The sequence below is a fragment of the Apium graveolens genome, chromosome 3, assembly GCF_009905375.1.
Source record: "Apium graveolens cultivar Ventura chromosome 3, ASM990537v1, whole genome shotgun sequence".
NCBI lineage: Eukaryota > Viridiplantae > Streptophyta > Magnoliopsida > Apiales > Apiaceae > Apium > Apium graveolens.
This window is the reverse complement of record NC_133649.1, coordinates 22,300,726-22,444,904: the sequence shown is the minus strand read 5'-3', so window position 1 is coordinate 22,444,904 and position 144,179 is coordinate 22,300,726. Positions and strand designations below refer to the sequence as shown.

At 34.6% G+C, this 144,179-nt stretch overlaps 8 protein-coding genes and 1 long non-coding RNA gene across 10 annotated transcripts; 4 read left to right on the top strand and 5 right to left on the bottom strand.

The window, feature by feature from the left end:
• The first annotated feature begins 2,284 nt into the window (after positions 1-2,284).
• LOC141711979 (transcription factor BIM1) lies at positions 2,285-9,194 on the top strand. Of its 2 annotated transcripts, none has more exons than XM_074514721.1 (12): positions 2,285-2,577; positions 2,777-2,995; positions 3,096-3,164; positions 5,362-5,769; positions 6,533-6,647; positions 6,748-6,872; positions 6,947-7,055; positions 7,208-7,277; positions 7,385-7,480; positions 7,676-8,136; positions 8,459-8,588; positions 8,698-9,194. In XM_074514721.1, exons 2-12 carry the CDS (start codon positions 2,959-2,961, stop codon positions 8,803-8,805), a joined length of 1,728 nt encoding a protein of 575 aa, XP_074370822.1. In that variant the 5' UTR covers positions 2,285-2,577; positions 2,777-2,958; the 3' UTR covers positions 8,806-9,194. The 2 variants fall into 2 exon arrangements, with proteins under 2 accessions (XP_074370822.1, XP_074370823.1); XM_074514722.1 differs by having other exon boundaries at positions 2,314-2,577; positions 6,536-6,647.
• A 1,592-nt stretch (positions 9,195-10,786) lies between these two features.
• LOC141711978 (rhamnogalacturonan I rhamnosyltransferase 1-like) lies at positions 10,787-14,515 on the bottom strand. Its single transcript, XM_074514720.1, has 8 exons — positions 13,770-14,515; positions 13,078-13,145; positions 12,904-12,992; positions 12,618-12,783; positions 12,243-12,532; positions 11,953-12,157; positions 11,714-11,871; positions 10,787-11,435 (listed from the first exon to the last, which is right to left on the bottom strand). Exons 1-8 carry the CDS (start codon positions 14,068-14,070, stop codon positions 11,180-11,182), a joined length of 1,533 nt encoding a protein of 510 aa, XP_074370821.1. The 5' UTR covers positions 14,071-14,515; the 3' UTR covers positions 10,787-11,179.
• Positions 14,516-30,752: 16,237 nt separating this feature from the next.
• On the bottom strand, positions 30,753-39,691 carry LOC141711977 (uncharacterized). Its single transcript, XM_074514719.1, has 6 exons — positions 39,165-39,691; positions 34,930-35,030; positions 33,796-33,893; positions 33,047-33,252; positions 32,375-32,425; positions 30,753-31,035 (listed from the first exon to the last, which is right to left on the bottom strand). The coding sequence occupies exons 1-5, from the start codon at positions 39,580-39,582 to the stop codon at positions 32,379-32,381; spliced, it is 870 nt and encodes a 289-aa protein (XP_074370820.1). The 5' UTR covers positions 39,583-39,691; the 3' UTR covers positions 30,753-31,035; positions 32,375-32,378.
• A 4,253-nt stretch (positions 39,692-43,944) lies between these two features.
• Positions 43,945-52,877, bottom strand: LOC141711976 (agamous-like MADS-box protein AGL8 homolog). The gene is made up of 8 exons (XM_074514718.1): positions 52,637-52,877; positions 50,454-50,532; positions 50,115-50,179; positions 49,895-49,994; positions 49,748-49,789; positions 49,444-49,485; positions 44,474-44,586; positions 43,945-44,253 (listed from the first exon to the last, which is right to left on the bottom strand). Exons 1-8 carry the CDS (start codon positions 52,819-52,821, stop codon positions 44,145-44,147), a joined length of 735 nt encoding a protein of 244 aa, XP_074370819.1. The 5' UTR covers positions 52,822-52,877; the 3' UTR covers positions 43,945-44,144.
• A 7,208-nt stretch (positions 52,878-60,085) lies between these two features.
• Positions 60,086-60,784, top strand: LOC141711233 (uncharacterized). The gene is made up of 4 exons (XR_012571272.1): positions 60,086-60,153; positions 60,248-60,316; positions 60,410-60,478; positions 60,734-60,784. It is a non-coding gene; the product is annotated as an uncharacterized LOC141711233 (long non-coding RNA).
• Positions 60,785-63,149: 2,365 nt separating this feature from the next.
• On the bottom strand, positions 63,150-67,834 carry LOC141713994 (protein FAR1-RELATED SEQUENCE 5-like). Its single transcript, XM_074517544.1, has 4 exons — positions 67,717-67,834; positions 65,979-66,082; positions 63,769-65,809; positions 63,150-63,259 (listed from the first exon to the last, which is right to left on the bottom strand). The coding sequence occupies exons 1-4, from the start codon at positions 67,832-67,834 to the stop codon at positions 63,150-63,152; spliced, it is 2,373 nt and encodes a 790-aa protein (XP_074373645.1).
• Positions 67,835-68,600: 766 nt separating this feature from the next.
• LOC141711975 (uncharacterized) lies at positions 68,601-74,059 on the bottom strand. The gene is made up of 4 exons (XM_074514717.1): positions 73,960-74,059; positions 72,933-73,109; positions 69,204-69,268; positions 68,601-68,954 (listed from the first exon to the last, which is right to left on the bottom strand). The coding sequence occupies exons 2-4, from the start codon at positions 73,075-73,077 to the stop codon at positions 68,886-68,888; spliced, it is 279 nt and encodes a 92-aa protein (XP_074370818.1). The 5' UTR covers positions 73,078-73,109; positions 73,960-74,059; the 3' UTR covers positions 68,601-68,885.
• Positions 74,060-75,314: 1,255 nt separating this feature from the next.
• On the top strand, positions 75,315-77,271 carry LOC141713993 (uncharacterized). The gene is made up of 8 exons (XM_074517543.1): positions 75,315-75,464; positions 75,564-75,837; positions 75,943-76,012; positions 76,091-76,161; positions 76,313-76,515; positions 76,619-76,752; positions 76,837-76,957; positions 77,038-77,271. Exons 1-8 carry the CDS (start codon positions 75,315-75,317, stop codon positions 77,269-77,271), a joined length of 1,257 nt encoding a protein of 418 aa, XP_074373644.1.
• Positions 77,272-80,148: 2,877 nt separating this feature from the next.
• Positions 80,149-89,619, top strand: LOC141713992 (uncharacterized). Its single transcript, XM_074517542.1, has 17 exons — positions 80,149-80,206; positions 80,273-80,335; positions 80,453-80,581; positions 80,658-80,720; positions 81,292-81,348; positions 81,467-81,523; positions 81,612-81,650; positions 81,735-81,833; positions 82,117-82,245; positions 82,419-82,499; positions 82,608-83,531; positions 83,692-84,150; positions 84,372-84,630; positions 84,715-85,621; positions 85,699-85,702; positions 87,977-88,225; positions 88,328-89,619. The coding sequence occupies exons 1-17, from the start codon at positions 80,149-80,151 to the stop codon at positions 89,617-89,619; spliced, it is 4,869 nt and encodes a 1,622-aa protein (XP_074373643.1).
• The last annotated feature ends 54,560 nt before the right edge of the window (positions 89,620-144,179 follow it).

The following is a 144,179-nucleotide window of genomic DNA, read 5'->3' as shown; positions in this document are numbered from 1 at the left end:
CGTACCAGGTTAACCCGATTCCTGATTAAAAACTCATATCAATTTCTAAACCAAACGATCCCTTAATATATTATATTTTAACAAGTATAGTTTACTTTTAAAATTTGAATATTTATTGAAAATCAAATTAAATTAAATAATTAAAAATCAGGTCATTAAAATTTAAATATTACTTGAATAAAAATGAGCTCGATTTCAAAATGATTACTAAGTAAAAATTTTAGTTTAGTGGGACTCGAACTTAATTACTAAAAACGTGTAATCAAAAGCGTGATCCACCCAAAATCGGAATTCCAGCAAAACACTGAAAAGTGAAATCGCAGTCGAAAGTATAGAGTGAGAGAAGCGAATCTGGGGGTCACATGGGATGACTAAACCTAGAAAGGGCCCACGTAGCCCAAAGTTACTGCTGTTGGACAATAAATATAATAAAAAAATACGGATTGAAGAGGTATGGTGAAAGTCACGCGACTTTACTTTCCTTACCACCACCAACATCCTCCTCTTCACATGCGTACACTGTAGTCTGTACCACATACACACTGTATCACATGTCTCCATATACTTATTTAATACGCTAATCGGGATCTGTACCCTAATCATCACCTTTCTTACAATTATCGCTACATGTACTACTATCGGATTAGCCTCCTTATCCATGGGTTTAATTTGGTTCAGGTCAACTAGTAATTGTCCTTTAATCCACTTTTTGTTTTACCATTGTCACGTGATGTTAATTTTTCCTCACTTGATTTTCACTTGTAAAACATGTACTTGCAATTCAAATTTCACTTATTACCCTCCCAGCTCGGGCTGTACGCAGTTCAGATCGGGTCGGTTTTGGGTAAAAGTCGAACCAAATCGTGAAAAATGATTTTAAAAAATTGTCATCCGCAACTGCAAATGTGGTTGCGGTTAACCGCGTCAATTGCGGTTGCCAATTTGCGATTATTGCGGATCGGTTTGCGGTTCAACCACTTATTTTAAAATAATTAATAACTTGCAAAAAGCTAAATTCGGAATATTAATAAATTCAAGTTTAAGTTACGTGATAAATTTACATTCAAAATAAAATACAAATTAATGCTCCGTGTGGAAAAAAGATATTAAAAACATACAAAAATATGGAGGTGAGAGAAAAGAAAAAAGAAAAAATAAAAGAATAAAAATAAAATTGCATGTTAATTATATTTTCTATTTATTTTGGTTATATATCTTATCATGATTGTGAATTTTATGAACGAAATCTTAACATTAACCTAAAATTAGTTAATAAATGTGTATATTTATTAATTTATATGATATCAACTATATTTTTGGAAATATATTTTATTATAAATACATGTTGCGAGTTGCGGTTGTGATTTTGCGATTTTCAAAAATTTAAAACCGCATCCAAACCGCGAATGAGCGATTTTTAAAATTTAAATCCACAACCAACCCGCATTTCGCGATTATCCGTAAAATACGGTTCGGTTGCGAGCGATTTAGCGGTTGGATGCGGTTGAGCGGTTCGTCTTTACACCCCTACCTCCAACTTTTAACTCCTATTTTTTTCTTTTAGATTAGTCCCTTTTTTTCTAATCAGCATTTTAAATTTTGTTAAAATCGATTATGTATTTGTAAGTAGTGCTGTATAGCCCAAACTCTGACTCAATAATTTTACAAATAACATGATACGGTACATTAATTTGATTTGATGACAGTGTTTTAAAAATTGATTAACTATGACGTGTATTTATATGAGTATTCGAAAATTAGAGGTGGACAATTTAAATAAGTACTCAGATGTTAAAAATGAGTATTCGAAAAATTAATTAATTATTCAAAATTTAAAAAAGTAACTAAATAAGTTCGATTAACCTTGATATAAATGTATTCGAGAAAGTATTTTCAATTTTACAAATGACATATTAGCATTCGGGGATTATTGAGAAACAATTTTCAGGTGCAAATAATATATAGTAAATATTTCGGAAGAAACTTCCCAGATGGTGGAGCTCTGTAATTAGTAATGTAGATTAGAAAAAACAAGAGTGGTGTTAAACTAAACAAAAGAATAAAAAAGACAGCTTCGAAGTAATAAATTGTGTAGATTAAAGAAAGCACCACCACTAAAATAAGTAGTAATCGGGATCACCAAAGACAATAAACAAAACAACTAAAACCAACACATACACTACATATTTTAAATCCAACTAAACGTTTCCCCCGTTACCCAAACCCAAACGTCGTTCACTCCGCCGCAACGTCGTTAGCTAAACTCCGTTATTTCCCGTACCAAAACTCCCGAAAGTTATAAACACCGTTATAAAAAAAACCTACACACATAACACCCCGCCTATATATACACACAAACATAGTATTTAGAAAGAGAAAGTTTAAGACCACAATTCTCTCCGGCCTTGTGTGTTCATCTCCACTTTCCAAACACAAACACATATGTTTATGTTCACATAGTTGTCGTTAACTTGAACGCAACAACTTGAATTCTGGTTCTTTGATCACTTGAGCGCCACGTTTCACTGATTGAATTTTTGCCTCTACAGCTGCTGAATTTCGCAAAATTTATCTCAGGTATTATTAACTTGTTTCATACTATATCATTGCTGTGAGTAATTCTATTATCTCTTCATAGTAAATTTGTCGAAAGTTTTCCGTCGTAAATGACTTACTTTTATCTGTTAAATCTATGTTTTTGAAATTTTTTTATCGTAAATTTGTAGTATGATTCACCGCTAGGAAGGTATACAATTATTTCTAATTTTGTTGACAGAGTAATTATCTCGGAGCTGCAAATTCATGGAAAAAATCAGGAGTGAAATGCGTATATGATGTTTTAAGTAGAGAGGGCGCTAAAACTGATACTAGAGCCGCAGATCTGATAATTTGATCTGTATAACATTGCGAAACTCCAAAAGTGAATTTCGGCCGGAGAATTGTAATATTGAGTTATTGATGGAATTGCCTCAGCCTCGTCCATGTGGGAATCAAGGTAATGAAATTGTCATGTACATAAATATCAAATATATATGTGAAATTATGAAATTGTGATTGCTAATTAATAGTATGTGGTTTTATTGAAACAAGCCCAGGTAGGAAACCTACACACGATTTTCTTTCACTTTATTCACCAGTGCAGCAAGATCCAATAACATCTCAAGGTAATTTCTTGTAATTTTATGGTAAACGTGATTAGTCTTTTTTCGTGTGAAATAATTACTGTTTTGCGTTGGAGAATGTACCTGTATAGCTAGCTAAATACTCCATCTTTTCGAGCAATTGGTATCTTAGGATTATATAAACTTAGGAGGAAATCAAATTCGAAATTTTCGCAACCAAATTATATTTAAGAGATCCAGCACACATAAAAACTCAGACCTTGTATGCTGGTCTGCGTGTCAGCGTCGTCCGAGTATGAAGAAAGGGAGAGATTATAATCTGTACTGTAACACGCACACGCACTAGTGGTGTTGTTAATGTACCCGTGACCCCATTTATTTCGTAATTTATGAATTTGGATCTGGGGCCATGGGTTTGTTTGATTTACAAAATATTATTAAGATATTATTTTTTTTCAAATTTTCTAGTGTGTGTCTCTATGAGCATATATTAAGCACTAAACTTTAGCTAATTTTGACCGGCTTCTGTTTTTTGGTAGCTCTGAACCTACTTGCGTACACAAAAACTAAATCCATCAAAATAAATCAAAATTATATGATTTAGTGTTTAGTATGTGATCATAAAAATATCCTAGAAAAACCTTTGTTTTTCATAGTATTACTTAGCTATTTTACCACTCAAATTGCTTCAGCAACAAGTTGTGTGTTTCAGTGAGGTAATTTCACTCACAAGTTAATATTATCAAATACTGTAAGAGATAAAATTTGCGTCTATTTTTTGTATAGATTATTTTTTTCACTTTTGAATACATTCATTCAACAGATCATACCTAATTTAAAATTTGTACTCATGAATGTGACTAATTGAATCTTTTAATCTCTTATCTATGGTCCAGATCTTAAGTATTTCGATAGATAATTAATTACAACTCTGGCGCTGTTATTATCTACCTTTCCTGTACATGAAAGCTAAGTACTCTCATATCATGATTATGTTATAATCTTCTATTAATCACGTTTTAAAAATGAGATAATGACCTTGTTATCTTCTTCTTTGAAAGCTGACAGATTGACTTTATACAAGATTTTAGTTGAACTATGACTTGTGAAGAGATTGGTTTCATCTTTACTTAAATTGGAAATTTCTTCCAAGTTATTATTGTTACTTCACTACTGTATAAAATTTGAAGAATTTATTTACTTTAATACTGTGCATATTTGGGAGTAATATATTATTTTAATATTTGGTGGTGGCTGTTGGGCTAGTGGGACATAAAGGTAGGAAAAGATAGAAGTGATTGACATAGACTATATAATGAAGGGGATGAACATGCAATTGCTGAAATGCATGGAAATCACATATCCAAAGCCATGCAAATGCAATTCCTTTTAAGATTGACACCAAGTAATATAACAGTTTAAATATTTTAGTGTTTTCATGCAAAAGAGTAGAAAAATTATTTCCCTAAAAATGTTATATATCAAGCTAAAATCGAACTCACAATATACGATTTAACGGTATCATAATTATAGTAAATAATAAGTATAGGTATATTGTCAGTGTAATTACAGGAAACTGTACACACAGGATGACAGAGAATTGGGACTTGAATTCACATTTTCACACAGTGAGTCTGTGTACTAACGTTAATGCTTGGTGCTGTACTGTGATAAAGTTAGGAGTCACGTGGGCAGCCTTCCCTTCTACTGTTACTGCCCCCGAATACAAATAAAAATTCCTATTTCCCAGATCTACCCAAAAGTACCAGCATCAAGCTCACTTTGTCTTGTATCAAAAACATTTCTTAGCAGCTATTAAATCTTTATTCAATTTTATTATTAAAGATAGCTTCGCGCCATAGGCGAACAGCAGATAAAATCGAGATGGCACAACAAAAATGTGATATACACGTATGACGTACCTAAATATTCTTGGTATAGCAATATTTTTCTCGCTCTCCCTGATCATGCATGCCACATGGATTGTTTACACCGTCGAAGAAGTTGCATAACACATATAGAAAAAATGTGCAGAAATATAGTTGTCTGTTTTTTACCTTGGTCCAAGCATATGTTTGTGTAGTCTGTATGAAGCCTGAAATTCAGCTGATAAGGTCCTGAAATTTGCATTTGTAGTGTGGCACTGAGTTGCTGACAATACTATCTATTGGTAGATATAATAAGTAAATCTATTTTGTGATTAGTTATAAATTAATCAGGTGCCTTAATTACTAATCAGGGGGAATCCTGAAAACGCATGACTTCTTGCAACAAGGTGAACGAGCAGAGACTGAGGACATATCCAAAGATGTAAATAGCGTAAAACAGCCTACAGAAAAGTCTAGGCCACTGATTCCTCCACCAATCACAACTTCAATGGAGCACATTCTTCCGGGAGGAATAGGAACTTACAGTATAAGTCACATTTCATATCTCAATCAAAGAGTACCAAAGCCAGAAGGTGTCTTGCTTAATGCAGCTGCTCCACAAGCACAAGCAAGTAGTAGTGATAGAAATGATGGCAATTCGAACTGCAGTTCGTATACAGGGAGTGGATTTACCTTGTGGGATGAATCTGCTACAATGAATAAGGGACAGACAGGGAAGGAGAATAATTTTGCAGTTAAAGAAAGACATGCTGTAAGAGGTATTATAATAGTATTATCTTTTTTTTTCATTGTCAAGCTTCCATATGTTCTTTTAAAGTACTAATAATAAATTTAACAATCATATTGGAGTATAAGTCCATGCACATGCACTTGAAAAATAGAGTCTTCTTCCTCTTTATTTTGTTTGGATACAATTGGATATTCTATTGGAGTTTCTCATAGCCGGTTTCAGATGCATGTGCATGTAATAATCTTCCAGCTGGAGTCTATGGAGTTAGGCAGCATATGCATGTTTCTATTACACCTGCATATGTCCACATACTCCGGCTTTCTGTCCAGAATGAGAGTCCTCTTTGACGTTTTTGTAATTGCCTTTTACAGAATTATCAATATTTGTGACTGATCTTTGCATCTTTAATGATTTATTGGATGATGTTTGCATCTTGCCTTATTTATTGGAAAATGATTAATATTCGTTACTTGTATACAACAAAAGTTGATGAACCGAACTGAAGTCCTATGCAGCAAGAGAATCTCATTAAAAGAGCTACAGTATGTTGAAAATTATGAAACAGAATATAGCCTCCAAATTTTGGAATCAAAATTTACCCGCTTCATCTCATGAATTCCCAGACCTTTTAAAAGATTTATTAGAAAAAGTGCAAGTACTAGTTTACGATATCTAGTCATTGCCAGTGGCTACTGCAGTAAATAGTACACATAAAATGCAGTCTTATTATAGGTTTAAGTAGGGTAGAACTAAAGTTTGCGGCTACTGATTGAAGCTGTATTTGTAATTAGCAGATGCGGGGGTAAATGTAGGCGGACAATGGGAAACTTCGAGGGAACGACCATCACAGTCATCGTCCAGCCATAGCTTTCTCAATAAAGCATTCAGCTCGCTATCATCTTCACAGTCAGTATTGAGTCCTCTCCATCCACATTCTTATTTAGACTTTAGTACTCATTCGTGGTATTTTCTCGGTTATTGATTTTAAATATGGCAACGCAAACAGGCAATCATTTTCGAAGAAGCAAAGCTTCATGGACATGATAAAATCAGCTAAGAGTAGCCATGAAGATGAGGATGAAGATGATGATGTCTTTGTTATAAAGAAGGAGCCATCTCCCCACCATAGAGGTCTTTTACTCGCACAGAGGATGCATATACCCTTGTCTCAAAAATAAATAGTCCTGAAACCTTTGTTTTCATAGGTAATATGTCAATTCAAGTCGATGGAAAGGACACTGACCAGAAGCCTAACACCGCGAGATCAAAACATTCTGCAACAGAGCAGCGCAGAAGGAGCAAGATCAATGATAGGCATGTTTAGCAATCCTGCATGGTCTATACATTATGCCTGCAAACAGAATTTAAAGTTTAAGTAACATTTTTTTGCTGATGTCCTGGACTCTTGGCTTGTTTCCTTTGAGTATTACTTCGCTAATTTTCTGATGTTAAAGTACTTTATGCAGATTTCAGATGTTGAGAGGGCTTATTCCTCATGGCGACCAGAAGAGAGACAAGGCATCATTCTTATTAGAAGTATGGGATAAATTTAAATTTTCATATTATCTTGTTGAACTTTATCTACTTTTTTTCCCTTCTCCTATCTTAATATAACAGTCACTAAACCTTGATTCTTTTTACAGGTTATCGAGTACATTCAGTTTCTACAGGAGAAAGTGCACAAGTATGAGGACCCATACCAGGGATGGTCGCATGAACCCCCAAAGATTATGCCATGGGTAAAATAATTGTTGATTTTGTACTTAATTTTCTTTTGGTCTGTTAGAATTGTAAATCATATTTCATGAGCTAGACCCCCCATGATAGTGTAAACACCACTAATACCCTCCTACATTCTACAGAACTAATGAGAGTATGAGTTGATAATTTGCTTCTAAATACTTATAGTAATTCTTCCATCCCTTTTCAAGCAGAAAAAGGGCCATAGAACAGTTGAAGATTTTGATGATCAATCTGGTGGTATAAAATGTGTATCTGGTCCTGCATCAGTGTTTGCTGCAAAGTTTGATGGAGCCAACACAAATGTATCCTCAACAATGCCACTGGGTGCGCAGGGCCTAATAGACAATGACCTATGCACCGCCGATACTTCAAGGAATATGGATCATCGTCGTAGACCAGCAGAAAATGGGCTGCCTCTCTCCTTGCCACTGCCGCAAACCATGTACTCACATGAAGGTAGTAGCAGTGCAGCAGTCCTGCTACCACCTCGAGTAACATCTAATACAGATATTGGGACATCCCAGTCTCATCCACAATTGTGGCAGAGAAAACCTTGTACAATAGACTCCAATACTGTAAGCGAGAAGCTAAAAAACCAGGAAGTAACAATTGAAAGTGGAACAATTAGCATCTCAAGTGTCTACTCCCAAGGGTAAGATTTACGCCACTTATTAAATTTGATAGTATTAGGTTATAAGCTAGTACTATCTTGACATTCAAAGTGGTCATTGCCTAAGGCCACAAATATATGCATGTATCTAGAGTCTAGACCTTGTTGCCGTTTATCCAGCTTTCTGCATTCCTTTGAATACTTTCAACTAGCTAAAGCCAAGGCTTATAAAATTTGTTTAGGCAATCAAAATATAAAAAATCCCCTGACTAGTAATCTCGTCACCATGTAATAATTTTATTCTCATTGTATTCTTGACAGTTTGCCTTGGCTCCATCACTAACATGTATTACCTCTTAAGCAGGTTGTTGAATACTCTTACACAATCTTTGCAAAGTTCTGGAGTGGATTTGTCACAGGCCAGCATCTCGGTGCAGATCGATATTGGTAACCGAGCAAATAGTGCCTTGAATCCTTTAACACCAATTGTTCAGGTACTTGGCTTCTCCCCTTCTATTCATTTTCCTACTGAATATTGTTAATGTTTGGTTAATGTAAGTACTTCATGCCTGGAGAAAATAACTCACAAAATCAATTTAACAGACCGATAATCTTCATTCTAACAATCAAACAATGCTGCAACCAAGACTTGCCAGTGGTGGAGGTGAACCTGAACAAGCCTTTAAGAGACTTAAAACAGGCAGAAGCTAGCACGCTTGTCAAGTTTTATTCATTCGATTAATTCATTTTTGGGATTCTTCTTTCCGGTGCTGGCGCGTTACATTCATATCTCTTGATCAAAGAAAATCAACCCAGCAGATCTTGTGTACATCCAGTGTTACTTATCTTTCTCTTAATATTTATAATGTCACAAAATTGCTGGGATAATGCTCAGTTTTTCTCTAACAAACAATTGTTTACCAATGTAGATGCTTCCATGTTAATGTTGCGAAGCTGCTTTTTATAATTTATTTTAAGGATTCCTTCCGGGGAGGTTTCATGAACCCTTGCCTGAGTTTGTTTCTGTACTTTCCAATCACATGTAGATGACAATTGATTAAAAACATACGTTATACTAGTTGTTAAGAATTTCAACTTCAGCTAGTTGTTAATAATACAAAAGTTTGTGAACTGCTACACTTTATGCACCAAAGCCCAACGTAAGCCCAACGCTCACTTGGCGTTTGGGTTGTGCTATTAAGTTCGAATATTTATAATAATATTCTGGCCTTCGAAACACTAAGCAATTATCACGGGATCAGGTGATCTATTCCATTTTTATAAAATGTTACCCAAGTTCATGTACTAAAGTCAGACACAAACAAGGGGGGTGGTACTTAGAATGGGAAACGGAGCGTTTAGACCGGTGGTACTTAGAATGGGAAACGGAAATGATACGGGGATGATATGATATCCTAAATGTTAAACATGAATGATTTAGGTAAATCATTCCCAATACTAAGTCGCTATTGAAACACTAACACATGCTATTGAGGTTCCGATTCTCGTTAAACGGACTCATTAACCATAAACCAAACGTAATTCTGTGCTTCCTTGAAAAAAAAGTTTTGGTTGAGTCGCTGAACGCACGTTGGTAAACGGCCTGTGTTGCAGTGTGACTTGTTTACCACCCACTGGAGTAAGACTAAAGCTTAAGAACATAAAATTACCAGTAGCTGTCTAGTGCTTAGGGATCTGTATAACTAGGGGTATTTCCTCTAGGCTTCTTGGATCACTTGAGACTAATTTAAACAATAATACATGTGGATTATCAAAAGTTTTGATTATTAGATCTTCAACCCATATAATGAGGGATTATGTCCATTTTATTCTGGCTACAACCCTTTCCTTGGTATCACCACATAATAAGGCACTATGTATTTTTGTATGTGTTGTGATAGTAGTTGGGATTATGAGTGGCCACAGAATTATTGGGTGATAATTAGAAAAAGTTTAAGGGTGGCATTTCTACATCATTATGGGACTCCACTCAGACAATATGCTGTGCTATCAAAGTTTGCTTTCTATGAACATTTCAAACACCACCCACGCCTATCAATTTCCACATACAATTCCCTTGTCACCTACTTCTACATTCCTACCCCCCATTTCCATCTACAGCAAAGTGATGGTAGATGATGTCGAGAAGTGATATACAAAGAAAAGCATCGAAAGAGCGCTTGCTCAGCTTATTTGCACTTCGCGTATTGCTGACATCAAAATTAATGACTGTGCGCTATTCCATGTAGCATTTTGTGCGAATTGGAAATTGACAATAGCATGCCTCAAGGGCAAAAACTAGCTGAGTATATGCAGGATGACATAATTTCCCTTAATAATCAAGTAATAGCTAGCCAAAACATAACCCTAATCACCCATGCCTCACTTTTTTCCCCTCAAGACAGAATGCTAATCACGTCTATCTCCCTTTTAATACACTTTTCGACAATGACTTGGGGAAAACAAATGATGAAAATGCACTTCAGATGAGCTGTTAATTCTTTTATAATTATTCTTTCAAATTTCCTTACTAGAGTAGAAATTGCCTTGGACAGGGAAATTTAGGTGTAGAAATGGGGCCTGGGGTTCATTTTCTTGGCTTATAAACCCAAGAAAAAAGGAACCATTTCTCCAACTCCACGATACTACCAATACCAGCATGCATGATAACCAAACAAAAGAGAAACCCATGTAAGAAGATAAATAATTTTCATGATATGTATATATTCAATAGCGTGTCTTCAAAAACCGCATGTCAAAATGAATAAGGACTAATCATGTATCCATTTGTGCACACTGACGGCGGTCAAGTTTAATATAACCCTGCAATGGCAGGGTATCTTCTATACAGGAATCAAATTATTAGATATTTAACATAACTAAGGTTGTGTACATGAAACTACACCTGGTCCCGTTGATCCTCTTCAATGGCAAAACCACATATTCCTTGCCATCTTTTAAATTGCCTCCTCAAAACAAGATTCTCCTTCTGTGATGATTTAGTGATAACAGAACTTTTATCCCCAATAGTGGTAGATTCTCATTGCAGTCCACTAGTCAAACTAACAAAGCGTTCCCCTGGCATTTATAAGATATCTAATCTTTCTACTGACGGTTCTGATGATTGCAAGCATTCATCAGGGTTGGCATAAAAGTAATCTTCCTCTTTAGGTCTGTCTGCAATCACCAATCTTTTAGTGGGGTTCCCCATGCGATCTGAATGTACTTCCTTAACAGCACTAGAGAATTCATCCCAATTTAAGGATCCGTGATTGTATTGATCTATTAAATCAACTAATAGCTTTCTATCCAATAATATCGTCTTTCTAAAACCAAGGAATCTGGGAAAAAACAAAAACAAATGGAAATTAGCATTTTTTTCTCTCAAGTGATTAACATGACCAAACAAATTACTAAAGCTCGTAACCTGTAATAGAACTAAAAGCACTCTGTAACCACATAAATACACTTGTTATTTGGTTCATAGTGCCAATTTTTACTCATCAAGAGAGGTATTATTTTTTAAGTTTTTGCTTACAAGTTTCAGCTGAAAATATAATTTTTCACAAAGCAAAAAACAAGCAGATATTTTGTATAAAACCAAACAATAAACAAGTACCTCCGGTGGCCTTCAACTACTTTGGCCATGTTTCCATCATATGTAGGAATAAAAATATCACTCTCCAGTGAAACAAGATAATCCAGTGCTGCCATCTGAGAAGAGTGATTCTGGAAATATCCAAGGTCTGATGATCCCAAAAGAGTTTCCTTCCTGACCTGTTATAGGAAATGCATCAGTGAACTATATATCTAACGAGTACACGACTCGAATTTTTTTTTTTTGCAGTCACTACTGACCACTTTTGGATAAGCAGCAGTAAGACTAGCCATTCGTTTTTCTCCGCCATATATCTCTCCAGCTGCAATATAAATTTGGATGTCCCGATCAATGTCCAGTGCCCGTAGTGTAAGAGCAGTTTCCTCGGGGGTTAATGGGCATAGACCATCCTTTCTTTTCAAGTCAGAATTTATGATTTTTTCTTTCCACCATGGGTAGGCATATCTGTTGAGGCATTGTACTAAACATGTGAAAAAGGAGTCAAAATAACAATTATGATGCATTGTGGATGATAAGTATTTAAGGGCACCTCATTCGTGTTAACTCGTCTACTTCTTCGTTGCTGCATCCTTGGTTGCAACCCGAAAATGCTAACATGTCCATTTCATATCTGAGATGAAGTACTAGGAAAGGACCATTCTGCCTTAAAAGCTTGATTACCTTCCTTCCTAACTCCTCTATCTGAGTAGTAAATCTCAGAGCACTGAAGTTTACTCGGCATCGAAGCTTTTGCATCTCTAGTGGCTGACCATTGTTGGCAAGCCGGGCATCAGTCCTATTCAAATGCACAATTTTGTATTTCTGGATCAAAGGAAGAATCTGCATGGACCATAAACAAATACTATTAACATCAACAGAAGAAGTTTTAACATAAAAGGAAGTAAAAAAACGTCAAATGGCATACTTGATTATGATAGTAGGAGATGTCAGACCAACTGACAGGAGGCATTGTGTAAAACAATCCTAGTTCCACTCTCCTCTTAATTCTGGGAGGCAGCTGCTTCAATATTCGAACCTCGTTCCTCAAGGATGAAATGAAATGGTCGACATCAAAAATGTCATGAAACTCACTGCCATGTGAAATAAAAAAACAAATAAATAAGACCAATCATACAGAAATATAGATAGAAACTGTAATTACACTTCTGGAAGGAAGAGTTGGTTATGAAGGGAAACATAAACTTGCAAACCTTGGATCAGCCCAGAAAGAAGTTTTATCCAACTCAGGAACAATTAGTGTAACATTTAGATATCTTGCTATAGCAACCATGTCGCATATCTGCATTATAAACATGTACTTGTTTAAGAAATTCAGATACAAATGAAAAATTAAATTATAACAGAGCTTAGCTTGGTCCACTCACCGCTGCACGCATTTGGTTAAGACCTCCATTGCATGAAACCATCAAATAGCCATTGTTCTTATACACCCCTGTATTAGTGGCATCACATAGAATCAGAATGAAATCATCCAAATCGAACTACAAGGTATATTTTATCTAAGTTGAAATTATAAAAAAAAACAATTAAACCAAAGCATATAAAATAGTGGCAAAAGTTCAAGGTAGGACAAGAAAATCTTAGAGACATTCAAATTAGGTAGCAACAAATGATATTAAGAAATATTCTATATATCACAAGCAACTAAAAACCTATACTATATATCTAAATTTCCAAGAAAAATCTAAAATTCTAAAATGAAGCATGAACCAGATAAAGAATCAGTATATTTCTACCGAATGATCAAGCCATCTGCCTTATCCTCTTCAAATATCAACTAACTCATATTACCATTTACCTGCATTCTAGCCCAAATAAACAATCGTTTTCAAAGCATAACATGAAGCATAAACATACAGATGCAAATTAGAAACAAATAAATGAACAACGTTCCAAGGATAAAGCAAAACTTTCCATACATTCTGATTAAACTTTCTTTCATCTATTGTTTCCCCCAATTAAACTCAACCAAAATTAATACAATTCCAAAAAACACGAAATCACAACTGCAACAACCTAAAATAAATGCACATATGTGACAAGTACCAAAACTCACTCTTGGGAGGAAGAACTCTATCCGGAAGAGTCGACGCAATCTTAACATCCATAGCAGCAGATTCATGAGAAAAGCAAGAAGGCCAACCCTTCAAAACCCTAGGTCCCCACATCTCACCCAAAGTTGTCAACTGAACTAAACAAGTCCACAACAAAATTGAAGTAGTTGCTCTAATCAACCAAAGCTTCATTTTAGACCTTGACATCATTGAACTCTTGAACTTCTCAATCCCTTTTTTACCCTCACCGCCAAATGTTTTCATCCCCATTGCTATATATCCCCTCTTCTCTATCTTACACATACTCAAAAATACTAAAAATCAAAACTTTCCCAAATCAACTTATCAAAAGTATCATACCATCATCAACATTGATTCCAAAAAGTGTCAAGATTTGATCTTTTTTTAATTCTTCAAGATCCAATACTTCTAAAACTGAAAATTCTTGAAACCCAACTGATTTATTACCCAAAAGATGAAAAAGATGCAATCTTTTTCACACATTGATGAAAAGATTCCAGCCCAGATGAAACAAATCTACTGCCAGTATATATACACACAAAAAAGTAAAAAAATATATATGTAAGTATATGCAAATGCTAGAGGGTAGTGGGATAATTGAGAGAAATTCTGATCACCGGTGCTGACAACTCCGGTCACCGGAAAATAATGTAGGATAGAGAGAGAAGTGTGTATGTATGTTGTAATGTGTTAATATAAACAGGTGTTTATAAAAGGGGCTTGTTTTTTACTACTAATTTTTATACTGTGTCTGCAATAGCCTACGCTGAGCCTCAAGCCCAAAGTAGCTACCAAACAATTTTTCTCTTTAAATATATAATCTTATGATTGTGGTTTATTATTTAATGTTAGGAAGGAAAGGAGTACTTGGTTTAATTATTTTGAAAGATGAGTTAGATATTAAATTACAGGGACTGTTCAAATAGAAACTGTCTTAAAATACAAACTAAAAACTAAGAGCAAGTCCAATAGCTCCGTTAAAAAGACTCTTAACTCCAAATATAAGAAATATGATAAAAAAATTACAGTCCAACAGTGTCTTGGTAGTTCCTTATATCACTAAGATACCTCACTCATGCCTTATTTTTAAGGTACCACAAGTCATCCCTTATTTCATTTTTATCAATAAAAAATTATTTTCTCTCTTCTTTTTAGTTCTTTTCTCTCTTTTTTTTCCATACCTCATTCATATTTATTATTATTTTAATTATAAGGAATGAAGATAAGGATTGTTGTAGTTCAAATTCAAAATCATGTGTTAAATCACTAAGAGTTAATATTTTATAATATTTATAAGGAACTTGTTAAGAGACTATTGGACTTGCTCTAATATTCAGCCCACCTCACTTTAGGATTATCCATCCAGCTCATTCTCAATTCACTGTAACCAGCCCGACTCTTCCCCTAAAACTCTACAATTCGGCTTACCTCATTACCCCACCTTATCACAGTCATCACCTCTACCACCATCACCATCATCGGCCCCCGTTACCACCGTCATCCATTTTCGTTTCTATCCATTTACCCCATATATTCATTCATTCATATTTTCTAAACTTTTTTTGTTATGAGTGTTTTCTTTTTATCACATCTCTGAATATGATAATCACTGTATTAATAATTAAAAATAGTAATTTCTGTTTGATATTATGGATGTTATATTCACGGTGATGATGGTGAGATAAGTGGTTTACCCTATATATTCCTCCATTCATATTTTCCAAACTTTTCTTCTACTTTTTTATGAGTTTTTTTCTTTTTATCACCTCTCTGCACATGATAATCACTGTATTAATAGTTAAAGTTAGTGATTCCTATTTGATATTATGGTTGTTACAGTCATGGTGATGAAGGTGAGATAGATGATGGTGTTATAATGATTGTGTTTAATGATCAGTATAAATATCATATGTGCTATATTCCGACGACAAATCACTAATTATACTTACTAAAATCACTAAAATTTAGTTAATTTAACTATTAATATAAAAGGAACAAAGAGATATATTGAATTTTGTTGGGTCTGGTTAGGGCTGAGCAAAACCGAACCGAAACCGAAAAACCGAACCGAACCGTGCTAATTCGGTCCGGTTCGATCCTGATTTTTCAGAAAATTCGGTCTATTCGGTCCGGACCGAAAAGACCGAAATAAAATTCGGTTCGGTCCGGTTCTTGTAAAAAATATTTCGGTCCAGACCGAATAGACCGAATAGTCCAAATCATAAATATCATAATTTTATATTATATATTTTACATATATCTTAAAAATTTTAATCATAAATTTTAATTTATAATTGTATTTATACACTCTTAGAACTCTACATATTACCTTACTTTAATTATATTTTAGATTTTATAATTTTTTATTTAAAATTTTAATATAGTTTTATTTTTTTCAAAAAAATCGGTCAATTCGGTCCAAAACCGGACCATAATAAAATTTTGGTCCGGTTCGGTCCAAGAAAATATGATAATTCGGTTTTTCGGTCTATTCGGTTCGGTCCGGTTTTGGACCGAACCGACCGAATGCTCAGCCCTAGGTCTGGTCCACTTATGTGGGTTATGGTTTTATCAAGCCCGGATAAATAAATGAAATAAACACAGGAGAAGGTCCGATAGCAGAAAAAGAAATTAAAAAGGGGAGACAAAGCGTTGCTCTGAGTATGATATTCATACTGATATACTCTTCAATCACTGAATCGTATGACGACAATCACTAAACTGCACATAATAATCACCAAATTACACATACTAATCAATATATTGTATATAGAAATCACTATTTACATGGTCTGGTATCTAGGGTTTAGGCTCTAGGGTTTATGGCCTAAATGCCCTAAACCCTACACCCTAAATACTAAATAAATGGAATGTTTATCAACTAATTTCTTATTATTAGAAAGGGTTAAAGATTTTTAAAACCCATTCAAGGAATTGGTGAACCCTAGAAATTTAACAACCACTAAATTAAGTTCCAATATAAATTTTAGATAATAATTTATAGATCTTGAATCACTAATTATGCTAACGATAATCACCGAAATTAAGAAAGTTCTGAAATTATAGTAATTTCGATTTAATGATTCTGTTAAGTATAAATATTGATTATCGTCGGAATATAGCAAATACGGTATGCAAATTGATCGTTGGGAGATAGAGAAAAATATAGTGAAGTTAGATTTTAAAAAAAGGTTTGTCGATTTACTAAAAAAATTAAATTAAAAATAGGAATAAAATTATTCACGCAAGGGTACAGGGTACACATATGAGTCACGTAAAATTGGAGGGAGGAGAGAGAATGAATGGATAAAATTTGTGTGGTATAGATTCAATTTAAGTTATAAAATTAGTGGTTGTCATTAGTTTGTAGTTTTTAAAATAAGGTTGGATCTATTTGACCATCTCCCTTAAATTATACTCCCTCCGTCCCTCCCAAATGTTTACATTTGGGTGGGGCGCGGAGTTTAAGAAAAATGATAAAGTAGTGGAGAAAAGTTGAAAAAATGAGTAAAGTAGTGGGACCGATTAATATTATATGTATAAAGTGGTTATAGTGGAGGAAAATAGTGGATGTAGTTAATTTAAAAATTATAAAAACTTTACTATTTTTGGAAAGTTTTGAAATGTAAACAATTGGATGGGACATCCCAAAAAGGTAAGTGTAAAGAAATGGGAGGGACAGAGGGAGTATATGATATTTGTTATGGATAAAAAGCTAAGGTTATTATTTGCTGTATTTATTACTAAGATTCGGGAGCTCAAGGCCTTTAATGGCTGCTCTCGTGTATCGTAGCTTAATTCTGCCTTTACGAGATGCCTACGTATCTCTGTGAATTAGAGAATCAAGCCAAAAAACGTAGTTCTGATTTGTGGGGTGAGGCCCCTTATATAGATGTGGGGGTCCTTGAATTGGACTTGGTATAGGAGACTTGGTGGGCAAGCCTCTGAATTAGGATAAACTTAGGAGTCCTAGGAAGTAGGAAGCTGATTCCTTATCATTTTAGGTCCCCTTGAGGCTAACCTATAAGGATTTATATCCTTATCGGGACTCTTCTCAATAGCTGATTTTTCCCTTATTAATTAATTACGAAATTAATTAATAATTAGGGCTTTTGGGCCTTTTTTATTCCATCAGGCCTGATCTGGTCCATCAGGCTTAACCTTTCTGGTCTGAGTATCATATATCTTTTTATTGGGCCTAGCAGCCCACAGATTGTACAATTAATGCAGTATTTAATTATACAATCATAATTTATTTATCCCTATCATTTGCCCCCCAACTTTTGGGAAACATTGATTAGGTTTCGCAGAAGTTAAGTCTATTTGTTCCCTTACAGGGTTTCGTTTTTCCGTAAAGTGTGGAGCGACCTACACATTTACAATGAATTTTTCCTTTTATTCAGGAATTATCTTAATTTCCAGGAATTTTTCCCTTATTTCCGGGATTTTTCCCTAATTTTCTGGGATTTTTCCCTAATTTTCTGGGATTTTCCCTAATTTTCTAGGATTTTCCCCTAATTTTCTGGGATTTTCCCTAATTTTCTGGGATTTTCCCTAATTTTCTGGATTTTTCCCTAATTTCCTGGGATTTATCCTTAATTTTCTGGATTTTTCCCTTAATTTACTGGGATTTATCCTTAATTTTCTGGATTTTTCCCTTAATTTACTGGGATTTATCCTTAATTTCTGGATTTTTCCCTAATTTCTGGGATTTATCCTTTAATTTTCTGGATTTATTCCTTATTTCTGAAAATATTAACATTTTTCAGAAAATATTTAAGGAATTTCCTAATTTCTAATTAAATGATCAGAAAAATAGAACTTTTGCGGCTCAATACATCCTAGGCGTTGTTGATCCACGCCTAGGAGACAGTTTCCTAACAACGTCTAGGAAACTTGCGTCATGGGCGTTGTTGGAGGCTGATGCTTCCTGGGCGTTGTTGGAGGCGGATGCTTCCTGGGCGTTGTTGCTTCCTGGGCGTTGTTGATCCACGCCTAGGAGCCACACTCCTCACAACGGCTAGGGACAATGCATCCTGGGCGTTGTTGAGGACATATGCTTCCTGGGCGTTGTTGTACCACGCCTAGGAGCCACACTTCTAACAACGGCTAGGGACGATGCATCCTGGGCGTTGTTGAGGACAGATGCTTCCTGGGCGTTGTTGTACCACGCCTAGGAGCCACACTTCTAACAACGGCTAGGGACGATGCATCCTGGGCGTTGTTGAGGACATATGCTTCCTGGGCGTTGATGTACCATGCCTAGGAGCCACACTTCTAACAACGGCTTGGGATAATGTACCCTGGGCGTTGTTGAGGCTGTTCGAGCCTTGATTCATTCAATGAACTTTGATTTTAAATCTTTTCAAAATTCAAATCTTATGGGCTTCCCGCCTTTTTCTTAGGCCCAGGCCCGTTTGTGCATCTTTGAGCTCCTCTATATAAGAGGTGGAGTGTGAGTTCATTTCTCACACTTCACTTTCACAAAAATTTCTAAACTTCAACTCTGCAATTAGTCTCTCAAGAATCGCCACCTCCAAGCGATTTCCGGCTTTCTACTCCGCCGCTTTCTGGGCTTATTTTGAAGATTCCGTTTGAATCTTCATCTTCTTTACTTACTTTCAAGAGCTTCCTGGGTTTTTGTCTTCATCCATGGCGGATTCTGATTCATCTCACTCCCATGTCCCCCAAGCTGTTGCCCGTCCCTCTAGGGCCAGCCGAGGTAAAAAATCTCTTGTACATTCCTCAGTTATTTCTCTTAGGGATCTTTTAACCGAATTTGGGCAAGCCTTTCCTAACATGTTACACTTAGATGCATATAATTATCCTTCTAGATTTGGTCCAGATCAAGTAGGTACCATAGCCCGCCTTTTTGGCATTTCTCACCCTTATAGGGCCGAGGCTCCAGGCCCAAATGATAGGGCCTGCTACCCAAAACCTGGGGCCATTCGGGTCTATAAGGAAACCTTCTATGCTGGTTTTTGCCTACCTCCTCATCCTTTTGTCTTTCGCCTTTTGGCTGAGGCCCGAGTCTGTCCGACCCAACTCACACCCAACTCTTGGCGTTTTATTCACTGTTATATGGCCCAATCTCGTAAACACGGTTTTGAGCCAAATGTTTGTGTCTTTCGTTATTTATTTAAATTTGTAAATGCTTCTGAGGACCAATGATGGGTCAAAATAGTTCATAGATCCTTGGCTCGTTCCTGCTTTATTTCTGGCACCAATCCCGACTCGTATCCAACATGGAAGAGTGAGTGGTTTTATGTATTTCTGGATTCCGAGGAGGGTTGGGACCATTTTTTCAGGCCCAACTTCTCAAAAAGTATAGACGGGTCTTTAAGAGACCTAAAATTGGGGATAGATGAGGATGCGGCCATCAAGGCCATTACTGCTGATAACTTGCACCATTGCGCTCTCATCCTTTCAGAGGGTAATTTGCAAGGTTTAGGTCTAAGTGACCTTGGTCCCGAGGGTATTTCTTTCCCCTTTTTGTTCCATTTTCTCCATTCTCTATTTGTCCTTTTTCTTACGTGCTCGTATTTGCCTGCAGCTAGGGCCGCTTTGGACAGGATCTTCAAGAAGCGGGAGGCCCGTTCCGCCAAGGGCTCTGCTGTTGAGACCCACCGCGACAAGCGGGTTAGGATTGGTGACGGCCCTTCAGTCACAGTTCAGGAGGCCGTTCCTACCTTTTTATCCCAGAGGCCTCCTAGCCTTGATGAAGATACCTCTCCCTTCACCGTCACTTGGGGCCTTCAGAGGAGGGACACGGTGGTAGGGAGTTCCGAGGCTGCCGCCGTTTGGTCTCAGAGTGTGATCACGCCTCGTGACAGGGCTGAGATCGTAGAGTCTTCTGACGACCTACATATTGAGCGTCTGGGTGCTCAGGCCGTGGCTTCTGTAAGCCTCTTCCTTTTTTAACTGTTTTTTTTAATTACTTACTGTACTTTGATATGTTCGTGCAGATGAATACCTATCTCCAGGCTGCCCTTCACAATTTGAAGGATGTGAGGACCAGCCTAACTATTGCTGAGAGGGACAGGGATAGGTACCTCAAGGCTTCCGAGGCCAACTTCACTCGTTTCCGTGAGGTAGAGAAGGAGCTGGCGGATGAGAAGGAGAAAGTTCGTAAGCTGGAGCTGGATGCTCAAAGGGCCCGAGCTGAGGTGATAGCTGAGTATAAGGCATCTCAGGACTTTCAGGATGTCCTAAATGCTGAGTACGATGCTAACTTCCCGGAGACCTTTTCTAGCTGTTGGGAGCAGATAGTAGAGGAGATTGGGAAGAAGATTCCGGAGGTGACTCTTACTGCCTATCCAGTCCCTGATATTCCTGGGAAAGAGCCTCTTCTTGATGATATCCCTCTTTCTCCTATTCTTGCTTCTTCTCCTGAGGCCGCAACTGTTTCTCCTCGAGGTGCTGACCCTGTTCCAGTTCCTTCTTCTGCTGCCGATGAAGGAAACATCGATGATGACTTCTTCAAGGATCTTTGAGTATTTTGTTTTTCTTGTTTGGCCCATTGTGGCTTTCTATGTATTGACTTAATCGTATTCAGAACTTATTATCCTTCGGAGCTTATATTTTATATGTTGCTTTTCTTGCCTCTTTCTGTTTTGACTTTACAATCTTAATATGCATTTGAATCTTAAACATCCTTGGATTTCAAACTCTTTAATATGAAGTCTGGTTTTTCAAAATCTTACATAGCATAGGTTCGACCCTAATCAATAATAACTAGACAATGTAAATTCTACTGGAATATAAAATCCTACGCAAGCAAAGCTTCCAGGTGCTTTTAAACCTACTTGTCACAATGACAAGTGAGAATCGTACTTCGCCTATCTTACACGTAGTAAACCTTCAGGTTTTGTGCGTGCCAGGTCCTCGGGACTTCAAAACCATCCATAGTTTCCAGCTTGTAGGTTCCTCTACCCTGAACGCTCTTGACTCTGTACGGCCCTTCCCAATTTGGGGCTAGCTTTCCTTTCTGTCCGACACCAGAAACCTCTATTTTTCTCAAGACTAGATCACCTTGTTTGAAAAACCTCTCTTTAACCCTTAGGTTGTAGTAGAACGAAGCCTTTTTCTGATACTCTACTATCTTTGCATGTGCCTTATCTCGCACTTCATCAATTAAGTCCAGCGCCAACCTTTGCCCTTCCTCATTTTCCCAAGCATTGAAAGCTTGAATTCTTGGAGAAGAATATGATATCTCCACGGGAACCACTGCTTCTGCCCCATATGCCAACATGAAGGGAGTTGCCCCAGTCGTGACTCTACAGGTAGTCCTATAGGCCCATAGTATTGGAAGTATCTCATCCACCCAATTATTTCTTGACTTCTCGATCCTCTTCCGTAGTCCATCCAGGATTATCCGATTTGCTACCTCCGCTTGCCCATTGGCTTGCGGGTGAGCCACAGAGGTGAACCGTAACTCAATTTCATTTTCTTCACAATACTTCTTGAATTCCTCATTGTTGAATTGTGTTCCATTGTCAGTGACGAGGATACGGGGAATCCCATATCGACACATAATGTTTTCCCACAGGAATTGTGCAACCTGCTTAGTTGTGATTTTGGCCAAGGGCTTGGCTTCAATCCACTTAGTGAAATAATCAATGGCTACAATCAGAAACTTCCTTTGTGTTGTGGCCATAGGGAAAGGCCCTAGAATATCCATCCCCCACATAGCAAAGGGGATTGGGGAGTTGATAGAGGTCAGCATCTCGGGGGGTTGTCTAACAACTGGTGCATGCTTCTGACAGCGATCACACTTCTTCACATATTCTTTGGCATCGGCCATCATTTCTGGCCAATAGAAGCCTAAACGGGTTATCTTATGAGTCAAGGCCCTGCCCCCCAGGTGTTGCCCACAAATACCTTCATGCACTTCCTCAAGAGCCAAGCGTGCCTCATCGGGCCTGAGACACCTTAAGTAAGGAACCACGAAAGATCTTTTATACAGAATCCCATCTATCAAAGAGTACCTTAGTGCTCGAACAGTTAACTTTCGTGCTTCAGTTGCATCGCTTGGCAACCATCCAGTTTGAATGTGAGCCTTAATGGGATCGATCCATGACGCCCCCAGGCCTACGGGAGCCACAAGCTTAACGTCTATGCTTCGTGTCTTCAAAACACGGAAGTACACACTTCCTGAACTTTCTTCAATCTCAGATGAAGCAAACTTTGATAGCGCATCTGCTTTAGCATTTTCTTCCCTTAGAATGTGTTCAACATGACATTCATTAAATTGGGTCATCACAGCCCTTACTAGGCGAACATATTTAGCCATCGTATCATCCCTTGCCTCAAATTCTCCCTTTACCTGGGATATGATCAGCTTCGAGTCTCCACGGACCTTTAAGTTTTTGACTCTAAGTGTCCCAGCTAGACCAAGGCCAGCTATCAGGGCTTCATATTCTGCCTCATTATTTGTGGTTGGGAAGTCTAGCTTCATGGCATACTCAATTAAGAACCCATCAGGGCTTTGCAAAACCAACCCTGCTCCACTGGAGTTTGTTTTTGATGCTCCATCAAAATAGAGAACCCAATACTCTTTATCATCCTTCTCTTTGCTTTCATTATCGACTCCCTTGTCTTGAGGTATGGCATCTTCCTGCCCCCCGACTTCTTGGTTGGGTATGGTACATTCCACCACGAAGTCAGCTAGTGCCTGGGCTTTTATGGCCGTACGTGGCTTATACTTGAGATCGAACTCTCCCAACTCTATTGCCCACTTAATCAATCTCCCACTTGCCTTGGGACTGTGAATGATATTTCTCAGTGGCTGATTTGTTAGCACTTCAATCTGGTGAGCTTGAAAATAAGGACGCATCTTTCTTGAAGCCATTACCAAGGCTAAAGCGAATTTCTCAATAGTTGAATAATTCAACTCTGCACCATGCAAGATTTAGCTGACATAGTATACGGGTTTCTGGACTTTCAGTTCCTCCTTAACCAACACCGCGCTCAAGGCGCTCTCTGAAACAGCCAAGTACAAGAATAAAACTTCACTCAGAACTGGCTTGGCCAACAACGGGGCCTGGCCCATATACTTCTTTAACTCTTCAAATGCCTTCTGATTTTCCTCACTCCATACAAAGTCTTTAATGTTCTTTAATGACTTGAAGAATGACAAGCACTTGTCTCCTGACTTGGAGATGAATCGTCCTAGCGCCGCAACCCTTCCTGTGAGCTTCTGTACATCCTTGACAGTTTTTGGTGGTTCCATATCCAAGATTGCCTTTATTTTATCGGGGTTGGCCTCAATTCCCCTTTTTGAGACCATCAATCCCAAGAATTTTCCAGATCCTACTCCGAAAGCACACTTCGTTGGATTCAACATCATCTTGTGGTACCTTAGGACCTCAAAAGCTTCCCTCAAATGGGTTATATGATCAGTCTTTACTAGACTCTTGACTAGCATGTCATCAACATAGACTTCCATAGTCTTCCCAATAAGATCCTTAAAAATTTTATTCACCAACCTCTGATAGGTGGCTCCTGCATTCTTGAGACCAAACGCCATAACAAGATAACAATAAACACCAAAGTCAGTGATAAATGATACCTTTGGAATGTCATCCTTATGCATTTTGATCTGATTGTATCCGCTAAATCCATCCATGAAACTCAGCATCTCATGTCCAGCAGTGGCATCAATCAAAGTATCAATTCTAGGCAGCGGGAAACAGTCTTTGGGGCATGCATCATTCAGATCAGTGAAGTCTATACACATCCTCCACTTTCCATTAGCCTTCTTCACCATTACAGGGTTTGCTAACCACTCCGGAAATTGAATCTCCTCAATGAAACCAGCCTCTAAGAGCTTTTCTACTTCCTGTTTTATAGCCTCTTGTCTTTCCGGGGCAAAATTTCTTTTCTTTTGTTTCACTGTCTTCCGGCTTGGATCCACGTTTAGCTTGTGAGTAATTAACTCCGGGTCTATGCCTGGCATATCAGCTGCTGACCATGCAAACACATCACTATTTTCTTGTAAAAATTTCACTAACTTCCCTCTAAGAGGCTCCTCTAATGTGGCTCCAATGAAAGTCATCCTCTCAGGATTCTCGGGGTCTAAAGGAACCGAAACCAATTCTTCTGCTGGCCTTCCTCTATTCTCATCATTTTCTCGAACATCCATATCTTCAATAGGAAGAACCTGCCCCCCGACTCCATCTGCCCTCAAAGAGGCCACATAACAGCTTCTAGCCATTTTTTGATCTCCTCTCTCTTCTCCAATCCCGTTTCGGGTGGGAAACTTCATGACTGAATGGTAGGAAAAGGGGACTGCCTTGAAGGCATGTATCCCTGTTCTCCCCATGATAGCATTATAAGTTGAACTAGCCTTTACCACCACGAAATCCAGCATCTGCGTTGCTTGCCTTGGTTCCGTACCTATGGTGGTTGGCAATTTGATTATCCCTTCCACAGGACATTCTACTCCAGCAAATCCATATATCGGCATGTCGGTTGGTGTCAACTGGGAGTCGTTATATCCCATTCTTAGAAAGGTGTCGTGGAGCAAGATATCCACAGAAGCACCATTATCCACAAGGACCCTCTTAACCGGGCTATTTCCTATTATCGGTGTTATGACCAGTGGGTCGTCATGGGGAAACTTCACACCCTCTAGGTCGGAATCATCAAAAGCCAATGTTACTTCTGTCCTGGCCCTCTTCGGGGCTTCTCCAACAATATGCATCACCTCCCTAGTATATGCCTTTCTGGAATTTTTGGACAATCCAGCAGCAGTTGGACCTCCAAAGATCGTGTTTATCACTGGCCCTCGAGGGCGTCGCGGTCCTCCAAAAATTGCATTTATAACCGGCCCTCTGGGTTGGGGATTCCGCCCCTGATCATCTTGGTCCCTCCTACGATCTTCAAAGTTCTTCCTTCCATTATTATTTCTGTCCCCTCCATCTCCAGTATACTTGTTCAACCTTCCTTTTCGAATCAAAAACTCAATTTCATCTTTTAATTGCCTACACTCATCGGTGTCATGGCCAACATCCTTGTGAAACCTGCAATACTTGCTCTTATCTAGCTTGGCGGGATCAGCCTTCAAGGGCTTAGGCCAGCGAATATCTCTATCTTTCTCAATCTCCATTAAAATCTGACTTCTAGGAGCACTCAGCTTAGCGTATTCAGTGAACTTTTGCCCAAGTCCTCCCTTCTTGGGGGTTGAATCAGGGTTTTGTTCGGTTCTAGGATATTTGTCCTTAGCGATATACTCCAGATCAGTTTTTCGCTTCTTGCCTCCAGTGGGCTCATTACTCACTACGGTCTTCCTCATGCTTTCTTCAACCTTGATATACTTCCCCGCCCTCTCTTGGAGTTGCAACATGTTTTCAGGGGGGCGTTTGGCCAAGGACATCTTGAAAAACTCATCCCTAGTTCCTTGTTGCAGTGCTATCATGGCTACCTTATCATCAAGGTCTGGGACTTTTAAAGCCTCCTTTGTAAAACGATTCAGGTAATCTCTCAAGGATTCCTTAGCTCCCTGCACAAGACTCATAAGAGATGCTGAACTTTTCTCATGGACTCTTCCACTGATGAATTGCTTAATAAAAGCCTGACTTAATTCTCTGAACGATCCAATAGAATTTGGGGGCAGGCGACTGTACCATCTTTGAGCCATACCCGACAGGGTTTGAGGGAAGGCCCGACACTTTATAGCATCATTCACGGGTTGCAGCAGCAGTGCATTAGAGAATGTCCTAACATGATTAGCGGGATCTCCCGTGCCATCATAGGCTTTGATAGTGGGCATCTTGAATTTTCTTGAAATATGGGCATTCATTATTTCTTCTGTGAAAGGTGGAGTTGGATCATCAGGATCTCCAAGGGGAAGGAGATTGCTTGGATCAGTTCTTGGGACAGCAGCCCTTCTTCTTACCGGACCATCCAGGTCTATGATAGGAGGAGGATTTCTCCCCCTAGGAGGTATGTGGGGTCTGGTGGCCTGGTGAGCCTCCAAATCACGCCTCAGCCTTTGGATTTCAGCCTCATGAGCCCTGATCCTTTCCTGCACTTCTTGGGGATTCGCCCCTGGGGTGCTTTGGGGGCGTTGCCTTCCATCGGCCATTGGCTCTTTTCCAGGACGCCTCCTTCTCGGGGTCACTTCATTATCCGAAGATTCGGAGTCTCTCTCAGTGTATGGACCAGAAAATTCCCGATCCTCAGGGATATGACCCAAACCTCGTATATAGGGGGGCGACCGCCCTCGTGCTTCGCTTCGCCCAGCATATCCGCTTCCTCCAACCTCAGGGTGAAGGGGCATCCCATAAGGGGGGTTAGTAGTAACAATAGTTGAATATTCATATCCGATGGGTCGAGAATTCACAGGTATATGTACTTGTTGAACTTGAGGATTCGTACCTTGAATCGGGGGAGTTGTCCCTTGTAGCTGGGGTTGAGTTGCCCCTGTCTGGGCTTCCTCCTGAGTAGATGCATAAGTTGAATGGGGAGGAACCTCCACGGTTGATGAAATCACCTGGGTTGGTGTTCCTTCCTCTAGAGCTCCAATTGTTCTCCGTGTTCTCGCCATGGTTGTTGTTGTGATCCCCACAGACGGCGCCAAATGTTATGGATAAAAAGCTAAGGTTATTATTTGCTGTATTTATTACTAAGATTCGGGAGCTCAAGGCCTTTAATGGCTGCTCTCGTGTATCGTAGCTTAATTCTGCCTTTACGAGATGCCTACGTATCTCTGTGAATTAGAGAATCAAGCCAAAAAACGTAGTTCTGATTTGTGGGGTGAGGCCCCTTATATAGATGTGGGGGTCCTTGAATTGGACTTGGTATAGGAGACTTGGTGGGCAAGCCTCTGAATTAGGATAGACTTAGGAGTCCTAGAAAGTAGGAAGCTGATTTCTTATCCTTTTAGGTCCCCTTGAGGCTAACCTATAAGGATTTATATCCTTATCGGGACTCTTCTCAATAGCTGATTTTTCCCTTATTAATTAATTACAAAATTAATTAATAATTAGGGCTTTTGGGCCTTTTTTATTCCATCAGGCCTGATCTGGTCCATCAGGCTTAACCTTTCTGGTCTGAGTATCATATATCTTTTTATTGGGCCTAGCAGCCCACAGATTGTACAATTAATGCAGTATTTAATTATACAATCATAATTTATTTATCCTTATCAATATTATATTTGACCGATTCTTGATAGTCGCAGATAAATATCCAATTTTTAAAAAATGGTCTGAAAAATCAGAAACAAATAAATATGATCGTCTGAAAAATCGTCTGTAAACATGATCTACTGCCATAAATATAAGATATATACTATTAAACAAGTAAATATTAAATTTATTTGAGCAATCTGAATAGTGAATAGATGGGAATAATAAAATGGTATAGAAACAAAAACAGGCTGTATCTGTAACCCTCCTTATACTGGTCAGAACCTCACAAGTTAGACGTAGAGTCTACTTATCAAATTCTAATTTGTAAATGGAATTTACAAAGTTTTTGATTTATTGTATTAGTGCATTAAATTTTCTAAATTTTAATATTTTACCAATCCATCAATTCCAACGAGTATTGGAAAGTGAAGATGAAAATAAAATTCATTTAAAATGTGGAGGTTAATTATAAGTACACATAATTTTGAAAATTAATTAATGTTAGGAACATAATTGAGATACATGATATATGTGCAGAAATATATATACAAGTGAGACAGTTACTTGTTCTGGTTTGAAGTAAGTTGTTGCACCGTTATGTAAGTTGGAGACAAAGAATTTAAATTCGGTTACTAAATTAGGATGTAGTTGAATTAAGTTATTCGATTTTAATAATCTGTATCCCAGAGTACATAACAAATAGCAGCAGCATTTTCACCCTATTACATTATTTCAGGGTTATTTTTATATCAAGATAATGCACGATTTATAAATTCAACTTCAATACAATAATACTTAATATTATATTTTTCTTATATTATATAAATTATTTTATTACTGAAGTATACAAATAAACTTAAAAAATAATAGAATGATGAGATACAGATGAAATAAATTTATTTTAGTAAGAAATAAAGGACAATATGTGAATATATAAAAACTCAAAAACATTTATGTAATATCAAATTCGGTGTAATTTTTGGTGTGACGCGACTTTATTTAGAGTTGAGTTAAAATGAGTTTTTATATTAAAATAGTGTAAAAGTGCGGTTGAGTTTGAGATAATTTAACTGCCATGAATTTGGTATAATTTGATTGATTCTAATCATAAATATATATCGATGAACCCGCTATATTTAGAACAATTATATGAATAAAAACATAAAATTATATTAATAGAACACGGCTACACCTGCATTTACAACAATTACAATCATAAAAATATTAAATTTGTTATTTATTGGGTACCCATGAATACATAAGGGAAAGATGGTGAGTTAATTTATTAATGAAAAAGAAGCAGTGAATAAATGGACCCCACTAAAAATGGGGGACGAATAATAAAGTTGCCGACCAGAGCACCAGCGGATGATTCACACGTAGCAAGGGAGAGACGGGCCCGATAATTCACTCCTCCCACCAACTATAATACCACCGACACTTCCATCAATCGCCTCTAGACACCCTTTGTAAAGCTGTAAACATAATCGGTGCAATTCCTATTTTCTCCCATATTATTGTTATTTTTTTAATTAAATTTTAAGTTATCATTTCAATTTCTTTTGAGTATGCTACATAGTCAGGATTTGTTCTCAAAACATTTTCTGAATAATGACACAAAATTTGTCGTATTTTAATTTTTATTTGCACACACAATCATATTTTATTACTTGTAAAATTATAAAAAACTGACAAAAATAACCATTTTTTGAAAAATTTTAACCAAAATAGTCATTCTGAAAAAAGTGACCAATTTTAGCTGATTGAATATTCTATTGCTATTTCAATTTGTATAAAATACTCCACTAGTAGTAAGATATTTAATATAACAGTTAGGTATCTCATATAAAGTATATAAAGTGAATAGTTGGTATCTCATCGGCTAAAATTGACCAACTTTGGTCATTTTTGTTAATTTTGTACAAAAATAGGCTAAATTTATTTTTCACCTAAAATTATCAACTATACATGATATACATAAATATTTGAAAATAATTATAAAATTTAATTCGAGTACCTCGCATTCCAATTTCTTTAATCATTATGAACTATGTATCTATTAAGTTTTGTACAGTAGTAATAAGATAACTTCTGTATTGGTCCAAACAAGCAACCAGAAATGAGCAGTTGTATTAGATATTTCTACATTTGATATATGTTGTTTCCTTTTCTCAATTCAAATATAAAGACTGGGACAATTCATGTGACAAAATAAAGACACGAATATATTGCATGGTTCTAGTTCATTCCCAAAATCAGTGTTCAGAGCAGCTTGGTGGCCGGTCAATGGGTATTTTTGTGTATATTGATATTTTTTTGTCAGCTTGCCAACGGTCGAAAAACACACACACACACGTTTACAAATGTTGAAACTATTTTGAGTTAAAACAAATACAATTGTAATCACCTTACCTTTAATTTGTGAATTAAATTATTTAATACATGAACGATTATACTCTGTGCATATGTCAATGTTATGTCATATGTAAGACTTGATAAGGTGGTAACTAACTTCTAGAAGCCGTTGACAATGATTCTCATTTCTCGTTGCAGGCGTTGGTGTGTCTTTTTAAATTTAAAACTTGGTAGAACGCGAAGTCATACTCATAACCCCCGGACATCTGAAAGAAGAAAAATGCAATTACTGTATTTGGAACACTCTTGTATTTTAAACTAAGCTGCTTATTGCTTAAGCTTGTTAATAATATAGGTAGATTTTACCAGTAAGTCACAAATAAGCTGGCCTGATAATGAGATGCGTAAATTCAATGACAAGTGACAACATATACCAATTAGCTGTTGGAGAAGGTTATTCAACAACTGCAACTCTATAAGAATATCTAGTTTTTATAGAACCTCAAGACTCGTTCTGCATTGCCCGTGTTTTAATGACGTCCAATAAAAATAATTACATACTTAATTGCTGTACAAAACCAAATAGAAACATTTTAATTTGATGCAACAGAGCCTAACAAATAATAAGCTAAAAAATACGATTGCATTGTATTACAAGTTGGAAATTGAGCAAGATAAATAACATGCTTTTTCGATGTGCAGCATTGGCTCTCCCTTGCGTAGTCACTCGTGTAACTCCCCATCTCTTTTGGTTTACCTGCACATTTATGAAAGGATTTTAGCTCCGACAGTTCATTAATGCAAAATAAACATTACAAAATATGCTTTCACTCAAGTTAAAGTACAAAATCCAAAATCAACCTTTTAAATAAAATCAACACATGACAGCAGGCTAAAATTTTAGTTTCGAGGGTGATTTACATCTTGGCCTCGAGGCTGTACACATAAACCATCTAAGTTTAAAACGGTACCGCAAAACAGTTATATAATTTCAGATTAATCTCGTTCACCGGAAAGCTGCTGGAATATGTGGGTGTTCTATCACCTATTTTTCCAGGACAAATTTTCCAATGTCCTGCCATTTTATCTAGTAACTAAATTCATTTGGGGTTATATTTTCACTTTGCAATGAAGGTTATTGAGGGCAAAAATGACACAAAAAGTGCTGGGGTCACACTAAGGGAACGGATGTACGTTTTTTAAACTTTGAGGGTTAATGTGTACAAAAGTAACTACTCTTAAGGTTAACATATTAATAACCCTTGTATTGAATACTGAGGTTTAGACACTACAATAGTTTACGTTGTATGGTCCAGTTTGAAGCAATTTACTTGCAATTTGCAAAAACCTTCCCCGTTTCTTAATCAGACACATATTCATACTTAAACAGCTAAAGCAAAATTTAGGTACAAGAAACCTAGGGGCATTTGTAGAAAATATCAAATCATATTATCCAGCATAGAAAATATACCTTGTTTACTTGAAATCAGATTATCTAACATATCGAAAAGCTTCACGCTGCACCCATGCTTCTATAAAACCAAATTTACCTTCCCCCTTCTTCCCCTAATGGACTACTGCAGCCACAAGCAGCCACATATCCTTGCTTAAGTTGTTCACACTAGGTATATTTGACTATTTGTACCAAGTGAATTAGTGAAGTTGGTTTCTGTTTGAACAGGCTAAAACAAGGTTATTACAACTGGCCCTGCATTTTTAAAATTTTATTTTCATGACCCAAACCTATCTCATTATTTCAAATTAAAGAAGTTCCATTGTGTTATGTGAGTACAAACTTGGCTACAGAGATATTGTGTACCAACCTATTGCTTCATACATTCTTGAAACTGTTCCACGTTTCAGATAACATACTATCAGCAAAATATTCCAAAATATCTTAAAGGAGATGGACCAAGGGAAACTTGAGGAGAGAAAGTTGGATACTAATATTATATAAAATATAATTCAATTACCAACTATACATGTTGGTCAAGCACAACACAAACTGTACATAAAAGTATGCCAAAGAGAGATAGAAAATCCGAAATGGTACCAAGTATAAAAGTAAAAGAAAATTATATAAGTTGCTTTCTTACCATGTTATAGCTTATCAAAATCATCATCATCGAATCCCTCATCCTTGTCGTCTAAGAAATAATAATAAGAAGATGATCATAAAGCTAGCATTTGAGGTCAGATAACTACTTCCCAGCACATGAAAATAAAAAATGAACACTGATAAACAATAACTAGAACTCACAGATAGAACATAAAACTAGAAAAGAGTTATGCCTCTTAAATATCTATTAAGAATTTTACAAAATAAGTTGAAGATAAAAGCAGTTTTTGGTTGGGTAAAAATTTACAAGCAAAATATTTTGTTCCCCGTCATAACATGGATATCAATTAAGCTGGTCAAAAGACTGAGACGGTTAAAAATAAAACGAAATTGCAACAATATCACTGGAGAAAACAGAGTGAGCCCATAAAATTATGTTTACAGCACGTAATTATATCAACATAAGTTGAATCCTTCACAAAATTGCTTAAAAATATGGTGTTGTACAACTAAAGACCGAGGGTAAAATACACATATACTGAAGTTCACGGACAGAAGCTTTTATGAACATATAGTGTTATATATAACCATACATATGATACCGAGGAATCGAAACACATATATTCAATTTCAAGGAGAATATAAAATTCTATTAATAAGCTTCATCATACCACATAGCAATTTGGAAATAGATGTACAAACAATATACCTGGACCATCGTCACTATCACCAAGATCCCCTAGGAGAAATACATCCAAGTCCTGCTCAGTAGCTGCTGAGGATACACTCTTAGTTTTCTGGACTGTTCCCCCAGTTTCTGAATTGGAAATTGTTCTATCTTCTGAACTCTTTGTGTCATCTTTTACTTCTTCGGCAGCTCTCCTCTTTGCATCTTCATTGTATCGCTTTTCATACCTAACCAAACAGACAGATAGTTTGACAGATCAGCTTTTAAGCTTAACATATACGAAATTTATGAGTAAATTCTTTGATGAGACAATCTCCTATTTCCGCTGGTATCGTACTCGGGGGGTATTTAAATTTATCTTATTTTGGATAAAATACTTGTAAAGAGGATTCCATGATCTAGCTGTCAAGGAAGAAGCCATAAAAGATCTGGCTCTAGATGGGGCTAGTTTAATGTTTAATAGAACATTACTTGTGTGATAAGAATAAGTAAATTTAGCAAGTTGTAAACATTTGTAGCCGGCACCACCATCAACTATAAAGATTAGGGAAGTAAAATGCAGCAATGCAAATTTTAGTTTCAGTTTTCATCCAGAAGATAGTATCCTCAATAACTGAATGGCCTTTTGGGTTTTATCGATTTTATGTATCTACGACACTGATGCTTCGTAGTAAAACAATTCTGATTTACAGTTAATGCAATAGATGACTAATATTGGTGGCTATGTATAATAGCATCCACCATTAAGAGTTAAGACTATGGTTACTCACGGAGCCACATGACTGTTAACAAGAATAAAATATATCCTCCAGAACTTTCTCTCCTTCATAACTCGTGGGCATAACTCGTACCTCAACTTTGAGATCTCCTGCAAAATAATAATAGGAAAAAATTACACCATCAAGCAGCACTTGCATAGTTGCATTCTAATAATTGTTATTAAGTTATTTTAATTGAAAACTATCATTCTATCATCGCCAAATGTGCATTGAGCCTCACCACATCTACACGATTATGGTAAAAGAGAGAATAATGCGCATAATAATACTAAAAGTTAATGTTATTATTATTACTTGCAGAAGAGACAAGGCAGCAAGAAGAAAAACATTTCACCTAACACAGCAATAAGCGTAAAATTACAACCCCTGTCCCAACAGACTATGCTAGCAATATAAACGATAAGATGCTCGCAGAGGATAACTCGTACAGATAATGACATGTGTTACTGCATTGACTTTACAGTAACTGTTGTTGGACAATTCAGATTTTTTCCTGCAACAATGACATATGTCTTCAAAGGTAAAAAGCGTTTGGAAAGTCACGGACCCGCACAAGAATGTATGGATGAGTTGAGTTATGCTCTTCTAGCAACTGTTTTTTTCTTTAAATAATAGAAGTGACGCACAAGGCTATCAATGGGTAGACTTACCCGCTTTTTTTTGGTATATATGGAGACTTTTATAATTTTATTTCTGCTACCTTATCTCCTTTGGAAAGGTACATCAAAGATGGTTGGAAATAATATAGCAAATACATTAAAGATGGTAGGAAATAATATAGCATCCCGCCAGGTTGTGACATGTCTATCTAAACTTTATGCTATCAGACAAATAGAATGGTCTTTAGTTTGTTTGTTTATGGACCTGATATTACTATGGTGGGGGTGATTGTGACATACTGACATCACACATTAGTTAAAATGGTAAGTTTAACTGTCCAAGATAAGTTATGCTATGAGAACTGCAAACTAACCGATGCTAACAAGTAGCAAATTAGAAACACTCGAAGATGACATGCCAATAATAAAGTTCAACCCCTCGCCTAAAAGAGCCCTAATAAAGATTTACGCAGCAAACAATTTGTAGGAGAGGTGGACAGGGAATGGAAGCTACCCATTTCCTTACCTTCACAGTAGAAAGAACAAGTTTGGCATGTATCTCTTGCCATTTCGTAAGATCCTGGCTAATATTCGAGACTGTAGGTACATCAGACATTTCAGTATCATCTGCACATCATATACATCATTCCACATAAGTACACACAGGCATACAACAAAAACTAGTAATGAGCTTGTTTCTGTAAGCATTAAGCAACATCAACGTAAAATTGCTACACAACTTCTCAAGAATACTGAAAAAAAGTGTATGATAAAAAAAACATTAGATGAGAAATTATTAATAAAATAAACACAATTGCAGATAAAAGAAATGGAAGAAAATGAGAGGGAGGAGGGAACAAAGTTTTCCTTTGTATAGCGACACCTACATTTTACAATAAAACTATTTGGGAACTATAATATAGGTTGCAGAGGTCTAACAAGTAGAAAATTCTAAAACATATGCATTAATCATAATCTTCAAGGAAATTAGAGAAGGATATTTTTTAGAATCATATTTTAGTTGGGAAAATGTTATACAGGTTCATTATATATAATGAGTAGTTTTTTGTAATAGAGCAGATTATTATAACTGAAATAGATTGTTTTTGTGAGATATCTCAGTATTTCGTGGGAAATCGTCCCAAAACCATAATTTTGATCCATACCCCATCAAAGTGGTATTGGAGCCATTTTCCTGCCCCAGCAACCGCAACCAGTCGCCAGCATTAGCCAACCAGCCACCAGAAGCCGCCAGCCACTTGTCCACCCACGATAACAACCCTATTCACAACCGGCTACAAAATTCTTTCAGACCTTTATCAAACATTTTGCATACGGTTCAGGAAATATACAACCAAAAAACTGTCTCAAAATTCCACCAGAAAAAAAAGGATAAGAGAAGGAACTCGTGGTCCAGACTTCTATCATCTATTATGTTGAATGACAAAGCCCTAATTTCTTTGAATCCAAGCCTGCGACTCTTTAGGTTAACCCAACCCAAAGGTTTGTTAAACCTTACCAACCAGCCCTTACCCTTTCCAGACTTCACAAACCAGTCGTCGAGCTTCTCTAAATTTACAAATCAGACCCTTAAGCTTCTAAAATTTTCAAATCATTCCCTATAGTTTGCTAAATTACAAAACAGTCCCTGCAGTTTCAGAAATTGTACAACAGCCCTTGGACTTTCAATTTTTACAGTTCTGGGCTCACAGAAGAAAGAAAAATGGTGAACGCTTCTGACGTGAATGCAATACTTGAAGAACACATTCAGCAACAAGAGGAAAAGAATGCAGAGGTCAAACTTTCAATTGGCGAGTTAAACGAAAAATGGCTATTATATTGTAATTAGACAACAAACAGTCATGCAAAATAGTACTAATCAATTACTTGGTCATCGTAAACCATGAAAGAGCCCTAAAATCCAAAGAAACCTTGTGAAGCCTCAGGAGGATATAGTGAAAATACTCGTGTATATGTGCTTTTTGACTGAATACATAATTTGGAAAGTTTCTCAAGGCGTCATAACACGAGTGATGCAAAAAACCTTGTTTGCCGAGACTAAACTACGAGGTACAACTTGCATGTGGTGGGATAAAGAAAAGGAGAGGTCGTGTTAGCAGGGGAGAAATATTGTTGTGGAATAAGGTGAAAGCTTCAATACAAAGACATATTCTGTCAGCTAAGTACAAGCAGCCAAATCATACCAGTTCATCCAATTGAAGCAAGATAATCTTTCTGTGGTTGCTGATTATCATAGTAAGTTTTATCACTTATCATTATTTTTGGGGGAAACTTGACTTGGGCGATAAGTCACATGGCTCATCATATAGTGTTAATTAGGGACGAATTTTGCCTCCACGACAAAATTCGTACAATGAAATCATTAAAATTCAAACTAATATGGATCACAAGTGCTTTGATTGTCAGGAGATGTGTCATAAATATTTTGAGTGTCCCTCAAAAACACCAAACCCAGGAAAAAGAGAAGACTGTAAAAGAGGAAGATTAATTCCAGACAACTGACAAGGAATAAAGAATGTGCGATGAATTCCCTATATATGTTTATTACTCCCGTTGTTTTTTAATATTTGACAATTGACTTTTTGGCACATATATTTAGGAGTTTTGACCACAGAGTTAAAATAATAATTTTAATTTTTTTTATGAATAAAAGTATTGATTTAATATTTCTATTCCAAAAAAGACATTTTTGAAAGAAAAAAAAATTCTAACTATGTGGTCAAAACTCCAAAACATGGGTGCCAAAAATTCAAGGTCAAATTTTAAAAAATAAAGGGAGTATATAGCAAGTAGCTATTTTTTAATAAGCATATTATTATTATAATTAAAAATATATTTTAATTAGATAACTTTGTGTTTCATGGGAAATTGTGCGAGAACCCTAATTTTGACTCATATCCCCAATCATCACCATTGATGAAAGCTCGCCAATAGCTTTGAGCCTATAGTTTTTTCATGGTTATATATTAGTTAGGCCTTAGTTAGGCAAGGTCTAAGTTTGATAATCTAAATGACTTCATACAAGTATCCCATGGGTTGATCATTTCACTTTAGGTTTTAAATGGATTATTATAACAACTTCATATATTTTGTATAATATCGAGGCATGCATGCAGATTATGCAATAATGTGTTAATTCGTTGAGTCAGCAACCACTACCTTTTAGAAAGTGCAACATCAAAATCACCTATAAGGAAAATGAGAAGAGGAAATTGTTTGGATCACATATTTACCGAATAAAAGTGAGAATTCTTTTTGATCATGTATATCATGCTATTTAAGGATTTAATAGTTACAACTGTAATATGTTCAAACAATAGCAAGTAATTTATAAAATATTCGATATTCTTGATAGATCATCCAAACATTTTTTTTCATAATCAGAAAGAAGATTGTGTCTGCTTTCTTCCGAAGGAAACAAAGCCTTCTAAAAATACAAAGCATTTCAACCCCCACTGTTCTCAGTTAAACTCTATAATTCTTGTTTCTTCACATAATTCCTTTAAAAAACACATATTTACAACAGAAGCGTTTAATAGTTTGATGTTCATTTAATTTTTGTTTGTTACACTTAACTCAAGAAAACAGAATCATGTATATACAGCTCTTTTATTTTTGTTCAGCTCAATTTCTTCTACTTATTCTCTTTCTTTCTAAGAATTTAATAGCATATCATTAACAAATTCAAATAAAATCCAAAATCATAGATTATTCAATTTTTTAAAACAATAGGTCATGTAGTTCAAATTACTGTTTCAGTAAATTTATAATTTTCAGATGTACACAATTGTAGAGGGCGACAACCAGATATTGGGATTTCGATATTATATTATATTTTGTGATTGTAAGGAACCAAACCCTAGAACCCTAACACAAACCAGGATAAAGTACTATGTTTCTTTTGTAGTTTCTAAGAATCAAACCCTTAACCTTTGATAGTAATTTGGATAAAATGACTTTGCGCCTTTAATATGTAGATTATATAAAGTTCTGGCTCCATAAAAAATTAGGCCAAAACTCAAGTAAAGATGACAAAAGTCTTATAATTAGAATTTAACTTAATGAACAATAACAATATGTATTAGTAGAAAACTAAATTAAAATTGATAGATAAATTTATTTTCAACATATCAATAACTGTAGTGTATTTTCTTTATGTATATACAATAATCCCATAAACTTATAATTTCTAAACTGTAAGTTTGAAGAAGCTACACTCAAACACACGATTGTTCATAATCATAAGAGTGCTCTGGTATATGATAAAATCATCAAAACCTAAATAAAATCAGTAGAAGTACCTGCAATATCACACAAAAGCATGCTTACCTTAATTACATTAAAGCTAACATCCTAACATCGCAATTCCAGTAATCTCAGACAAAAATGTCAACAATTCTTTTGTTAAAATCATAGAAAAAATTAACACAATGCAGGCACCTTCTAACAGAAACTCTTATAAAACACCAAACTAGATTCGCCTTAATTAGAAAAAAGCTAAATTCCTTAACACACTGCAATGCTTTTCCAGCAAACCGCCACATACATATTCAAAAAATCGACAATTCAAAATATAAAAGTATAAAATCGCATCTTCGAACATAAACTCTTTAAAACTACTCAACTAAATTAAACCTATATCCTAAACAACCTGCATTGCAATTCTAGTATCATAACAAACATATTCAATGATTCGACAATTAAAAACATAAAATATACAATATCACAGAATTCAAGTACCTTGCAGAGGAAACTCCTTAAACGTAGTAGTGGAAATATTTTTAACAAACTCTCGCAACTCCTCGGAAACTCCAAACATCTCCAAATCCTCTTCCTTGTCCTCGACAACAGCCGGAGTGGTTGAAACACCGATAACAGAAGCATTAGGAATCTTAGACTTGATTTGATCAGCTCGTTTAATTGCCTCAACTTTAATAAAATCAGCTTTCTTAGAGGCTTCGGTAGCGATCTCTTTAGAGCGTTTGGTAGCTTCGGAGACAATGTCGGAGAGTTTGGAAGATCCGATTGAGAATTCCTGCGATCTCCGAGCAGCTTCGGCGGTGAATTCCTGAGATTTCCGAGCAGCTTCCACGGTGAATTCGTGTGACCGCTTCGCCGCGTCTTCGGCGAATGTTCGTGCTCGTTTCCATAGATCCATGGAAGGTTCTAGAGATTCAATTGGAATTGTGTGTGTGTGTGTGTATGTGTATGTATTGCGATTGGATTTTGAGAAGAATGAAGATGCAGATGATTGGGGAAAATATTTGACAAATGAATATTGAATACCTTCGCTCAGATTTACATTTATATATATTAAATAAAAATTAAATATTTTATTTATATATTTATCAAAGTTATTTATTATCAAGTTTTTATTATAGAGTCATTTTCTTTTTATTATTATTAATTATAATATTTTTTTTTTACTTTTTTTAATATATAAAATATGAATTTTGAAGATGAATGTTTGTTTTCAAAGAGAAATGAATATAACATTTTCTAAAAATCAATTTTTTTACTTTAAATTGACTTAGGGGGTATATTTATTTCAGATTTTAAAAAATTTATGATATTTTGGGGATTTAAAAAAAAATTCGTTAATTTTAATTGTTGGTGGATTTTTGACGAATTTAATAGAAAAATCTTGTAAAGTCTTACTTATTTTGTAAAAAAAAATTCAAAATTCCTTAAAAATCTCATGTATTTTAAAAAATTTCAAAAAATTAAAAATAAACTAACAAATCCATCAAATCCCCCACTTTTTTCTAATAAAAAAAATTCTACCGACTTTTGAATACCATTAGATTTTGATGGATTTTTAAAAATCAAAATTGAATACTGTTAAGTAGACTTTTTAAAATCTCAATTAAATACACTCAGATTTAAAATTAATAAATTATAATCACTATTGAATACCACTAGATTTTAAAGTATTTTTTAAAATCCAAATTGAATATTTCTTGATTTCAAAAATCCAAAAAAAATGTTTAAAATTTTGATTGAATACACTCCTATTAATTTTAGAAGATTAAAAGTTGGATTATAAATTAATTGGTGAATTGTAGAAGTCCATTTCATTTAAGAAAGAATGCCTAATATACACCACTTTCCTTTCCAAGTGCCCAGAATACTCATCGGCGGAAGAACGACCCAAAATACCGACGAACTGCGCATTTTACGGATGCGTATTCTGTTTTTTTTTAAATTTCTTCGCAATTTTTTATAAAAAACAGAATACGCATGATGATAATGCATATTCAATGGATAATATGGGCAGTCCCTCCCGCCAAATGATATTTTGGGCACCAGTCCCCAAATAATCGTCCTCCCGCCAAATGTTATTTTGGACGCCAGTCCTCAAATGATCGGTATTTTGATTTTTTACGCTTCATTTAAGGAGATAAATATTTTGTAATTATTTTGATAATCAATTTTATATTTTATAACCCTGATAATTTTCTATATCAAATTCCATTTTTTCTATTAACAAAAGAACATGTGTTAACACAGTTATCAAATGTCAACTCGCAAAATCTTCAAATCAAACCAAATTTCAAGCTCCCAAACTGATGTACTTTTCAAGCAATCTCTTTGAAACATTACAATCAACTAAAGTGATGCATATATTGTACATATAAATACAAGGAAAATTCTAGAGGTACTTACTAAAATAGTTATAAATGTCACATGTCACATGTTTGTCATTGTGTCACATCACACATGTTATCATTTTGTAACTTTCTTTTGTAATTCTAGCGTTACTCAAAATACAAATACACTGTACTAGATTCTGTCTTGGTAGCTAGAAAAATGATGGCCACTGTTGAACTGAATAAACTTAGCTTTCATGAACAAATGAAGGTCTTAGATAGTACCGCCTCAGAATTTACCACACATTAAAAAAGCTATCCATTGCCTGCGCCGCCCGGAGCACCTCTTTTCGGCTTTTACCATTTTTTCTGGGCTGTTGTAAGAATCTGATATAAATCTGAGAGGCAGCAAAAAAGACAGAGTCAATGTAAATAAGCCTGCACTAGATATTTTGATATGTGTATAATTAGTTGAAAATCAAATTACACAGGAAATGCAAAGGACTGTGTGCTAGCTGAGCTGCTGTTTGATCGAAGAGAAACAGCGCTGGAATGTGAGACCGGTTTCAAGTAGGTTAATGAACTTAAATCAGTAAATGCAAAAGACTGTGTGCTGTCTGAGCTGCTATTTGATCGAAGAAAAACACTGCTCGAATGTGAGACTGGCGTCAAGTAGCTCAATAAACTTGTAGGACGAAAAATGGATTTCTCAGGGTCCAACGTTTCATCTTTGATCACCGTATCAAGCAATTGGATTCCTCTGCAATTCTTCACAGCTTTATATGTGTCGCATTCATTTGTCTCTTCATTGCTGTCTGAATCACACTTGACAGCAGTGTCGGATACACTGCTGTTGTTTTGTAGAAGTTTTACGAGAGTTGAAAACATAGAAATAGGTTGCGAGAATCAAATGTTTCCGGCTAATTAGAGTACATGAACATGTAAAAACTTGGGACATTCAGGAAACAGAGAAGATGTTAATATAATACTTTCCGAAGCTTAATGCAGTATCAAAAACATTGTCCCCTGACATTTAAGATGAAAGGCCATATGCAGAAGAAGACAGCTATACAAATAATGAACCGTAACCAACAAATTAAAATTCAGATAACTAACAAGCAACAGTACAGTTATGAGAGATTGTGATTTGCTTGAACACCTTGAGCAATACGTAATTGTAGTTTTGTATGAGATATGAATTAACAAAAAGCAAGTTTTATTTTATATATTCCAATTTCCACTATTTTATGTGGTCTAGATTCCAGACCGTCCAGTATGAGAGTCATTCAATATGTTCACCAAACGAGAGAAGAGCATACATCAGTTTCTGGAAACTGCAGCCGACCTTTGAGATATAATCAATGTGCTGTATTTGAAAATCAATGTCAAATTCTAGGGTCTACCTGAGCAAAAATTAATTCTTGCTAGAGTAAAAGGCAAATCAAGTGTACGTGCATGGCATGCTGAATTATAATCACAGAAGCAACAACAAGTAACGTTTATAACCGTTCTGGCATTCGACAAATACAACAATTTACAGTAATGCTGCAGTGGCGGAACTAGGATCATAAAACATCCGGGGTTAAACTAATTTATCGCTAGTTTTTCTAAACTAACCGGGGCTTAAAGTAAACTTTCTACAAATTTTTAACTAGAAAGTAGAAACCGTGACTTTATAAAAAAAAATTTACTAAAATATTTAGTGTAGCTGGGGTTCGGCCTAAGTTTGTCCCCTTGTTCAGCCCCTGCTGCAATGGACCTGAATCTCTTGTACTACTAATATCTTTATACATAAGAATATGATCCCATCTTATAAAAATTAAAACTCAACGTGTAAGGAGGAGAGCTTAGTAAAATCCATTGTGTCCTTTATAAAGAATGGCCATGTTTGTTTTGAAGGATTACAATCCCCGGATTATAATCCGTTCACTATAATCCTCTCCTTATTATCCCAAGAATTATAATCCTTATTGTTTGTTAAGTTATTTAAGGGATTATAATTCTTAAGTAGAGATGAGGTAGAGAATCACCTCTGTACAAAAAACCTTAACATATTGAACAAATTCAAATTCTGACTCAAATAAATAAACAAACAGAATGTCTACATTAAAAATAGAAAAAACAATCCAATAAACAACACCAAAATTACCGTACAACACAAAACACCACAAAATAGACACATCACTACATTAACTCCAATCAAACTTGCTTCAGATTTGAAAAAATTATTCAAAATTTAGAAGATAATCATCAACATTAAAAGTTGTTTATATCCCAGAAACACGAAAATTAAAAAAGATTAAAAAATTTCTTACTAGGTAATAAGATAAATGTTTGTGACTATCGGTAACGAGATGGAAAGCGAGCTATAGATACATATGTGTACATGGGAGAAGAATTTAAGAGTGAAAAGAAGAGCGAAAGACAAGTTTTACTGGTATAAAGTTGCAGTATTTCTAACTAAATAAGGGTAAATTTGTCCAATCAATTTTTAATCCCACATAATACCTGCAAGTACTATTTTATCCCATTGGCCGAGCTACATTTGACATTACTAGTTATCCGGGGATTAGAATCCCTAGGTCCAATTTTCATAACAAACAAGGAATAATTATTTTTTACGGATTATAATCCAATAATTCTCCTAATCCCATCAAACAAATATGGCCAATGAGAATATTGTAGTTTTAGTGCTTGCAAAAAATTTCTCCCAATGAAACTGTGGATCGTACTAACATTACATACAATCTTCCACAGCCAAATTAACTACCAACACGCACTAAACTCAACAGGTCTGTTAAGTCACCTGCAAAGTCTTAATGAAGGACTAATCAAACCTAATCTTACATAACTCCGTTGATTCAAGCACTCGACTGTAAAATACATCACGTCAGCTTAATTACAATTCAAAAAAAAATGAACAAAATGCATACAACACAAAGTACATTGCATACAGAACTAAATTGAGTTGGCTGAGCTCTTTCATCTAGCCTTCCATTTACATAAAAACAAAAGGGACGAGGTACAGCTTTTCGATTTTTGCAATAGATTAACATCCAAAATACATACACATATAAAATAACAATGGCATCTTCCAGAAGCCAATTATTTGCAGGATGACCCTTGTTTATTAACTTATGTGTGAAAGCATCCAAGCTGGAATGGTTGTGTTAGTTTCATTATTCTGTTGAGAAGTCCCTTCATCATCTCCGGTGTTGCGTACGGCTTGGAATACATCACTGCATCTCATGCAAATAATACTCAGTACTCTACTTTTAAAATTTTTTGTACTCCCCCATAGACTAACATTTGTGATATTTTTAGCTCGAATCACATTTTAAGCTCAGCAATTTTTAACACAGAACAGTTATAAGTTTTAGTAGTACATATTTAACTTCTAAGATGAGTGATTTTATAACATTAACTTATGTAGGACAGACTTTGGAAGGGACTACTAACCCCGTGACATTGAAGGGTTGAAATGATTTCCCCAAAACAGGAGGTGATGAACTCTCTTGTTTTTGTTGCTCCAGTGGACACAGTTGGGCTAGCTCTTTTTCCTTGTTCTTGACCTGCAGATATACACCTAAGTGTTAAGAATACTTGATGATTGTTATGCACAAATAAATCCATACAACAAGAAACATACAGCTGTACACAAAGCATGCAAATGATAGAAATTAATCTATCTCTACATAATATTTTCAACTAAATTAAGATACTGATAAGTGAAAAAAAGATTATCAAGCCATACACAGTTGCCCACGGAAATAAGAATGCAGTAGCTATGTAACATTATCATTTGATGAACCGTGTTTATTCTTGGCCGTGCATGAAAGTTGAAGGTTTAGAAAAAATTTGCACATTGAACCAAATTAGAAGTTTGACTAGATTAGTCTTCACCTGATCTGCTATTTAGTCAAAATAGCTCATTCAATTGTTACCTCTAACATAATAGCCAAACATGATCAAGATATACCTCATCTAGATTTTAATGCAATGACAAATATTTATAGATTTTAAAATAGGAATGTTAGATCCACAAAATTGAGCATAGAATCTTTCATAAAATAACATGTGGTAAGTGATAATTGAAATGAGCCCTCAAATTCATATTAATAGCACTAATTAAAACATCACAACACATTTGTTACATTATTTTGTGAACTTTTTTGTGATAAATTTTGTGCATGTAGTATTACTCTTTAAGATATTGCTATTGATTCATTTTACATGAAATTCAAAAAAATTGATATATATCGGGATGCAAACAAATAATAACTAGCACCGTATTATCCACTTTGGCTCAAAACCCATATATTTATTTTTGGGCACATTTTATAATATCTTAAATTAATGAAGTTACTCATTTGGTAGCTCTATATACAAGAAAATTAATTCTTACCTTCTCGATTTGATATTTGGGTTGAGCCTATCTATCCATGTATAATCTCGTAGAGTTTTAGAGTTGATGTAAAATTCCATAAAGCCTTCTTGATTTAAACAAAGTTTTCGACAAATTATTCAAAGTATATGTAAAATTCCATAAAGCCTTCTTGATTTAAACAAAGTTTTCGACAAATTATTCAAAGTATCATGAAGTTTAATCATATTCTAAACCCAATTTTAGAATATTTTTTAAATTCCCTAATAATTACACCAAATTTTAAAGTAATTTTTAAATGTAAATTGAGAACAGTTAAACTCTGGCAATCATTTCAACTTCCCTTTTAAACTCCCCTTCCCACCCATCAATGATTTCCCTCTTCTCACATATAACTCTATGACTATATTCATATTAAATAATTTGATTTAACCTTAACAACCTCTTACATCATGACAAAAGAATTTAAATAAGATTTTATATTAGATTATACAAGTAATTATAATGATTTAACGCATAATCATGATTTGAGATTTGAGAAGCCAGTCAGGGTCTGTTAGAGAGGAAGATTTTTAGTATATAAGTAGCAGTAGTAAGATGACTTCATTAGTATTAGACCTTTTGTGATGGTGCCAAAAAATAAATCCGTGCGAACTCAACCTAAAGCGGACAATATGCAAGCCCAACAACTGGTATCAGAATTTCAGATTATAATGATCCTTAATAATCTCAGATGGGCTCCCAAAATAAACCTAGAAAGCGACAGATGAGCTACCCAGAGATGAGTTTAAGGGGGAGGGGAGGTAGATAGCCAGATGAACTTCCGCTATGTGTCAAGGGTAGCCAGATCACATTGATGGAGACATATCTTACAAGTGTCGAGACCGATGTGTGAATGGGGGATTGTTAGGAGTTGTCCCACATTATTTGTGAGTCATCTTTTCAAAAGCCCAGACACAGCCTTCTGTGCGCAGATTGCTAGTTAATAAGCAGCTAGTAAACTCTATTAATATGAGCTCTTTTCAGATATGCCCAAATACAAATTCGTGCGGACCTGACCCAGTGCGGACAATATCATACTTATGTGAAGTTAGGTTAGCTCGGGAAGTCCAATAAGTGGTATCAGAACTATGGTTGAACGGTCCATTTTAATAATCTCAGATGGGCTCCTAGAATGAACCTGGAAGCGACAGATGGGCTAACCGGGATGGGTTTAAAGGGGAGGCCAATGAGCCTTCCAGAATGGGTCTAGGGGAGCCGGAGCCAGAGCCAGACGGACTTCCAGTAGTATATAATTATAAGCAGCCATTTAACTTCATTAGTATAAGACCTTTTGGGATATGTCCAAATTCAAATCCGTGGGGGCTCGAAGGCTCGGCCCATGTCGAACAATATCATACTAATATGGAGTTAGGCCTATTTCGCAAGTACAACAAGTAGTATTAGTATTAAGGTTGTTTCGGTCCATAACAATCTCCTATGGGCTGCCAAAATAGACTTAGGAAGCGGCATACAGGTTAACCCGGGAGGGATCAGGGAAAAGGCACGTGGTCCTTGTATGGGCCTATGGATAAGTCATAGAGCCAGATGAACTTTCAGTATGGGTCAAAAAGGAGCCGTACCACATAATTAGGAGGCCGATCCGAAAGGTGTCGGGCCCGATGTGTGAAGAAAGAGATTGTGAGAAGTTGTCCCATATCGTTTGTGAGAAGGACAAATTGCTAGTATACATTAGTAAGAGCCTTTTTGGGAATGATCCAAAACAAATACGTGCGAGTTCGGCCCAGAACGAACAATATCATATGAATGTGGAGTTAGGCCTGTTTAGCAAGTACAACAAGTGGTATCAAAGCTTTATCTTATAATTGTCCAAAACAATCTCAGACGTGCACCAAGAATGGGCCTAGGACGACATATGAGCAAATTGTTAATTCTGACAGAAAATCTCGAAATTAGTTGTCCCCAAATATCTCCTTCAACACCAAATTTCCTAATATGAGTACAATTTTTTAAAGGAATGAGAAACAAAGTATGCACCATATTTTTCATTTCTTATCTTAGTATTTTCCATTATCGCTTTGACCTTAAGAACATATTTTATAATGAATAAAAAATTATAAAATATTAAAGTAGAAAATTTAAGTATGATTTTTTTTTGAATTATTTCAGACTAATATATTTTAAATTAATTCAGACTCGTAATATGAATTTTGATCCGTATTGTCAGATATAATAGCCGATTTTTGAAAATTATTCAGACTCATAATATGAATTTTGATCCATATTGTCAGATATAATAGCCGATTTTTGAAATTTTTTAGAAAAGGACATATGTCATTAATGAGATTAATAAGTTGTTGCCTATATTTAGTTTATAACAAGTCTCTAAATTAGTGGATCTATGGATTTAAGTGAGCAAGTTTATAATCCCTAGATTAGTCACTGAATTATGCAAGTTGTTGCCTATATTTAAATAAATTGTGTAAATGCAAGTGTTTTATATAAGTGTGTAAATGTGGGTTGTAGTTGTAATTATGTTTATTTTTAATAAATAAATATAAAATAAAAGTATCCTATAATCAATAATTAATCACGTGAAATTGGTTGAAATATTAGTAATGATTGTATAATAAATATATGTATATGTATTTAATAAATAAGTACTGCATTAATTAATTTTGTACATTAAAATAATGTCAATCAAGTGTTTATTAAAATATATTGATAGTATTAAAATATATGAATTTGTGTGAACTTCAGTGAAAATCATTACATTTATTAAATTACAAAAGTACAATAGCATATAAATTATGATTAATATAGTTCCATATTTTTATAAAAATTATACTTATATATGTTTAATTATATATCATGCAATGCTATGTAATTTATTTATTAATATAATATCTTAACACATTTATTAATTATAATATAGAAGAAAATTGTAATATCATTTACAACTACCTATGTTTTTTGAACCTTTAATTAAATGGCCCGGTTCTAAAATATTTCAATTTAATTTATTAATTTTTTAATTAATTAATTCATTGTTATGAATTAATTTAAAATTAATAAATTAAATTTAATAAATTAGATATTATTATCTTCTTCTAATATATCCAACTAATTATTTCTCTTCACGAAATGACCTAAGCCATCAATGCACTTAACTACATGTTATATTTTGCTCATTTTAATATATTTAAATTAATTATAAAAATTATAGATTAAATATTGAAAACTATAAAATGCTTATTTATTTAATAGATTTTTTTCAATTTAATTTCATAAAAGTGAATATTATCTTTTTTAAAAGTTACTTCTTGAGTTCTAGTATTTAGTTACTGTATCAATTTTCATATATTATATAAATTATATATATTCTTTTGCATTAAAAATAATAAAATTTGATTTTTAATCTTTCAATTGTTTGTTCTAATTTGCTTTATTATATTAGTATACAAGTTAATGAAGAAATTTGTGTATCTAGCTAGTTGATAACTAAGTGACATTGCAGGATAGCTAGTATTTCTCATTCAATCATTTGAGAGCAATTTTAATAACAAAATTCAGCATTTACTTGTATGAGATAAAACACTAAATGGAAGAGCCATGTAAGTTTTATAAGAGGAAAAATTTTAAAATTGAATTGAATTAAACAACACAACAACAAACCTGCAACTTGGAATGCAGTTTTGCAAGTGATAGACTTTTGGAATATATGCAAGTTGTATAGATTAGTATAATGCAGCTCAAGGAGAAATTCACACAGATCACATGTTTAGACAGTAAAGTAACAAACTCAACAACTAACATTTAAGCAAAGGAATTAGCTAGCATAAGAGAAGCTAAACATGTGATCTTTTTGCTATGCTGTGATGCTGTGAGCTTCTCCTTAAGCTACAGCTCATTAATAACAGTGGCAACAATGGATGCTGCAAGACTGTTCCAGATAATATATGCGTGCCAATTGTAATCTACAATTCTGTATGGCAAGATTCTGTTGAAAATCACTATATTAGCATGAAAAGGATTAAAACAACACCTTCTTTGACAGCATGTTATTTTGTTCCTGCAAAGCCTTGTCCTGCCATACAAATAGCAAAATATAGTAAGTGACCAAGATTCTCAGGATTTTGTATGCTCTATCTCTCTCTCCCTCCCCCCCCTTCCGCTCCTCTCTCTTCCTCCCTGGCTCCCACTTCCTCTCCCTCCCTCCCTCCCTCTCCCAAACACACTCTCATCCAATCTCTTTAAATTGGCAAAATTCTGTACTTCTGTTATTAAAATGCCAATGATATAAAAACGCCATCTTCATTTTCTGTAGTTCAAAAAAGGAAGTGCCTTGCCTTTTTCTGAAGTTGAGAAATCGACTCGAACATGATTTGATTCTGTAAACACCATTAATTTTATTAAATGACTATGAATTTGTTGTATTTCAAAATTATTATATACAAGTTCAAGGTAGCTAGCTAACCGATTTGCATAATCTTTACCTTTCTTGATCTAAGGTTTTTAAGAGCTGAATCGAGCTGGTTCTCCAAACTTTGTAGGTCTTTGAGGCTCAAAGAGTCCAGGTCTTCACCCATGTAATGCCTGCCCAAAAGGCCAACATTATTAGAATACTTCTGTACTTGAGAGCTGAATCGACCTGGTTCTCCAAACTTTGTAGCTCTTTTAGTTGGGCTTCTTAAGAAAGCGGGATGATATATATACCTTTGGTTTTTCTGCAATACTTCTATTCTTGCCTTGAGCTTTGCATGCTCCAAAGTCCAACTTCCCTGAAACAGATTTTGTTCTGATCATTTTGGTTTAAATATTTTGAGATTCTAGTCCACTTCCACTTTTGTTTTTGGAAAATATAAACCCCTCTAATATTAATTACTGAAGTACATTATTCCTACAATTTGATCTCTCTATGTTATTCTTATTACTAAAGTGAACTTGATCTCGATATACATTTTGTCAGAATACAAAACAATTTGTGAATTTAAGGTTCATGATAATTCTGAGTTACACTATTTAAAAATAATAGCTCAGTTATAACAATGTCACCTGTGATACAGTATCAATTGCAACAAGCTGCCCTTCTGCCCTTGAATATCTCTCATATCGTTCCAGAATCCTTTCCATGCTGAAGGTTTACAGAAGAAAAGTTTTGTTCAATACAGAAAACATGAAATCTTTCAAACCAAAATAATTAATCATTTACTTGCTGTTTATGTTAAGGAACCATTATGCAAGTGCTTTATTGAATATAAACCATCTGACACTTACAGAAGACTCAGTTTAAGCACATATATAACTTTAGATCATAAAATATAAAACGTAATTAAATAACCTACATAATTACTTGAAAAGTCAAATTTTTGTCAACAATAGGATTGTTATAATATTGTGAGAGGCGTTTAAGTTGATTTTGACTAGCCAAATAATCTCCTTGCCAATCAGCTTTGGAAAAACTCATATTTACTAAATAACTGCATTGCTGAGTAAAGTCTACATGCTTTGATCTAAAAACAAACTTCATCGAAAGCCAATCATCTTATCCGCCCTTTACTAGTATATTCAAATAGATTAAAAAAATTAATGAACTATTACAAGAAAAATTATTCATTTTTAATAATACTTCAGAACTTATTAAATTTAATAAAAACTGATATTATTTTAATAAATAATATTCTAAAAGTCTACTGTCAATATAGTAACCACTTACAAATATAAATGGATAATGTTAAGAAAAATTGTTTGAGCCGTTATGAATGTGAATACTAAATTATAAACAAAAATCTAATTATGACTATAAAATACAGGATTTAAAATTTGGGTGATTGAGTTTTCCAAAATTAAGTGTAAACAAAACATGTCAAGTTTCCTCGATCCTAATTTAGATGGTGTGAACCCTAATGAACAAGCTGAGGTGATAAAGTGACAAAGCAAGGATAAGGCGAAACCTAACCAGGTTAGGTGAAATCCCTATTGCATACAATATGACAACACAAGTCTGTTGGGAGCACTAAATAAATTCTAAGGGAACAGAACTGGTTATAATTAATGAAGCTACGCAGGTGAGAGGACATCTAAGCATTTGTAACTGGGGAAGAATATATACTAGTATATAACATTACTAACATTATATTTATATACAAAACTAGCAATTAGAAAAAGCAGCTCAGTATGGTTAATATTAGGCTATTAGCTCCCTTAATGCTTTCAATTTTGAGATGTTTTAATATATTTCTTTACTTATATTAATGGGTTTCACTGACTTATCCCACTTCTTAATTTTTCTTCACCATTATTTATTTTTAAAAAAATTTCATGCTCAACAACAATTATTATTAAAAAATGGACATTTTTGATTAATCCATTTCTAAGTTGAATATAATAGATTATGACCCATCTAAAAATTTGATCACAAATAACATCATAACCACAAGCATGTTATGATCTGATGGGACCCGTTGTGACCCCGTCTAAAAGTGTTAGAATGATGCTCACATTTATGAAAATCGCTTTATTTAAACTGTAACATAGAAATACATATACACCAAGTTAAATAGGTATGAGTTCAGTTCAAGTAAAGTCAGTTGAATGTGCACGTAGTTTCTGCATGTAATTAAACGACTCTCAGATAGTGTAATTACTGAAATAGGCTACACGTACTCTATTTATATGAACTACAACCAAAATATCTCAGGCTTTCAGTACATGCCATATATGCATGAACAGGTTATATAAAAGTATTATAACTAGTACTACAAAGCATTTCAAAAATAATAGAGTGACACTGTTGACTGTTGAGAAGATGCCAGTCATTTATCACACAAGAGATTACCAAAAAAAAATTTAAAACATATATATAATATTAAGGACAAGCGTACTATTACTTTATGCATGAAATCATTATATTATATATGTAACTCATGTTGAGAGCTTGTGAAAATCAAGAACAGAATATGGTTTTGTTTTAAATTTTGACTATCAATTCTTCACTTTCTTATTGTGATGATTCCAGTTTCTGGTATCCTATGGTACAAACCAACCATTTTCTTACCAATTTGCATAGATATATGAACACGTGTGCATATATTATCAGTAGCCAGAAATTTAAAATTTTCAAGGTAGAAGATGAAAGAACAAGTAACTGCAACAAACAAAACCTAAGCAAATGATCTGAGCTAGATATCATAGAATTGGTAATTTAAAGTGCAGAAAACAAGTAGAGAAAAGCATACCAAGAATCAGTGGAGAATTCAGAAAGTTTGCCTTTAGTAGAGAAAACAATCAAGGCAACCTCAGCATCACAAAGAACAGAGATCTCATGTGCTTTTTTAAGCAAACCAGATCTTCTCTTTGAGAAAGTTACTTGTCTGTTTATCTTGTTCTCTATTCTCTTCAACTGTACCTTACCCCTACCCATATCTCTCTCTCTCTCTCGCCTTTCTCTCTATGTATATGTATTCTGAAAGAAAGAAAGAAAGAAAGAAAGATGATGAGGGGGTAGCTAGGCTAAGGCTAGAGAGACAAAGAGTGAAATCTATAAAAGGAAAGATGGAATATATAGAAATGGAGATGAGATTTGAGGACGGTACCATCCAAAACCGTTGTCTAATTTTCATTGGTCTAGCGTACGGTCTTTACTTATTTTTCATGAGCCTTAGAGGAAAATTGAAATGAAATTTCATTTTTAACTACTTTAGAGACTTTGTCCCCACTCCTCCAGTTATGTTCCAATATATATAACCAGTTTTTGGGACCTGTACGATGTTGCTAGGTGTGTTAGGTCTTTGGTTGTGTGGCTTGTGCACGTAATTATGTGGTGTCTGCATATATTTGTTTAGTACGATTTTTAGGACTATATACTCCCTCGCCCAAATTAATTTTTTATATTTTCTTTTTTGATATTTCTTTCAATTTTTTTATTATAAAAGGTTATTCAAAATTATATATTAGAAAAAGTTACATCAGTATTATTTTACTACTATTTACATACCCACTCAGTTAATGTACTGTTTACTTCAATTATCTAACCCCCTAATCTAACATGTCAATTTATTTAAGTTGTTTAATCAGTGCATTATCCTCCGTTTCCAATCTTTTTGATAACAAGTTAAAAGCGAATTTTGAATTACTCCTTTCCTCGGTCCTATTCATTTTCCTCCTATTTTATATAAATAATTAATTTATTAATTAAAGCTATAGGTATTTACAAGAACAGTAATGATAAATAGCCCACAAGTTATATTAAAATAATTATAAAATAACGCGACATGACACGTGTTAAAATTTAATTCGTGGGTGTATATAAATATACGCGAGATTCCATATTATTATAAGAAAAGTTATTATTTATAAACTATTTGAAGAAAAAATTTATAATAATTTTTGGGGTCTCTAACATTATTTTTACAAGAATAATCAAAATTGAATAAATATGTATTAAAATAACTCAAATCAAAGTATCGTGTATGAAAACTAAGATCGTTAATCAAATTTTTCACTCGGGTACATCCTTCGCGCATATAACTGAAATATACAACATTTTTAATAAATAATCTAAAAAGCTATTATAGCCTTAGTAAACACATAAATTGACTGATCATAACGTTTTCGAACAACAACCGTAATACAACATGACCCATATCCACGAACTAATATAATAACTAAACTCTCGTTGAAAGAGAACAAAATTCAATGTATGGGTAGGAAACCCACTCAGGATGCTAAACTTTCAATAAAAGGGAAATATTTATTTAAAAAGTAAACAAAAATTAGAAACAAAGGATCAAAAAATAAACCCAACTTAAAAATCATGTATTTCATAAATCGTAAAGAAAGTTGCAATTTCAGTAGTATTACGGTTGTAAAGATTGTGTTTTTGGAAAAAGATTTTGTAAATAATATTAAAAATTTGAGTAAAGTTTTTCGGGTCATAAATTTTGCATAGATATACCTGTTAAGAGTATCTCCGGCCATTCACCTCTCCAATCATGATCATGTGTTACTTAAAAGGTTTAGGTGGCATTAGGGTGAGCGCGGTGCGGGCGTTGCGGTTTTTTCCTCAAACCGCAAACCAAACTGCACATGCGGTTTACTCAAATTTCCAAACCGCAACTGCACCGCGTACCCTTGAAAATAATATAAACCACACCACGAAAATGTGGTGCGGTGCGGTGTGATGCGGTTCACTGCGGTTTATACTTTACAAGTTCAAAAAAATTAAATAAATACAAAACTTAAATTTAATCAAATTTCTGAAAATAGTTTTAGTCAATAAGAATGCAACATCTTAGTTCACTAGTATAAATACTTGGATTTTGATTTTCCTAATGAAGAAATACAAACAAGAGATTGTGTAATCTCTTTTTTATTTATCAGAAGATCGTGTGGTTCATTTAAATTCCTTAATGAATTTAACATATATTTCTAACTCAATAAGGATGATATGGTCATCTGATGAAATTCAGTTTAACTAAGAACATAAAATGGTTGTTTATTTTACCCGATAGAAATATAAGTGTGTGTGTATATATGTATATATATAATATATTAAATATTGCGGTGCGGTGCGGTTTGAACCGCATTTCAGAAATTTAAAACCACAACCCGCACCGCACCGCGCGATTTATTAAAAATTCAAACCATAACCGCACCACGAAAATTAAAAAGCGCGTTTTGCGGTGTTGTTTGGTGCGGTGCGGGCGGTTTTTGCCGTTTGTGCGGTTTTCTGCTCACCCCTAGGTGGCATCATATCATATTAGTTAGAAAAATATATCCCTCCAACATGTACACCCATTAGCTACAACTTATTTAAAACTTAATCTACTCTACACTTTAATATATACATATATTTATATTACACTAAATGCATATATGTAAAAATTCTTATTTCATATTTAATATTTTAAACTTTAATATAGTTATTTTAATGTACATTTCATATTTGTATAAATACTAATAGATATAATATAATACAATATAAATATATATTTAAATATATATATAAGTAATATTTATTAATTGGGTCCCTATCCACAGCCATAGCCATAGTTGGATAGGGAGCACCCACAACCAACAAATCAGGACCATTGAAGTAAAAAAACGAATGGTTAGGATCCGCTATTGCCGCAATGTTTCATTGCGGACATTGCGGGAGTGGCCCACATACTCCATTCCCTATTTTACCCTTTTTCTATGTTAATTCATTTATCAATGCTTTTTTAACTACATAAATATTAATTTAATAAGATATTATTCTTAATATTTCTGATTAAAAATTGTATATTTAAAAAATATTAAAAAATATTTTATAATAATATTAAATATTATATTTAATATTTAATATTCAATATTTTAAAAGTATTGAAACATTAAAATGAAATTACTATATTTAAATATTTAATAATATATATTAAAATAATAAAGGAAAATATTTTGATATTTATATATTTTAATTATTCAATATTTTTAGTAATAAATTAAAATATTTGAATATTTGAAAATATTAATAATATTAAATATTAATAAAAATGAATATACCACCGCAATGTTACATTGCGGCATCCGCAATGATTCATTGCGGTAGTCGTTTTCCTTTACCCAGAAAGAACCTAAAACTAAAAAACACACATATACAAACGATTTGAGGCGATTTCAGACGATTGAGACGATTTCAATCAGCGACATTGAGGTGGTTTGAGACGATTTCAATCACAATCACTCCATTGATCTTTTTGTCCATTAGGTATACAAACGATTTATAGCTATACACACACTTATACACACGATTACACCAACACACACACGATTATACAATGAGTTTGAGTTTGAGTGCGATTATACACACGATTACACCAACACTTCATCTGGTTTTATTTTTAACGCACTGGATTTTGTGCGATTTTGTTCGACACCCATCAGATGTTCGACAAATTGTCTTAGAGAACTCAACTGGTCTTTTACCTCATTTGAACCCCAACATTGTTTTAATTGATCATACTAGTAGTCATCCTTTGCTTGCTAAAGAAATTTGTGATGCTGTTAATTTCAAATTATTAGTTTCAATCCTATCTCCTTGATAATTAGTTCTGGGCTTGCAATGCAGTAACTTTCTGTTCACTTGTGCAATCTTCTGTTTCTGATGCTTCGCTGTCACTTGATGTTGAAGTATAAAAGCTACATATAAAATTTACTATCTTTTAAGTATATAATTTAGTCTAAACATTATATTTTGGTGGCAAGTTGAAACTGTCCCATTATTATCTAAAAAGTAAACATAAGAAAGCAGAGTTCATAAACAATATTTGTGGCCATCACTTTGTAGTTTGTAGTAGCAAGTTGAAGATAACAACAAAAAGTGGCCCTTTTATGTTGCTATATATTATTATCCACTATACTTTACTCCACTTTCATATACGTCTTCATCAATGAACCGCAAAGTTTTATGAAGTTGTAGAATTAACCAATCCAATGTCATGTATAGAGCCAATAGCCCACACTATATTTGCATTGCATGTATCTTCTTTAAAACTGGTTTAAATTGTCCACATCAAAACCTATTAATCTTGATAGCCCGTCCAATCCAGTGAGTGGGCTAAAATTTCCCATTTTAACCATAGCGTTGGCAAAGTTGGTCAAGACGGTGGCTTGGTTTGTACTGTAAGCTCTAACCTGAGCATCAAGGGAAGCAGACGTTGCTTAGGGCTCAACCACAGCATTAGTGAAAAGTGATAACTATTGCTAAGCAAAACCTAGTTAAAATCCCTTGGATTCATACAACTAAATCTTTTAAAAAACTTTTAAAAAGTAACAAAATACGACACCGGTCATCACTCAAGCATAAAAAGCTTGTACTTAAAAAATTAGAAAACATGTGTTGTAATCATTTGATTGTGTTGAGATGATATTTTCACGCATTTGTTTGTTTTCTTTTTCGTAATTACTGTTTGTTTGGAGTTGTACTGATGTGCTTTTTGGTTTAAAATATTGCAGATACTATGGACATGGAGTGTGGACCTCTTGATCGATCCTTGCTGACCATGCAGGACCGCCATATTAGCAGTCTGATCTGGGAGGGCGGGGACAGGAATACCGTAGATGTTAGACAGCTGACAGCAAGGATGGGTGAGTGGCATATACTTCCAGATCAGCAGGCTCTGTTGGATGCATATGGTTTTGGGGCGTTCGGCAACCCCGGGTGGTTCGGCAGAATGACATCAGACTCATTACGGCCTTGATTGAGAGGTGGAGGCCAGAGACTAACACATTCCATATGTTGTGTGGGGAGATGACTATTACTTTGGAGGATGTTTATATGATTCTGGGATTACCGGTTACTGGTCGTCCTCTCACCCAGGGCGAGCTTTAGCACCCGAAGGCGTGGTTCATGAAGAACTGGGAGGATCCGTCTATGTCAGAGCAGGAGCGCAGGGAGTTCTATAAGGATGGGCTGCATTTTAACCAGCTGAGGAACCGGTACGGGGCGAGAGCTGATACCAGAGATATGGATGCTGCTCAGATTGAGGTGCAGTGCAAAGTGTATACACGGGCCTATATGTTATTTATTATTGGAGGCATGCTTTTCCCTACATCTTCGCGGGACGTGGTGCATCCCCGGTATATGCAGCTGCTGATGGAGGAGTCGGAGATTCGTGATTATGCATGGGGTGCAGCTGTTATGGCACACTTGTACAGATCACTGACTTTGTCGGCTGATAGGTCTGTTCGCACCTTTAACGGGTGTAGTCTGCTATTAATGTCGTGGGCTTACGAGAGATTGGCACCCGGGAGGCCGGAGATTGCGCCTCAGCAGGAGATTCGGTGGCCGAGGGCGTGCGCGTGGGCCGAGCCAGTGAAGGTTAGTAGAGTAAACCCCCACCACCATACACGTAACTACCGGGGTGATTTGGACAGTTTACAGCTACACTGGGTGACATGGCAGCCGTATACCAGACTTTACGAGAGAGAGGCTGATCCTGATGATGTTGATGCTACTCATTTCCCGGTGTGCCGTCATATGGCTCTTGGTCGTATCCCGCTGGTAGCATCTGAGATCATTGAGTACAAGTATTCTGATAGGGTACTGAGACAGTTTGGGATGTGCCAGCATATACCGGATGATCCGTTTGACCACGTTGTTCTGAGGTTGGAGAGACAGTCTTCTTTTCAGCGGCCTCACCGTCTTGCTATGCATCAGCAGTATGTTGCCGAGTGGGAGATTTATGTGGCTACGGGTGGGCCGGAGATTGTTGAGGGCGGGTTTGTATCTCTCGCCGAGTATATGCAGTGGTATAGACGGGTAAGTAAGATGAGGATCGCTCGTTGTGTACCCCCTGAGGGCGATATCATACAGCCCCGTGACTGGTACCCTCAGCAGATGATGGGTGATGCGGTATGGTATTCTTCACTTGTTTCCAATTGTAGTCTTTACCTGTTTTCCTACAACTATTTAGGTTATTTTCCTGTGAATTATCGTTAATTCCCTACAACTACTTGTAAAATGGATTAAAAATGAAAATAAGGACTTATTTAGGTTATTTTCCCGTGAATTATCGTTAATTCCCTACAACTACTTGTAAAATGGATTAAAAATGAAAATAAGGACTTATTTAGGTTAATTTCCCGTGAATTATCGTTAATTCCCTACAACTACTTGTAAAATGGATTAAAAATGAAAATAAGGACTTATTTATGTTAATTTCCCGTGAATTATCGCTAATTCCCTACAACTACTTGTAAAATGGATTAAAAATGAAAATAAGGACTTATTTAGGTTAATTTCCCGTGAATTATCGTTAATTCCCTACAACTACTTGTAAAATGGATTAAAAATGAAAATAAGGACTTATTTAGGTTAATTTCCCGTGAATTATCAGTAATTCCCTATAACTACTTGTAAAATGGATTAAAAATGAAAATAAGGACTTATTTAGGTTATTTTCCCGTGAATTATCATTAATTCCCTATAACTACTTGTAAAATGGATTAAAAATGAAAATAAGGACTTATTTAGGTTAATTTCCTGTGAATTATCGTTAATTCCCTACAACTACTTCTAAAATGGATTAAAAATGAAAATAAAGACTTATTTAGGTTATTTTCCCGTGAATTATCGTTAATTCCCTACAACTACTTGTAAAATGAATTATCGTTATTTATTTGTAGTTAGAGAGTGCTATGAAGATGACATACATGATCCACATGCGCGGCCCTCCTAGCTGGTTCTATGATGTCATTCTCGATTTTCTCGCACATTATGATCGGGTAATGACTGAGTGGAAGGGTCTTGGATACAGTAGGCCCGCTTTCATCAGACCGAAAGATATTCAGCAGCCTCTTGTTGAGCGTCAGCCTCCTGCTGGAGATGTACGTGAGGTAGACATTCATGATACAGCTCCTAGTAGCTCGCAACAGACAGCGCCCCCTATCTCTCAGAAGCGTCCTCGTGAGGTACTAATAACTATCATTCACGAACTTGTGATCTTTTTAATTTCGTCTATTGAATATGTAAATGACCCGTGTGTCTTTAATTTACATTAATGGCAGGATGAGACTGGTGGTCTTGAGGAGGATACCGCAGTACTTGTCCCCCATAAACGTCCACGTGAGGTATAAATTTCTAACAAAAGCTTTCATTTCATGCATCGTAGAACTTCAATTAATATGTCTGTGTCGGTTGTAATTGCAGGAGGTTCAGTCTACTGGTGATATTCCAGCCACCCATGCTCCTACACATGTATCTATTCCCCCTCAGGTACAAATATTTTATAAATATTGTCCTCCTGTGCACTTACATATTTACAGCTTCTTGTGTTGAATAATGTTTATGTATTGGATTGTAATTGCAGGTTGAGGTTCAGTCTACTGGTGATGTTCCACCCGCCACTGCTCCTACACCTGTATCCATTGCCTCTCAGGTACAAATCTTTGACAAATATTGTCCTCCTATGCACTTACACATTTTTAGCTTTGAGTGTTGAATATGTTTATGTATCGGCTTCTAATTGCAGGTTGAGGTTCAATCTCCTGCTGATGTTCCACCCACCACTGCTCCGACACCTGTATCCATTCCCCCTCAGGTACAAATATTTAACAAATATTGTCATTCTATGCACCTAAAATATTTTAGCTTCGTGTGTTAAATATGTTTATGTATCGGCTTCTAATTGCAGGTTGAGGTTCAGTGTCCTGCTAATATTCCAGCCACCCCTGCTCCCACAGCTGTATCCATTCCCCCTCAGGTACAAATCTTTAACAAATATTGTCATTCTATGCTCCTGAAATATTTTAGCTTCGTGTGTTGAATATGTTTATGTATCGGCTTCCAATTGCAGGTTGATTATACTACTCCAACACCATTCCACAGATCTATGACATTTCAACCAATTCCACTAAAGGTATTATTTGTTCCCTACTATGTCAACTAAATGGGATTAAAATGGATTAATTCCCTACAACTAGTTATAAATGGATTAAACTAAGTGTTAAATGTGTACTTAATTTATGGATTGCAGATGCCTATTACTCCAGAATCTTTAGAGGCCTCTTCCTCCCTTGTCACTCCATATGTACATTTGGGCATAGGCGAGTCTTCTGTTCCTAGTGAGCTACGGGACATGTTTGATGTAATAACTCTTAACTCTTTTTTAAAGTAAATGGCCTTAGATTAACTAGTTCCAAATATGCTAATTGTGTTTTTGTTTATTTTGTAGATGGACTCAATTGAAGATGGCGGAGGATGCGGCGAAACGAGGTGGTCCTGAGCGGCGTGGTGATATGACAAGGCCACTAAAAAATCGGAAAGTGAGGTGGTTGTATCGGCATTTCTGGAGTTTAGAGGTTGATTACATTTGGCGTGATCACAGTGAGCGGGGCGTTAATTATCCTCTTACACATAGCCAAGTAACAATTTTGCGACCAGAGTTTTGGGTGGAGGATGATGTTCTCAATGCCTATGGTGAGCTCTTGAGACTTAGAGAGGATAAACTCTGGGAAAAATGGGAAAAAATTCCCAGAACTGAAAGTTTCAAGCCCAGGCGGTATTTCATTGCTCCTAGCTTTTTCATGGCGATGACACTTGAGTATTGTCCTAACTTGAAGGTACTCTATTAAACAAATACCAATGCTCCAACCTGCTTTTCTATAAACAGATATCAATTATGCTGTATAAATGTTAACCTATTTTTTGACTTGTAATTGTAGGCTTCTCCGAGTACCCTAAAAGGTGATGCCAAGAAGTCAATGGAGAGGTTCTTTAGAGATTATGCTAACAGGGGGGTAGCTTACCTCTTCAGTTTTGTGACTTTGCATTTTTCCCCACGTGTGATAGCTCTCATTGGTTCTTGTTTGTTGTTAATCTCAACAAAATGAGAGTGCTAAATATTGATCCTCTTAGGGACGACAAAAACACAACAGGGAACATCGCTCACCCCTTCCAGTATTACATTATGGTAACTATATCATTCTTTAATTCCCTACCAGTAGTTTTAAATAGATTAATAATGAAATAATGACTTGTTAGGTTCATTTCCCGTGAAATATCATTTTTTAATTCCCTACCAGTAGTTTTAAATAGATTAATAATTAAATAATGACTTGTTAGGTTCATTTCCCGTGAAATATCATTCTTTAATTCCCTACCAGTAGTTTTAAATAGATTAATAATGAAATAATGACTTGTTAGGTTCATTTCCCGTTATTTGCAGGAAAAGTTGATCCCACATGTGCTCAATTATTTGCATTCATCTCGATTTCCATTGAAATATACCCGGGTTCATGGTCTTGATGCTCGACCCAAGCAAGATGGTGGCAATGATTGTGGTGTATATGTATCCAAGTACATGGACGCTATGCTCAACGGGATCTCTTTGCCATCAGTTGTGTGGAACCCTAAAGTTGATGTACAGACTTTTCGCTATCGGATGGCGCACGAGTTATCAAAAGGGGTTGCTAGACACATTTCTGAGTGGGGCATTCGACAAAGAGAGGCGGGACACTAGTTTGTTATTTGATTAGTGACTTGTAGTTACTTTAGTTAGTTGTACATATTTTGCTCGGTTGTATTTTATTTAGATTGGTTGTATTTTTTTTGGTTGGTTAGATGTATTTATTTTAGTTGATTTGTTTGTAGTTGGCATATCAAGGCCATTTTTTTTAAGTTTAGTTTGGTTTGGTTTGGTTTGGTTTGTTTATAGTTGGCATGTCAAGGCCATTCATTTTTAAGTTTAGTTTGGTTTGGTTTGTTTATAGTTGGCATGTCAAGGCCATTCATTTTTAAGTTTAGTTTGGTTTGGTTTGTTTATAGTTGGCATGTCAAGGCCATTCATTTTTAAGTTTAGTTTGGTTTGGTTTGAAATTTTACAGGTTTTTGGTTGACTTAAAAATAAATAGGTCATGCCGATTTTTTTATTTTACAGGTAAAGTTTAACTTAAAAACAAAGAGGTCATGCCGAATTTGTTATTATGTACTTTGAAATATTAATGAATTTTAATTAAATATTTTCAATGTTGTTAATGTTAGTACTTGTTGCCATTATTAATCATCCCAAAAAAAGAAGTGACTCCAAAAAAAAATTTGAAAAAAAGTTATTTTTGAAGATTTTTTTTTCCAAAATTGGGCAGAAAGTTTTCTGTAAAACAGAAAAAGTATTATATAAAAAATAAATCATTTGCAAGTGCAGTGACCAATCTGCAAAATTCGGCAAAGCCCAGTTTACCCCCGCAATATTTCATTGCGGATGCCGCAATGTTTCATTGCGGGGGTAATCTGGGTTTTGCATAATTTTGCAGATTGGTCATTGCACTTGCAAATGATTTATTTTTTATATAATACTTTTTCTGTTTTACATAAAACTTTCTGCCTAATTTTGAAAAAAAAATCTTCAAAAATAACTTTTTTCAAATTTTTTTTTAGAGTCACTTCTTTTTTTGGGATTATTAATAATGGCAACAAGTACTAACATTAACAACATTGAAAATATTTAATTAAAATTTATTAATATTTCAAAGTACATGATAAGAAATTACAATCATTTTTTTCCTTTTTTTCCTAATAATCTCGAGGGACAATTTCTTCTATCATGGCCTTCTTCCCTCGCCCCACAAAAACTGCATTTTCGAAATTGTTTATTTGAACTTGACGTCTCGATACCACTTTTGAATCTACCCGCTTTTGGACGTCCTTTTGTTTGTGACCTTGGGGGATCTAATAACGGATCATCTTCTTCATCATCACTTTCATAGTCCTCATTTATTTTTTTCTCTCTCTCTTCTCCCGGAAAAGACTTAATCACATACTCCTTTTCTCTCTTGATCACGCTCATCAAGTAATTGTACCGCGGAACGGAGCAACTACCAACAACGGACAAACCTTGGAAAGCTTTACACAATCCACTATATCTTGTCGTTTGAGATTCTACAACATTACCAAGCATCCGAGGGGTACACGGTAGAGGTCTCGCAACTTTGTTTCCGTTTATTGTCCACCTCATTGTTACAAGATCTAGCGGTATCATCGTCTTTTGTTTCTTGTTAAGGTAACGGATCATGTGTCTACAAATCATCCCGGAATGTTCAAATTTTTTACATGTACAAGAATAACTCCCGTCGATGGAAACCTTCAAGAAAAAATTCCTTCTATTAATCTCCGGCAAGGTGGACTTTTCTACCAAATACATCTTTGAAAGATAATCTCCACAACCTTTCATGCTTTTCACAACAAAAGATTGACTTTTTTGAAGCTCTTTTTGAAATCGCTTATACATCTCTTTTGTGTATATCTTGGAGGCATGTATCTCCATTGACGAGTTAGAGAATAGTCTCATTTCCTTGTACTCGGTGTCAAAATCGGCTTGAACCTCCCGTAAATATTGTGAGTCCAAAGCTTTTTGTGAATTCTCAATGAATTCTTTCAAACCGGTCGACGCTTTCACATACTCATCAAAAAATGAATTCATAGACTCGCTTCTTGAGGTGGTAGTCATACCGGCGGCAAAATGTTGTTTCGTGAAAGCAAAAACCCATTGCCGTCTAATTGCATACATATCATTTAGCCAATTATGATTTTCAAGATCATATTTCTCTTTCAAGTCCTCCCACCTATCTTCAAATTCCGTTGGTGACAATGACTTGTAGATACATGCATTAAAATCCGTCTTGAACTCCGAGTATTGAGTATACAAAGTAGATAGTTTCTCGGGAAACTTGCTACTAATATGCCACGTACAATATGTATGGTTGGTGTTAGGCATAACCTCGGAAATGGCATTACTTAAAGCGATGTCTTGATCCGTAATAATGGTAATAGATGGCTTGTTATCGACCGCTTCCAACCAAGTCTTCAAAACCCATCTATAAGTAGTCTCGTTCTCGTCCCTTATAAGTGCAAATCCAAACAAAATATTTTGGTAGTGGTGATTCACTCCCGTAATTAGAATAAAAGGCATGTCATACCTTTTAGTCCGATATGTCGAGTCGAAAGTCACCACATCTCCAAAATTCTTGTACGCGTTAAGCGAACGAGGATCAACCCACACCAAACCCCTAACCCGATTCTCCTCATCCACATCCACTCGGTAGAAAAAACTGCCATCACTTTGTTTTTGCAAGTCTCGCAACAAAACCAATCCACACTCTGCATCACCGGAATCAAAAACCCGTCTTCGAATGTCACGTATTACATTTCGTACGTCTTGAGCGGAAAGACCAATTTTTTCAATACCACCACACGTCTCACTAAGTAAATTCATCACTTTCGGGGTCTCGATACCCGATTTATTGAATAACTCAATCAAAGATCGGGTAAACGGATCTATGTTGCGTGATCTTTGCATGAAATTTACCTTATCCGATGTAACCATAGCATGATTGTGCTCTAGGTTGACCTTGGTTACTTCCCATTTGTTTGAGCTTACTTTGTGAGCAACACACATACGAGCACGACAACAAGTTCGAGGAATAACGTCTCGAGGTCGTTTCCCTTTAGCCCTATCTTCAACTTCCAAGGGTTTTGGGCCCAATCTTCCACCCTTTCGACATATATACAAACGTGACGATATACCACCATTTCTTGAATGCTTATTACTACTTCGAATAATTATCTCGAACCCTATACTTCGACCATAACCTCGATAAAAACTTTCCGCTTCATCCAACGAATCAAACATCATACCAACACAAGGAACTACATCATTCATATTTCCAATAAAATTTTCATCATTAATTTTATCATCATCATCGCCATTAAAAGAATCATTACCATCATCGGAATCACCGTGAACATCGTGATTCTTCCAACCGAAACCAACATCATCATCACTATGCGTTTTTCGCTTCCCCGGATCATTAACTTTATCTTCAATACTATCAACATCTATTACTTCATCATCATTAAAGATTTTACGATAAACCCTCTTTTTTGTGTGAGGGTAACATAATTAAAATCGTTATGATCACTAGATGAACTTGAATAATCAAATAAATAAGAAGCCATGGATATTGAATACTAACCATTTTTTTTCAGAAGAATAAATTTGAGCAGAATGTTAAGAAGCAGTAAAAACAGTAATGTTTCAAAAATACAGACATTTTAAGGTAGGTGTGTGCATTAAATGCACGGCCGCAATGTTTCATTGCGATGGCCGCAATGAAACATTGCGGCACTGTACAAACCCCCAAGCCAACAACTGTAAATATTTGCAGTTTAAAAAAAACTTTACAACGTACCCCAACAATGTTTCATTGCGGGGGGAAGTGTCCACCGCAATGAAACATTGCGGTTGGGTTGTTTATTTTTGTTATTTTCTTTAAAATTAGAAAATTAATCAAAAAAAATTATAAAAAATAGTTTCTAGACCTATTATATTTCATTTAATATGTTAAATATTATTTTGAAAATATAAATGTTTATAAGAGTAACTTAATTATAATATGTAACTATTTTACATAGTTTTGTGAAAATTTTGCATAATAATTATGTCAAATGATATTTCTTGACGTGTAAGTTGTAAAATACAAATTTTGACGATTCAACTATATGGATGTTAAAATATAATGATTATAATAATTAAGAAAAATTATTTCTTAAATAAAATTCGGTATTTATATATAGTTTGTTACCAAGAAATGTTTAACATTTTGGGGGCTAAGTTATTTTATATTTTTTTATAGATAATGAAAATTCGATAAATTTTCATTTTTTTAGTTTTTCACATTTTCAAATTTTAGTATTATATTTGTTTATTAAAATTTAAAATTGATAAAATAAATTGGACTAGTACAAGAAAAATAAAATATTAAATAATTTATTTCATTCAAATATAAATGGAGTACATTCAAATATTTTTTCAAAACAAATACATAATAACATTTTATGTCGACGAGAATGATCAAACTTTAACGGTGTTGGAAGAACCGCCTTTATCACCCTTATCGTCGTTTTTCTTTTTCTTCGACTTTTCCGCCTTCACTTTAGCTTCATTTTCTTTTTTTTTTCTTGCGCTCAAGCGCCATTTGAATACGGCGGAGAGCTATTTCCATGTCTTCTTCTCCTTCGGGCCCGTCGTAAGCCACACCATCGATAATTACCTTATTATTGTCAAAATCGTAGTAGAAAACCATTTTTCGGAAATTAGAGAAGATAATGTTGAAGAAAAAATGTAGAATGAAAATAGAGAAGAGAATGTTGAAAAAAAATTAGATGAGGCAGGACTATTTATAGGTGAAAATCTGAATTTTAAAATTCACAAAATTAAATTTGGCACAAAAAAAATTTTGCTGAAAAAATTTCATTTGATTGTTGAAATTGCCGCAATGAAGCATTGCGGTGTGTCCAAACTGCCGCATTGTTTCATTGCGGTGTGTCGGTCAAGCTTCTGCTATGTTGACCAGTCAGTTCAACTGCCGCATTGTTTCATTGCGGTGTGTCGGTCAAGCTTCTGCTCTGTTGACCAGTCAATTCTTATTAATATTGGCACAAAAATAAGTTTTGCACAAAAAATAAGTTTGATTGTTGATAAATTTTTTAAACTAAAATAACTCAATTCAGTAAAAAGTATAAAAATAATAATATTAATTTTTAAACTAAAATTATTTATACGATAATTTAAAGAAAAAGTACAAAAAAAATTAAATTGATAAATTTATTAATAAAATTGATAATATTTTAAAATATTACTACTACTTATATTTAATGTTAACATATTTTAAAAAATTAATTACTGTTGAACATTAATATTATTTTTATACTTATATAAATAAGTTAAATAATAGAATAAGCTAAAGATAGGGACAGTTTGGACATTAAAAACTGGGAGCCTACCCAACAATGAAACATTGCGGAATGCGCAATGTTTCCTGTGCATGGCGACATCCCGCAATGTTTCATTGCGGAAGTCAAGACCCGCATTGAAACATTGCTTCCCCCCGCAATGTTTCATTGTTGTGGGTTGACTGGCTGTCCCCCCAACCCACGTTGACTCCTGATTATTTCCCTTATTAATTATGTTTGGTTATATTTAAATATGTCACTATATTTCAATAATAATATATATTAAATTGCTGTCATGTTTAATATATTTTTATTGAATATATTATTTATATTTTCACTTGTGTTTAACTAAATATATATTAAATTTATTTTAACATATAAAATTTACATATAAATATATCTGAAAATAATAATAAAATAATTTTATTGAATATAGCTAACTATTATAGCCAGTACCACTAAAGTAAAAACTCTTACAGATTCAACAATTTTTGGATAATAATTATTTAACTAACCATTTTAGCTATTAGTTTTAGAGATGCTCTGACTAAAAAAACAATTCTAAAATTCCAAAAAAATTCTTAAAAGATGAGGCGTTGTTTGAGTTCCCAAAATTTTTCTCTAACACTTTTTTATAAAGATATGTTGCCAATTTCTTTGTTGATTGTTTTCTTTTACATGTAAACTTAAGTCTAACTAATAAAAATGTGTCAGGGCGAGAATTTTGACATTTCTTTTTAGACCCTTAAAAATCTAACAAGGCAGAAGCCTCAATTTTGAAAGGGGAAAAACAATTCATACAATTAAGCGATTTGTTGAATATCATGTCGATTGTTTAAATGTAACTATGAATGTAATTGTATGCATTTGATTAGCATTCTGTGTCATTTGGATATTAATATTTTGAAATCTTAAATGAAAAATGCTAGGGTAAATTTGAAAATTAATTTGTAAATTTTAGACTACGAGTACCTGCTATAGACTAGGAGTACCTGCTATCGTAAATTGATAAAAGTGCTGCTAAAACTTTCGTGTTTTAACAATCTGCAAACTGACACTTGAAGGCTGACGCCATCAAAAAGTAGCCAAGAAAGAGCAAGAAAAAAAAAGGAGAGCAATAACTAATCATCTGCTCCATAAAGATGAGAAGGTAGATCTGAATCTTTAGGGTCCCAATTAAGCATTAAACAAACTCCATCAATTTTCCACAAGTGCCATGATCATTTAGCTGCATCAGCAGCTCCACTGGTTTGACCTTCCACTGCACACTGTGATACATATGGTTTTAACTGCACCACACAGATACATACATTATTACATGTATATAAGATCTGAATGATGATAAGCAGTACATGTATACATCAACATCTAATTGCAGGACCAATGCTGCTTTGAGGCACAAACATTTGGCGGTTTTACCTGCCCATTTATATTGTTGGTTCTACTACTGTCAACTACAAGTGACGAGGTGTGAGATAAACAGGGAGGGGTGATATTAAAATTTTAAAACATTACATCTTATAATGAAATCTATTCACCTTGAAGTCCGTCAAATCTGGAACGACATAATTTGGTAATTTTTCTTGCACCACCACATATCCTCCTGCAGTACAAACACCAAACATCAAGTAACAATATGTGGAAGTACATTGATACAAGTGCAATTATGCATTTTTACCTTTAGAAAAGAGTACATGTGTAACAGCAGCATAATGTAAAATGAAAGATAGCATCAGTACCATGTAAATGTTATTGCACCCTTTATATTTGAAAAGAGTATACTTAAAAAAAACTTCAAACATACCTTTCAGTCTTCACTGAGCTGTGTAAGCTCAGGAAACATTAAATCTTAAAATAAAGGACTTCATTTGGCTCCCAGAAAATTATGTTTTTTATGCTACAAGTCTAAAGCTATGTTATCGCATATAAATAGTGTACAGTACACACATGCACACCCATCTTCGAGGTCGATACTCCCTCAGTCCCACTGGATTGTTTACGTTACTTTTCGGCACGCTTTTCAATGCTCGTTTAAAGTATAGTTTCATAATATTTAAAAAAAAAAAATTTGAATAAAAGTTTTATGTTTAAACATTTATTCAAATTTTTTTTTTTGAAAAAGCATTATAAAACTATACTTTATAGAAGCCTCGAAATGCGTGCCGAATAGTAACGTAAACATCCCAGTGGGACGGAGGGAGTACTTCATTACCATTAACTAAATGTCTTATATATTAAACAGAAGCTAATCATATTTCTTAAAAATACATATTAGGACTCCCTCGACTATTTTTTTTAGATATCTGATGCCTTCGATAATCATCAGAATTGTCTAACATTTTCAACCTGCTCATTTCAAAATGTAACCATAAAAGTTACATCAAGACATCTAAGATTTAAACAATCATACCACATCCTCCAAAGAACGAATATTATCGGTCTAAAGACATCATTTGATAGCCTAATGTACCTACATAAAAAGTCAAAGAGCAATTTCTATCTCCTCGAATTCATGGTTTGTTTTTCTTGATTACTAGATAGCATCTAATGCAGGACAACGATAAACAGGCCCAACAAAACTTGGTTAGTTGGTTAGGGCAAATCCAACAGTGATCCAAAAATCCAAATTTTGGGCAGATTACCCCAAATTCCATTCCAACAGTGTTCACTGATCCAAATTTGGATCACTTGGTTTAATATAAAATAATGGTTTTGTTATTTATAGTTTATGAGATTTTAAATTGATTTTTGATTATTTAATTATATAATTAATAACAGAATATAATTAATAGTTAACAAAATTTATTTTTAAAATAAAACTTAAAATTATGAGAAAACATAATTTCATTAAAATTTAAAAATAAAAAAAATAAAGAGGCACATATTACACTTAATATTACACTTAGAGATTTATTAATTGAGCATTTATGAGAAGAATATACTAATTCGAAAAATTAGTGTGTATCAATGATATTTTGTATGTTAATTATTGCAATAAATGTGTTTTTCGTGAATTAAGTGCATAATTTTAATATTTTTATGTGTAATATTTTTTTTTGATTTAATTAATTCATTAAATGTTATATAAATTGTTAATAATGATTAAATGATAAATTTAAGATAAAATTGCTTAATATGATATTTATATATTATTATATGTAAAAAGTAATTTGGATCAAATATTTGGATCAGTTGGTGATCCAAATTTGGATTTTTGGATCACAACTGTTGGAGATGACTTTAGGAACCAATGGACAAGAGTTTTTCTGGAAGGAAGGGCAAGGGAAGGGTTTACAAGGGGGATAAAGGTCTATCTCCACAGAGAATCAGCAAGAACACAAAAATCCGCAAATTTAATTCATAATATTCAACTCTATCAATAAAAGGAGATTACATGTTTTATATAGTACTCCTAAAGACTTGGTGAACAAGTAACTTGGAGACCAAGTTAAATCAACGATAAAAGTAAACAAATCCTTTTAATATTAACTCATACATATTAATTATCTACTACCATATATATTTATTTTCTAGAATATTCCTAACTAGATAATATAATTACTAAATAAAAACATACTTGCATCTGAATAATACTATAAAGTAATTAACAACTAATTTAACTATATTATGCTCCGCATCATTCTCCTCTCCTTTAAAAAAAATTGACCGCGAGTTTTATAATAAAGAAGAATCCATAAACCTCGAATAGGACTCCATATGATATGGTCAGAATTTGTGAAATCCATTGAGATATATCATCACGCTTGACTTCATAAAACCATCTTGGAATTATAAAAAAGATATGCTCAACAAGATTCACTTTAAATTGAATTTCTTTTCCACACAAATAAACTCATTTTGCTCCTTTGGATGCTCAATTTCAACATACTCATCATCCTCCTTTTGTGGCACATCATGCTCCATTTGTTGCTCGGATTCGAGATTCTTTAAGGTTTCCATCAAGCTCTTTCGTGCTTTTTATTAATGCCTTAATAGAATCACAAGTTTGTTGCATCTTTTCCAATCTAGTACTCGTGTCCTTTGATAATTCCAACATATGTTGGAGTAATGCTCTTTCACACTCAGATTTTAGACGTGCGATTAAATCATCATAATATAGCCACTTCTCGTATAATCTTGCATAATCAGAACTGTATGGATCCAATAATGAAAGTGAAATAGATAATGCTAAATGATTTGTCTCGGAAAAGGATATCTCACAATCAATTGTTTCGGGGGGTTTCATCATTCTTTCTTCAAGAAAATCAGGGAGTATGGGGCTGTTTTAGAATAGATAAAGGTTTGGGAAGCGCTTAAACTTTTGGACACAGACTACAGTGGCCGCTGGCGGCTGCAGGTGGCTGCAGGAGGCTTCTGGTGGCTGTTTGTTGGCTGCTGGGAGTTTTTAGGTGTTTGATAAAAGGTTTAGGTGAAGGAACGGTGGCTCTTGATACCATTTGATGTAGGACCGGGGTAAGGGAAGGGCAAGGGAAGGGTTTACAAGGGAGATAAAGGCCTATATCCGCAGAGAATCAGCAAGAACACACAAATCCGCAGATTTGTCTCCCCATCCAACAAAAATAAATTTGTGATGAATCAGGATAAAATCAATATAGCACTAGTTCTGCACTGGTTCTAGAAATGGTGGATATTTTTAGCATTTGTTTCTTCAAGTGTTTTGTTAGCTTTCGTTACCAATCCAGTTACATAATGGTTGGTAATTGTGAACTTCATCACTTGTAAATTTGAAGTAAGATTTAAAATTACTGGATTATTTGTGTGATTATCTTCGTCTCTAATCTCTCCCTGTCAAATTTTCTCCAAGTCCTTCAAATTCGTTAGCATTGCTTCAGTAGTTATTAATTTTTTTTTCCTTTTATCCAATTTGGAAGCTCAATAACGTAATCATACAGAAATGCTCAAGGTTGATAAATTTTCATTTTAAAGCAGTTACCAGGAGTTTTTACAGTAATGACCAAATATTATAATTAATAAACACCAATTTACATGCATATGTAAAATTATATGAGAAATAAACTAGATATGAAAAAATTGTACATGTAAACTTGATGGGTCTTCATCTTAGTCACTGAATTCGTTTAGGATTTAAAATGCAGGAATACAATGTTTTTGCAGTATTATTAATATAATCATTAATCAACTAGGAAATATTACAATTCATTTTTCTAAAGCATTGGACATCAATCAGCCAAGATTATTATTAGTACTAAAACAAATGAAAGTTCAGAGGAATGAGAAAGTGGAACCTTTTCGAGTATGGAAACCAGTAGGTTTGCAGTTCTTTCCTTTGTAGTAATCCCGAGGACCTCGTTTCGAAGAAAGAATGTCCAGAGAAGAGGCACGCTTTCTTCTAAATGCCCGTCCAATTCCTAAAATGAGCCCCAGAGCCATTTCGCTTCGTTTTTGATACTGCAAAAATATGCCTGTACACCCAAGCAAATCCCGCAAATGAATATAGAATGAAAAGGTATTACTGTTTGTTAAAGGCATTCAGTTACAGAGGGGCGACAGTTGAGCAGAATACAAGTTTTTAGTTACTGTTCGGTTAAATTACTAATGTTGAAATCGTCAATGCCTTGCAACACTATGCTTTATCTATATGATAAACAAGCGTATCATACACACTTATAAAAAGTACTTTCGCTAGCACAGTTTGGTTGAAAGGATAAACAATCTCGACAGTGTGTTAAACAACATCTGACACAGATTGTAGCAATAACGTATATATATTTGGAGAACTATAAATTAGAATGAAACTAATACAGCTATGCAAGGTCCGCCTAAATACCAACTGAGTGCTCATGTAAGTTCATCAAGAAGACACATTAGCTAAGAAAATTAAAAAAGTGATTGGTCCGTCCCTCCCAATTGTTATCGTTTCTGGGAGAGTGTCCGACACGCATTTTAAGATGAATAAAAAGTATAGTTCTATAATTTTTTTTAAAAATTTTCTTTTTCTGAATAAAAATAGAATGTTTAAACTTTTATTCAGAAAAATAAAATTTTTAAAAAAAGTTATAGAACTATATTTTTTCTTCATCTTAAAATGCGTGCCGGACACTCTCCCAGAAACGATAACAATTGGGAGTACTTAACATCAGCTTAGAAAATTAAGAAAGTTCTCAGGGGACTTTTATCGAACATTTAGCCTACATTCTAAACAAACTATTTCCTTTAAATCTTGGCATCCTATACTTCAAGACCTATTATCAACTAAACCAAGACAATTGAATAAGTATATTCAATTGTGTAGAAAGAAAAAGAGAGAAATACCCTAGTAGAATTGGTAAGAGGAATTGAGAACTTCAGCACGGTGAATAGAAATGTGTATTTTTTTTATTTGTGCGTTTTTTTGGGGGCAGATAAAGCCAATCAGCACAAACTCTAACTACAAACAAAATGGGCCCAATAAGTAAAGTTGGACCGGACTGATGGAGCCCATTAACTCCGTTGGGCCTAAAGTTTTTCAAAAACTATAGAATAATTATTTTGATGATATTCAGTTGATTTTGTTTTTTTAAAGGATTTTCGAGTTTTTTTCTTCAGACAAAAATACTCCATCAGTCCTCAATTCTTTACACTTTCCCTTTTTGGGTATCTTCCCAACTGTTTACATTATCCAAAATAGTAAAAATTATATATTTTAAAAAACCTAATTTTACTTATTTAGTTATCCCAATGAATCTTATCTTTCTTTATAAAAGTTGAGTCTACCACACCATGTAGTTAGCCAATCAGAGATTTTCTCATAATTTTCAGCCAATGAGAAGCCACCATTTCAATTTCGACCAATCAAAATTCACAAAATTATTTCCTTTTTCACAGACTTAACCATGATGTTAACCACCTTGGGTTAGCCTTAAATTACTTTAATTAATGTTTATACTTTTTATCATTAATTCAAATTCAAATTCAAAAACATTTCCTTTTTGACTTTTAAACATTACTTACAAATTTAACATAATCATTTCCTTTTTGAACTTTTTGCCATTACGAACAAATCTCTCATTTACAAATATACTATTTTACACTTTCGGATTTTCTCATTACTAACAAATCTATAATTTATAAATCAACTATAATTATATACATGTATAAATAATTATGGCATAATATGCATTAGCTTAAATCATGCATGTTTAGAATAATTTGAGTTAGCTATGATTATGACATAATATACATTAGCTTAAATTATGCATGTTTGGAATAATGTGAGACATGATTTATTCAATCTCTGGATTTGACTTTATTTTTTCATTTATTTAAAGTGTTAGATTTTCCTGTATCCTTGCGTATAATTAATGTTGACAACTAATTTATATTTGTAAATAAATAATTCTTCACCATAATCAACTCAAATTAATTTGATATTTGAGAGATTTTTTATTTCTGACCACTTACACCAGATTTATGAAATCTTATGATATTTGACATTAAACAAATACAACCAATCAGAAATAAATATTATCTTCAAAAATATATTAATTGCACAATCTACTCAACGTAATTTATGCATATAATCAATGTTGACCACTATATTTTTCCTATATAAAGAGCTTTACACATATTTTGAACTCACATTAAAAAAATTCCTCTCAATAACAAACACTTTCGCTTACATCTGCATAATGCAAGGTTCTCGCTTCAGTCGTATTGTTTCTTTGACAACAGATAAGACAAGTTGGAGAATCAAAGTACGCTTGACTAGGTTGTGGCCTGGATTCAACGGCACAACGGGTGACTTCAAAGGCTTGAATCTCATATTCCTCGATGATGACGTAAGTACTGATTCCCACATATCGTGCACATAACTCATTAAAATATAATATATCCATATGTCATACACCAGTTTAACTAAATGTGTCTGACACATGCAGAAAACCCACATTCATGCTTATGCTGGTCCGGAATTTTGTAACGGTCAAGATGCGGAACCTACAGAAGGACATCTTTACTCGGTTTCCAATTTTACTGTTGCGGAATCTAGGTTCAACCATTCCCCAGTCAGTAATAAAAAGTGTATATTTTTCCAAAAATATACAAAGATGGAGCGGATAACAAAAGAGGATGAGATGATTCCCCGTCACAAGTTTGAATTAGTCTCTCTGGGATGTTTGCACACACGAGTCGGCGGATCGAGAATTTTTACAGGTATTTTTTTAGTAAATAAATTATCTAAGTTCCATTTTAAAGAAAGATAATTAAATATCCCATCTTTCTCCAAAGCAGATGTTATTGGCGTTTTTGAGGGTCCAGGTACAAATTCTTCGCGCCACACCCAAAAAGGAATAAAGAATATCTTCATGTTTGACATTGTTGACGGCAGGTAAATATAAGATGAGATACGATTTCCAACATGAAATTTTTTTTACTTATGATTTTTGGTTAATTTTTAAATTTTTAGCTTGCGAGCTAGGGTCACGGTGTGGGACAAACTTGCAGACCAATTACGTGCTGATGTAGAAAGTCTACAAGGTGATGCTCATATAATAATTATTACCGGCTGCAAAATTATAACCTACAACAGTAAGAAACATGCATCTACATTCATATTTATCATTAGATAAATATTAACAACTTATCAACAACAATTCTAATTTTTTATCTTTGGTATATTTTTAAAAAGGTATGATGCAAATCAGTTCATATGGATGCTCGAAATACTATATAGATTTAGACTATGAAGCTGTACATGATCTACGTCGAAAGTTTTCACTCACACACGGCGCAATTGATGAATCTGAATTTATTGGAGTTAAATTTGAAGAAACCATTAAATCATATAAAGTGGGAGAAATTAGCAATTTACGGATGAAAAATATGGATGAGGTTGGAAACAAAACCTTCATACATAATTTTTTTGCACGTATAACTATGTAATAATAGTTAATATTCACATTGATTACATATGGAAGTAATGTGTTTTTCTAAGATTGAAAAAATTGATGATTCTATGAAATGGTGGTATTACGGCTGTGACATTTGTTCGGCCGAATTGGAGGTGGTGGATGACTTTTATCGGTGTACTGGTGAATGCAAACAGATTATCTCATATCCTGATAAAAGGTACTATTTGTCTGAATCTCACTGTCCACTGTACAACATTTTTCAATTTTATAATTTCTAAAATTGGTTAATGTGCCATTCCAGGTTCCATGTTACAAGTTATGTTAGTGACTCCACTGGAACCATTCAGGTTATATTCTTTGATCGCGAGATCCGAAGGTTGACATCAAAAAATGTCAACAATATTCAAACAGTTAAGTATAATGTAAAACTTAAATGTATACAATTATATTATTGGTAAACACACATCACACATGGACTTCTTCAATCTGATTTGTTTGTCAGGACGTTTCATCAAATGAGTACCCAGAGTTACTAAAGGAGTTGGAGGGAAAGCAACTATCAGTGACCATTTGTTTAAACAAGAACAATTTATTGGACGGTCATTCAATATTTTTTGCCTCTGATGTTGCTGAATGTGGTGAAGCAGCAAATGCAGACTGTCCAGTTAAAATAAATGCAGAGAATATTCATGATCTTAGTTACATGGATGTAAGGATTTTTTTCCTAATTCATTAATTTTTGGTTTTTTTAATGTTGATACAATGCATGTTGATTTATCTGTGAATATTTAGGGGTCTGGCTCCACAAAATATGAATTAACAGAGAAAGAGGAAACTTCTTCGACTAATTCTAATCCAACAAAGATGACACCAGATTCCGTCAAGTCCACAAATAAAAGATTTAGACCATCACCCAGTCATGTGATCCTTGACGACGATGTCGTTTTTGATTTGAAAGGTCACTCCGAAAAAATTCACAAGGTAAATAAATTATCATATATTGTTCATTAAGTATATTTAGTATTCCAATCTGCTAATTCTGCTTTATCTTAATTTCAGCAAGGTTAAAAGGACACGAATGGGCAAGGAAGATCTCCTAGCATAAAGAGTTCATCATTTTAAAATAGTAGAATAGGAGGATTTTCATTATAATTAATTTGTTTCGTTACATTTCATATATGGTAATGATTTGAGTTGGATTCCTTATTTATAATATTGATTCAAGTTTTGCCTGCTTTACTTTTTCTACCATTTTTTTTATAGTAAATTTAAATAAAATATTATTTAAATTTTCTACGCTCCATTCCTAAGATTCATTCCTAAATTACGTTTTTAAAATTATAGCAACTTAGTATCTTCATGATTGATAATGTCATAAATTATGCACATGATTTACTTAATATTAATATTAACTAAATCTTTTCATACAATTTCTGTCTTAGCTATAATTATAGCATAATACACATTAACTTAAATCTTGCACAAAATTTAAGCACGAAGATTTGTTTTATTTCCAACCAATCACAAACAAAAAATTCAAATTTAGTCTTAATAATCACGCGCATGATTTATTCAATATTCAGATTTGACTGTATCTTTTCGTTTATTATATTTATTAGGTATAATTACCGACATATGTATGATTAACGTAAATCTTGCGATTAATTAATGTCGATATAGTTGTCAAATTTGACTATATATTTTTGTGTGAATTAATGTGTTAGCTATATTTTCTGACAACTTTATACGACTAAAGTAAATCTTACGTGTAATTAATACTGACAACTCACCATAATCAACTCACATTAGTTACAAAAATTTTAGTGTGGTTTACAAATCTACAATTTGGGGTTTTCTCATCAGTAACAAATCTCATAGGTTATAAATCAATAAATTATGTGTCAAAAATATAGCTAACACATGTACACGACCCTGATATATGGGACGATGGCTAAAACCCATCATATTAGAACAGTTAATTCAGATCATCTAGGCATGTTATCAGATTCAACATTTCAAAATTAACTATATTTTTCAGTAAAAATGACTTATCTTAAGTCATATAAATTCAAATAACAAAACGTAGATTCTGAAATGAAATAGATTTAAAAATGAATCATGTGATAAATGGGACAATGGTTAAATCATTCCACATTAGAGAAGTTAATTAAGATTATGTATGAAGGTTAGCGGATTCAGCATTTCAAGATTCTAAACACCTTTTGATAAAAAAGACTTATCTCCAGTAATATAAATTCAACTTAACACTCTGTTTAAAGGCTTGGCTCTTTATACAATCAGCTATATTATGATATATAGAACATGACAGAGTAATATGAGTAATTACTTTAATTAATGTTTATACTTTTTATCATTAATTAATGTTTAATTAATGTTTATACTTTTTATCATTAATTTCAAATTCAAATTCAAAAACATTTCCTTCTTGACTGTTAAACATTACTTACAAATTTAACATAATCATTTCCTTTTTGAACTTTTTGCCATTACGAACAAATCTCTCATTTACAAATTTAGTATTTTACAATTTTGGATTTTCTCATGACTAACAAATCTATAATTTATAAATCAACTATAATTATATACATGTATAAATAATTATGGCATAATATGCATTAGCTTAAATCATGCATGTTTAGAATAATTTGAGTTAGCTATGATTATGACATAATATACATTAGCTTAAATCATGCATGTTTGAAATAATGTGAGACATGATTTATTCAATCTCTGGATTTGTCTTTATTTTTCATTTATTTAAAGTGTTAGATTTTCCTGTATCCTTGCGTATAATTAATGTTGACAACTAATTTATATTTGTAAATAAATAATTCTTCACCATAATCAACTCAAATCAATTTGATATTTGAGACATTTTTAATTTCTGACCACTTACACATGATTTATGTAATCTTATGATATTTGACATTAAACAAATACAGCCAATCAGAAATAAATATTATCTTCAAAAATAAATTAATTGCACAATCTACTCAACGTAATTTATGCATATAATCAATGTTGACCACTATATTTTTCCTATATAAAGAGCTTTACACATATTTTGAACTCACATTAAAAAAATTCCCACGACTGCAGACTCATTTCCACCTTAATTTTGCACGATATAATCTTTTATCACCATATTAATTATTAAATTTCATTTTGTATCTTCCAATAGTCCTCTTTTGCTTAAATCCTGTTTGTTTCTAATGTTTTATCTTTTTACTCTTCAACCATGAATGTATTTGTCACTTAACTCTAATCCTTCATGACACATTAGTACTGAAGCTGCTTTAGGTATTAACTTCTATATTTAAATTATAATTTTTATATATACTAAACGTAATGTGTATTCAAATTCATCCCAATGACCTAATTTATGTTCGTGTTTATTGATTTGTTAGGTTTGTTGTTATATATATATATATATATATAGCTGCATCTTTACAATGCATATTGTGCTTTCAAGCTGTTTGATGAATAACCCATTTACGTACTTATAGATTATGCCAAAAAATTTGCTTATTTAGGATACTACAAATTCAGTTAAGCATTCTAAGGACATTTTAATATCAGGCATCTTGCACTTATGGATACCTCCAATTCTCAACAAGGCAATGCATCCATGGGAGAAAAACGAAAAAGAGGTATGATCATGTTTTTGCACTTTTTAAATCCAGAATTTGACATTTTTGTATTGTGTTGGATCATAGGAAGACCAAAAAAAATTGATGTAACTGGATCTTCAAACACTTCAGTGAATGGAACGATTTCAGGTTTTGAAACTTTTTTGTCTTCTCATCTTTATCTATTGGATGCACACGTAAATGCACACATCAACAAGTACCATTACTTTATGCTAAGATGCCTACTATATTTTCCATTACTTTTAGGACAATATGCTCCACAACCATTTGTAAACACATTATTGCCGGTTTACAATAGTTTAAAACCAACACCATACAATCATCATTTCACAATTCCAGTGACTCCAAATAATATGGCTTCTATTCTTAACAGAGGTAAGTACATAAAATGTTTTTACAAACCAATATTCTCTTAATTATTTATACTAATTATTTATTAAATATTTTGCAGAAAGAACTCCGTTGACCCTCGCAAGTACTAATATCAGTGTTCAGCGACCAAGACTGCAAGAAGGTAATATTTAAGAGATTTCACTTTCTCAGGATGTGAGATGTTTGATTAGTATAACATTCATACTCATAATTTAACAAATATTCATTTTATTTCTACTGTGAGCTGAAAGTGAATAATTTATAAACTTTAATCTCAATATATTGGGTTTCTTTTCCAACTTATTCGGACAATTTAGCCCACATCTATCTGCAGAATCAGGCTTGAACGTTCATAACAGTGTATCATCGACATTATACAACCATCATTATAGAATAACGCAAACTTCCAATAATTTTTCATCCTGCCCTATCAGAGGTACTTCTATGTCCCAGTGATGTAATATTTAATCTCTATTTGTTATTTATACAAATCATTTTGTGGTGTTAGCAGAAAGAAGGCCGCTGATCAACATCACTAGAAATATTATTGGTGACCAACCAAAAACTCAACGAGGTAATATTCTAGGAGTTCTCCTAAAGAAAGAATTGTTAAATCTGTTTTTTTTTTATTTTTTATATTCATTATTGATTATATATTTTTGGCGTATCTATGTAATGTCTTCAAACTCTATCAAAATCTTAAAATACATCAGGCCGTCCTAGAAAGGTGTCTGCCAACACAACACTTGACAAAGAGAATCATTTCCCAGGTATCACAAAACTATTTTCTTAGTTTCGAAATAGATTGATAAGTAAAATATTAATACTTGGACTAAATAGAAAAATTGACAATAAAAAACAAATTAACAACTTTCCATTGCATTTCAGGAAATAATACTAGAGAAACTTCTGTACTAACGTCACCTCCTCAAAAGAGACCAGTTGGTAGGATTAATATGGATTTTTCTTGCAAAATTATTAATGATTTAATATAGTTTTTTATTCTAATACAATCTAATGAATAATGATGCAGGACGTCCTCAAAAGATTACGGAGAATCCAGTTTTTACATGTATTTACTTTTCTGGTAGTTTTGTGTATGGTAGTTTTTATATAAAATTTGTGTTCTCTTTCTTTTCACATTTACTTTCCACAGCCCCTCTACGTCCTTTGTTACCGATATTACCAAGTGCAATGACATCTTACAAGCCTAATAGTACAATACAAACACCATCCACATCGCAAATGGGATTTGGTGTGTATGAATTTTTTTATATATTTACTCAAATCTGTGAAAAATCTGTTTGTTTATTTTTTTATACTTTTTATCGGTTACATAATGAAAATCTATTTCTTTATTTAATAGACCATGGTCAATTCAGTACTTTAGAAAGATGACACTCTGGAAATGAATGTTCTTCAACAAGACGTCCAATTCTAGATATGCCGATTGGGTCAGGTATTGGTTGTACATCCAATATCAATTTGCTATTTATAATCAAACGTAATGTACTCATCAACATGAATAACTTTTACAGGAAATTCGGGAGCTCAGAATACCAACAATGAAAATACTGCATCGTTCAGTCGTTCAAAAAATCCTGTTGTGAATTTGTTGTCATCTTTTGATGACGCGAGTGAGTTAGCATCATGCAATGATGTGCAAGGTATTGAATCGACTGTCTATAAATTTTTCCTTTACATTTACATGTTTGGACTAATTTGAAAATATTTTATACATTGATTACTGTATAATGACAACTATATATTAGTACTCCATAGACTATTACTTTACCATGCATAGCAGACATATCTAATGAAATTTTAAAAATATATGAAGATGATTTTATCGGTATTGACAATGACGATGTCTCCGAAGATGAAATGGATGATGATTCTGAGATGACAATTGCAAGGGGAGGTATTTTTATAATTACTACCAGCTAAGCACATGCATATTCTTTTAAGTCGTTATATAACCAATCTTATATATATTTCTAACAAGTGTCTACTATTTTACTATCATTAGATGTTCCAACTGAATATTTGAAATTAGGCCCACCACAGTATAAGTGCAAATCCTGTCATTCTATAATGTGGATAGAAGAGAGGAATAATAAATCAGCATCAGTTAAGTCTAAACCTACATTCTCAATTTGTTGTGCTGCTGGACAAATTGAGCTACCTAAGGCAAAGCAACCTCCTGTATACCTTGCTCAACTACTATTTGGAGGTCCTGAACAAAAGCATTTCCATGACCGTATCAAAGTCTATAATTGCATGTTTGCTTACTCATCATTGGGGGGCAAAGTGGACAAGTTTGTAAATGTGCATGGCGGTGGACCATTTTGTTATCGACAAGGTGGACAGAATCATCATAGCATGGGGACTTTAAAACCGGTTAAAGGTGGCAATCCACGATTCTGTCAATTGTACTTCCATGAAACCGAGAATGAAGTTAATAACAGGATAGATGCAATTCAATCAAATAATGACAAAGATAGTGCAAGACCTGAAATTGTACAAAATCTCATTAGAATGTTTGATGATGTGAGTCCTTTAGCAAAAAAATTTCGGCAAGCAAGAGATCGTTTTCAAGAGGAGGAACAACCAGAACTTATGATTGTTCTCAAAGAATCCAGGTCCGTATCTGGGCGAATAAATCATATTTCACCCACTCCAGATGTTGCAGCATTGATTGTAGGCGATGAAGATCCAAACTGTGGTGAACGAGATGTTATTCTCCATCTTAAGCAGGGTGGATTTGTGAGAATAAGTTTCATACATCCTCTTTTTATGGCACTCCAATATCCAATTTTGTTTCCATTTGCTGAGGATGGCTTCCATAAAGGAATCAAGTACAGACGCACACCTGAAAATACTAATAAAAAAAGAAAGTGTGTGACGTTAAAGGACTACTATTCTTACCAATATCATATCAGACCAACTGAAGGTTAATTTTCTATATGTTTGCTATATATGTCGAAAATTATTCATGCCAATACATTTTAGAAATCAAATAGATAATTGAACTTCAATTTTGTAACAACCCAATTTATTGAACTTTTTCTTTAATTTAATTATTTTGATTAATACATCTCACTTTTATGTAGGAATGACCTTACGATATGGTAGGCGTCTGTACCAGCAATATATTGTTGATGCCTTCTCCATTATCGAGCAATCACGTTTGTTTTGGTATAAAACTCATCAGAGTACTGTCAGGGCTGATATGTACCAAAACATACGTGACCATGTAAGGAGAGGAGACGAAGATCCAAATGCTATAGGCAAGTCTTATATTCTACCGGCATCGTTTACGGGTTCGAGACGATACATGAATCAAAACTTTCTTGATTCTCTTGCCATATGTCGTGCTATCGGACATCCAGACATATTTTTAACTATGACAGCTAATCCTAAATGGCCAGAGATTCAAGAAATGCTTGACTATACTCCTGGCCTGACTGCAAATGATGCACCAGATGTAGTTGCTCGAGTTTTTAAGTTGAAATTAGATCAATTGTCGCAAGTCATCAAGAAAAAAAAATTCCTTGGTCGCTGTATTGGAGGTATTTACTTTCCTATAATATGTACATTGTGTTTTATTACGTAAGTGTTTTTCTCTCTTTACACATGATTATATATAATTTGCTTAGATTGCATGTTGTATTTAAAATAGATGCATTTCATCTAATCTCAAATCAATTAAAACACTTTTCATTACATACTATATTCAGCGGATCTCCAATACTTTACTTAAGTTGTGAGACAATTGTTTTTTGTATTTTAGCATTACATGTGATAGAATTTCAAAAGCGCGGATTGCCTCATGCACATATGGTGATTTGGTTGCATCCTGATAGCAAACCTAAGACCATTCAACAAGTTGATCGAATGGTTTCCGCCGAGATTCCTGACAAACAACAAGATCCTCATGGATACGATGCTGTTAAGCAATTTATGATACATGGACCGTGTGGTGAATCACACAAGTTATCTCCGTGTATAGATTCAGATCGCAAAAATTGCACACGTCACTTTCCAAAAAGGTATACAGTATTAACAATTTTATATTTCATACATGTTCTCCAAAAAAATTATCTTACTTCATATCTGACTTAAACATGTTCTAGGTACTGTACAGAAACATCATTTGACGACAGTGGATTTCCCGTGTATCGGAGACGCAAAACGAATCATATTGTTCAGAAAAATGATGTGGAGTTGAATAATCGATGGGTTGTCCCCTATAATAGAGACCTGTTAGTCATGTTTCAGTGTCATATCAATATTGAAATATGCAACCATGCACGAAGCTTAAAATATCTTTTTAAATATTGTATGAAAGGACATGATAGAGCTACTATGCTACTGGTTAAAGCAAAAAAAAACACAACTACATATGTAGATCAATCCAGTTCTGAGCCTGTTAAAGCCGCCCCAATTGATGAAATTAGCCAATATTTAGATGGGCGTTATGTTTGTGCGGCGGAAGCAGTTTGGCGTACTTATGGATTTAGTATCCACCACAGGACTCCATCTGTGGAACGCCTCCCAGTTCACTTAGAGGATATGCAGACAATAACCTTCAAAGGTAATGAGTCTTTGGAAAATGTTGAAAATCGTGCATTATTTCGCAAAAGCAAGTTGCAAGCATGGTTTGAAGCTAATAAAAAATATCCTTGGGGAAGAAACTTATCATATCAAGAGTTTCCTGCTAAATTTGTGTGGGATGGTAGGGGTTGTCAATGGACACCTAGAAAACAGGGCTTGGTCGTTGGTAGGTTACATTCTACATATGCCTCATCTGGAGATTTATTCTACTTGAGAATGATTCTTACCAGATTTAAAGGAGCAACGTCTTTTGCTGACCTTCGAACAGTCAATGGCAAAGTTTTTTCTACATTTAAAGATGCTTGCAATGTATTAGGATTCTTGGAAAATGATAACGAGTGGCACGAAGCAATCACTGAGAATTCTCATCATGCTACAGCGTCACAATTGCGTCAACTTTTTGTACACATTTTGGTAAACTGTCAGGTTAGTACTCCGTCCAAGTTATGGTATGATTATATTAAAAGTTTTACTCATATTTATGAAAATATGTTCAATTCCAGTTTGGTAATCCATCAAAGCTATGGTACGATCACATTGAAAATTTTACAGATGACATAACTTGGATGCGATGATGTGTTTTGAAAAATAATGACTTGGTACTATCAGAAGAAGAGATACAAAATTGGGCTTTAGCAGGTTATCATCAACATTATTCTATGCACTATATATCAATATCGTGGTTTGTCAAACATTTATATATTATTGCATGAAAGTTCAGTCAATGGTGAATTCAACAAGTTCTAATTGTCATCACCCTCCGCTAAAATGTCTTACATCCATGTATATTAATTAAAATAACAAATCATTAATTTTGGATAAAACTAGACTTAGCTATCTTTCAAATGATACAGGGAACTACTGCAATTATCCTTCTACATAGTAGCATTTTTTTATCAAAAGTTTGGTCATTAGAAACAAGTATACCTTCATTTATGCAGCATGCCAAATATGACATAACATAGATAAATGCAACTCAAAGAAGATAATAACTATATATCCGTTAAAGTTAATTAATATACCTGATGCTCAGAAGTTCCTTCTACCTTTGTAATAATATATGGAACAAGTATTATATCCTTCTACATTCTAAAAATGACTTATCTCCACTTACAAAAATTCAATGAACCAAATGTTAATTTTATTAAAAACTACTTAATTATCTTTGTAATAATATATGATACACCAATCATATCCTTCTAAATTATAGCAGTGAATTTAGATCAAGAAGGAAGGTTAGCAAATTCAGCATTTCAAAATTCTGACCACCCTTCACTAAAAATGACTTATCTACCTGTAGAAAAATTCAAATAATGAACCGTTAATTTTGTAAGTTAATAGACTTAATTCTCTTTCTAATAAGGTATAGAAAAGGTGCAACAAAATATTATAATATAGTAGTTTATTCTGTAAACTTAGTTTGTAACAGATTCTGCAGTTTCTGAAACTGACAAGCCTACACTAAAACAACAAAACTCACTGTAGAAAAATCGAAATTGCGAGCTGTTAGTTTTGAAAAAAAGTAGTCTTGAATTATGTATCTAATATCTAGGGAACAACTGTTATATTCTTCTACATTGTAGCATATTATTCTACAAAGTTGGGCCATTAACGCATTCAGCATTTGATGAAACAGTCAGCACTTCACTAAAAATGACTTATCTCCCAGTACAAAAAATCAATAAATTAACCGTTAATTTTGTTCAGAACTATACTTAATTATATTTATAATAATATATGAATCAATGGCTATATCTTTCTAAATTAGAGCAATTAATTTAGATCACATAAGAAGGTTAGCAAATTCAGCATTTCAAAATTCTAACCACCATTCACGAAAAGTGACTTTTCTCCCTGTAGAAAAATTCAAAGGACAAACCGTAAATTTTGTAAGTTAATAGACTTAATAATATTTCCAATGAGTTATAAAAAAGGTGCAGCAAAATATTACAATATAACAGTTTATTCTGTGAACTTAGGTTATAACACATTCTGAATTTTCTGAAAATGACAAGGCTACACTAAGAATAACCAAAACTCCATGTAGAAAAATCAAAATTGCGAGCCGTCAGTTTCGAAACAAACTAGACTTCATTATTTTTCAAATATCTAGGGAACAACTGTTATATCCTTCTACATTTTAGCAGATTATTCTACAAGGTTGGGCTTTTAACAGATTCAGCATTTGGTGAAACAGTACACTTCACTAAAAATGACTTATCTTCCCGTATAATTTTAGAATAATAAACTAATTATTAATTTTGTTCAAAACTAGACTTAATTATCTTTCTAATAATATATGAATCGATGAATATATCCTTCTAAATTAGAGCAGTTAATTTAGATCACGCAGGAAGGTTAGCAAATTCAGCATTTCAAAATTCTGACCACCCTTCACGAAAAATGACTTTTCTCCCTGTAGAAATATTCAAATAACAAACCGTTAATTTTTTAAGTTAATAGACTTAATTATCTTTGTACTGATGTATAAAATAGGTGTAGCACAATTTTATGATATAGCAGTTTATTCTTCAAACTTAGGTCATAACAGATTCTGCATTTTCTGAAAATGAAAAGCCTACACTAAAAATAACAAAAACTCCCTGAATAAAAATCGAAATTGCGAGTCAAAAGTTTTATAAGAAACTAGACTTTATTATCTTTCTACTGACATATAGAGCAACTGATAATTACATCTGCAATTAGCAGCGGATTGACAATTATGTTATATGTTCCTGCATCATTTATTTCATTTTTCTTAACATGGTTTTATTTCTGCAGAACTTGAAAAGATTTTTAATTCCATTGGAAAATCTTTACGGAGTTATCCAGACATGCCTTTGCCACCTTCTCAGTTTTTTAGTGGATTTTCAAACACTCTTATTGCCGAGGAAATGAGTTACGATATTGAAGCGGTGAAAGAAGAACATCAAAACCTGCACTCAAATCTAAATGCAGATCAAACAATAGTATATGATGCTATTATTGATTCTGTTTACAATAAGAAAGGACATGTGTTCTTCGTCTACGGTAGTGGAGGCTGTGGAAAAACATTTCTTTAGCGTACAATTATTGCTAGACTGAGGTCAGAAAGGAAAATTGTACTGCCTGTTGCGGGATCTGGGATTGCAGCTGTTCTATTACCAGGAGGCCGAACAACACATTCAAGGTTTAAGATTCCGCTGGACATAGATGAACAATCAAGTTGTGGATTGAAAAATGGAACTGATATAGCCGAGTTGTTACAAAATACGGATCTCATTATATGGGATGAGGCTCCCATGCAAAAAAGGTATGCATTTGAAGCGGTAGATCGAGCTCTAAGGGATATAATGGGTTATGTCTCATCAGAAAATCGTCAGAAGCCGTTTGGTGGTATCACCGTAGTCTTTGGTGGTGACTTTAGACAGATCTTGCCTGTTGTGGAGAAAGGTAATAGACAAGACATCGTAAGTATATGCATTAACAGGTCTTACATATGGGATGAAATTATGCTCTTCACTTTAAAGCAGAATATGAGACTACATAGAGGTAACTCTGATGCCATTAATAATGCTATTGATGAATTTAGTAAATGGGTACTGGATATTGGTGATGGTAGACTTTCTTTTGTTGATGAAAACGACCCGAATAAAGATCCTGAAGTTTTCATTCCTGAACGGTTCTTAATTCCTCACACCAAGGATCCAATAACAGATATTGTTGACTTCGTCTATCCTGATGTTGAATGCAGTTTTAAAGATCATCAATATCTCAGAGACAGAGCTATTCTTGCTCCCACTAACAAACTGGTAGACGAAATTAATGCTCATGTGTTGGATCGAATACCTGGTGAGGAACATGTATATCTTAGTGTTGATAGCATGGACGAAGGTCCTATTGACGAGCATAGTTTAAATTCAGCTTTTCCTGTGGAGTTTTTGAATTCAATCGACATGTCTGGAATGCCTAAGCATGAGCTTAAGTTAAAAGTTGGTGTTGTAGTCATGTTAACCAGAAATATAAATCAGGTTCTAGGTTTGTGCAATGGTACACGGATGGTTATAAAGAAATTATTCAAGTGGACAGTAGAATGTGAGATAATTACAGGAAGTCATGCAGGAGCTATGCATATTATTCCGAGGTTTACCACAACATCAAATGAAAGCAACTCTAAGTGGCCTTTCATATTTAAGAGGAGACAGCTGCCGTTGCAAGTTTGTTTTGCAATGACGATTAATAAAAGTCAAGGTCAGTCTTTGGAAAAGGTTGGTGTGTATCTTCCCAGTCCTACTTTCTGTCATGGTCAGCTTTATGTTGCTCTCTCACGTGTCACTTCACCGGCTGGTCTTCATATCCTCTTAGGCGACGGAACTACTGAAAAGAAATATAGTACAAAAAATATTGTGTACGAGGAAGTTTTCTACAATTTACCCAAGATGTAGTATTTTAATGTCATTATCTAAAATATCAAACCCACTCTTTTTTAGAAGATGAAACCCAAATTTAATCGTGATCATTAGTTTTTCAATTTTTTAATGTGATATTTTGTCTAAAATTTATTTCACTTAATCATGTAAAAAGTTTCATAATTTATCTTCCAAAAGTAGATGGATTAAAATAAGAAGTATGTCATCCTTGCAATTTTAAATATCATCTAATGTCTAATTTTATTTTACTTCACTATCATCTAATGAGTGTATTAATGTTTTTTCACGTCAATTGTTAGAACTAACTTTTTTTTACGTAATTACAATAAAAAAATATTATAAAAAAACCCTCGGGGCCTCGGTGCAAAGCACGGGCTACATACTAGTTACACTAATTAATTAGTTTATCTGTCATCTTCTTTACTCTCTCTCCTCTACACACTTTCATATTCAATTATTCACCCTAACTTTACTCTCTCTCATCTCAACTCTCTCATCTTCTTCTACCAAGTCCCCCCGGCTGCATGCAAGCTTTAATGGAATCGCAAATTATCAATGATTCAGCACCTGATTTTGATTCTGAAATAACACTCTCATTCAGTAGAGAGCCCATTTTTAGGTTGAAAAGTGCATCCAGACCCCAACCTTTGGGGCAATAATTTATTCTCGTATCCGTAATAAATTTTGTGAAGATTGAGGGTGATAGGGAATCAACCCTCAGACCCCTTAAAGTGTATATAAGTATATATAGCAGTCGTGTTTGTGTTTATTAGGAGTAATATAAATGGAAGAATCAGAGAAGTAATGACAACAAAGAAGTATTGTATATTGCAGTATTTATTTCAGATCTTAGCTAATTTACAAATGAAGGCATTCCCTTACTACAGGGAGAGATGCTTATTCCATTTTTTATTAAGCAGTAAATTCTAAATGTTGACATAAGCCTATTAGCATCACAATGCTTACATCATCTGAGCATTCCCCGTCAAGTTGGTGCATATATATCACACATGCACAAATTGCTAGTGGAAGAAGAATTGTTCTACCAAAACATCTACCTAATATATCAGTTATTCGATCTCCAGACTTACAAATTAAATGTTAATGACATTATATTGATCTTCACTTTGATAATAAAGTGTTGATCGATCTTGATATGTTTAGTTCGATCATGCTAAACTGAATCATGTGCATTGGCAATAGCAATAGCTACTTTATTATCACAACGCAGTTTCATTGGATTAGCCAATGTTGGCCAGTATTATGTTGGAAACAATTTAATCTATAGTAGTTCCCTTACGCCTCGAGCCATGGCTCTGTACTCTACTTCAGGTTTCGGCACTAGATAATGCAACCACCAATTGCTTCTTGCTTCTCCAAGTAAATAGGTTGCCTCAAGTAGAATATCTCATTTAAACATCCAACCCAATCTGCATATGTATAACTTACTAACTTTTAACCCTGAACTGATTGCTTTTAAAAAATATCAGCCCCTTTCTAGGAGCAGCTTTAAGGTACCGTAATATCATATAAATTACATCTGAATGAGTTTGTCAAAAAATTATGCATGTATATGTGCACGATTCCCGTTGCATACGCTATATATCAGACCTGTTCTTTCCCTTGAGAAGAAAATATACATTTTTGGATTTTAGTTTCCTTGAAAACTGAAGCTTTTAGATGAACAGATTCTCTTGTGGTGGCTTCAAATGGATTTTGGCAGCCAAACAACAGCTGCTAGGTCGCTTTTCAGTGCTCCTTCCAGTGGTATGCTCCTTTTTTGTTTAAATGTTATTTGTTTTCCAGCCTTCTCCTGAAAGTGTCAAGTAAACAGTTACTCCAAATCTCACAATCCTGTCACAGAAAGTCATAGTCGTTTGGGCGCTTTGGATCGATCTAAATGCATACTGGATCCATTTATTATTCGGATCATTCTGATCAGATCATATTTTAGATCAGATATTTTTTAGGTTAATCCATATTCACTTAAATGAGCTCGAATTGGATCAAATCGAATCGAATATCTAATTCGGGTCAAGTCTCGTTCTTCTATATCTATACTATATTATGAAAGCCAAAACATTAAAAGTTTCGTAGTCCGTAGTCTGTAGTTGATATATTTTATTAAAATTCTAATTTTAACTAATTTACGTGATATACATATATTATTAAATTTCTAATTTTAACCCTTTTAACAGTAATTCTTATTCACTTTAAATACAACTTCCTCCTAAAACCCTATATAAAGTATTTTATATAGGGCTAGAGTTCCCCATACGAAACGAACTCGAGTTTGGAAATTGGGCCGTACAGATATTCATTCACATAAATTTAATTAAATTTAATTATATTAAAGGTTACTAAATTATTATTCTTTGATGCTTTATATGCAACAGTAATATGTGAAATCTTTGATCACTTCTTTGCGAAATCTGCTGCTATATATGCACCAACCATCACGATAACCGCAAACTTGCTCGCAAAGTTTAAAATACCCGACTCCTAAGGGTAAGAACAACTCTAGGAAGGGTACTAGCAAGAGCGGTAGAAAGTTTACGAAGAGAAGTACTAGAAAGAGTACTCGAGTATTTTCTTCTAAAAATTCTCTTTTCAATATATCTAACAGGTCTCTTTGTTTATGAAGAAACTTTTGTTGAAGATTTTTTATACAAATTTACCCACTCAAGTACCTCATCAACTTCCACTTCTTTGTTGAGATCATCATAATAGAGTTTAAGAGGTTTACCACCCTCCATTATTCGTAAAATTTTCAAGCAGCATAGTCCACATGCAATGATCTTTATAAACACATATTTATTAGGAATCTTTTCATCCTCGTTAAGATAATTAAACTGCAAAAAATAGAATGCTTACATTTGAGCTCCATGCAGTGTTTTAAAGACACTCTCGCATATTATTGTCATATGTTTTGTCGTATCTGCCAGGTTAATCCTCTCTGTTGAGGATAAATAAGTGACTGCTTCAATCAAATGATTTCTCCCCAACTTGATTTCATGGCGACATAATCTGCACTCATTCTGAAAAGCAACATACGTGTCACCAAATTTCAGGTTCACAGCAACACGGAGTTTATTGTGATATTCCAAGTAGTCTAGGATTTGTTTAACCTTTCCTCCATTAAAGTAAAAATTATAGACACCATGTTTTCAAAAGCTCCTGCATATAGGTCTTGAGCCATTACATACAATCTGATCCGGTAAATTTTTCTATCTTTCGACACTTTCATTGGTAGGATAAGAACTGAATTATTCAATTCTTAACTCAAATTCTCAATAACTTGTTTCGAATCAATTTTATATTGTAGTATAAATTTAAGTACTCTTAAATTTTTCCCTCAAATACTAATTCTACTGTTATGTTGTCTTTCAAATACTCTAGAAAAACTTTGTACTATTCCCCTGTTCTAACCATATCCAAGAAAAAAACCTGAGTTTAAACTTTTTGGGGTTTTGATATGAAACACTGATTATAATTATTTAATTATAAGTGAATATAGTACTTAGTTCAGTCATTTTTTTAACCTTAATTAGGGATAAGATTGAATCATTAAATACTCTTATTAATTAATGAAAATGGAAATATTGGTCAACAAAGCAACAACGTAGGTGCATTTGAAAAAAAAATAACAACAATGTGGGTAAGATAATCTAGTAGTTAGGTATTAAATTCTAACATGATCCACGAGCTGAAGAAGCGGGTTCAACAAAGTGTTAAGGGTCGGAGAAGAATCCCCATGAATATGACTCATAAGTGTCGGTGTTTTTTTATCCCGATTCATCAAACTCTTGTGCTATTAATTTAAATTTATACTTAAAAATTACCTAAAATTGAACAAATGATTTCTGTTACCAAATCTATAATCAAATATATATATATGTAAAAAAAAAATTCTCAAAATTATTTATTTTTATGTTCTAAAATAAATAAACATTTGAATTTTGGTATAATTACACAATGATGAGACATAGTATAATATTAAAATGTTCAAATTACTAGATATAGTAACTGTATTTTTTTTACTCCAGCTTCTTATCAACAAATTTATATTTATATTTATATTAAAATAAATATTTTTTTGAAAAATCGTGACTTGCACGGGATATAATCTAGTATTCTGTAAATTATATACATAATTTAAATATATTTAAAATATAACTTAGTATTATATATTTAAGTTTTTTGATTTTCAAACTAAATACAAAATACCAATTTTCATATAACTGATATTACAACGAAAAAACTTAAGATGAACAAATATAAATTCAATATTTGAGTAGCCCCGTAATTTGATACATGACACGAAGTGCACGACACTAAACCACATGAAAAATTAGTCGATGTGTTTACATGTTGGGTACTCAAAAGTATACAATCGAGTTTTAGTGTCGGTGTTGTTTTGGTCCTTTTAGTACATGACACTACGCGAAGTATAAATAAATAAATTCATAACTAAATATCAAATTGATATTTATAATAAATATATGTAGGGCTGAGCAAAAATAAATAAACCGACCAGATCGGACCGGATCCGACCAAACCGCTTTTTAAGATTTTTAAAAAGGTTTGGTTTGGTCTATGTTTGATTTAAGTATAAACCATTATTTCAAGGTTGGGCTCAATTTTAAACTGGATCGTTGTGATTATAAATTAATATATATACATCTAATATGATATATATTTCATCTATTATAATAATTGCAATAGTGGTATGATATGAAAAAGAAAACACTCTTTTATTGTCTTATTTCTATTTTAATGCTAATTGAACCTATAATGTGCTAATGTTTGATGAAATTAATTACACCGAACATATTTTACAAATATGATAGTATTGACATCCTAATTTTAGTTATAATCGAAATGTATTTAAGTACAAACGTCAATTTCTCGCCTAGAAAAATTTATCATCGTCAAAGCCTAAAAAAAGAAAGTTGTAACATGACATGATATACCATCACTCATCAGGAAAGACAATGACTGAGAATAATTTTTTTTCAATAAAATATTTCGTATACGTTATTCAAATTATTATGGACTATACACTTTATTTTTTTAACAAAGCTATAAGGAAAAAGTCAATAGACAACGGCTCGAAACTGATGTCTAAAATGTTCAAAATCGATGTATACGTGAGTGTAATTAAAAGTCTCTAATTTTTACATCGATTTTGGACCAATGCGAATATCGGTTTTGGACTGATGTTAAAGACAATGTAATACATTATTTCCAGATAAATAACCAATATATTAGACGTACTAAGACATTATTTAAAAATCAATATGAAAAATAAGAAATTATGTCAACCGGCCTATACAACAACGTTTCTGTAATACATCAACTATTCTTTGATGTAAAAAACTCAGATTACCAATAAAGAAAGTAACGTAATATCATAAAAATATAAGAGGGTGCTTTGTGTTTTGAGAGAGTCGAGAGAAAAAAAGAAGATGATAAAAGAGATTTGAGAGAGAGAGAGAGAGAGAGAGAGAGAGAGAGAGAGAGAGAAAGAATTGTGAAAATATAGGGGAGGAGATTGGGAAAATATCGGGGAACATTGCTAGATAATGACATGCCTCGCACGGTTATTATGCTAGTTTTGCCTAACACGTCGTTCTCTTGGAGAAACAAAAAATAAAAATTATTAGCTATAATCATTATCCACGTAAAATATAGGTAAGATGTGGGTATGGGTTGTATATGCTCTTACAAACACGAACCCAAAATTGCCACCCCAGTCTCACACTATGAAATTGCATAGACATATTACCCTAAATGTGATGTGAAATTTTATGGTTACAAAAATTGAAAATGTACACAATGCAGTGGCCTCTAATTTAGTACAGGGGTACCAACTCCTAAGCTATGGGTTCACAATTCAAAACGTGTAAACGTAGGCACTGTCACAACATCGGTAGTGTTATGCATCAACTCAGTTCAATTCTGTAAGTTTTTCTGGCGCTCGAATCACCCTGTATTTATATTACTTTCTTCCATTTTCCATGTATAAGTACAATTACGAAGACACTTGTTTTTTCTGTATAAATCTCATTTGCAATCCATCATTTTTAAGCATGAAACCCTCCCCAAATTGAATCATTGCTTAGTAAGATGAGGTACTTACACAACCAAAACAAATGTTGATTCTTCAGATGTCACGATTCAGTTTCTCAAGAACAAACGTGGCTTATCTAGGAAAAGTGCTTCTAAATATGTTAATTTTGATTCCTCCAATCAAAGACATGAATCAGTTGTAAACCTCTTGCGCACCTTTGGATTCCCTATGTCCGGTGTTACCAAAATTATTTCTGCATTCTTAATAAACATATATTATCCCGAAAATGTCATCAAGCCGAAGCCTTATTTTTTGCTTTCCATATCCCGGTACCAAGCTGAGGTAGTCATTGTTGTCACAAAAAACATGCGTATTCTCCTAACAAGTCTGACCAACTACCCCATACCTTCTCTGAGTATATTGCTCAGCTCTCTCACGGGGTCTCACAGTTTCTGTCTTTAAACGCAATTAATCCATATATTTTAGATTTCGCCCCTTTCTAAAAATTTGGCGGCTAAATACTCAGTTCTTGTGTACGGAGTGTCCCATTCCCAGATGTTAAAATTTGGTGGTTAAATACTTAGTTTCTTGTGTGCAAATAAAGCCAATCTGAACAAACTCTAACTATAAATAAAATGGGCGCAATAAATAAGTTGGGCTGGACTGATGGAACCCATTAACTCCGTTGGGCTTATAGTTTTTCAAAAACTATAGAATATTTATTTTGATGACATTCAAGTTGATTTTGTTTTTTAAAAGGATTTTAGAGTTGATATTTATCTAAATTTGAAGTTCTGTAAAATTGTTATATTTGAAAATATAGGGAATTCATGCATTGTGTTGTGGTGACTTAATTTTGTGACTGGTTGATTCATGTTGGAATAAAATACTTTTTGAAATAGAAAAAGCTAAGCTTAATAAAAATTGAGAGTGTGAATGTTGTTCTTTTCTTAAGGAAGGTATATTTCATTACCACGAAATATTATACATAATAGCCTCCACCACACATAAAGGAGAAGATGTAAAAAAGCACTTGACAGTAATCTAAACAATGGTATCTAACTAGCTCATGAGCTACACTGCTAGTATTTTTTCCGAATGAAACTAAGTGACACATGTTAGTGACACATGTTAGAGTTGATGGAGCTTCTGGAAGCAACTTTATATGACTACTCCCACCTCTAGATAATTGACAACTTCATTTTGGAAAGCTCGAACCGTGAGCAGAGAGTCTGATTCAATATAGGCTCTTTTATCTTGTAGACGTTGGTTCGAGATCCATGATAATGCATTTCGAACACCAATCGCCTCGTCCTCAAACACTGAGTCTGGAACCTGCATACTTAGAGTTTTACCAGCAACAAACGAGCCCTCATGCTCCCTTAAAAATACACTAGTTATAAAAGTGCATGCCTTCGTACGAACACTGATATTCACATTGATCTTGAAGGATCCTACTTCATGAGGCAATCATGGATCTGTTTAATCCCCCTAGATGGTTTTGGGGCCTGAACTGTCTTTCTTGCTTCTCTCCAACTATTAAGTAATTTATGAAACTTTCATTCATGGCAAATGCGCGTGTCACCACCTCGTCATCAGGGCCGGTCTATAGCTAGGGCAACCAGGTCAACTGCCCTTGTTATTCCCTAACAATACAACAAGAATTACATAAGGGGGGTTGAATGTAATTCTGGCCTCTTTTTGAGATTTATAAAAATGTTCTAACTTAATATATATAAGTGTTTGATTTGCAAAGTGCGGAATAAAGAATTAAGTAAATCAAACACAAAGTAATAAAAACACAAGTCTTTAAAACTTTCTGGTGGATTTGAATGTATCCACCAGATATATATATATATATATATATATATATATATATCGATTTGAGAACTCTGTGGAGTTCAAATTGGCTCACAGCTGCTTTACAAGTTGAATAAACAAACTCTAGAGAAATTCTTGACAAGTACAACTTTTTCTATTTCTCTTCTAAAGTGTTTGTTTAGTTATTTGTTCTACTAGCTACACTTGGTTTATATATCACCAAGTTTACATGGTAATAAGACAGGATAATAAAACAAAACCTATCAAGTCTAACTCCATGCTGCTTCATTACTCCATTCCAGCATCTTTGAAAATCTTCATATCTTGCATAAAATGGTAATGCTTCTTTGTTCTCAATTTCCTGCTAAACAGGCTGCCACATTCCCTTTGCAAACACCCAACGCATGTGAATGTATTGTCACTGTCAAAATATATTTAAATTGATCATCCGTCGGGTACATGCTTGTTATCCGTCGGGTAGCTTGTTGATCATCCGTCGAGTAGCTTTATTGATCATCCGTCGGGTAGCTATTTGACACATGACACCATTTCATTTATGCAGAATTACAAGACATCTCATATTTATAATTAATCAACCTATTCTGCATATCTACTAGTAGTCAACATGACTCATATGCTCCTACAGAATCTACACAAAGTTGTTTGCAGAAATGTGCTACAATACTTATTTTTACATAAGCTACTCACTCGATGGATGTCAAATCATCATCCGTCGGGACTATATTGAATCATCGATCGGGACTATACTTGATCATCCGTCGAGTGCTACAAAATTCACTAAGTTAAATCTACTAAGGTATTTTGATTAATTTATCATCAAGTTCACAACATATTCCTAACAATCTCCTCCAATTTATGTCTACTGGAATTATAGCCATAAATTAAGAGAAACTTGATGATAACAAAACACTTTAAGAATACAGATTGAAAATAGTAGATAAAACTGATAAGTGTTGCAATATTTACTGAAAATTGAACAATGCAAAGTATACAAAAAATAACTCACAATCATTATCAAGGTGCTCCTCTAGTCTGAGCAGATAAGTCTATTTCCTTGATTGTCTAGGTTTCTTCCCAAGCCTCCTGTTGTTCTCTTCTATCTGATTTTGGAGTTGTCTATGGAATTCAAGTTCATCAGCTTTTGAGAGATCTAGCATTTCTTGCATTTCCAATAGAGTCTCATTGCTAGAGATACTCAATTGGTCCTCCAGTCTGAAAAATCTTCTAACATCCTTTTCATCCCTGAATTCCATAAACCAATAAGGCCTCAAATGCACTCTCTTTCCTGTGAAGGGAATAGATAGAGTTTTTGGGAGTGCATCTTTGGCTCTATTACTCCCCAGCTCCTCAATCTTCTTTAGAACTAATCTTCTAGCAGTAACATGGTACCCAAAGTTCTTTTTGAATGATGAGTAGATCTTTATTAGAACAAATTGTCTTTCTAGAAGGATCCTGTGAAGTGGCCATATGATCTCTTTTCATCCCTTGTATTTGAATACCAGTCTTTCAGGGAGATGTCTGTGAGCATCAATTCCTATAACTTCTTCCAATTCATCTAAGTAGAGGTTAATGTCAGAAAACTCTTTGATGTCACAGATGTACAACATATCTCCTTTGTTGATTGTGGATTTAGATTTGACAAGGGTCTTGGATTTGAGAATCACTGGTTTCACTTTCTTGCTAGCTCTTGTCTTTGTCTTTTTTTTCTTGAAGATAGGAAATTTTAGCTCAGGAATGGGCAAACTATCCCAGTCCACTGGCTCATCCTTTGGAATTATGGGCTCACCATGAATATTCCTAGTTGGATCCAACACCTTGATTGCTTCAAATTCCATTGAGGGTTTTGATGTTTGAGTTGTAGTTGTGGACTTTTTAGGAATATTGTCTTCCATTTCTTCATCATTAAAGTCCAATTTTCTCTTGGAATGGAGCTTGTATCTGAATCTTCTTTTCTGCTGTGGTTCTTCTTGCACTTTCTGATCCTTAGGTTCAGCAATTACAGTTGGTAGTACAGGACAGGTTGAAGCTTGGCCAAGATAGCAGCTTGCTTCTTCTTTTGTTTAAGCTTTTTAGCACCCAGAGTAGCTTGCTTCTTTTCTTGCCTGATTCTTTCTTTCTCTTCCTTCTTAGCTTCCACAAACATGGGGTGTCCAGCCTATAACGACTCATATATTTTTGAATTATTTAAATATGTGATTATTATGGAAATTATTAAATAAAATATGTGCATTGGTTTTGACCGTAATGGGTTGTTTGATTATTATCTATTTATGATTTATGATGTATCAGATTGTCCCCGTGATTAATTAAGGAACTATATTAAATGGTTTCACTTTTAAAGTGGATTTAACGCAAATTTATTTGTATAAATATTTGAAGTGTCTCTGAAATGGTTTTTATGATTTTATAATTACAATGATTATTTTTAGGATTTTATAAAATTGAGAAATTAATATTTTATTGATTATTTATCTTTAAATGATTTCCTGATTACTTTTATTTGTAAAATCCATAGTTAATTCTAAAATTCTTCAAAAAATTATGAAACTCATATTTATTTATGTTTGGAATATTTCGAGAATTTTAAAATCATTTTGGAAATTTTAGGGTTTAATTCCACCCGCACATCGATTCGTTTAATTGCTAAAATCGGGTAGAAATTGTATTTTAGAAATTATTTTAAAATTATGAATTGTATGTTTTATTGAAGTTAGGGATATTTGTAACCTTTTAAGGTTATTTTAGTAAATTTATGGAATTATTTTATACACAATTTGGTTCATAAATTATGAATTCGGGGCGGAACAAAACACGTAATTACAGTCGGTTAAAAACCAAAACGACACGTATCATAATTGTTGGATACGTCTAAAAATTTGGCATTTCTTTTTCTTTCCTCTCGATCCTGTCTCTCTCAAACAATCTCCCGGTCTTTCTCTCTTTATCTCAGTCTCTCCTCCTCCTCTACTCTTCATTTTTCTGCTTCCTGCAATTCCTATGTTCTTGCTCTTCCCTCCTGGTCGAGCTCCGTTTTCGGTACTTTTTTTCCGGCCGCCCTTCTTGTTTCGGTAATTGCCGCCTACGATTCTTGTCTTTCACCTATGGCCGCCGCCGGACTTCTCTCCGGCGAGGTAGTCTGTGTATGTGTTATACTGTGCGTGCGTTGTGTGTGTTTTGTGTGGGTGATGTTGCTGTGTATGGTTGCTGTCTGTTTCTCCGTGCCCAGCCGCCGCCCTTCGCTGTTTTCCGGCGAATAGGTGGCGCGTGCTCGGCGTTGCTCTCTGTAGCCTCGGTTTCGTTATTCCGTTTGTGCTGTTGTGATTGCAGAATTCGAAGACTTGTTTTGTGATTTCGATTCAATTCGACTTGTTTTGTGATTTCGATTCAATTCGATGATTGCTTTCGTGATGTCGTGAATCAATAAATTCGAATAAATTTTGTGATTAATTGAATTATCGGTACTAATTATTCATAAAATTTATCGGTGAGATCTGCGATCGGAATCCCGACTTGGGGAACCTCCAGATTTTACCGCCGTCGACGATGAGCCTCGGCGAGCCGACGGTGGACGGTGATGAATTTATTCTGAATCCTAATTTTTATAAAATAAATAAAATGAGTCATGTAATTAGTTTCGTATGGGAATGATTGTAGAATTGTGAAAATTAGATTGTTGTGGTGAATTGACGTCGATTGTATTCTACGGGTAGTCCGATAAACGAAGGAGACGCTGCCCGATTTTCGGAAACTGAATTACATAAATATGGGAGCATATCCGAGGATTATCGGAATGTCGAGCGAGTATAAGTAAATACATATATGTATGTTTTATACAGATACTGATTGTATGTTGTGTTGTATGTTTTGTCCAAAACACAGTAACCCTAATTTCGTAAAATGACGAGTATACATATTTTCTAAAAACGAACACTGGATCGATTTCGAGAATGTGAACCCTAATTGTTATCTGTGTTATTCTAATATGAATAATTACGAGTCGGGTTTGAATATCGTTGGGTAAGAATTATTATCGAGGATATGTCAAGCATACCTAGACGTCTAACGTAGGGTATTTCGACCCTGTAGGTTATAGTCGGGAACCTGAAAGTGGACGATTGACTAAAGATAACCTAGTGGTCAGTCGACGAAATCAGTAGAGTTTCAACAGAAAAACTTGAGTATCAAAGTCAAATCCAATAGGATCTAGTGGTGGGACGTTAAAGCCTGAGTGACAGAATTGGCTCAGAATTGATCAGTAATAGTTGTAAAGCCCTGTGAGGCAAGTATTTCTGAACTTTTCTTCAAGATATATATTACCAATGTTTTTGAACTGTTTTATAACATGTCGCTATTATTCAAAATAACTCATGTTTTATATTGCAAGAGCTTTAAACCATTTAACCTTGAACCCTGATTTTCTTGATCTTGAGCCATAAGCCTTATTCTTTGTAATCTGTCCTTTGTTGATCCTCAGACACCAAACCGTACAAATCTAATACTACTCCCCAAAGATATAACTACCAAACACTGAAAGAGAATGATTTAAAGACACAGAAACTTTTATACTCCAATCATTCTTAATAACATCAAAGAACCATATCCTGAAAAATCATTACTAGTCTGATACCTGACCCTTGTACAAACTGAAAACCGTTTCTTATACATACCCTGATATACCCGTGAGATATCCATGAGTTTCCTTACGTTTTTATACAAATGTTTAACCATCATTGATTATGATCTTGTTTTATTGAATCATATTGTTATCATATTGAACTGCTTTAGGATTGGATAGTTTTTATATATGTGGACCAGATTCGTGGTCAGACCATACCAATGGTCAAGTTAGGCCAATGTGTGCCTTGGATCCAGTAATTAGAGTAGTGCTGTGTGCTTGCTCGGGGTTAGTGCGTGACTGATCAGCAGTCTAACCTTGGTTTTATAACTTAAAATGAATATCTAATTCTAATGATTAGTTAAAAAGAAACTTGATTCATATGAATCATCTCACTTGATCATTGTTTAACCTCAGTTATCGTTATTATGACTTGCTGAGCTAGTTAGCTCACTCTTGCGAATCTTTTTATGTATTCTACAGTTAAAAAGGGATACGGTTGATAGCGAGGTTTCCCAGTTCAATATACGAGCTAGGATTCCAGATTGAGTTGGATCGAGCTAGCAGAAGCTTATGGAGGTAGTGAGATAGTAAGATTGTAAGAATAATTTTATTATCAGTTGTAAGTTAAATTAGTTGGGATTTGGTATGTTGTAATAAAAATTAAAGTTGTGGCTTGTTTTCATACTTAAACCTGTTGCGATCCATGGTTACATAGAGCAGGGTTATTGCAATTAATATTTCATATACAGGTTGATATATTGTGTTTGTGTTGTGGACCCCAAACTTCTGACCCGGGTTTGGAGGGCGCCATAGGTTGGTATCAGAGCTACAGGTTATAAGTCACTGAAACAAGCCTAGATTGTCGGGATTGGGTAGAGGGTTAGGAATAGGAATAGGAAATAGAAAGATAAGATGTTGTGAGGTTGAGTGCGATGGTATAGTAGGTCTCCAGCACGGTTCATATTGCGATTCGGGATTCTCAGCTTGCGACGTGATTTCCAGACAACGGCAATAGCAACTCTTGATTTCCCGGTGTCATTTGATCATTTGGAGCTTTCCGTTCGAGGATCGTCATCTTCTCTCAGATTGGATTTGCACCTTGTTCCTCCACCAGCATTAAGGGTATTACCTTCTGTTATAACGGTTGTACTTCTTCAAGCTATTTTATGCTAATTTTCCACCTGTTGATACGAGATTACCTATTCAAGAACCTCCATCTGTTTATTCTTGTTTTACTGGACATTCGGCTGTGAGTGTATCTCTTTAGTTTACCCTACATCCTGTTCTATACCCCCAGTTTAGAACTTGTCCTATGAAGCGATTGTACCTATAAGGATGGATTCGAGAGCTACAGTAAATGGTGAGCGCTTGAGATATAAATAAAGGTAAGAAGAAGTTTAGAGAGGAAATTTAATTGTTTCAGAGAATAGTTGTTATTGGGCTAAAAGAAGCCATTAGTGACTAAGCCACCCATGAATAATTATGGGATGAATTAGATGAATTTTGAAAGAGTTAGAGAGAAAGGTATAAATCTGGAATTTTTGGTGGAATTAAATGATGGTGTTATGATAAATACGATATGTAAAGTAGTGATGTGATGTGATACGAGCAAACTTTGTTCTATGAAATAGACTTGTTGACTATTGGATAGCATGTTCTACTTAACTACTGCAATAATAATGTTGGGAGTATTACCAGTATGGGAGCCTTGATGTGAAGCTACGAATAAGATAATGTGCGACAATAATTGAAGTTTCATCGATTAAGGAAGGTAAAGTGGACACGATGAAGGAGAAAAGGTATATTGAAGTGAATGGACCTTTATATGATCGTTCCATTAATTTGGTACCTTGTTATAGGTCGGAAGGACAACAACCAACTCATATAGTAAGGACAACCAGGTTTGTAATTTTCCAAACTTTTTAAACAAGTTTTCGAAAAAGATTTTCCTTTACAAATTTCTAAAAGCCTTTTCGAATAAAATGATTTTTAAACATTGGTTGTCAAGTTACTACTTGAGTTTCTTGTTTATTAGAAAGCCCGGATTACCTGGAAGGATGCTGTTTCAGACTTTGTATTGCTAATTTTGAGAACGAAGTAACCTATGATTATGAAGAAGTTGATTATTCCTAACAGTAAAGTACAAGTATTGTTTGATAAAATTTGCAACAGAATCAGCGTACGGAGTAACTATATATTCAATTACTAGGACTATCAAAGTTCGAAAAAATTCATTGATTTAACAAAAGCCGGAGCGTGATCGAAGAAGATTGGAAAGATTTCCAGACCTCTCTCAAAACAGAATATTATTAACAAAAGGATCGTTATGTCGAATGGTACGTGGTTATTCTAAATTAAAAGAGGAATCTCGAAGTTACCTGGTAGGAACGCCATTATGATCGAATTGTTAAGATATTATACGTGTAAGCGCGATGTTAAAGATGCAAAACTTAGCAAGTAAGAATTCATTATAATGCTTGGTTTGCGAAGACATTTTAGTGGACTTTCTAAGGTTGTTATATGACGCAATTGGGATATGATCGAACGAGCTCGAAAGATGAATACAAATGAAATGTGGATGGTGACCAATGGTATCGTTCTTGCCTTCAATATTACAGCATATATTCCTATTCAATTCCTAAAAATGTATGAACTTCTTTTCTTAAATAAACTCTTCGCTATGATATCGAAAAGGAGGATGTTGCATTCCTTTCAAATTTAATTATTTCCTCAAGTTTTGCTTTCTGATTGGGATAAACAGTGTTATGGTGAGACACTTTATCGGAATGACGAAGAGTCGGGTGGGACGCCATCTAATCATGTACTGTACTCCAAATGGTATGAAAGACTGGCCATCTTAAGTACTAATGTGGTTGTCTCATTCATATTCAAATCCTTTTTTCTTCTTTCTTTTTAACTCTAAATTTTGTTGAATTGTGAATCCTTCTAGTTGCTTCGTTGTACTTTCGTTCTTTGTAAGAGTTTTTTAAACAGAAATCAAAGAATTATAGACTAAGCGGGCAAAGTTCCATCTACTTCTCACGCATGGAAAGCAAACAAGGGCATATGGCGAGAATTGCAAATCACTAACCAGTCAGGGATGCACTAAGAATCAAGGGAATTTACTCCAATAAGAAATACGTTTTCGAGAACAAGAATATGCGATTTTCCTGTGAAATATGTTATTCAGAATACGGACGTGATGACATGGATGATTAGGGTGAATACCTTATGCGTTAAAGTATTAAAAGATGTGAGAGAAACTTAATTGTTTATCTCTCAAGGTTTTGTTGATAAGATAAATTACCCTGTTGAATTGATAAGATTAGGATCAAAGGACTAACAAGTTAAGAACGTGAAATTGTTGAACAAGTGAGTATCAATGGTGAAATTGAGATTCCTGGCAATAAGTTGTGAAAAATTGATATCATGGAAGATAAAAAAATTTGATATTATTCTAAGGAATGGATTAACTACTAAAGCATGATATCCAGACAGACTGTCGTGATGAAAAGATAATTCTGAGGATGCCAAATGAGAAGGTGATGAGGTTCAGAAGATGAAAGATGGTAAAGAATTTGTTAATAATGATTACGGTGATTAAGATATGAGCATTATGGTGATTATGGGATACATAAAAGTCAGAAGTAAACAAAATTTGAAGATTTAATGGCAATTAAGGAGTTTCAAGATATGTTTTTAGATGAGTTATCAATATTTCTTCCCGATAGAAAAAGGAAGCTCGCGATTGACTTAGCACCTGAGACGAAGCCAGTGATTACGGCCTTACCCAAAATGGCACCAGTTAAAATGAGGAAGTTAGCAAAGTAGATGCAAGAAATGTTCTAAGAAGAAACGATTAGACCTAGCATATCCTATAAGGTGCACCAGTACTAATTATTAATAAGAAAATGGAAGTATGATATTATGCGTCGACTAGCGAAAGCTCAACAAGTTTACTATCTAGAGCAAGTATTTGTTACCTTGACCCAATGGTTTGTTTGATCAGACGAAGGAAGCAAAATACTTTTATAAGACTGATTTAAGACTTGGTATTTCACCAATTGAAGATTAAATCTATGGACATATCAAAGAAAATTTTCAGAACTAAGTATTGTGTTATAAAATGTTTGTATTGCCATTTGGATTAACCAATATACCAGTGATATTTGAACTTGATGAATAAAAATCTTTAAGGAATATCTGGAGAAGCTGTAGCTGTGATACTTAAAGTCAACGGAGGACCATGCAAAGCATTTAATGATGATTGGAAAGTTAGAGAGGAAAGAAGTTGTGTGAAGTATAGTCTTTAGCATAGATAGTCAATGTGGAAAAGATCAAAAGGGATTCAGTAGAAATTAAAGTTACTATGAATGAAAAGGAAAACAGAAACACCAACAAAAGTAAGAAGTGTTATCATAAGCCGGTTACTATCAAAAATTTGTGCAAGATCTCTTGAAAGTTGCCATATCTTGGACGAAGTTAACCAGGGGAAGCAAGAAGTTTATATGAAGTAGAGAAGGGTAAAGAAAGGTTTACAGAGTCAAGTGCAAGAAGGGTTACAGCACATGCTTTATCATTTTGAAAGTATCAAGGAGATTTTGTAGTTTATAGTGATGCTTCTCATAAGAGAATAGGATGTGTGTTGACGCAGCACAATAAAGTTATTGTATATGCATCCAAACAACCGAAACCTTATGAGCAGAAGCATCCTACTCATAATTGGGACTAACAGTAACAATATTTGTTTTAAAAGATTGGGAAATATGATACGTATGGAGAAATGTGTAAGATCTATACGGACTATAAAAGTTTAAAATATGAATTCACGAGGAAAAGCAAATGTAGTGGCAAGAGATAAGTAAAAAGGAGAGAGGACGAACATAGAGATTGCACCAGAAGAATTATCTATGGAATTTTAGAGGATTAGAATTGGAAGTTAAAGTTCATAATCCAAAAGGAGCAAGGATGGATTGTATGACCTTTCAGTCGAAGTTGTGAAGGGAAAGACAAGATGTCAATAGAAGATAATGGATTACGATGTTAGTAGTTAGTAAAAGGAAATTTATGTGCCCAGGAAAGACTATCACGATATTCCTAGGTTTTCTTCCAGCACTTGGATGCTACAAGCAGAAGAATTAAGAAATGAGATCCCATAGGGAATTCACAATATCGAGTATTAAATCTATTGAAGAAATGCCAAGATATATAGAAACTTAAAGAAAAATAGTGATAACCATATTTAAGAAGGGAATTTCAAAATAGATTGGGAAGTGTTGAACATGTCAAAGAATTAAGGTGAAGTATCGGAGGCTTAGTGAACAAGGCAGACCAAGGAGTGGTTTTACAAGAAGCGAATCGTAAAATGTATCAGTGGTGTTGTTAGAGAAAAGGAATGAAATTATGAGATTATGTACTGATTAGCGGGAGTTCAATAAAACAACGAATAAGAATAAATGACCCCTATGAGGAATGATTACCTATGAGGCCTAATCTAAGACGTGTGCTATGTCTCAATGATTAACTTAAAATCCGCTCTGAGAAAATATCAGAGATTATGATTAAAGTGAGTTAAGAGCATTGCAAGCTCTGGTGATATTATGTGAAATAACAAGTATATCAGGTGGCTATAATGAATTAAGGAAACGTGGTCTATAAGGAGTACTTAGATAAGCAAACTGTATTTATTGATAACATCCTCAGCTACTCAAAGAATAAGAAAGTCTGCATGGAATGCCCAAGAATTTTTCTCCAAGGATCAGAAGGAAAGAAACTATGCGTTAAGTCTTCAAGAATGAAATTTTGACTAAGGTTAACAAAAGATTCTGAATTAATCCATTAACAACTACCTAAGAAAAGCCGTATGATAACAGATGCTCTATACCGATAGAAAGGATTTGATGTAATTGGAAAGAGTGGAATCTGAAGTTCAAATACTTAAAGGTGATAATACGTGAATATATGAGATTACTTTTCAGCCTTAACTGATGAAAAAGAGTAAGAGATGTTTAAATGTTTGGAAACCAAGTTAAAAATGAGCATTGCTTATCATCCTTAAACGGAGAGTCAAAGTACGGAAGTGATTGAGAAAATGTAAGATATGTTGAGAGGTTGAGTTTTAAGGAAACACTGGAATGATCATTTATCAGTGATGTCAGCTTTGGAATGCCACTTTACCAAGCTTCATGTGAACGCAAGTGTAGGTCCCCATTTTTATTGAGATAAAGTGGGAAAAAGAAAGTTGTCAAATTCTAAGTTAATTCAACACACCAAGAGCGTAGTAATATTGATTAACGCAGCTCGAAGTAGACAAAGAAAGAAGGAGAAATTGTATCGAGAGAGAATATGAGTATAGAAATAGGACCAGTAGTGCTAGTACGAGTTTCATCTTGAAAGAGACTGGATAAGTCTAAGTAGAAGGGACAGGTTAAGTCCTAAAATTAGTGAACCATTTTCGAAATATTGATAAATATAGATAAAGTTGTTCATGAGTTGATGCTACCGTCACAACATTGTGTACATATACTGTGGTTGGCCTGTCAAAGTTAAAGCAATAAGTATTTGATTTGAATTAAGTGATTGATCAGGAGCCAATGAGGCTCTTGTCCAAGTTTGTTTTGCACATAGTGATCAATCCAAATTCTTGATCGTTAAAGGCGAGTCATTGGAAATGAGTGTATATCTATAGTAAGTACGTTTGAAATCCTTGAGTAGAAGAGTCTACTTGGAAACTAGAGTCAGATATACTTAACAAATATCCTCACTTGTGTAATTAGATCAGATTCTGAGGATATAATCTTTTTAAGGGGGGAAGGATATAACGACTCGTATATTTCTGAATTATTTAAATATGTGATTATTATGGAAATTATTAAATAAAATATGTGCATTGGTTTTGACCGCAATGGGTTGTTTGATTATTATCTATTTGTGATTTATGAAGTATCAGATTGTCCGCGTGATTAATTAAGGAACTGTATTAAATAGTTTCACTTTTAAAGTGGATTTAACGCAAATTTATTTGTATAAATATTTGAAGTGTCTCTAAAATGGTTTTTATGATTTTAGAATTACAATGATTATTTTTAGGATTTTATAAAATTGAGAAATCAATATTTTATTGATTATTTATCTTTAAATGATTTTCTGATTACTTTTATTTGTAAAATCCATAGTTAATTCTAGAATTCTTCAAAAAATTATGAAACTCATATTTATTTATGTTTGGAATATTTCGAGAATTTTAAAATCATTTTGGAAATTTTAGGGTTTAATTCAACCCGCGCGTCGATTCGTTTAATTGCTAAAATCGGGTATAAATTGTATTTCAAAAATTATTTTAAAATTATGAATTGTATGTTTTATTTAAGTTAAGGATATTTGTAACCTTTTAAGGTTATTTTAGTAAATTTCTGGAATTATTTTATACACAATTTGGTTCATAAATTATGAATTCGGGGCGGAACAAAACACGTAATTGCAGTCGGTTAAAAACAAAAATGACACGTATCACAATCGTTGGATACGTGTCTGCAGTCTAAAAATTTGGCATTTCTTTTTCTTTCCTCTCGATCCTGTCTCTCTCTCAAACAATCTCTCGGTCTTTCTCTCTTTATCTCAGTCTCTCCTCCTCCTCTACTCTTCGTTTTTCTGCTTCCTGCAATTCCTATGTTCTTGCTCTTCCCTCCTGGTCGATCTCCGTTTTCGGTACTTTTTTTCCGGCCGCCCTTCTTGTTTCGGTAATTGCCGCCTACGATTCTTGTCTTTCACCTCTGGCCGCCGCCGGACTTCTCTCCGGCGAGGTGGTCTGTGTATGTGTTATACTGTGCGTGCGTTGTGTGTGTTTTGTGTGAGTGATGTTGCTGTGTATGGTTGCTGTCTGTTTCTCCGTGCCCAGCCGCCGCCCTTCGCTGTTTTCTGGCGAAGAGGTGGCGCGTGCTCGGCGTTGCTCTCTGTAGCCTCGGTTTCGTTATTCCGTTTATGCTGTTGTGATTGCAGAATTCGAAGACTTGTTTTGTGATTTCGATTCAATTCGATGATTGCTTTCGTGATGTCGTGAATCAATAAATTCGAATAATTTTTTTGATTAATTGAATTATTGGTACTAATTATTCATTAAATTTATCGGTGAGATCTGCGATCGGGATCCCAACTTGGGGAACCTCCAGATTTTACCGCCGCCGACGATGAGCCTCGGCGAGCCGACGGTGTACGGTGATGAATTTATTCTGAGTCCTAATTTTTATAAAATAAATAAAATGAGTCGTGTAATTAGTTTCGTATGGGAATGGTTGTAGAATTGTGAAAATTAGATTGTTGTGGTGAATTGACGTTGATTGTATTCGACGGGTAGTCCGATAAACGAAGGAGACGCTGCCCGATTTTCGGAAACTGAATTACGTAAATACGGGAGCGTATCCGAGGATTATCGGAACGTCGAGCGAGTATAAGTAAATACATATATGTATGTTTTATACAGAACCTGATTGTATGTTGTGTTGTATGTTTTGTCCAAAACACAGTAACCCTAATTTAGTAAAATGACAAGTATACGTATTTTCTAAAAATGAACACTGGATCGATTTCGAGAATGTGAACTCTAATTGTTATCTGTGTTATTCTAATATGAATAATTACGAGTCGGGTTTGAATATCGTTGGTTAAGAATTATTATCGAGGATATGTCAAGCATACCTAGACGTCTAACGTAGGGTATTTCGACCCTGTAGGTTATAGTCGGGAACCTGAAAGTGGACGATAGACTAAAGATAACCTAGTGGTCAGTCGTCGAACTCAGTAGAGTTTCAACAGAAAAACTTGAGTATCAAAGTCAAATCCAATGGGATCTAGTGGTGGGACGTTAAAGCCTGAGTGACAGAGTTGGCTCAGAATTGATCAGTAATAGTTGTAAAGCCCTGTGAGGCAAGTATTTCTGAACTTTTCTTCAAGATATATATTACCAATGTTTTTGAACTGTTTTATAACATGTCGCTATTATTCAAAATAACTCATGTTTTATATTGCAAGAGCTTTAAACCATTTAACCTTGAACCCTGATTTTCTTGATCTTGAGCCATAAGCCTTATTCTTTGTAATCTGTCCTTTGTTGATCCTCAGACACCAAACCGTACAAATATAATACTACTCCCCAAAGATATAACTACCAAACACCAAACACTGAAAGAGAATGATTTGAATACACATAAACTTTTATACTCCAATCATTCTTATTAACATCAAAGAACCATATCCTGAAAAATCATTACTGGTCTGATACCTGACCCTTGTACAAACTGAAAACCATTTCTTATACATACCCTGATATACCCGTGAGATATCCATGAGTTTCCTTACGTTTTTATGCAAATTTTTAACCATCATTGATTATGATCTTGTTTTATTGAATCATATTGTTATCATATTGAACTGCTTTAGGATTGGATAGTTTTTATATATGTGGACCAGATTCGTGGTCAGACCATACCAATGGTCAAGTTAGGCCAATGTGTGCCTTGGATCCAGTAATTAGAGCAGTGCTGTGTGCTTGCTCGGGGTTAGTGCGTGACTGATCAGCAGCCTAACCTTGGTTTCATAACTTAAAATGAATATCCAATTCTAATGATTAGTTAAAAAGAAACTTGATTCATCTGAATCATCTCACTTGATCATTGTTTAACCTCAGTTATCGTTATTATGACTTGCTGAGCTAGTTAGCTCACTCTTGCGAATCTTTTTATGTATTCTACAGTTAAAAAGGGATACGGTTGATAGCGAGGTTTCCCAGTTCAATGTACGAGCTAGGATTCCAGATTGAGTTGGATCGAGCTAGCAGAAGCTTATGGAGGTAGTGAGATAGTAAGATTGTAAGAATAATTTTATTATCAGTTGTAAGTTAAATTAGTTGGGATTTGGTACGTTGTAATAAAAATTAAGGTTGTGGCTTGTTTTCATACTTAAACCTGTTGCGATCCATGGTTACATAGAGCAGGGTCATTGCAATTAATATTTCATATACAGGTTGATATATTGTGTTTGTGTTGTGGACCCCAAACTTCTGACCCGGGTTTGGAGGGCGCCACACAGCCACCACACAAATTTCCTTACAATTTCTGTAAATCTTGGCTAATCTTCTTTTCAGTGTTGTGTTAGGAATATGTTGTGTACCTGATGATAAGCTAAACAAAACACCTTAGTAGATTTAACTTAGTGAACTTTGTAGCACCCGACGGATAATCAATTATAGTCCCGACGGATGATTCAATATTGTGGTGCCCTCCAAACCCGGGTCAGAAGTGTGGGGTCCACACACACACATACACCTTATTTATAACCTGCTTATAACAATAATAAAGATAATAATAATATACAGTGACCCTACTTACCAACTACCATGGACCGCAACAGGTTAAAGTATGTACATAAGCCACACACACACACTTTATATTACAAACGTCCAAATCCCAACTATTCAAACTCAGAACTGAGTATTAAACATTATTACAAACTTTTACAAACTTAAATTATCTCAAAAGATGCCTACTAGCTTAACTCGATCAACCTGGACCCCTAGCTCTCGCACTAGATTGGGGATCCTCGCTACCAACTGGTTCCTTCTTAACTGGAAAAGAACATAAACAACATCGTACAAATGAGCTAACTATCTCAGCAAGTCTCAATGACAAGACTGAGAATAATGATCATCAAGTGGAAAGGGTAATGATATCAAGTGAACAATGAATTATGATTTAGAATTGGATATTATATTTTTATTTTAAAAAAAACAAGGCTAGGCTGCTGATCAGTCACGCACTAACCCCGAGCAAAGCATACAACACTGCTCTAACTACTGGATCCAAGGCGCATATTGGCCTAACTTGACCATTAATATGGTCTGACCACGAATTTGGTCCACAATTTTATAAAAACAATCCAATTCTAACATGATATAAACAATCTAAAGCAATAAACAGAATCATAAATAGCAATGGATGTTTGATAATAAAATGGTTTCAATCTTCACAAAGGATTGATGTGGCAATTTCAAAGCTTGGCTGTTAAGTAATGAAAGAATTGGATAACAAAGGAATCAACGTTTTAAGGTTTCAAGGATTTGGTCTCTCAAAGCATAAGGTACAATGGTTTGAATATGTAAGTAATCCGGTTCAGTGTTTGGTATTTAGTTTGTATGTATTTGTGGAGTAGTATCGTATATTTATGGTTCATATTTAGGTATACAACAATCAATGGTTTAGAAAGAATAAGGTTTACGGCTCAAGATCAATAATTGGAATCAGGGTTTAGGGTTCAGTGCTTCAAAGCACTTGCAATATAAAGCAGGACTATCAAGCAACTGCAATATATTTCGAGAAAGTTCAGAACACTTGCCTGGTACTAGCTTGCTATACTGCACTAACTTCCAATTACAACCGTCTATTCCTCGACTATCTGTTTCCCTTTCCTACGCCTTGCCTCTTCTGCTCACATATCATAAGCATCTATCAATATTCAACTCATACAATTCTATTCGATACACACTTCTATCTACCCTTCGTTTTACCCAAATCCGATTAACGGATTGAAAGTTACGCTATAAACAAGTAAACACCGAACATATAGACCGATAATCAATCAACAAGTCACATATAACACGTAACACGTCAAACAATCAATGATATATTATTTATAAAGGAGTCTCGGGTTGTAAACAGGCATTTAGGTATTTAAAATAATTTTTAAAATATTTTTCGGAATTAAAACAGGTCGTTGGATAAATTTTAAAGCAATAAACAGGGTTCGGTTGGCCAAATCTGGCTCCAAAATAATTTTATAATAATTATCGAGCCTTGAAAACAATTTAAAATAATATTTTAAATTTCGAAACTATTTTTTAGAATTTTTAAATCATTTTTAAATAATTAAATCTAATTAAATAATTAATTAAAATAAATTAATAATTAATTAAATCAATTAATCAATTAATTTTTGAATTAATTGACCAATTAATCAATTAATTATTAACTAAAATTAATTAACTAATTAATTCAGATTTATTTTTGAATTAAAAATAAATTTTGGAATTAAAATAATAATTTTTTGGAATTTTCAGAAATTAAAAACGAATTTTTATAATTAAAATAAATAGAAAATATGATTTTTAAACATTTTAAAAACAGGAATCCTATTTTTGCAAACTCTGGAAACTTCAGGGACCAAACTGCATCGTCCCCAAAAGTTTAGGTATCAAACTGTAATTTTTACAGGGGGTCGCCGGAAAATGCCCTGTCTCGCCGGAGAAGACGATTCAGGGATGCTCAGGCCACCACCACCTCCAGATATGATCTACACCACACCAGGAGTCTAACCATGCCATCAAATCACATAACCCATCCCTGAGTTGGCCGGAATTTGGCCGAGAAGTTCGCCGGTTTCCGGCGAACTCGACGTGAACTTAAAATCACAACTCCCTTCGATTCACGAATCCTCTTTTAACGAGCTATATACCAATCGATTGTAAATTTCATAAGGAACACAACCCACTATATATCAACGGCTAATAACCCCTAGATCAAAAAGCCCTAAATTTCAATTAAGAACATTCATACGGGTTATAAACCCTAATTTCAAAATTCGAAAATCAAACTCAATTTTGAACATGTAATTGAACTCCAAATCAGTCATATAATATATCAAAATCATCAGGAAAACAAGGTCTACAACATGCAATCATCAAATCATTCAAACAATCATCCGAACAAAAATTCATATTTTTAATTAAAATAATTCGAAAATAATAAAAATTATAGAAAAATAACCTTGATTTCTGCAGGTGTATGCATCACAGATTCTGAGAGTACTCCTCAAGACCTTCGATTTGGTTACTCGAGCTTTCCAAACATAGATCACTAACACCTCGATTTGTTGGTTTGATTTTCAGAAAGGTTTATGAATATATGAATTATCTCTGTAAAAACTATATAATTACTGTTTGCAAATGATTTTCGGTACAAAATAAAATACGGTAAAGACTATTTATAATTACGGAAAATTAGTATCCCGTTGGATCATTCCGGATATAAAATGGTACGTTTATTTATAAAAACTGATCCAAACGGTACCGGTTTTCGGGATAAATATTCAAATCAGTACAATTTGTACTGCGGTCTTGGTCTCAGCGCCTGCTTACACGTATTACGAGGTGATAATTGTGATAGTTTAATAAAAATATCCCGTTTATCAAAAATACGAGTTTTATTGATTTATCGAAACGAATAATGTATCAAAAATGTTGCTCCGGGACCCGCACAGGACAAACCGTACTCCGGATCGAAAAAGTCGAAACATGGAAAATGCTCGGAATATTGCAATTAGGTTAGGAAGGAGTTCTCAGAAGATTTTCGGGTTATAAAAACGTAAAAACGGATGACGTCGGTTGGTTCCCGATTGTATAAAATAGTTTTTATATACACGGAAAAAGATTTTTTAAATCCATATATTTCCTATAAAATCATAAATCAACATAAAAATAAATAGGAAGATATGACAATTATTTATATTTTATTTTGGACATATAAAAATTAAAATACTCAATTAATATTATTTTTAAACATCCAAACACATTTAACATTTAACAAATAATTCACAGAATAAATACTAAACATACATAATAATTATTTATTAGCAAAATAATTGCACGGTATATCCCAGATATTACATCCTTCCCCCTTAAAAGGATTCTGTCCTCAGAATCTCCTAAGAAAACAAATGAGGGTACTTTTTTTTCATATCACTTTCTAAGTCCCAGGTTGACTCTTCAACCTTTGGGTTTCTCCACAATACTCTTATTAACTTTACCACTTCATTTCTTAATAATTTCTCTCTTTCCTCTAGAATCTCTATCGAACTCTCTACATATGACAAATCTGCCTGAAACTCTATTGGCTCATATTCTATTATATGCATGGAGTCTGGATTATACTTCTTAAGCATCGATACGTGAAAAACATTGTGAATGTGCTCCATGTGCGGAGGTAACGCTAACTCGTAAGCTACTTTGCCAACGCGCTTTAAAATCTCAAAATGTCCAACATATCTTGGGCTCAGTTTTCCTTTCTTTCAAAATCTCGTCAATCTCTTCCACGGTGATACTTTCAGTAATACCAAATTTCCTTCTTCGAGTTCCATATTTTTCCTTGATTGATCTGCATACTTCCTTTGACGGTCTTGTGCTGCTATCAATCTCTTCTGGATAACTTCAACAACTTCCTTCGTCTGCCGTACGAATTCAGGTCCAAGTATTTTGCGTTCTCCTACTTCGTCCCAATATACAAGAGATCGACATTTGTGTCCATAAAGAGCTTCATAGGGTGACATTCCAATACTAGCGTGATAACTGTTGTTGTAAGCAAATTCTACCAGGGGTAAATGCTCGTCCCAACTTCCTTTGAAATCAATAGCACAAACACGTAACATGTCTTCGATTGTCTGGATCATTCTCTCACTCTGGCCGTCCGTCTGTGGATGGTAAGCCGTACTCATATTCGGTCTCGTTCCCAAACATTCTTGAAAACTCTTCCAAAATCTTGAATTAAATCTCGGATCTCAATCGGATATGATAGACACAGGAACTCCATGATGAACTACAATTTCTTTCAAGTACATATCGACTCACCTGTCGAGTGAAAATCTTTCATTTATAGGCAGAAAATGAGCTGACTTGGTTAGTCTATCCACTATAACCCAGATGGCATCATGATTAGCTTTTGTCCTTGGTAATCCAACTATGAAATCCATGGCAATATGCTACCACTTCCATTCTGGAATCTCCAATGGTTGTAATAATCTACTTGGTCTCTCATGCTCTGCTTTAACTCTCTGACATGTATAACATCTGCTAACCCATTCCGCAATTTCCCTCTTCATATCTGGCCACCAATAATTTTCCTTTAAATCTCTGTACATCTTGGTACTCCCTGGATGGATTGAATACCTTGAACTAAGAGCTTCCTGTAAAATTTCATTCTTCAACTCCGTTACGGGTGGAATCCAAATTCTAGAAGAAAACCTAAGAATACATTGATCGTCCTTTTGCGTGCACAATTCTTTACCTACCAAACAATTTATGTCCTGATCCATTACTTCTTCTTGATACTTTTTATCTTCTCTAACAGATCCGGCTGGAAAGTCATACTATACACTTTTGCTTCATCAGGCTTGTAAATTCTAATTTTCAATTCCAATTTCCAAAATTCCTAATATATCTCTTCGGGTACTGATAATACATTTAACTTTTCTTTCTGACTTAACACGTCCGCTACAACGTTTGCTTTACCGGGATGATAGTTAATCGTGCAGTCGTAGTCCTTAATCAACTCTAACCACCTCCTCTGTCTCATATTAAGCTCCTTCTGTGTGAATATGTACTTCAAGCTTTTATGATCCGCGTAAATTTCGCATTTTTCTCCATATAGATAATGTCTCCAAATTTTCAAAGGAAAAACTATGGCTGCTAGCTCCAAATCATGAGTAGGATATTTTTGTTCATGTGGTTTCAGTTGCCTTAACGCATTCACAATCACCTTATCGTGCTGCATCAGAACACATCTGAGTCCTTTATGAGAAGCATCATTATAGATTACGAAATTTCCTTGATCATCTGGAAGTGACAAAACAGGTGCCGTGATTAATTTTCGCTTTAATTCCTGAAAAATTTCTTCACATTTATCGTTCCATATAAACTTTTCATTCTTTCGTGTAAGCTTCGTTAATGGTGTTGCAATCCTTGAGAAATTTTGAATGAATCGACGATAATATCCCGCTAATCCCAGGAAGCTTCTTACTTTTGTTGGTGTTCTCGGTCTTTCCCAATTTGTAATTGCCTCAATCATTGCTGGGTCCACTTTGATCCCTTCATTACTGACTATGTGTCCTAAGAACTGAACTTTCTGTACCCAAAACACACTCTTCGAGAATTTAGCATATAATTTCTTTTTCCTTAAAATCTCCAAAACTGTTCTTAAATGTTCTGCATGATCCTCTTCCGTCTTTGAATATATCAAAATATCGTCTATAAACACAATAACAAACTTGTCCAGGTATTCCTTGAAAATTCTGTTCATCAGGTCCATAAACGTTGTCGGGGAATTGGTCAATCCAAAAGACATCACTAAAAATTCATAATGTTCATACCTTATTCTGAAAGCTGTCTTTGGTATATCTTCTGACTTAATCTTTAGTTGATGATATCCTGATCTCAAATCAATCTTGGAGAAGTACTTGGCTCCTTTCAATTGGTCAAACAGATCATCAATTCTAGGTAACAGATACTTGTTCTTGATTGTAAGCTTGTTGAGCTCCCTATAGTCGATGCACAGTCTCATGCTTCCATCCTTCTTCTTGACAAATAGTACCGGTGCACCCCACGGGGATACACTGGGTCTGATTACTCCTTTCTCTAGCAACTCTTGCAATTGCTTTGCTAGTTCCTTCGTCTCAACGGGCGCCATTCTGTACGGGGCCTTGGATACTGGTTCCGTTCTAGGTGCTAAGTCGATTGCAAATTCAATTTCTCTATCTGGAGGAAGTCCTGGTAACTCATCGGGAAATACGTCTGGAAATTCATTAACTACTGGAATATCTTCAAGTTTTGCTGGCTCCTGACTTCTATCAATCACATATGCAACGAAATGCTCGCATCCTTGTCGTAGTAACTTCTTGGCTTGAAATCATCATTACGAACTTTTTTGCTTGCTTCTGGCCCTTGAACATTACTATCCTCTCGTCTGGCGTCTTCACCATTACCTTCTTATTTCGACAATCTATCTGGGCATCGTGCTTAGATAACCAATCCATTCCTAAGATAACGTCAAATTCCCCTAACTTAAATGGTATCAAATCTACACAAAACTTACTACCAGAAATCTCAATCTCACAATTTCCACAAACTTGATTAACAGATACACATTCTTGATTTGCCAATTCTACAGTCATTATTTCATTTAAATACTCAACTGGACAATTTAACTTATGAACAAAATCTTGTGAGACAAACAATCGTGTTGCTCCCGAATCTATTAACACTTTGGCACATAAAGAATTCACATTAAGCATACCTGCCATGACATCAGTATCCTGGATAGTGTCCTTCATAGACATATCGAAAACTCTAGCCCTTGGAGTCTCATTTACTACTGGGATAGATCCCATAATTCTTAACGCATTACTGACTGGGGCTGGTGTCTTGCAATCCATGGCTATATGTCCTGGCTTTCCACATTTTGAAGCATGTAAATCCAATAGCTGGAACCTTAACTGCTGGATTCCGGATAGGCTGATCCTTATTTGCTGACTCTCTCGCTGGCTGATTTCGGCACTCCCTCGAATAGTGCCCTTTCTGATTACACTTGAAACAAACTACATTCAACTTGTTACAAACTCCTCCATGTTTCTTCCCACATACCTGACAATCTGGAAAAGTTAACTTTAACTGATTCGGCTGATTCACATTGACTGGACGGTTGCCCTGGCCTCCGTCGCCTGCATTTTGCCTCCTGAAATTAAAATTTCTCCCTGGCTGAAACTTGCCCTTCTTAAAATTTGGAAACTTCCTTGGTTGTGACTGACCTTCATTCCCTTCAATTTTCCTTTTCTTATTTTCTTTTTCCTTCTGTGACATCTCACTCTCTGTCTCTGCAATCATGGCCTTCTATACAACTCCTGCATAGGTATCCAATTCAAAAATGGCTACCTTCCCTCTGATCCATGGCTTCAGACCTTGCTGGAATCTTTTAGCCTTCTTCCTGTCAGTATCCACATATGATGGCACATACCTTGACAACTCTTCAAACTTACTCCCATAATCTGCCACCGACATATTTCCTTCCTTTAACTCTAAAAACTTCAGCTCCATCTGGTCCTGAACAAACTGGGGAAAATATTTTTCTAAAAACAATTCCTTGAACCTCTCCCAAGTAATAACATCTGTACCTTCCAATGTCTTCACAGTCTCCCACCAATAGGTGGCCTCATTCTTCAAATAATAACTCGCAAACTCAACCTTCTGTTCTTCCTTCACTTTCACTAAAGCAAACGACTTCTCTATTTTCTTTAACCAAACATTTGCTTCAATCGGATCTAAGGAACCCTTGAATTCTGGTGGGTTTACTGCCTGAAAAGTTTTGAAAGTTACCTGGGGATTGGTCTGTCTCTGTTGTTGTTGTGCCAGGTGAACTGTTTGTTGGGCCAAGATTTGAAGAATCTGGGCTATTGCTGGGTCTATGGGCCCTGGGTTTATATTCTGGTTTGTGTCATCTTGGTTGTTATTGTTGTTGTTGTTGGTTTCTTCATTCTGGGTGTTGGTGCAGGTATTTCTTTTGGGAGGCATTTTTCTGTAAAGAATCAAACAACTTATTTAGCTTTTAAATCAAATCCTTTACATAAAAGAAAAGTTTTGTAAAATAGAAATATCTTTTTTTTAAAACAGTTGTAACGGTTGAATTAAGTAAATTGCATGCTTCTTTACAGAATATAAACAGTTAAGGGAACAAGGTACATGGTATCACAGGGGTATAACTGGTGAATAAATAAATAAGGTAAAGTAAAACAGGTGCAGAAAAGTAAATGACAATGCTGGAAAGGAAAAGGTACTGATATATATAGATCAAAAGTTTTAGGTAGCACAATCGTAAAGACGCTTCGGAAGTAAAAGCAAAAAGGGGTACAACAAACCTACTCACTAGTCAGCATATCTAGTCTATAAATACAACTCAAAAGTCTACTGATACATACTACACACTACTGTACATACTACACCACCATACAACTCTGATCAATATCTCTATCTCTGGATCTCTGACTTATGGCAAGTCTGGACCTCCAATCTCCTCAAGCTCCTTTAGAACCCACTTAGCCCACTCTACTAGAAAATCAGGGGTGATGTCCTCATGAGTAGCCTCAGTAATCCTCACAACAGCTGCATTACGAAACACCGAGAGCCTCTCTCTGAGTCGCCTCTCACCACTCCCAACCTCTCTGGTATGCATGATATGTAACAACTCCTGAATCTGGCCCTGTAAGAATAGCTGCTCCATAAGGCAAGCCTCGAACTGATGATATGGGACAAGATAGGAAGAGAACTGGAAAGGTACACCTGTAACTGAATGACCAGTAAAGCCTGAATCAGCATGTGAGGGTCTTCTGATAGGTGGCATAGCCTGCAATGGTACGGGCTGCAACACGGGTGGAGGTAAAATAGCCAATGCTGGTGGAACAACAGGACGTAGATCTGAAGATGGTACTCCAACTGAGGGCTCTGAGTGATCAGCTGATACGGGGATGAAATAGTCGACCATCGCTGTTATCTGAAATCATATCGCAATATAAGAATCTCGAACCACAACATATATCATACTAATACATATTATGCCGTAGCACTCAACCTCTCAACGTTCTATTTTTCTATTCCTTACTTCTAATCCTAACCCTCTACCCATTCCCGTCAACCTAGGCTTGTGTCAGTGACTTATAACCTGTAGCTCTGATACCAAACCTGTGGCGCCCTTCAAACCCTGGTCAGAAGTTTGGGGTCCACACACACACACCTTATTTATAACCTGCTTATAACAATAATAAAGATAATAATAATATGCAGTGACTCTACTTACCAACTACCACAGACTGCAACAAGTTAAAGTATGTACACAAGCCACACACACATTTTATATTATAAACGTCCAAATCCCAACTATTCAAACCCAAAACTGAGTATTAAACATTATTACAAACTTTTACAAACTTAAATTATCTCAAAAGATGCCTGCTAGCTTAACTCGATCAACCTGGACCCCTAGCTCTCGCACTGGATTGGGGATCCTCGCTACCAACTGGTTCCTTCTTAACTGGAAAAGAACATAAACAACATCGCAAAAATGAGCTAACTAGCTCAGCAAGTCTCAATGACAAGACTGAGAATAATGATCATCAAGTGGAAAGGGTTATGATATCAAGTGAACAATGAATTATGATTTAGAATTGGATATTATATTTTTATTAAAAAAAACAAGGCTAGGCTGCTGATCAGTCACGCACTAACCACGAGCAAAGCACACAGGACTGCTCTAACTACTGGATCCAAGGCGCATATTGGCCTAACTTGACCATTAATATGGTCTGACCACGAATCTGGTCCACAATTTTATAAAAACAATCCAATTCTAACATGATAACAGAATAAACAACGTAAAGCAATAAACATAATCATAAATAACAATGGATATAACACGTAACACGTCAAACAATCAATGATATATTATTTATAAAGGATTCTCGGGTTGTAAACAGGCTTTCGGGTATTTAAAATGATTCTTTAAATATTTTTCGGAATTAAAACGGGTCGTTGGATAAATTTTAAAGCAATAAACATGGTTCGGTTGGCCAAATCTGGCTCCAAAACAATTTTATAATAATTATCGAGCCTTGAAAATAATTTAAAATAATATTTTAAAGCTCGAAACTATTTTTCGAAATTTTTAAATCATTTTTAATAATTAAATCTAATTAAATAATTAATTAAAATCAATTAATAATTAATTAAATCAATTAATCAATTAATTTTCGAATTAATTGACCAATTAATCAATTAATTATTAACTAAAATTAATTAACTAATTAATTCAGATTTATTTTTGAATTAAAAATAAATTTTGGAATTAAAATAATAATTTTTTGGAATTTTCAGAAATTAAAAATGAATTTTTGTAATTAAAATAAATAGAAAATATGATTTTTAAACATTTTTAAAACAAGAATCCTATTTTTGCAAACTCTGGAAACTTCAGGGACCAAACTGCATCGTCCCCAAAAGTTTAGGTATCAAACTGTAATTTTTACAGGGGGTCGCCGGAAAATGCCATGTCTCGCCGGGGAAGACGATTCAGGGATGCTCAGGCCACCACCACCTCCAGATATGATCTACACCACACCAGGAATCTAACCATGCCATCAAATCACACAACCCATCCCTGAGTTGGCCGGAATTTGGCCGAGAAGTTCGTCGGTTTCCGGCGAACTCGACGTGAACTTAAAATCACAACTCCCTTCGATTCATGAATCCTCTGTTAACGAGCTATATACCAATCGATTGCAAATTTCATAAGGAACACAATCCACTATATATCAACAGCTAATAACCCCTAGATCAAAAAGCCCTAAATTTCAATTAAGAACATTCATACGGTTATAAACTCTAATTTCAAAATTCGAAAATCAAACTCAATTTTGAACATATTATTGAACTCCAAATCAGTCATATAATATATCAAAATCATCAGGAAAACAAGCTCTATAACATGCAATCATCAAATCATTCAAACAATCATCCGAACAAAAATTCATATTTTTAACTAAAATAATTCGAAAATAATAAAAATTATAGAAAAATAACTTTGATTTCTGCAGGTGTATGGATCACAGATTCTGAAAGTACTCCTCAAGACCTTCGATTTGGTTACTCGAGCTTTCCAAACAGAGATCACTAACACCTCGATTTGTTGGTTTGATTTTCAGAAAGGTTTATGAATATATGAATTTTCTCTGTAAAAACTATATAATTACTGTTTGCAAATGATTTTCGGTAAGAAATTAAATACGGTAAAGACTAGTTATAATTACGGAAAATTAGTATCCCGTTGGATCATTCCAGATATAAAATGGTACGTTTATTTATAAAAACTGATCCAAACGGTACCGGTTTTCGGGATAATTATCCAAATTAGTACAATTTGTACTGCGGTCTTGGTCTCAGCGCCTGGTTACACGTATTACGAGGTGATAATTATGATAGTTTAATAAAAAGATCCCGTTTATCAAAAATACGAGTTTTATTGATTTACCGAAACGAATAATGTATCGAAAATGTTGCGCCGGGGCCCACAGGACAAACCGTACTCCGGTTCGAAAAAGTCGAAACATGGAAAATGCTCGGAATATTGCAGTTAGGTTAGGAAGGAGTTCTCGAAAGAGTTTCGGGTTATAAAAACGTAAAAACCGATGACGTCAGTTGGTTCCCGATTGTATAAAATAGTTTTTAAATACTCGGAAAAAGATTTTATAAAATCTATATATTTCCTATAAAATCATAAATCAACATAAAAATAAATAGGAAGATATGACAATTATTTATATTTTATTTTGGACATATAAAAATTAAAATACTCAATTAATATTATTTTTAAACATCCAAACACATTTAACACTTAACAAATAATTCACATAATAAATACTAAACATACATAATAATTATTTATTAGGAAAATAATTACACGGTATATCCCATATATTACAAATATAGTCCTGACGGATGACTAATTGATATCCACCGGGTGAGTAACTTATGTAACAATAAGTACTGTAGCATATTTCTGCAAACAACTTTGTATAGATTCTGTAGTAGCTTATGAATCATATAGATGTGCAGAATAGGATGATTAAATGTAGATATAAGATGTCTTGTAATTCTGCACAAATGAAATGGAGTCAAGTGATAAATGGCTACCCGACGGATGATCAATAAAGCTACCCGACGGATGATCAACAAAGATACTCAACGGATGATCAACAAGGCTACCCGACGGATAACAATCATGTACCCGATGGATGATCAATTCAAATATCTGTTGACAGTGACAACACGGTGACATGCATCGAGTGTTTGTAAAAGGAATGTGGCAGCCTGTTTAGCAGGGTTTTAAGAATAAAGAAGCATTACTATTTTCATGTTATTATGAAGATATTTAAAGATGCTGGAATAGAGTAGTGAAGCAGAATGGAGTTAGACTTGATAGGTTTTATTTTATTATCTTGTCTTATTACCATGTAAACTTGGTGATATATAAACCAAGTGTAGCAAGTAGAACAAAAATAAGAAAAACTAAGCAAACACATTTTTAGCAGAGAAACATTTGTAAGCTGTATTCTGTAGAATTTCTCTGTAGTTTGTTTGTTCACTTGTAAAGCAGCTATGAGCTATTCAAGCTTCACAAGGTTCTCTTGATATATATATATATATATATATATATATATATATATATACCTGGTGGATACATTCAAATCCACCAGAAAGTTTTAAAGACCTGAGTTTTTATTACTTTATGTTTGATTAACTTAACTCTGTATTCCACACTTTGCAAATCAAACAGTTAGATATAAATTGAGTTAGAACCATTTTTCATAAATCTAAAAAAGAAGCCAGAATTACTTTCAACCCCTCCTTCTGTAATTCTTGTTATATTGTTAGGGAATAACAATTGGTATCAGAGCAAGCTCTTGAAGTACAAAGAGTTTAAAGATCACAACAAAACAACAAGATGAGCAAGAAGGATGTTGGAGTCAAAATTCCATTTCTGGATAAAGATAATTATCATCACTGGAAGGTGAAGATGCACCTACATCTTCTTTCTCAAGATGAGGCCTATGTTGATTGCATAGAGAGAGGTCCTCATGTTCCAATGAGAGCTGCTACTGGAAATGAGCCTTCAGTCCCCAAGCCTAGGCATGAATGGTTAGATCCTGATATTGAGCAAGTCAGGAAGGACAAAAAGACCATGAATATTTTATTCAATGGAGTTGATGGTGACATATTTGACAACATTATCAATTGAAAGACAACCAAGGAGGTTTGGGACACCATCCAAATTATCTGTGATGGTACCGAGCAAGTTAGAGAAAATAAGATGCAACTGCTAATTCAACAATACGAGCACTTTCATTGTGAAGACAGTGAAACTCTCACTAACATATTTAGTAGGTTTCAAAAGCTACTAAATGCTCTGAAGTTGCATGGAAGAGTATATCAGACAAAAGACTCTAATATCAAGTTCCTTAGATCTCTTCCAAAGGAATGGAAACCAATGACAGTCTTACTGAGAAATTCTCAGGATTACAAGGAGTTTACCTTGGAGAGACTGTATGGCATCCTGAAAACGTATAAGCTTGAAATAGAGCAAGATGAGAGGATGGAGAAAGGAAAAAATAAAGAAGGGTCCATAGCACTGGTTTCTGAGTTGGAAAAGGAGAAGGAAATGAAGGTAGAAGCTGTTGAGTCTACTACAAAGGTCTGTGAAAACAAGGGCAAGGGGATGGTAGCCGAAAATGAAGATTCTTTGAGCCAAGATGATATGGATGATATTGATGAACATCTTGCATTCCTTTCCAGAAGATTTGCCAAGCTCAAGTTCAAGAAGAACTTTGGAGCAGCTAAGCCAAATAGAAACATGGTGGATAAATCAAAATTCAAATGTTTCAAATGTGGCTTGGCAGGGCATTTTGCCAGTGAGTGTAGAAAGTCAGATTCCAGCAAGAAGAAGTTTGAGCCTGTGGATTATAAACAGAAGTATTTTGAGTTGCTCAAACAAAAGGAAAGGGCTTTTATTACACAAGAAAATTACTGGGCAGCAGATGGTTTGGATGAGGATGAAGATGTCAGCTATGTAAATATAGCCCTAATGGCCAAATATGATGAAACAGAAACAAGTTCTTCAAGTAATCAGGTAATCACCACTAACCTAGCACATTTATCTAAATCTAAGTGTAATGATGTAATTAATGACATGTCTACAAAATTATATCATTTGCGTGTTACACTTAAGTCTCTCACTAAGGAAAATGCTAAAATCAAAGAAAATAATATGTTTTTAAGTGAGAGGAATAATGTGCTAGAGTCTCAGTTTATTGAATTTGAGAAATTTAGAATAGAATTTAAAATTTCTAAGGAGGAATTAACTGAGTCCTTGAATAAAGAAGAGATTTTGAAGAAGCAACTTGAACGAGAACAAGAGGTGATTAAGGCATGGAAATCATCTAGAGATGTTCATGCTCATATCACCAAAGTTCAAGGTATTGAGTCCTTTCGTGATGCAGCTTGGAAAAAGAGTAAGGAGAAGCTGGAATCCAATTTGGTTGAAGGATTGCTAACAGATGTGGACTCGACGGATGATGAGAGTCATCCGTCGGATAATCAAAAGGATTATCCGTCGAGTGACACAAATCCTCATCCGTCGGCTGTGAGCAAACCTGTGAGCAAAGCCAAACTTGCCAAGTTAAATGAAAAGTATGGATCAGTTTCCAAAAACTTTATTCCAGGAGAGTCAAGTCAAGTGAAGAAGGAGAAGAAAGTGAATGTTGGTCATCTGTCTATCAAGTAATTGAATGACATATTTGAAAAGATTGAGGTTAAAATAGAAACTAAAAAGAAAAATAATAGAAATAGGAAAGTAGGGATTAATAAACATAACAACTACACACCTGATAAATATGCTCCAAGAAAAATCTGTGTTAAGTGTGGTAGTGTTAATCATCTGTCTGTTAATTGCAAACTTGTTATGCCTACTCCTATATCTGTACCATCTTCTTTTCCCAACATGAATGCCATGCCTTCTATGCCTATAAATGCTATTATGCACAAAATATGAATGCACAATTTGCTAATATGCCATTTACACCTAATCCTTATTATGCTGCATTTGGTATGCCTCGAATGCCATTTAGCATGCCTTACTGGAATAACATGTTTGCAAACATCATGCATTTTCCTGTTAATCAAAATGTGCATGATAATTTTGTTTTAATGACTGGTTTCAAAGGTCCAACTCAGATGACTAAGGATGAATCTGATATCCCCAAGTCAAATGAGATCAAACCTAAGAAACAAAAGAAGAAAGCTAACAAGGTAGGACCCAATGAAACTTGGCTACCAAAATCAACTTGATTTGGTTTTGATGTGTGTAGGGAAACAGAAAGAATCTTTGGTATCTGGATAGTGGTTGTTCAAGGCACATGACTGGAGTATCTACCCTGCTCACAGAGTTCAAGGAGAGAGCTGGCCCAAGTATTACTTTTGGAGATGACAGCAAGGGTTATACTGTGGGATATGGCTTGATTTCAAAAGACAATGTCATCATTGAGGAGGTTGCCCTAGTGGATGGTCTCAAGCATAATTTGCTGAGTATCAGCCAGCTATGTGATAAGGGCAATTCAGTAACCTTCAAGTCAGAACCCTGTGTTGTGACAAACAAAAGGAGGAACAAAGTGGTTCTCACTGGAGTGAGAAAAGGAAATGTGTACCTAGCTGATTTCAACTCATCAAGTGCAGAATCCGTCACTTGTCTTCTCAGTAAAGCAAGTCAAGATGAAATTTGGCTGTGGCACAAGAAGCTACCCCATCTAAACTTCAAGACCATGAATGAGCTTGTCAAGAAAGAACTGGTTAAAGGTATTCCTCAAGTGGAGTTTTCTAAGGATGGACAGTGTGATGCCTGCCAGAAAGGAAAGCATATTAAAGCATCATTCAGGAAGAAGCATGATTCAACAATTGAAGAACCTATGCAATTGCTATACATGGATTTGTTTGGAAAAGTCAATGTGTTGTCCATCTCAAGGAAAAGATTTTGCCTAGTAATTGTAGATGATTTCTCAAAGTTCTCTTAGACATATTTCCTAAATTCCAAAGATGAGGCTAGTGAAATCATCATCAATCACATAAGGCAAGTCAACAATCATCCTGATTTCAAAGTTAGAAGAATCAGGAGTGACAATGGAACTGAGTTCAAGAATTCTATTATAAGAGCATTTTGTGAAGAGAATGGGATTATGCATGAGTTTTCAGCAGCAAGAACTTCACAACAAAATGGAGTAGTGGAAAGGAAGAACAGATCACTTATTGAAGTTGCAAGGACAATGCTTGAAGAATGAAAGTTACCAACATACTTCTGGGTTGAAGCTATAAATACTGCATGCTACACTCAGAATATTTCTTTGGTTAATCAAGCAAAGTGTATGACACCCTACCAATTATTCAAGAACAGGAAGCCAACTCTAAATTTTCTTCATGTCTTTGGTTGCAAATATTATATCTTGACAAATCAAACTGATCAAAATGGAAAGTTTGATGCTAAAGCAGATGAAGGAATTTTTGTTGGATATGATGTTGGTAAAGCATATAGAGTCTACAATCTAAGAACCAACATTTTTATGGAATCAATACATGTTGTGTTCGATGATAAGAAGATTGAAGGACTTCAAGATGGAGATTACCATGAGAGCCTCAAATTTGATAATGTGGAGATGATTAGTGACAACAGTGATGATGAAAGTGATCAAAAAATAGTATCAAAGGATAATGCAGAAAATCTACTACCAATGAAGCACAAAATTCAACATCTGTCGAGTTGCAAAATGCTTCATCCGTCGGGAGACAATCTGCTTTATCCGTCGGGAGACAATCAGCTTCATCCGTCAGAACTCAAAATGCACCATCCGTCGGGTCATCAAAAGAAACTGAAAGTCAGAGTAGATCACTTACAGAAAGTCCCCATTTCTCAAATCAAAGATCCATAAACTCAGGGGGAGTTTCTAATAATCAAAACTCAGTTACACATAAAGATAACAATGAGGCCTCTTCATCTAGAGCTAATCTACCTCAACAAAAAAAATGGATAAAAGATCACCCCTTTGAGCTCATCATTGGTGATGTATCTTCTAGAGTTCAAACAAGGAGAGCAACTCAAGAAGAATGTCTATGTAGCAACTTCCTATCTAAGGAAGAATCAAAGAAGGTAGATGAAGCTCTATTGGATCCTGATTGGATTTTAGCTGTGCAGGAGGAGCTAAACCAGTTTGAAAGGAATAAAGTATGGAAGCTGGTACCCAATCCTAAAGGAAAGAATCCAATTGACACCAAATGGGTATTCAGAAACAAGATGGATGAAAATGGCATAGTGGTCAGGAACAAAGCTAGATTGGTTGCTAAGGGCTATTGTCAACAAGAAGGAATAGATTTTGATGAAAATTTTGCTCGTTGCAAGACTTGAAGCCATTAGAATTTTCTTAGCCTATGCAGCTCATGCCAATTTCAAGGTCTATCAAATGGATGTCAAGAGTGTTTTTCTAAATAGAGATTTGGAGGAGGAAGTCTATGTCAGTCAGCCTCTTGGTTTTGAAGATCCAAATTTCCCAAATCATGTCTACTATCTTTTGAAAGCACTCTATGGACTGAAGCAAGCACCTAGAGCCTGGTATGACACTTTATCAAAGTTCCTTTTGGAAAATCACTTCACAAGAGGTACTGTGGATAAAAATTTATTCTTTATAAATGTTAATGGCTCTAGTATACTTGTTCAAATTTATGTAGATGATATTATATTTGGCTCTACAGATGAAAAACTTTGCAAAAAGTTTGCCAAATTGATGCAAAGTAAGTATTAAATGAGCATGATGGGAGAACTAACTTACTTTCTTGGTTTACAAGTTAAGCAAGTTAGTGATGGAATATTCATTAGTCAAACTAAATACATTCATGATCTTTTAAAGAAGTTTGATCTAATGGATTGCATATCTGCAAAAACTCCCATGGCCACTGCAACTAAGCTTGAATTAAACACTACTGAAAAATCTGTGGATATTTCAAGTTATAGGGGCATGGTTGGCTCACTTCTGTACTTAACAGCTAGTAGGCCAGATATAATGTTTGCTACTTGTCTTTGTTCTAGATTTCAGGCTGATCCTAGAGAATCTCACCTAGTGGCTATTAAGAGAATTTTCAGATATCTCAAGGGAACACCAAAACTTGGTATGTGGTACCCTAGAGATTCTGGTTTTGATATGACTGGCTATTCAGATGCAGATTATGCAGGTTATAAAATAGACAGGAAAAGTACAACTAGAACCTGTCAATTTCTAAGAAACAAGCTTGTGTCCTGGTTCAGTAAAAAGCAAAATATAGTCTCTACTTCAACAACTGAAGCTGAATATATTGCTGCTGGCAGTTGCTGTGCACAAATTTTATGGATAAAAAACCAATTGTTGGACTATGGTCTATAAGTGGATAGGATTCCTATTTTTTGTGATAACACAAGTGCAATTTCCATCACTGAAAATCCAGTACAACATTCAAGAACAAAGCACATAGACATCAAGTACCACTTCATCAGAGAACATGTGATGAATGGTACTGTGGAACTGTATTTTTTTCCAAGTGAAAAGCAGCTTGCAGATATATTTACCAAACCACTTGATGAATCCACCTTTTCAAGGTTGGTAAGTGAATTAGGTATGCTTAATTTTTCTTGAATTATTTCATATATTTAGCCAACAATTTAATTGATTTTTCTGTTTTGGATGAAATTTTGGCTAAGTCAAAATTTACATCCCGACGGATGATCATTATCCATCGAGTTTGATCATCCGTCGGAATAGAATTTGTCAATAAAATCAATTATTTTTCTGGAATATTTTATAACTCGACGGATAACTGATTTATCCTCATCCGTCGAATTGTCTCAATCCTAGCCGTTAATTCCCTGAACATTATCCATCGAGTATACTTATAGCTTGTAAGAATGACAATGAGTTGTCAATCATTGATGATGACAACCCTGTGACCTATAATGAGGCTATGAGTAGTGTTGACTCAGAAAAATGGCATAGTGCCATGAAATCCGAAATGGAATCTATGTATACCAACAAAGTATGGACTCTGGTTGAGGCGCCTGAAGGTGTTAAGCCTATTGGGTGCAAGTGGGTATACAAAAGAAAGATTGGAGCAGATGGCCAGGTGGAGACCTATAAGGCCAGGCTCGTGGCAAAAGGATTTAAACAAAGGCAAGGGATTGACTTTGATGAAACTTTTTCGCCTGTAGCCCTGTTAAAATCAATTCGGATTTTGCTTGCGATTGCTGCTTACTACGACTATGAGATCTGGCAAATGGACGTGAAAACGGCCTTCCTCAATGGGGAACTTGAGGAGGAAGTGTATATGACACAGCCATAGGGTCTTCTTTTCAAGGGAAATAAACACCTAGTATGTAAGCTGTTACGAACCATATATGGTTAAAGGCAAGCTTCTCGTAGATGGAACATCCGTTTTGATGAGACAATCAAAGAGTTTGGTTTTATCAAAAACATAGATGAACCATGTGTCTATAAGAAGGTTAGTGGGAGCGCGGTAACATTTCTTGTATTGTATGTGGATGACATACTTCTTATGGGAAATGATATACCGATGCTACAATCAGTCAAAGTATGGCTATCAAAGAACTTCACCATGAAGGACTTGGGAGAAGCATCCTACATTCTCGGTATGAAGATCTATAAAGATAGATCTAGAAGAATGATAGGTCTTACCCATGGTACATACATCCAGAAAGTGCTTAAAAGATTTAGCATGGAAAACTCCAAAAGAGGTCTCATACCGATGAGCCATGGAGTGTCCCTTTCCGAAAAAATGTCTCCTAAGACACCTGAGAAAAGAGAGCGTATGAGTAAGATTCCTTATACTTCAGCAATAGGATCTATCATGTACGCGATGTTGTGTACAAGGCCTGATGTTGCTTATTCAATTAGTGTGACGAGCAGATATCAGTCCAATCCAGGTGAAGACCACTGGAAAGCAGTGAAAAACATCCTTAAGTACTTGCGAAGGACTCAGGACATTTTTCTTGTTTTTGGTGGTGAATCTGAGTTGAAAATAGAGGGTTATACTGACTCAAGTTTTCAATCAGAAAGTGATAGCAAATCCATGTCAGGGTACGTGTTTACTCTAAATGGTGGTGCAATTTAGATTGTTGAAAGAGGAGATGTCAACATCGAGAGAGTTGACACACATAACAACGTAGCAGACCCACTCACAAAGCCACTTTCTCAGAGTCACTTTGATCGTCATAAAGACAAGATGGGTATTAGATACCAGAGTGATTGGCTTTAATACAAGTGGGAGATTGAAAGAGATATGTCCTAAGTCCAATCATGTATGAGGATTTAGGAATAACTTTTATGTAATTTGTTTTGATTTCATTGATATTAATAAAAGGCTTGTTTTGTTTTTATTACGGGCTCTATCTATTTAAATGTTTAAATAAGATATATCACAGTTTAGAGTAAAGCTTTTTATGGATTGTGATGAGATCATAATAATGAGACCTAAAAGATGATAACTCTAAACTTAAATAGTTCCTGGTCGTAGGATTACTAACTGGTAATTAATAATCCGCAAAGATCGGTACATATTATGCTTGCTTCATTATGAAGGATGTCTGTTCTTATAGACATTTGTGTGATGACACTATAGCTAGTATGTAGGTGCTTATTAAAGAATAAGTTCACTGAACATGACTCACACAGCTGAACAACTGATGGAGTTCACTCACGTGTCAGCAGTTGTTGACATAGTGATAGTTGTACAAGTATCCTTAGACTTGAGGTCATTATAGTCATCTTGTGTACACTGAACTATGCTTTGGTTTAGTTCTTAGTCTCAAGGGACAATTATAAGGGCTCTACTGGATATAGGAATTTGTACACGAAGATAGTGTATGATCAATAAAGGATCTACCCTTTCCAGTGTAGGAAGAGAATGTTCAATGCTAATCCATTTATGTTAGTTCAGGAATCTCTGGCCAGAGTGAATGAAATTAGAAAGGAGTTTCTAATTTACATTAAATAGAACTAAGCATAGTGAATGGGAAATCAAGTGATTAAATAAGATAGGCTTGACATAAGTTCTATGCCTTGTATTTAATCGTGACATTGCAGGGTAGAAAGAATTAATTGTACGGTAACTACTCACTGAATAGGTTCTTGGTATTCTAAGCAGTGAATTCGTATTATCCAGATAGTCGCGATATGCTGAGAAGTATCCCTCACGATGTAGAATAAATATGATTAATTAATTAATCATATTTAATGAATTAGAGAATTTATATAAATAATGATCAAATAGTTTTATTATTATTTATTTCTACTACCGGCTTAATATTGAACCTACAGGGTCACACCATAAAAGAGAATGATTTAATGGTGGAGGAATTAATTAATATTGGCTGATAATTATTTATTTATGAAATAAATAATTAATTGGAAAATTTAATAATTGATTAAATGAGATTTAATTGATTATAAATTAATTAAGAAAAGGTTCTTAATATTATTAATTAAGAATTTAATTTTTGGAAATTAAATAAAGTGAGAGAATTATTTCTAAAGAGTTTAGAAAAAGGATTAATAATTAAAAGGTGTTTTAATTATTAGTGAGAATAATAAAGGGTTAATAATAATAATATTTTATGGGAAAATTTTCAGCTGAAATTTTTTCCTATAAATATACTATTATAAACCCTATTTTTGCCTCAACCAAAAATATTTACAAAACCCTAATTCTCTCCATCTCCTCCTCCTTCATTACATCGTTTTCTTGGTGGATACCGGTGGAGTGCTTCACACTTGAGGAGCAGCTGCTAAGGATCTCCGTTCATCGTTCTTGGATCGCTATTAAAGACCTCCATCTTCCATTAACGTAAAGTTTCTTAAGGTAAACATACTGAATTACGAATTAAATATTATTGTTTCGCATGGATCCTGCGGAGGGTTTCGGTTTTTTTAAGATTAAATTTACATTTTCGCTGCGTTTATGTGCTAAAAACCCTTCAATGGCATCAGAGCTACTTGCAAAAAGTTATTAATTCATTTATGTGTTTAACTGTTTTCGATATATGAGCATGTACGTGATTCGCCATGATTTGATGTTGATATAATATGCTTATATATGTATGGTTTTGAATATATGATATTCATGTGAGTTGTATAATCATAAGATAATTATGTAATCTGTATATATACTGATATATACATGATTTATATTTGTTCTAATTATGAGAATCATATTTGATACGGATTCTGAATTGGCTGCTGAAGATTTGCTGAAATCTGGGTCTGGTGTCCGATTTATGCAAACAAATACCCTATTCCATAGGTAAACGAGCGTCTGAACAAAACTGATAGCAAAAGCTATCAACGACTCGTCTGTAAGGCGTTTGATGTCGTTTACTGCCCGTAAACAGTGATTCTTGTTTTTCTGATTTGATTCTGTTTTTTCTGATTTTTGTCATTTTTTTATGATTAAATCATGGATAATATGATATGTTAAGATCAGATTATGTGTTTTAACATGCTTTTATGTGTTGTATGAGCATGGTGGATGGTTATGGCCTTTCAACCTTAGTGTAATGGTTTTGGTTTTGGTTTTAAATACGACTTGCATGTCGTCAATCTTTGTAATCATAAATCTCGAATGTAACTCGAGTTATTCTTGTAAGTTCATTAGATTAGTTTTACTTTCAATCATGTAATGTAATTGAAGACTCAAGAAGGCTATCCAATGGAGGTGATACAAAGAAGAAGACGAGGCATACAAGGAGTCTAAATAGAGAAGAAGACTTATGTAATAAGTAGTTGTATTTATTTCCATCACCATATTAGATTGACCTTGATCTTTATCATGATCTTGATAAAGATCACATAGGATGGGGCCATAACCAAACACATTTACTTTATTGCACTTTACATTTACTTGTTTATTTAATTTTATATATGAGATATATGCCTATGTTTACCATGCGATGATAGATTTTGGTAAACTTAAATCAATATAAGGCGTGCTCTAGAAAATCTAGAATAGGAATCGTTTCTTGCCTTAACAATAAATATTATGAATACGATCATGAGATTCTTGTGTTTATGAAACACGTAATTGAATATGAATTTTCAATATTGAGAGAAAGGATGATTCTGTCAACAACATATTTCTATCTGTAAGAAAGGGTTATTAAGTGACGCCTCTTGACAATGCTCCACCCGATCTGGGAATCATCTGATTATGGATTATTGATTTGAAATATTTAATTTAAAAAGAAAAATCTCTTTATAATATGATTATGATTGTAACGTAATATAATCCCTCTAAAATTAAATAATATCAAGTAGTAATTGGCCAATGACACAACGGGCTTGTGTCGGTCATAGCCTTCCAACATGGTAGAAAGTGGTTCTTATTTTTAAATCATTGTCGTTTCGTGCTACGACCGAGGGCTTTGATTTCGAAATAAGAAATAATTGTCTATTACATAGAGATGTGTACATTGAATTAGAATCTAAAGGTCGGTACGTGCTACAGCCGTGGGCCGTTGGAGACTGATTCAATTGTACAAAATGTTGGGTTAGACTTGACTTAGAATATTGAGTTTGTCGTGCCACAGCCGTGACTCAATTATTCAAGAGGCTAAACTTATATTAGGGAATAACATAAGATGTAATTGACAAGAGTTGTCTGCCTATTGAACATCACATGACGTTTCGTGCCACAGCCGAGGTTGTGTGATGGAATGTAGGATCCCTATTCCCACTAGCATTATGAATGCTTAATTTTCACTTAGGGGGTTGAAAAAATTAGATAAACTAGTGGGAGACACTTATGAATAAAGACCCGATTCATATAGTATTTTGAAATGAAATTGAATATTTGTTAAGTGTTGTTATATGTTTATCATTTACAGATTTACTATATTCGTCATGTCTTCTGCACTATCACTCCGGAGCATACTAGATGCTCACAAGTTGACTGGTCCTAATTTAGTTGTTTGTTTTCACTGTAACAAGTTGGGGCACTGGAAGAGGAACTGCAAGGTTTACCTTGCAGAATTGAAGAAGAAGAAGAAGGGTAGTAAGACTACCGCTTCTGATTCAGGCATGTTCATGATCGAAGTTAATATGTCACTAGGTTAAATTTCTACTTGGTATTAGATACCGCCTGTGGTTCTCATATTTGCAATTCGTTGCATGGACTAAAGGGAAGTAGGACTCTTGAAAAAGATGAGGTGATTCTACGTATGGGAAATAGAGCAAGGGTTGCGGCCATATCTGTAGGATCATTTAGTTTACATATGCCTACGGGCAAGACTATTATTTTGAATAATTGTTATTACGTTCCCTCTATTGTGAAGAATATTGTTTCTATTCCTATGTTGGATATGGATGGTTTTTCATTTATTATTAAGAATAATGAATGTTCTATCCTTAGAGATAATGTTTTTTTTGGACGTGGCATTTTAAGTAATGGTCTGTATGTATGTGACGTAGAGCATGATTTACTTCAGATTGAAGTAACTAATAAAAGAAAACGAGATGATGAAAATCTGACCTATTTATGGCACTGTAGGCTAGGTCATATTAGTGAAAATAGACTGTGGATATTGCATAAGGAAGGGTTACTTGACCCCTTTGATTTTGAATCATATCCTACATGCGAGTCTTGTCTATTGGGTAAAATGACCAAATCTCCATTTAGTGGACATGGAGAGAGGGCTGCAGATTTGATAGGATTGGTACACACAGATGTATGTGGACCAAATGTCTACGCAAGCCATAGGTGGATTTTCGTACTTCATTACTTTCATAAATGATAGATTTAGATTCGGATATGTGTATTTGATGAAACACAAGTCTGAAGCCTTTGAAAAGTTCAAAGAATATAAACATGAAGTGGAGAAACAAACCAAACACAATATTATAACTCTTCGATCAAATCGAGGTGGTGAATACTTGAATGGAGAGTTTCTAGATTATCTCAAAGAAAATGGTATAGTCTCCCAGTGGACTCCTCCATATACTCGACAGTTAAATGGGGTATCTCAAAGGAGAAATCGAACTTTGTTAGACATGGTTCGGTCCATGATGAGCTATGCGAATCTTCCAGTATTCCTATGGGGTTATGCATTGGAAACCTCAGCATATTTACTGAATAAGGTGCCTTCCAAATCTGTTCCTCAAACACCATATGAGATATGGAAAGAAAGGAAACCGAGTCTTAAACACGTTAAGATTTGGGGATGTCCAGCTTATGTCAAGAAAGTTGACCCAAATAAGCTGGAATCTCAATCCGTAAAATATAATTTTGTGGGATATCCTAAAGAGACTTTGGGGTATTACTTTTACACCGATCATCGGGTGTTTGTCTCCAAAAATGCTACCTTCTTGGAAAAGGAGTTTATCCTTGAAGGAAACAGTGGGAGAAAAATTGAACTTGATGAAGTTCAAGAAGCACAAACTACTACGGATCAAGTGGAAACACCTGTTCAGACTGAACAACCTTCTGTGGAACAGCCTATTCGTAGGACAGGGAGAGTGTCTCGCCAACCTGAGAGGTATTATGGCCTTGTCATTGAGAATGACAATGAGTTGTCAATCATTGATGATGACAACCCTGTGACCTATAATGAGGCTATGAATAGTGTTGACTCAGAGAAATGGCATAGTGCCATTAAATCCGAAATGGAATCTATGTATACCAACCAAGTATGGACTCTGATTGAGGCGCCTGAAGGTGTTAAGCCTATTGGGTGCAAGTGGGTATACAAAAGAAAGATTGGATCAGATGGCCAGGTGGAGACCTATAAGGCCAGGCTCGTGGCAAAAGGATTCAAACAAAGGCAAGGGATTGACTTTGACGAAACTTTTTTGCATGTAGCCCTATTAAAATCAATTCGGATTTTGCTTGCGATTGTTGCTTACTACGACTATGAGATCTGGCAAATGGACGTGAAAACGGCCTTCCTCAATGGGGAACTTGAGGAGGAAGTGTATATGACACAGCCAGAGGGTTTTCTTTCCAAGAGAAATGAACACCTAGTGTGTAAGCTGTTACGAACCATATATGGTTAAAGGCAAGCTTCTCGTAGATGGAACATCCGTTTTGATGAGACAATCAAAGAGTTTGGTTTTATCAAAAACATAGATGAACCATGTGTCTACAAGAAGGTTAGTGGGAGCGCGGTAACATTTCTTGTATTGTATGTGGATGACATACTTCTTATAGGAAATGATATACCGATGCTACAATCAGTCAAAGTATGGCTATCAAAGAACTTCACCATGAAGGACTTGGGAGAAGCATCCTACATTCTCGGTATGAAGATATATAGAGATAGATCTAAAAGAATGATAGGTCTTACCCAGGGTACATACATCCAGAAAGTGCTTAAAAGGTTTAGCATGGAAAATTCCAAAAGAGGTCTCATACCGATGAGCCATGGAGTGTCCCTTTCCGAAAAAATGTCTCCTAAGACACCTGAGGAAAGAGAGCGTATGAGTAAGATTCATTATGCTTCAGCAATAGGATCTATCATGTATGCGATGTTGTGTACAAGGCCTGATGTTGCTTATTCAATTAGTGTGACGAGCAGATATCTGTCCAATCCAGGTGAAGACCACTGAAAAGCAGTGAAAAACATCATTAAGTACTTGCGAAGGACTCAGGACATTTTTCTTGTTTTTGGTGGTGAATCTGAGTTGAAAATAGAGGGTTATACTGACTCTAGTTTTCAATCAGAAAGTGATAGCAAATCCATGTCAGGGTACGTGTTTACTCTGAATGGTGGTGAAATTCAGATTGTTGAAAGAGGAGATGTCAATGTCGAGAGAGTTGACACACATAACAACATAGCAGACCCACTCACAAAGCCACTTTCTCAGAGTCACTTTGATCGTCATAAAGACAAGATGGGTATTATATACCAGAGTGATTGGCTTTAGTACAAGTGGGAGATTGAAAGAGATATGTCCTAAGTCCAATCATGTATGAGGATTTAGGAATAACTTTTATGTAAACTATTTTGATTTCATTGATATTAATAAAAGGCTTGTTTTATTTTTATTACGGGCTCTATCTATTTAAATGTTTAAATAAGATATACCACAGTTTAGAGTAAAGCTTTTTATGAATTGTGATGAGATCATAATAATGAGACCTAAAAGATGATAACTCTAAACTTAAATAGTTCCTGGTCGTAGGATTACTAACAGGTAATTAATAATCCGCAAAGATCGGTACATACTATGCTTGCTTCATTATGAAGGATGTCTGTTCTCATAGACATTTGTGTGGTGACACTATAGCTAGTATGTAGGTGCTTATTATAGAATAAGTTCACTGAACATGACTCACACAGCTGAACAACTGATGGAGTTCACTCACGTGTCAACAGTTGTTCACATAGTGATAGTTGTACAAGTATCATTAGACTTGAGGTCATCATAGTCATCTTGTGTACACTGAACTATGCTTTGGTTTAGTTCTTAGTCTTAAGGGACAATTATAAGAGCTCTACTGGGTATAGGAATTTGTACACGAAGATAGTGTATGATCAATAAAGGATCTACCCCTTCCAGTGTAGGAAGAGAATGTTCAATGCTGATCCACTTATGTTAGTTCAGGAATCTCTGGCCAGAGTGAATGAAATTAGAAAGGAGTTTCTAATTTATATTAAATAGAACTAAGCATAGTGAATGGGAAATCAAGTGATTAAATAAGATAGGCTTGACACAAGTTCCATGCCTTGTATTTAATCGTGACATTGCAGGGTAGAAAGAATTAATTGTACGGTAACTACTCACTGAATAGGTTCTTGGTATTCTAAGCACTGAATTCGTATTATCCGAATAGTCGCGATATGCTGAGAAGTATCCCTCACGATGTAGAATAAATATGATTAATTAATTAATCATATTTAATGAATTAGAGAATTTATATAAATAATGATCAAATAGTTTTATTATTATTTATTTCTACTACCGGCTTAATATTGAACCTACAGGGTCACACCATAAAAGAGAATGATTTAATGGTGGAGGAATTAATTAATATTGGCTGATAATTATTTATTTACGAAATAATTAATTAATTGGCAAATTTAATAATTGATTAAATAAGATTTAATTGATTATAACTTAATTAAGAAAAGGTTCTTAATATTATTAATTAAGAATTTAATTTTTGGAAATTAAATCAAGTGAGAGAATTATTTCTAAAGAGTTTAGAAAAAGGATTAATAATTAAAAGGTGTTTTAATTATTAGTGAGAATAATAAAGGGTTAATAATAATAATATTTTATGGGAAAATTTTCAGCTGAAAATTTTGCCTATAAATATACTATTATAAACCCTATTTTTGCCTCAACCAAAAAGATTTACAAAACCCTAATTCTCTCCATCTCCTCCTCCTTCTTTACATCGTTTTCTTGGTGGATACCGGTGGAGTGCTTCACACTTGAGGAGCAGCTGCTAAGGATCTCCATTCATCGTTCTTGGATCGCTATTACAGACCTCCATCTTCCATTAACCTAAAGCTTCTTAAGGTAAACATACTGAACTACGAATTAAATATTATTTTTTCGCATGGATCCTGCGGAGGGTTTCGGTTTTTTTAAGATTAAATTTACGTTTTCGCTGCGTTTATGTGTTAAAAACCCTTCAATATCAATAAGAGAGGTAAAAGTGTCTATTATGTTAGATTCTTTATGATGCTTGCTAACCATCTTATTGAAGATATTGTGATTGAGAACCCAACCAACAAGTTAAATTGTTGGGTTCAAGAAAGAAGGATAATTTCAAATTTAAACAGTGCAAACCATCACAAGGAGGTTCCCTTATACTAGTTTCCAGTAATGGAGGGACCTCAGGTAAGTGAGGTAATTTCTTCTGTCTCCACTCTTCCAACCTCACAAATTTCTTTGCTTTCTAGTGTAGCTATGGAAACTGTGTCAATGACCCAACAGTTGCCTACCTAAGCTACCAAACCAACAAAAGTTCCTAAATTCAAAGCTACGAAAGCCCCCTCTGATTTCTTTCAAAAGAAATCAGTTGTAAAATCCACCAAACCTAAAGAGGGGAGTGTGAAGGTGGGCAAGAAAGGTGAGGGACAGGGTGAAAATCAAAGAAGCCCTAAGGATAAGGCTGGTGAGAAGAGTGTACCCAAACCTAGCCACACCACAATTTCCCAACAAACGGTGATTGTTCATAAGGATATTAGCTCATTACTGGTTTCATCCTCCCAAAAGGATGTTACCATTGAAACAAGCTCCCAACCAGGAGCACAGGCCAAGAGGGGTAGGGACACTAGCTCACCACAAACTTATGCTAGAAAGAAAAGATCAAAAACCCTTGGGGATGCTCAGGGATCACACACTGTGCAAACTGGTGCTAAAGACCCAGTCACTGCATCATCTCAAAGTCAGGTTGATGTGGGTCCAATAAATGTAGAGTCACAGATAAAATCTCTCATAATTAAAGCACCTGAAACACCAAATTCTCCCACACACTCATTGGATGTTGATATGATTCATACATCTCAACCAAATTCTCAATCTTTAACTCTATTGGAGAAGCCAAAAATCCATGCAAGTGAGCATCATCTTCTAGATGATTTATTGGCTCACTTGCCATTTCTTTCTGAGATTGTTGAGATATCTGTGCCAAAATTTTCATCAATCTGCACAGAGTCTGCAATAGTCTCCACTCCACACTCATTCATTTCTACTCACTCGATGGATATTGTTCATCCGTCGAGTAGTGATTGTATCCCGACGGATGTGCCTAACAGTAGTCATCTGTCGGATAGTCAAATTACTACCCCGATGGATATTTCTCATCCGTAGGGAGTCTCTGCACAAATTCAAAGTTCAACTATAGTTACAAGTGCAGATGACTTAGTAATCGTACAATCACTTTTAGGATTGAGGGAAGGTAGTAATTTGAGTGAGAGTTTGGGTTGCTCCCAGGAAAAAGGAGAGAAAAAGAGTGATTTAATGCAGTCCATTTCTTCAGGATTGGCAAAAGTGAGTGAGAGGAGTCCCACCTTAGATGGTGAAGGTGAGGGTGTGAGACCAAGGTGAGACCTTGATGCAAGAAAGAGAGATAATGAGAGAAATGCAGGTATAGGAGAAATAAGGGTGGATGTCATTGTAAGTGAGTTAATGAATGTCCAGGATACAGACAGGGAGGGACTATCTCAGCAAAGCCAAGCTGTTATAGATTCTACCTCCTTGGATGCTGAGACATTTACTCACCCTGTTCCAGCATATCAACTTCTAGCTGGACAGGGCAATGACAATGTAGAAAGAATGCTAAATTTGGTGCACACCACATAGTCTATGCAAAGAGCAAAGGATGCAATCACAGCTCTGCCCTCTACGGCTGATGATATTGACTATAAGATTGGTGGTTCAGAAGATTTCTTTGGTGGTGAGGATGAAGAAAGTGAAGAAGAGCCATTGGACATAGGGGAGAAGTAGGCCCTAGTTCCAAATCAGGCATGCCATCATGGGCCTTCTCCAAGAAATGTGATGAACATCATTTCAAGACCACACTCATCCAACTTATCAGTCAAACACACTCTGCTCTTCAATCATCCAAAAATGCTAGCACCAAGAAGCTTCTGCAAGCACATCTTGCTTCTCTCCAACTACAGCAAATTCAAGGCTATCAACAAAGTCAAAATGTCACTTCCATCAAAAATGAGGTTGGTCAACTCAAGAAGGACATTTCTGAGAGATTGGAAGCTAGACTTCCAGAAACTACAATGGCAGACATTAAAAGACAGCTAAGGAAGAACTCTGATCTTGCTACCAAGGTGGATTCCCTGGACAAAAGGATGATTGCTATGGAAGCTTCTCTTACAACAATTCATCTACACCAAGCACAACAAACAGACTTACTTCAGAAGCTAGTGGCTGCACAGACTTCTTTATCTACTCAACTTGTTGATAACAAAAAGGGGGAGAAAGAAAGCTCCATTATCCCAGTTAGTCAAGAGAGTTCAAGGAGTGAGGGGGAGCAAAAAGTGCTCAATATTCAAGTAAGTAAAACAATTGTGCCAACAATTGCTTTCACAAAGACACCTGCTAAAGGTAGAATAGATCTAATCAAAGAAGCAGCAACCAATTTGAGAGCAGCTGAGAAGAAGCAATTGAGTCCAATCTGTTAGATATATTTGTGATGTCATGTCTAATAATGATTTGTGTTTAGTTTTCAGATCTTGACTAACAGGACAAATCAGGACTTAACTGGAAATCAGTACTTATACTGAAGTCAGAACTTAAGTTATTAGAACTTAAGATATCAGAAGGTATTCATCAGGAGATAATATCAGGACTTAAGAAGACTTTCAGATAAGGAAGGGGGCTGATTGAAGGGAAAGAAGATCAAGACTAAAACAAGAAGAGATATGCATGAAGAAGAATTCTATGAAGAATAGAAGATTTAGAGGAAAAGATAACTAATTGATATATTTTAGGATACAGAATTATATTCGATATCAATTAGAGATTATCTTGTAACTGTGTGGTATATAAACACAGCATAGGGTTTACACTAGAAGTGTTATCATTATCGAG

Coding starts and splice junctions, on each gene's coding strand:
- LOC141711979 (XM_074514721.1), top strand. CDS start 2,959: ATGGAATTGCCTCAGCCTCGTCCATGTGGGAATCAAG. Junction 6,873..6,946: donor GCCATCTCCCCACCATAGAG/GTCTTTTACTCG, acceptor TTGTTTTCATAG/GTAATATGTCAATTCAAGTC. Junction 7,481..7,675: donor CCCCAAAGATTATGCCATGG/GTAAAATAATTG, acceptor CTTTTCAAGCAG/AAAAAGGGCCATAGAACAGT.
- LOC141711978 (XM_074514720.1), bottom strand. CDS start 14,070: ATGTGTAAGATAGAGAAGAGGGGATATATAGCAATGGGGATGAAAACA. Junction 13,146..13,769: donor TAGAGTTCTTCCTCCCAAGA/GTGAGTTTTGGT, acceptor CCACTAATACAG/GGGTGTATAAGAACAATGGC. Junction 12,158..12,242: donor GACGAGTTAACACGAATGAG/GTGCCCTTAAAT, acceptor ATGCCTCAACAG/ATATGCCTACCCATGGTGGA.
- LOC141711977 (XM_074514719.1), bottom strand. CDS start 39,582: ATGGATCTATGGAAACGAGCACGAACATTCGCCGAAGACGCGGCGAAG. Junction 33,253..33,795: donor GTTAACAGTCATGTGGCTCC/GTGAGTAACCAT, acceptor CTGTTTGGTTAG/GTATGAAAAGCGATACAATG. Junction 32,426..33,046: donor TGATAGTGACGATGGTCCAG/GTATATTGTTTG, acceptor ATTATTTCTTAG/ACGACAAGGATGAGGGATTC.
- LOC141711976 (XM_074514718.1), bottom strand. CDS start 52,821: ATGGGTAGGGGTAAGGTACAGTTGAAGAGAATAGAGAACAAGATAAAC. Junction 49,790..49,894: donor AAAACCTTAGATCAAGAAAG/GTAAAGATTATG, acceptor TGGTGTTTACAG/AATCAAATCATGTTCGAGTC. Junction 44,587..49,443: donor ATAACATGCTGTCAAAGAAG/GTGTTGTTTTAA, acceptor GTATATCTGCAG/GTCAAGAACAAGGAAAAAGA.
- LOC141713994 (XM_074517544.1), bottom strand. CDS start 67,834: ATGAAACATTGCGGGGGGAAGCAATGTTTCAATGCGGGTCTTGACTTC. Junction 65,810..65,978: donor ACACCTACCTTAAAATGTCT/GTATTTTTGAAA, acceptor CACACAAAAAAG/AGGGTTTATCGTAAAATCTT. Junction 63,260..63,768: donor ATTGTGTAAAGCTTTCCAAG/GTTTGTCCGTTG, acceptor TTTCAAAATTAG/GCAGAAAGTTTTATGTAAAA.
- LOC141711975 (XM_074514717.1), bottom strand. CDS start 73,077: ATGGCTCTGGGGCTCATTTTAGGAATTGGACGGGCATTTAGAAGAAAG. Junction 69,269..72,932: donor TGGTTTCCATACTCGAAAAG/GTTCCACTTTCT, acceptor TTTGTACTGCAG/GAGGATATGTGGTGGTGCAA. Junction 68,955..69,203: donor CAGATTTGACGGACTTCAAG/GTGAATAGATTT, acceptor TGTGTGGTGCAG/TTAAAACCATATGTATCACA.
- LOC141713993 (XM_074517543.1), top strand. CDS start 75,315: ATGCAAGGTTCTCGCTTCAGTCGTATTGTTTCTTTGACAACAGATAAG. Junction 75,465..75,563: donor TCATATTCCTCGATGATGAC/GTAAGTACTGAT, acceptor TGACACATGCAG/AAAACCCACATTCATGCTTA. Junction 76,753..76,836: donor ATCTCATATCCTGATAAAAG/GTACTATTTGTC, acceptor GTGCCATTCCAG/GTTCCATGTTACAAGTTATG.
- LOC141713992 (XM_074517542.1), top strand. CDS start 80,149: ATGGATACCTCCAATTCTCAACAAGGCAATGCATCCATGGGAGAAAAA. Junction 81,349..81,466: donor CAAAGAGAATCATTTCCCAG/GTATCACAAAAC, acceptor ATTGCATTTCAG/GAAATAATACTAGAGAAACT. Junction 81,834..82,116: donor CACATCGCAAATGGGATTTG/GTGTGTATGAAT, acceptor TAACTTTTACAG/GAAATTCGGGAGCTCAGAAT.